Source organism: Squalius cephalus (genome assembly GCF_949319135.1).
Source record: "Squalius cephalus genome assembly, chromosome: 13".
NCBI classification, from domain to species: Eukaryota; Metazoa; Chordata; class Actinopteri; order Cypriniformes; family Leuciscidae; genus Squalius; species Squalius cephalus.
Window position 1 is genome coordinate 17,519,206 of NC_137134.1, and position 115,582 is coordinate 17,634,787.

General features: G+C 38.2%; 4 protein-coding genes across 6 annotated transcripts in view; 3 read left to right on the forward strand and 1 right to left on the reverse strand.

Annotated features, from left to right (window-relative positions):
• Window positions 1-1,067: 1,067 nt before the first annotated feature.
• LOC307169603 (guanine nucleotide-binding protein subunit alpha-15-like) lies at window positions 1,068-10,571 on the reverse strand (the record flags this gene model as incomplete). The annotated part of the gene is made up of 6 exons (XM_079890334.1): window positions 1,068-1,538; window positions 1,652-1,802; window positions 3,205-3,331; window positions 3,420-3,493; window positions 6,848-7,119; window positions 10,427-10,571. The coding sequence occupies 6 exons, from the start codon at window positions 10,569-10,571 to the stop codon at window positions 1,291-1,293; spliced, it is 1,017 nt and encodes a 338-aa protein (XP_079746460.1). The 3' UTR covers window positions 1,068-1,290.
• Window positions 10,572-16,812: 6,241 nt separating this feature from the next.
• gna11a (guanine nucleotide binding protein (G protein), alpha 11a (Gq class)) lies at window positions 16,813-48,588 on the forward strand. 2 transcript variants are annotated; one of them, XM_079889702.1, is made up of 7 exons: window positions 16,813-17,771; window positions 29,777-29,961; window positions 30,326-30,480; window positions 37,046-37,174; window positions 43,372-43,501; window positions 44,220-44,373; window positions 44,533-48,588. In XM_079889702.1, exons 1-7 carry the CDS (start codon window positions 17,636-17,638, stop codon window positions 44,721-44,723), a joined length of 1,080 nt encoding a protein of 359 aa, XP_079745828.1. In that variant the 5' UTR covers window positions 16,813-17,635; the 3' UTR covers window positions 44,724-48,588. The 2 variants fall into 2 exon arrangements, with proteins under 2 accessions (XP_079745828.1, XP_079745827.1); XM_079889701.1 differs by lacking the exon at window positions 37,046-37,174 and adding an exon at window positions 37,521-37,649.
• Window positions 48,589-50,075: 1,487 nt separating this feature from the next.
• tle5 (TLE family member 5, transcriptional modulator) lies at window positions 50,076-72,014 on the forward strand. Its single transcript, XM_079889751.1, has 7 exons — window positions 50,076-50,447; window positions 61,991-62,079; window positions 65,789-65,852; window positions 68,221-68,265; window positions 70,263-70,325; window positions 70,495-70,569; window positions 71,658-72,014. The coding sequence occupies exons 1-7, from the start codon at window positions 50,421-50,423 to the stop codon at window positions 71,886-71,888; spliced, it is 594 nt and encodes a 197-aa protein (XP_079745877.1). The 5' UTR covers window positions 50,076-50,420; the 3' UTR covers window positions 71,889-72,014.
• Window positions 72,015-90,951: 18,937 nt separating this feature from the next.
• Window positions 90,952-115,582, forward strand: part of tle2b (TLE family member 2, transcriptional corepressor b) — a 45,612-nt gene continuing 20,981 nt past the window's right edge. For both annotated transcript variants that reach the window (XM_079889749.1, XM_079889750.1), the window contains exons 1-5: window positions 90,952-91,286; window positions 91,388-92,171; window positions 99,276-99,373; window positions 100,762-100,825; window positions 112,339-112,383. In XM_079889749.1, the coding sequence (XP_079745875.1) occupies window positions 92,148-92,171; window positions 99,276-99,373; window positions 100,762-100,825; window positions 112,339-112,383 (231 nt within the window). In that variant the 5' untranslated portion in view covers window positions 90,952-91,286; window positions 91,388-92,147. The remainder of the gene's footprint in view (window positions 91,287-91,387; window positions 92,172-99,275; window positions 99,374-100,761; window positions 100,826-112,338; window positions 112,384-115,582) is intronic.

Genomic DNA, 115,582 nt, shown 5'->3' on the forward strand with positions numbered 1-115,582 from the left:
GGTTTTCTTTGTAGTCAAGACTTCAAGGCATCTTGAGCTTGTTTTGCGCACAGGCCTTATTTAAGCCATTCAACCAAAAACTAATGAAAAAAAAAACCCTGATGACTTCGGGACTGTGGAACTGGAAATGCTAAAATGCTAACTCTTTTCCAGGTTTTGGACTACAAAAATGCATCATCCCTGCAGCAAAGGCTCCTTCAAATGGGTCCTTCGTTTCCTGTGCAAAGGAGGATACAACAGTGTGATCCTTTGCGGCCTTGCCTACCCCAGAATTCATTGCTCGCCAGTGACGACAGGATTTTTTTTTAAAGAAATTGCCGAATTACACTTTTAAACCTAAGTATTGGGTTTCAACTCACTCAAAAATCTAATGATACAAATGTAAAAATAAAAAATAAACTTTAAAGCAGTTCAAACGTTGACATATCTTACTAAGCGATTATAGTTTATACTCTTAATTATATACAGAAATGGACCATGGTGAACATATTTAGACAGTTTGTGAACACTGTTTTGTTTTCAGACAGTTTAATATAACTTTCAAAAAACGTTACAGTCACTCAAAGGCAGCTGTCACAATTGCTAGGCGACATGAACAATCCTCCGTAGGCTAGACCGTCCCATTTAACAATGCTCATTCAGACCTTCGTGGCCTACGTAGAATTGAAGTCTGGACCCTTTTGAAGGATGCAGCCTCTTGTTCCCAAATCATATCAAAGGTTTGTTTAAACTGAACAAATCAGACATGATCGACCCAGTACTAATAGCAAGGTCAGTAGTAGCAACTTTTAAATAGTTACTAACAACAATTAAAATATTTTGGTAAAATAAAATATTAGTTATATACATTGATTAAAATGAGAACACGTTTTCTAGACCTGTTTAAGTGTACACAATAATACACATGTAAAAATGATAATAATATAACGTAAATACATGAATCAAAAATAACCTTTTTTTCTTATTGGAATGGAAGGTTTCTAATAAAGAAACCCTTATTGATGTTAATGAAATTCAGAATTGTCGCATCACTATTTCATTTTACAGTATGTTGAATATATAGGCTATGAGGTTATAGATATACAATAGATCTGCTTCTGCAAATGGACCCCAAAAGTGTGAGTATGTAAATATATATTATTTTTTAACAAAAGTTTAGTGAAAAAACCTTAATTACATTTCTTTTACGCATGCTCTGTCATCAATAATGTTAATACGTTGATCATGCAAACGTTGCTTTATAAAATAGTAGTGTCTTTGAATTCAGATTGATTGTCATTGAGATCAAGACTAAGTGAGTGCAACTGAAGGTGCGTTCTGGGCTAATAATAGCACTTTATATAGGCTATTGTTAAACTCACTCAAACACTTCATCAGGACAATGTCTTTCACATTGTCGTATAGTATACGGCCGTCAATGTAATCCGTAGCACAGATGAAATGAGAGTAAATGCGTTTGGAGTTCTCATTGCTAACTGCTTTCTGTTTATATAACTTTCTGATGAACTTCTTGACATCGTAAATGTCCCAGCGGTTGCCTGAAGGTGGCGCCGACCCACAAAGGAAGGTACAGGAAGAGTGAATCAGGTACAACAAAGAAAATCACACAGATAATGCAGCCTTTCCTTTCATTTAATGTGCACCAAAATACCTTCAAATAAAGGAAAGTATGTTCTCAAATCCGAGAACTGAATCTTCTCGGCCAAGATGTCCATTTTGTTCAGGAACAGGATGACAGAGGAATGAGCAAACCATGTTGAGTGGATGGTGGTGTACAGTGACAAGCTCTCTTCCATACGGCTCTCAAGACGGTCGTCAAGGAGGAGTTGGACATGAAAACCAGGGAAAACGCTCAGAAGTGCAGTGCAACAACATACAAAACTTCGCAGTGAGTGAATGAGTGAACATGGTATAAATAGGCTGAGACTAACAGGGTGATGAGACACAGGTGAATGCAATCAGTGATGATGAGTCCGGGCAGTGAGTTCTGGGAAATGTAGTTGTGAGTGAAACATGATAGTCTGGTGTGGAGTGCCCTCTGGTGGTTCTCAAGGGCACTTCAGCTGGTGACCGTTACAAATATACACACACACATATATATATAAGCATTTAAAGTCCTCATGAATTTTTTTTTTCGAAAAAAAATAGTTTGTCATTGTAATCTTTAATCAAAATCTGAAAAGTTATTCCTTTTCCTTTTTCGTCAGTGTGACGGCTTAACCACTTCCCTCCAACCGTAAGTCTACTATTCAAAATCAATTTCATTTCCTCAAGTTTTTATTTCTGTAACCTGACCGTTACACTCCTATAGTATGCCAGTATGTTATTCAGAATTCAGAGTGTGACTATTTTTGGAATGGAATACTAGTGTACTGATTGCTGAATACTTTTTTAAAAATAAATAGTGAATTATGGGCTTAATTTTTGGTTAGCACACAGTTTATTTTTAAGTTTACTCCAATGCCCAGCTATATTTGCCAAATTGTGAAGTGTACACAATGCAACACACTCAACTTGAAATTTGACTAATAAAATTATCTTTATTTGATCAGAATTTCGGAATGTCACTGTCAATGGGAGAAAGATCAACTGCCGTTAGAAGCTCCAGTGGCCATAGAAATAACCAGTGTCCTGAGACGCACACTTAGGACTGCACATGCGCATTGGCTGGACCAACTTTAAATATACGCTGGCTGTTTCTCAGTGCATATCTCGGCTGCCGCGTCGTCAAGCTCCGTCAAAGGATGTCTCAATTTAAAGGATCCTTTGAAGGCAGCCCTAGTTTGGCCTATTTTGAAGGATGCATCAAGTGTATCCATCACATCCTCCAAACACCCACAATCCTTTGCACACATTCCAATTCACAAAAAAGAATTAGCAGCGAATGAATGGACACTGTCCAATTTCACAACATAATGCAAGACCAAAAAAAATATTTTGGAGATGAAGCCATTGTTTTGTTTTGTTGTAAATTAATCACATAATGCTAAATTGTGCATAATGTAAACCGCTGGGAGACCACAGAAGCACCTGCTATTTGACCATAAGAAACAACATTTTTGGGACAGTTCACGTTAAATTTTGTTGCTGATTTGAAATGTTATTTAAATGTGAGTGTGGCTGAAATAGATTCCCGGAAGCTTTGGAAATATATGGCTGCTGTAAACTGACTTTCCTTGTGGAAGGAGAGAGACAAAAACATACAGTCTCGTTATCCTCCTCCAGAAATTGGTCGTACTCGCAGAGGGAGGCTAGAAATATGAGTGACGTCACATTCTCAAAGCAATGGATCCACTTCCTTCTCTCTCCCCTCTGACCGACTTCTACAATCCTGAAAAGACAGACAGACCAGAAATCAAGTTTAGACATCTCATCATCCGCTTTATTATTTGATCAGCTGTGGTTCATTCATACCAGACCTGAATTTGTCCCTATAAGTCGTTCCTTTCTTTCTGTCATGTTTCATAACGTCTTCCAGTAGCGGCTCCTGACCGTAAATTTATGTAGGGTCAGATTCTGGGTCTTAGTCCTAGTTTATGAGGGCGGCACTCTAATGTTGATTGATAGGCATGCATGGAATGCTATCTTGCCTTAAAGGACAAGTTCGGTATTTTACACTTAAAGCCCTGTTTACAGATCGTTTATGATGAAATAGAACGGTTAAGATTAAATTTTGGACAAATGCTGCTGTCCCGAGAATTTTAGGTTTCTTTCGCTTTCCCCCCCACCAGTAGACTGGGTGTATAGGTGCACTCGAACACTTCTTCCTAAAACACATTAAACTTTCGTTTACAACGATGTGAAACTCACCGAGTGGTCAGGGGTGTCCACTGATATGCTCACACAAAAATCGCTGCAAAAGATGCTTTCCAACAGGTGTTTTACCATTCGTTGTAAAACTGTGGAGCTATTTTTCCAAACACCTCACACCCGAACTTCTTCCGTTGAGAGCTTGAATAATAGACACTCCAGCCCAGTTGGTGGCGATAATGCACCTTTGCAAGCAAACCACTGGCATTTCATTGTTTGCGATCCGCCGTAAAAAAAAAAAAAAAAAAACACGAAGAAGAAGAAGAAAACAACCCCTGAACCCCATTTCAGTTTCCGGCGCGGAGTAATACCGTACCTCACAGCACATCCAATGCAAGTCAATGGAGGAGACAAAAACTACGATAAAACCTGTTGGAAAGCATCTTTTGCAGCGATTTTTGTGTGAGCATATCAGTGGACACCCCTGACCACTCAGTGAGTTTCACGTCTTTGTAAACGAAAGTTTAATGTGTTTTAGGAAGGAGTGTTCGAGTGCACCTATACACCCAGTCTACTGGTGGGGGTGGGGGGGTGGGGGGGGGGGGGGGGGGGGGGGGGGGGGGGGAAGCGAAAGAAATCTAAAATTCTCGGGACAGCAGCATTTGTCCAAAATTTTATCTTAACCGTTCTATTTCATCAGAAACGATCTGTAAACAGGGCTTTAAGTGTAAAATACCGAACTTGTCCTTTAATGTAGTATTTATTGTCTCCGAATACTGTTTTAGAATGTTACAAGTTGTGGAGGAATTTCGGTGAGGAAAAGAAAGTCATTTCTATTCTCAGAACAAACATAAAACAAACACAACAGAAATATATATAATATAGTATATAATCAGGGGTGCACAGATGCGCATGCATGGTAAAAATAAACGATGAGCAGCAGAAAACGTGGAAGGAAGTGCATTTGAGTACCAACATTTTTGGGGACAGGCACACGTTTACTTACTGGAGTAGGATTTTTCTGGTAAGATAGCAATCATGATGATAAGTGTGTTCATTAATTATTAGGGGTGCAGTAAATGGCAGTTGATCAGTGATTCGTTCGGACCAGGCCCAACCGTTCGGTCACGCATGTCCGTAACCGTTACGTTTAACCATCATAGAGTGACAGTTTATCATTTGTATGTGTTTTGTCTTGCCAATTTACACATTCAAACAACTCGAAAGAAGAGGGGGAAATTGGGACTTGCGAGCGATCTGAGAGAGAGAGAGAGAGAGAGAGAGAGAGAGAGAGAGTGGCACATTTCAGACAGCGATTAAACACTGAATTGATTCGTCTTTCGCGTTTACTTGTGCTTGACCGGACACATACACACAAAATTATGTCAAAATACCCGTCTGGTTATGTCATAAGTGAACAGTTAAGAACGAAACCAGATGTGTGCCAGTATATTTGGTCCATGCATTCAGTCTTAAAGTGACAGCAGCATAATATTCCTGCTGATGTCTGTGCCATTAATGTTAATAAAATAAAAAATACAGCTTTAACAAAGATGAACCTGTATTTAATTTCTAAAGTAAACAGATAGTATTATAGTGAGGAGAGCAGTCAGGAGGAAAGTGATGACGACAGCTTGTAGGATAAGTGTGCCGCGTTAAAGTACCAAGCAGTATCTTCAGCTTCCTTGAGAACCAGGCCAAAAAAGTTGTGTGCACCACTGTATATAAAGGCTATTCACATTAGCAAATTTAAACTTAAGTATTTATACTTATTTATTACTTAATTTGATATGCTAGTCCACATAGGAAGAACAGACATGCCAACTATTTACTGACCGGATGCAGACTTAAATACACATAGCTGAAGCGGATTGATCATCTTGAGCGAGGTTTACATAAGGTGATGTGAAAATAAGCGAGAAATCTGCCCCAATGGCTCTCAATTAAAGTGCACTGCAGTTCCATTTTTCACCACAGATTTACATAGGAAAATTGTGGGGTGCTGTAGAGATGGGGAGGGCTCCGAGACCGACTGCCTCGCTTAGTGTCATGCCTGCCGAATCCATGTGCTAAATTTTAATATATCCAGCTCACTTTAAAACAGACAAGAATCTGAAACATATTTGTTTCAGAATGCTGAACACTTATATAATTTTTTTATTGATTCAGTTTATATTGAGGTTTTGGATGAGTATTTTGGTGCCCTGCACCTGTCGTCTTCTGAAACACATAGTGGCTCACTGGAATTCTTGTAACATTTGATTTTGAGTAAAAAAATAAATGACAGTATTTGGGTGCCAGCAGCTTGGTTGGTCATTGGCGTACCTCAGAATGACCGTCTCCAAATTAATATGCTCCTCTGTGATGCCGTTGGTGGGACATTGGACACGTAGAATGTCTTGATTTGTAGGGATAAAGTCTTCGGCTGTGATGCGGTCCAAGTGTTCAATAAAGCTTTAAAAACATATTCGTTATTATTATCAATAAAAGATGTGAAAATAATGCAGTAACAAATATCACTTTGACTGAAAACCATGTGTGGCGTAGAATTGCTTATGAAGGCATTATTTGCTTAACTAACTTGCATAACATTAATTTAGTAGCATCAGGAAAGGAGAAGACACATGCAGGAAGTCAGTTAAAGACAGGAATGGATAGGAATTGTCTTGAACACACTTACTACTTAGTGGAGTCTAGTAGCTGATACTCTCTGCGCCGTTCGTAGCAGATCATAAAGCCTCGGTCTACCCATAGGTGACAAATAGCCTCTACGTAACTTCTCTGCAGCTGCGTTATCTGATGTATGTCCTGATCCTGAAACCGCTGGGCATAAATCTACAGATATCACAGAACTCATGAGACTTTTAATACAACATTTAATATTTATTAAATTAGTGCCAGCATGCAGATTTTTTTTTTTTGTTAGTGTATATGTACAAATAATGTAATAATTATTTAATATTTCTTATAATAATTATAATTAGATTATTATTAGATTATTATTAATAATAAACATCAATATCACACACACACACACACACACATACACACACACACACATATATATATATATATATATATATATATATAATCTCACCAATCCCACCACCAATATGAGAGTTGATATAAAATGGCCCTCATAAATCTCTGGGCTCAACAGAAACACACTTAGTCTCTTGGTCACCTCGTTCTGTGGGTTGGAGTAGGGAATCTTTAGCGTGCTCATGGCTTTTGTCATTGCACTCATTGCTTGGAAGATATTCTGGAAAACCAGTTTAGAATAGCTACGCCTCTCGTCAGTTGAGAAGTCCTTACCAAACACAATCCTCATCTGCTTCGTAAACGTTGTCTTTCCACTTTCTCTCGTGCCTAAATTAAAGCAAAAAAATCATGTGCTTCAGCACTGAAAACCTGCTAACTGGACACCTGAAAATAAATGCGCTTTGTAGTGGATTACATAACTTTACACTGCTCTAAAAATAGTCATTTGCCATTATGCAGTCTGTCCTGTATAAGAATAATTGATGTCTTAATTGTGTATTAATTGAATTGTCTTTTCAGAAAGCTCTTCATTGAGCTGTATGAAACGTCTCGGTTACGTATGTAACCCTTGTTCCCTGAAGGAGGGAACGGAGACGTAGTCGACATGTCGATAGGTGGCTCCAGCCTATAACAGGGGGGAGACACATCCGGTCAGTGACGGTAAAGCAGGCTGTGCCAAGGGAAGACATGGAAGCGTGGAAAAATACACATATGGGATCGCCGTAGGGATCACAACATATGGACCCCACCTAACACAAGTTACACAAGCATACAAGTGATAGGTCTAGCATCAGATGCTCCGCCACGTCGAACACCAACGGGGGTGAGGAGGAACTCAACAGGGTTCGAAAAGGGAACTCAACTGGAACAAAAAGGCACACTTATCCAGTCCAAAGGAGTAGAATGGCGCATCAATCCGACAATACAAACCGCGCTAAAGTGAAGCTGGCTTTGTGTGAAGGGAGCCCATGGAAGCAACCAGCTCACATAGGCTAATTTCTTAGCGAATGTGCTGGTGTCTTCCACTCCACAGCTCTTAATCTGTCAGTGAGGCACTTGTGTTAACGCCCAGGAAGGAGCTACACTCTCTTTTTGGAGGAGCTCACTACCCAGGTGGGCACAGTGCACCTTGGGAATTTCACCAAGATGATGGCAAAACTAATCTTTTAGTGGGTCAACCTCTGCATGGAAACCGCCTTCCTTTCTGCTGGTTTCCGAAACAGACGAGAGCTGGAGAGGTCCTGTGACTTTGAATTCTGTCCTGAATAACCGCAAGGCGGGAGGAACAGAGAAAGTCAGGGCTGGGTCTGCCTCCTTTGGGGCAGCGCTTGCAGGCTCACCACCTGGTTCCGTTTTAAGGGAGAGGTAGGAACCTTGGGCACATATCAAGGCTGGGGTCTCACATTAGTGACAGTTAGCTGGCCCGAACCAAGGCACGATTTGTTGACCAAAAATGTGTGCAGGTCCCCTACCTTCTTGATAGAGCAAGCAAGCAGGAGAACTGTTTCTTTAAAAACAGGTGTTTAACTCAACTACCTGTAATGCTCAGGGGAGGTATCACCCCTAATTTCCACCAACTGCGAACGGCTGCAGATCCGCTCCGGAACGGCGGCAGAGTCAATAGGTTTCCATTAAAGTCAATGTGTGTATTCCGTTCCGACTCCGGCGATCCGCAGCCCTCTGGAGTAGATACGCAGAGCTTCTATTTTTGCCGGATGCCGGAGAGCTCCGCAGCAATTCAGCACTTATATCACATGATCATACGTGAATTCGCAAGATCTCGTGGGTCCTTGTGACTTCAGCTATCAGTCATGGCCGCAGCCGTTCCGCAACACATCCGGACCTGGTGGGTATTGAAGGACTACGTAGCATGGAGTCGACACGCAGCAGAGCCGATCCGCAGCCGTTCTGCAGTTGGTGGAAATCCGGGGTCAGAGTGCAGTAGCACTGGAGATAGTTCCCAAGAAGGTATAGAGGGGGCGCAAGGAACATTTCAACTCCTTGCACCGCTCAGGAACCTAACGATCAAGTCGTACTTCCTATATCTCAACCGCAACCTGATGTCCTTTAAGGGCAACATCATTATGAGGGTGGAGCGGAACTGCCACGCTCCGACCCATCTTCTGCAGGAAGGAAGCACAGAAGTGATCGAACACTCTCGGGGGTCCTCTCATGAGAAGAACACCAACAAAGAAACAGGTTCTTCCTCAGAACGTAAGCAAGCTTCATTCTTTAGAGGGAGCTCTCGCAGAAGTAATAGTATCTACATTCTTTCAGAGGTAGATAGCTGAACCACAGCAACGGAACCTGGATTTCTCCGGTTCGGTGCGGGTCCCAAGGGTGCCCCATCCCTGAGAAGTCTCAGAGGAATGAGTCAGGAAGGCTGTCTAGGGAACGAGGTCCTAGTTGGGCCATTATGGGGCAACTAAAACAACCTGCTCTTTCTTACCTGACTTAACACAGTGATGTGCAAGAGCGATCGCTGGGGAATTAATGCATTTTGCGTAGGCCCTAGTGTCAGCTGTAAGCCGGTTTCTCAGTGTTTAAGGGAGTAAGCAACTGGCAAGGGGACAAGATCAGAGCGGCAACAGATGTAACTGTGCGGCCCCGAAGATATCCCGGACAGCTGGAATGCCTGGGGATGGAGTCTCCGCTGTCTTTGGCAACAGGCTGTTGTGAGGCCACATGGGCTACACGATTGAGCACGATTGAGTGTTGTTAACACACGGAGCGGCCACCTAGGGACTTGGTCATGAAGTCAGTGCTGAAGAGGTCATCATATGGAGGAAACCATTTACATGCGGCTGCGTCTCACATATGCCCCAGGAGCCTCTGAAGTTTATTCAGTGGGACCCTTTCTCACCTCTAAGCACCGACTGGACACATTCCAGTTGAGAAACGTGTAAACCAAGTCCACCCCTGTACTGGAAAAAAGCTCCTCAGTCCGTAGACGAGCTACTCTTCTCCAGTTGACCTGAAGACCCAACTGGCTATGTAGCACTCGAAGGGAGGGACTTATACTGAGACTTCGACCCCTCACCGTAAGACACAGGATGGCCCGTGTTTATGGAGGAGTGGATATCTGAAGTACACGTCCTTCTGTTCCCACGCTGCTGACCATTCATAGGGATGAGCATTAGTAATGCATACTGTGTAGTTACTTGAACGGAGGCTTGAAAAAGGGCCCGAATCAAGCACACAGATCCCTGATGGTCTAACTCACTATAGTTTGAGTACAATGAAGAACAGGTCTCACTTAGAAGCCTATCCTCATTTCGGCTGGAGGAACGGCTTGATCGCAACCTTCGCCAGTAGGAAGTGACGACCGCACACACGGTAGCACAATTCGGAACAAAGATGTGTAACAAACAGCGCTGCACATGAGAGGGTGCCGGACGAACTGAATCGTCTTAGTCTGATGATACAAGAACCGGCTGAGTCGGTCGGGAGCACCGGTCCCTTCAAAAGATGATGTAACAAACATAAAATTGTATTTATCTGCATTGTGTCATAACATATAATGCCCTAAGTTTACCTTCAATTTTAGAGACCAAAAAAAGTAAATATTTCAAAATGTTTCACTTCTTGTCCCTATGGGAGGAATATATCTTGTTGTGAGAAAGCATCATCTCACCCAATAAAAGCAATTTGAGTTCTCTATGTTCACTTTTCCTCTGCTCCGCCAGGATGAGGTCGATTTCCTTATTTTTGGCAATGGCGTTCCTCTTTTTTTTAGACAAGCAACAGATGCAACATCCACAGTAGTAGTAATCCCCCATTTCTCCTTCAGAAATACAATAACTACAAAAAAACATCAATATTCAGCATTATTTTTAACACAGTGTAAGAGATTTGTATTGTATTACTGCTACACGTATAAAAGCCAAAAAGTAAGTCCTTCATTAAATGCAAATTCAGACAGTTGAGTTTCTCGCAATAATGTACAGGGAGCTGGAAAAGGAAAACCCGGAGTGGAGATTGATTACAGAATGCTTTGAGCGGGAGGGTTTTATGCTTATCCACACCAGTTTTAGCGTTGCCAGGTGACACGCAAAGCCTTGAATTCATCTGGAACTTTTTTGTTATTGAAGAAATAATATTTTCTGGCCAGTTTTTGTCTGGAAATGAATTGACTTGATATTAATTACTCGTTTAATTGATGTATGAAAACAATGTTACACTCAAAATCAACATTCAGATTGTTTCTAATAAAATATAGCTTACTGGAACGCAAATGTGAAAGTTCTTCTATAGACAACAAATAAAGCCAGGCATAGCAACAAAAAAAAAATCACATAATCTTCTCAAATGAATAACCTTTATGAATTTTGAAGCTGAAATATAATCGGCAGAAGTAAAAAGCTCAACAAACTACACTATGGTCACATGACTTCAATGCCACCATCACTAAGCTTCAGACAACTCTTTCAGTCTTTGTTTAAAAATATTTTCCTGAAAGTTCGAGTTATAGTAGTTAGCAAGAGCGTGATTATAAACACAATGAGGCTATGAAAGTGGACTAGTGAGTAGATGAGTTTAGTTTACCTGTTCGGCTGATAATGTCTCTGATGTATTTTTTTTTTTTTTTCACTTTTAAAGTAAACTGCCCCTGCAGTCAATCATTTTTTCCCTTAAACTCATGTTTGATAATCAAAACGACATATTAAACATTTCTTCCTGTGAAAATTTTTTCAATTTCTTGAAAATTTTTTCAATTCCTTGAAAGGAATTCTACACCCTTGCTTCATAGTAAACGGGGATCAATGAATATGCAAATAGTCCCCGCCTCTGCTCAACTGCACCAGCTCAGACCACCTGATCCACTCGGTCAACTGTAGTAAACGCCACAATTGGAATTGTAGTAAATGCTGGCAATTGTAAATATTGGTTAAATTCAGCCATATATGGGGTGGGCAATATGACAGAAATCTTATATCACAATATGAATAATTTTATTTCACGATTACAATATGTCATGATATAGTCATTTTTGCTTTAAATAAGGTTTTCATATTTACTGAAGACATGTAAACAGTCAGTGATAAAATAAGAACAAATAAACTAATTACAAGCAATAGGACAAAAACTACAACAATAGAACAAAGACAACTAAAATAGACCTGAAAAATAAGAATAAGAATAAGAAATGCTACCTAAATTGTATAAAGTAATCAAATGTATAACAAAAACTAAACCTCCACACAAAAACTAAAACTATTTATATATTTTTCTTTTATGTTTTTATATTTATGTACATTGTTGTTCTTTGTGTGTACGCATGTTGAAACTCGAGCAACAAAAATTTGCCCACAGAGATAATAAAATGTCAAGTCAAGTAAATATACATTTGTTCTAATTAAAGTTACAAAGTGAGTGATTTTCTCTATTTGTTGTTTGATTAAAGGGGTCATGAACTGAGGAATAAAATTTTCCTTGAGGTTTTTGGTCATCATATTATAATAATATCCTGAAAGTTTCAGAACTGAAAACATCCTTGTTAGTCCAAAATCAGCTTTTATTGTTACCAGGCCCAGCGAACGCCTCCTCCTGGAATGTGCCTCTTTATGACGTAATAAGATAGTGAAAGACCGCCTCTGCAAGAAAATCAACTTAGGCACCGCCCACTGGCGTTAGTGAGATGAGGAAGAGAGAAGAGCACAGGGTGTCTCAGTTGTCTCAGTTGAACATTGTTTATTCGTGTTCGGTACTTTTCACTGGATTCTTTGGTAAATCAGTCCGCAAACTCGGCGCAGGCTTTGCAGGCTTTTACGATATGGACTCGACAGTATTGCCACAACATGTTAGTAACCCTGTTCATTCTAATGCCTGATTTGTGACCAGTGATTTCTGATGTAATGATTCATGTAGCTACAGTCAGATGTTCTTTGTCCTGTCAGTAAATCAAACCAGTGACTAAACGGTCAACTTCACATTGTTTCTCTAAGTAGGGTGTAAATAATCTGTTATTTAAACTAAAATCAGGCTAGGAAAAATGCCTTTTATTTCTAAATTATGTCAATTTTTGAAGTAAAAATCATGCTAACATTATAAGTGCACCCCAGGAAACATTATGAAACAATAAAACAATGCAGTTCATGACCCCTTTAACATGAATGACAGACAGCAGGAATATTAGGCTGTTGTCACTTTAAGATCTTCCCCGAACCAATATACTGTTACACATGCGTTTCCTTTCTCAACTGTGTTTACATTCACTTAAGACATAAATTAATGTATTTACTAGGATACTTGCAAAGACAGGCATTTTGACACCTACAAGTGTGTATTTAGCTGTTCAAGGCCAATAAAGGGGCTCAAATAAGTCAGGACACACTCGTTCATTGAGCAGCGGGCTTCACGTGTGCGCGTGAAGACAGCGCCGGGAAACAGTCTCTCAGAAATGAGTTCTGTTTCATATTATATTCATATTCTCTTATCAGTTGGGCAACGTGCACGGTTCTCTAACAAAATTTACTAGCACCGGCAAGAACATTTTTTCGCCCAAATCCAACCATTTGGTCCCAGTCTGGTTCCCTGAGCCAAGTTTAACTGCCAAAAAGTAATTCCTTCATTAAATGCAAATCCGGACAGTCTGGTTTTCTTGCACTAGTATGCGGGGAGCTGGAAAAGGAAACATTGTGTGGAGTTTGATAACAGAACGCTTTGAGCGGGAGGTAAAATGTTGACCCGCTCCCCCCAAATATGCTAAATATCACATTTTAAACTGAGAAAACAGAGGCGAATCACTCACCTACGGCGTAGATGGCGAAATCTTCCTTGAAATAAACAATGGCTGTGACACATTGAAGGAGTTTTTCCAAATGCAGTTTTCTGTCAATTGCGTCACGTTCGTTCACTAAAAATAGTTGAACTTCCCGAAAGTCTGACTTTAATGCATAATATGCTGGGTAGGCTATGTTTCAGTCATGCAGAGCAGATAGGAATAAGTCATTGGAATGTGCCCTGACATTTAAAGTGACTGACACTAGTTTTCAACTTAAAGTAGCTGTTTCTGTTTAGAATCTGTTTGTGTTCATTTATTAGATTACTTGGTAGGGGAGAACAGGGCTAGATGTCAGATGTCACACAGGGAAGTTATAGCTATAGTATATTGGGACTGATTGTCACATTTGTTTGTCACTATTTAAGTTTTATGCTGATCAGAACAATGGTTTACTGTAGTTTAAACGGGCTATTTATGTTTTATTTTATTGTACTGTATAAATGTAGCAGAAAAGTATTATAAGCTGTGTTGTGGCAGGCCCTGTTTCCTGCGTTTTCAGTGATCCGATCACAAGTGGTCGCTATTTCTCATAGCATACAATAGCATTAAAGTCCACATGAAATTATAATTGTGTTTTGTGCTTTTAGTATGAATATGTTAGCCTTACTGTTATCTATAAGCAAGTGTGCTCCAAAACAATGACAAAATTTGCATTTAGAAGATATAAGCATTCAAAACATAGAGTCTTTTCACTTCCGCCAATATGGATCAATGATTTTGATGACATCACTCTGCACTTCATCTTCTCATCAGATTTTCTTTCCAGTCAAATGCTCTCGTCTAGAATCTGAAGTGTCACTTGTTCACACATTTAGTATTTTCTAATGGTTAATAGTATTTTGAATGACACATAGTGCACTATATAGGGGATAGGAAACAAATTCAGACAGTGAAAATATGCTTTCCATTGGGGCGAATGAAGTCTGATTTCACATCAGTGTCACGTGAACCGCTGTAACGCACACACAGTCTGCTCCAGTCCAGAGACATGATCATAGCACAGAGCAGACCACAAAACATATCGGATCCATTTGAATTCGGCAGAGAATGCTATATTTTAAAGTCATAATATGCGATTTCTTGTTTTCCTTTTTCTTTAGTGTGTTATGTAGCTGCTGGTGCATGTATAAGATCTGCAGAGTTACAAAGCTCAAAGTCTCAAACGCAAAGAGATATTCTTTGTAAAAGTTAAGGCTCAGCCACGCCTTCCTAAAACGCTTCAATTTCATAACACCGGCCAAATGTAATTGTTGCTGCTGGCGCCGCCATGTTGTGGAGATGCTGTGTTTTTCGTTGCGAAAGATGTTTGGCCTTCCAAAAGAGGACACAATTAGAAAACAGTGGTTAAAAAAGTGGGGAAATTCCATCTTTGCAAGTATAGTCTGGCATGTCTGACTCACAGACACAGGCCTGTAAGTATGTTTTCATGTTTTAAGAATTTGCCACTGACTGTTCAAACACGAGTTTTGACCAGTATAAAGTAGCGCATGTATGTCGTATACGATCACAAATGCAGACATGGTTTCATGTTTACATAGTGTCCCCCCCCCTGTAGCAAGGCACGACGGGTAAAAAGACAGTATAAGTCATTATAATCATTAATTATGTCCCCAATGAAATAAAACCTTAACAATCTAAAACGTTCAAGTCCAGTCGTGCTGGCAAAGTTGATCGATCAGCTTGGTCATTGCATTTTCCGGATCAGATTCGGGCTCGAATTGATAGTACCGACCAAATATGGTAAGGGGCGGGACATTTCCATCACGCTTAAGGTTTTCGGGCCAATCACAATGGACTGGATCGCTGGCCAATCAGAGCACTTTGCGCTTTTCAGAACGATGAGCTTTGTAAAAATCACCGCATTTCAGAAAGGCGGGGCATAGAGGAGCAACAATTATGTAGGATATGTGTAAAATAATTACTTTTTTTTAACCTACAACCGCGTAAACACATTGCATTAAACCAAATACACAAAATAATGTTCTTTTTAGAACCGTCATATGACCCCTTTAAAGTGATATGGAGGAGATTACGAGGAAACTGCGGCTTTACAAAGCTCAACAGCTCTGGCTGAGCAGTGATACAAACAAAACGCCATTGGCTGTTTTAAAAAAGAGGAGGAGCTGCTCGATATGTCCCGCCCCGTTTTCCTGCTTCAGTGGAAATAATGCCAACACATTGAATAATGCTGCGCGTTTCAAGGCACTTCAGTGGGACTTTAATGTTTTTTTATTGGTTTGGTTAAGACTTTAAGAAGTGCAGATTTTCAAAAAAACAAAAAACAAACAAACAAAAAACACTTTCCCTGAGAAATATTCAATTATGTGACAACTAGTCTATTTAATTTGTTATTTTACTAGTAACAATTATTATATGGAAATGCAATTATAAGCAATTATTTGATAAACAACGGAAGTGAATCAATCAAAACTTTAGCTGGACAATAACTTTGTTAGAGCTGCTGTAAAGTACTTTAATTTCCTATTATCACTGTTAAGCTGCTTTGAAACAATCTATATGGTTAAAAGCGCTATATAAATGAAGGTGACTTGACTTGACTAGACAAGTGCTGAAATAGGTTACATGCAACTACAGGCTCAGTAGCAGCTTTTAAATAGTTCCAACTATTATAAATATAATTTTAATAGTTATATACATAGTTAATAGTTTATTAAAATTGGAAGTAAGAACAAACTGTCTGGACCTTGTTCATTAAGTGTTACATTTAAGTTTAAATTCAAACGTCCCATAGTCAGGGGTGGACACAATTTTAACAATGCCCCAATTATGCAATTTCCTACTCTTTTCTTCCAAGCAGTTTCCACATGGTGTCGATAAAGAGCTAGGAATCATCTGCAAATCTGGACGTTGATTCTCTCTTATTACATTTTGACAATGACACCACTCAAGTCAAGTCACTTCAACTATAAACGGAACAGAAGCACCATGTGTATAGTCTGTGAGTGGTTTGAGTAATACGCATTTGTATATATGCGTTATATGTTTTATGAAACTATTAGAGGTGTTACAGAGGCTTAGGACTTAACCAGATATGTTTGACTAGGAATGGGCGTTGTCCATTCAGTCGAATAGCAGGGTTTGTGGCGAGACACGCCCCGCGAGCTCCACAGTCGTTCCTCCACCAACCTTGCCTCATTCCGGGCGCCGCCCCCTCGCGCGTCTCTACCTCTGATTGGCTACGCGCCCTGTCACTCACGCTCCATTTTCCAGCTGTCGCAGCTCCAGGTTTGTGTGCGACTCACACCGGACTGGACGGTGCGATCATCTGGAAATTTTTTCACTCCGTCGATTTTTTTAGGAGCCCACACCTGTGTCATTTTTTCGTCCATTTCTCGTCTTTAAATATTCATTAACCCCAATCGGATGCAAAGAAATGAGCGGTGAAATCAGCGCGCGTAGTGTAAATAAAGATTCCGGCTAGCTAGCAGGTTAGCCCACCCAATTAAGCTAGTTAGTGCGCTTAGCTAATTAACTTATCGGGTTTTGTATGCTCAGAATCAAATGTTTGCACTGTAGTCAGTGTTGTATGTGCACACAGCGTCTTTGAAAGCGCATATGGCTGTCTTCTGCCACCTGTCGCCGTGTGTTAGCCAGAGATCCGGGTAGCTGATGGACAGTGTTGCGGTGATTCTGGGCAGTGGGGCGGTTAGCTTAGCGAGACAGCAAAGGACAGCACGGATGTCGTGGCAGGCTAGTTTGTCCCTCCGGGACTCTAGTTGGTAGTCATCACAGATTATTAAAAACAGGGCTTGGGTCGGTCTGATTGTGGGGAGATCTTTGGATTCACATCTGGCCTCCAATCTCATCCAGTCTTTGGCCTTGTTTCATAGACCCGTTTGTATGAGCAGGCTGAGGTTGTGGTGCTCTATTTTACTTCATCGATTTACGTCTACCATCATAAGGCATCCTGGATCGCATGCTGCATTTTTAAACAACATTCCCCCAAATCCATCCTGTTCCTCTTTCGACGCGGTTGCAAAGGGAAGCGGACCGTAGAAGTGTGTCAGATCAGGGTTGGGATCTCCAAACGCTGTGGTGATGACTCTGGAGTCCATGATGGCCTGTTGCATGAGTGAAGAGGCGAAGGAGTCCAAAAGAATCAACGCCGAGATCGACAAGCAGCTCCGGAGAGACAAGCGAGATGCCAGGCGAGAGCTCAAACTCCTCTTACTGGGTAAGTGCATCTCTGACAGCTGGTGATGGCGAACACAGAAACGCATATTCTTGCTTTGTGGATCTAACGCATAGTGATGCTGACTAAGTCCAAATCAAAGGCAAACGTGTTGCTTTCACTGCTTCGTGTGCATATATGATTTCACTTTATATAATTCATGCACGTGTCGCATTGTTCCACGAAATGTCCTTGTCAAAAATCCTACAGAGAATGCTGATGGAATGTGTATCTCAATTAGACCTGGTTCTAATAGGATCATAGAACTATCAGGGACTTTCATGGCATATTCTATAGTGATTTTTCTTTTCTTCTTCCATTTTTGCTTGATTACATGGTGAAAAATATTTTTAAATGTGTAGTTAATGTTTTTGCTTTATTACATGGGGAAATATATAAAAATATGTTTAAAATGAAGTGTTTTATATATATATATATATATATATATATATATATATATATATATATATATATATATATATACCTTTATAACTTTTCTCATTCATATGATTTTTACTTTATATAGTGCATGTGTTATAGGCATTGTGTTTTTTGTGATATTCCGCAATATCTTGTCAAAAATCCAAAAAGAAAAAAAATTCCCAGTCATGGAAAACTTAATGGAAAATTCTATTGAATTATAAATTTTTTGTTTTTTTTGTTTTTGCTTGCCTGCATGGGTAAAAATATTTTAAAATGTATTCAATATAGTGAATGTGTTTAGTTATGTAAGGGAAAATATTCTAAAATGTATAGTGAGCGTGTTTTGACATTTTTGCTTGGTTATATTAGGGAAAAATATTGCAAATTATAGGCTATTCCAAATACACAGGGAATGTGTTTGTATTTTTTCTTGGTTACATTCCCAAGGATCAAACATGAATCCTCAAAGAATCAGAAAAGTTCAATTGTTCCCAAATTATAGTAGAATTTGAATGTATGAAAGTACCCCAACAATTGCAGTGTTTAACTTTCACTAAAAGTCTAGATGTTCATTTATTAGCACTGAACATTAGTGTTTTAGAGTTGCATGAGTGTCAGTTTACGTTCATCTCGTGATCTGACCATTAGTCTGCTCTTTGCTTTCGTTTTGGTGTCAGAGCCATTAGGTCATTTGTGGCTGTAAGCAAAGCTAAATTGTCAGCAATTTAAGCCTGAGAGATTGTATCTGAATATTTCAGTACTGCAGAGCGCTTCAATAACACGCGTCCTTACATTATTCTCAGAACGGAGAGATGCAGTAACTATGAAAATAATTAGATCAGAGGCTTAATTTGAAACTCGGGTTGCAAAATCTATTTAGGACGGTGTTTGCATCCCAGTTAATCGCTGCTAAAGTCAAAGAGAGTCCAGATTTGATCTTTTCTGATTGAGTATCTTTAACCCGATACTTGGCTCTCGGATGAGCCACAGCGAGAACGCGCAGCGCTAATGTGGAGAATGAAACCTATTGTGAACCGATTGTGGTTTTACAAGCTGATCCGGTTCCCAAAAATGGCAAAAACTGGCAGCCGTGCGGCAGGTTGCTGTTAAAAATGGCTGATCTGGTCAGAAAGGGATCCTCAAATTGCGTAGATGAACAGACACGGTCACGGGCGCTTGTTGTGTGGTGTGGGCTGACCCGTAAAAGTGCTTCATAGAATGCATGTCCTTAGAAAGCTTTGGCCCTGCTGCGTGCAACACAACCAGCCTTTGTGCCGAGACTCTCAGAGGAAAGACGGCAATAAGATACGCCTCGGTGGAGGAAGAGGGCCTTGCGTGACCAACGAACGCTGTTAACCTCCTGCTTCTGTCTCGGTAGACTCTCGACCGCTCTGTCTGAAAGCTGACAGGAAGTTGTCATCTCTCAGTGTTTTAGGGGGGTTTGGAAACCCAAGTTCTCACAGATCAACAGATTTCAGTTTTACTTGTGTGCTCAGGCCCGGTTTCACAGACAGGGCTTAGATTAAGCCGGGATTTGGCCTGGGTTCAATTAGGACATTAAAGTAGCTTTTATAAACATGCCTTAGAAAAAAAACATTACTGGTGTGCAACTTGAGACAAAACAGTGGCACTGACATATTGTAAGATATGTCAGTGCAAGTTGCTTTCAGTTAATCTTTGAGGTTTATAAAAATTGTTCTCATTGTGCCGTGTTCCTCAGAAGTCTTCCAGCACTTAGATTTCCTCCCCCCCCCCACTTTCCAAGAAAAACGTCTGTTTTGGATGTCTGGTTAAACCGGATTCTTAAAGTGTGCTTAAATAGGCATGATATGGCTTATTTGAAGCCTTTGACCTCGCTCTGAATATTTGATCAACTTGTTAGCGTGACAGCCTTTCCTAATATTGTCGTTTCTTTCCAGAGTAATGTGTCGGAAGAGTTTGCTGCATGTGATGCTCAACATTCATGTGAGATCTGATGTTTGTTCAAACACTAGTTGGATTACTGAAGATAAAATGCCTTCTGTTTGAACCAGTTTTGTTTTTTCTGATTATTGTACTAGAAACCAATTCGTAAGATTACTTTTGCAATTTGTTTTAAATGTTCCGTCAATGTTTTCTCCATCCTCATTCCTTGGAATGTGTAAAATATTTCGTTTTTTCATGAAATGGCATGAAATGAAAATTCACTCTATTTTATAAATGCGTGGTATTGATCTCATATCCAATTTATCTATCAATTCTATTTTTGATTAAAATGTCATAACTCGATTTTGTCTTGAAATGACAGACTTCTACTTGATGTATGCAGGACTTCTCCAATCATTGTGTCCACTCAAACTCTCCTTTCCTCCAATCGACTGCAAGTTCTCATTCATATCTGCCTTCATCCAATTAACAGCTGTTGAACAGAAGCTATATTCCTAGTGTGTGTGTTGATATTGGATGAACTGATGTTGAAATTTTTGCAGATAAATTATGACCGTTATTCTAATTCCTTATTTTAAATGCTACTAGTGAATTGTGGCATCTCAGCATTATAATATACAGTATGAAAAATGGAAATTATGGCAGAGTTAATCAAAACGTCAAATATCTTAAACGTGCAAATATCCAATATCTACTGATAAAAAAAAATTTTTTTTTTTAAATATTATGTGTTAACTGATATGGTATCGACATATCGTTCATGCACAGACCCAACTGAACTATTTGAACATTTTAGCACCTTTTAAAAATAAAATAAAGGCAAACTATTCATGGTTTGCAAAAATGATCTATATAAAATAAGGTATAGATATGGATGAAAAGAGAAATTTTGGCATTGCAACATAATGTACAGTATGAAAAGTGGATATTCATTTTCAGATTTGCTAAAGATTCAATGACTGATGACTGCCATTCAGATGACTGCTAGATGATTGAAAAAGTCATTAAAGTTTTTATTTAATTTTTTTAAAGTTTTTATTTAATCAGATTTGCTAAAGATTCAATGACTGATGACTGTCATTCAGATGACTGCTAGATGATTGAAAAAGTCATTAAAGTTTTTATTTAATTTTTTATTTTATATCCAATATATACCGATAAATAGAATAAAAATCTGTAACATTGCCTGATATGACACCAATGATATTGTGCATCCAAAGTTTGAGCACAGAGCCAATTAATCACCTTTAACATTCGTCGTCAGCTATTTTCATTCATCGATTTGTATGGTTTTGACCGGTTTGTTGTAGCGGCCCAGCGCGTATGAGCTGCGTTTTGTTCTCTGCTGCAGGAGCTGAAGATACAGGCTGATTGAGGTAGAGAGAAGCCTGTGTGTGTGTTGGCGTTCTCTGCTGGAGGGACTTGAGCCGAGGGCAACCACTCTTCATTTTCAGCCCACACTTCTGCTGCACACATGAATGCACGCTGTTGCTGTGTCACATGATCTGGAGGCAGAGATCCAGAGAGAAAGAAAGCAAGGAAAAGATCTCATCCGTCACTCACTTGAATACCTTATTCACGAAAACGTGCTACTAAGCAACTTGTTTCTGGCGCGGGCACGTCTGAATGACAACCCGGACTTCCAGGTTTCTTGTTACGCCACACGGTCGGCTCTAGCCAATATTTGCCTAGCCGAGTCGAAAGCGCGCTGGAGTATAGAGTCTATAACACCTGAGTGTTGTGGAGGAGCTCGATGACTCATAAAGATTGTACAGAATGTTTGTTTTTGGACACACCTAGCACAAAGCTGACATTGTTCTCATGCAACCAACATATGGCCTGTTTTCGTTTCACTTTATTGCTAAATAAAGTCCATGTTGCCCTTTAGTGTCGTTCAGTGCTTCTATACGAACCGCTCGGAATCCGAATTTTAAGTATTACTCAACCCACTCGCGATGAATTGCTCTCGGAAAAAAACTGATTTGTTTCAAACTCTGCTCCTCACTCAAGCGAAGCAATCTGACCACTGTGGTGGTGGTGTTTATTAAACGCCGGGTTCGCATTTGCAACCACATAACGATAAGGATTCAGTATTTGCATGCGAGTTTAAAACCATGCAAATAGCCCGCTAATACACACCTCATGATTTCCATGTTCAAACCAGTGAGCTGGAGTTGCAGAGACTGTAGAAAGTGTTTGTGTTTGTTCAACAACGCTCCGGTATCGGGTTCAATCCTGTGAAAAAGGAGGGACCGGCAAAGTAGAATTAGCTGGTTTTCTTAGAAAATCACCACAGTGCCTTTTGTTGTTCATTTTTATTTTATTTTATTTTTTTATTTTTTTATTATATATATATAATTTTTTTTAATTTTTTTTTATTTAATTTTATTATTATATTATATTATCTTTTTTTAAAATTATTTTTCTTTAATTCTGTGAAATAGGAGGGACCGGCAAAGTAGTATTAGCTAGTTTCTTTTATAAAACCCACAGTGTTTTTTTTTTTGTTTTTTTTTCTTAGTTTTTTTATAATTGTTTGTATTTTTTCATTTTAATTTAATTAAAATAGGATGGACTGGCAGAGTATTTTTTTTATTGTATTTAATTTGTATTATTTATTTATTTATTGTAAGTTCATGTCTGAAGGCATCTCCATGTGCTTTTGTTGGACTGTAGTGACTTTTAGTGGTAAATATGCTATAAAAAAAACATTGCAGAATCTGGTTTCACTGCAAGATTCAAATGTTACATCTGTTGATAGGGAAGCTTTGTCTTACCCTCGCTTCCAGTTCTCCAGTATGTGTGTTTAGCAAGCACCCACACACACTTGTATCTCGACATGGGTGTATTAGCTGATGTGAGCTGATTTTACTATCCGCCATTTTACACTAGCAGGGGAAACCGGTTATGTAGAGCTGGAACTTTTGATTGAACTGATATAAATTTTGGAGTGTAATCAGATGAATGTGTAAGTTATAGAATATAGGTTGAAATGAAAAATGATTTTAATTGTCTAATTTCCTACAAAATGTGCCTCAGTTAAATTGCTGCCATACATCATGGCTGTTATCTAATGAGTTTTGCCAATATAATACCAATATATTTGACAGTGCAAAAATTAAGAATTAAATTCAAAATGTACTCTAATACATGTTCCTGGTCTTATTGTGCACTACTCGTGGGTGTACGTCAAAATTTGCTAACTTGCTCCTAGGGTTGTCAAAAGTACCTGTATTCTGTACCATATTGGTACTGAAATTTTGGAAACGTGACCATACCAACAATTCTGTAGTACCGAGTACCTGGTATTCGGTACCCACTGATAGGCAGCTGCTTTCAGTCGCTTTTGTGTTTATCGAAGTGCGCTGTGAAGTGCGTCAAAGGTTTCTATTTACGTGTTTTTTAAGTGTTGATCTTTGTCAAGTTAAGTCACCATTTATATAGCACTTTTAACAATATAGATTTTCAAAGCTGCTTTACAGTGATAATAGGACATTTAAGTAACAGTGATTGTTTTGGCTTTACAGCAGCTCTAGAATACAGTTATTGTCCAGCTAAAGTTAGTTTTGATCGATTCACTTCCGTCGCAAAGATCATAAGTTACTAACTTAAGGGCTGCTCACACGACACCGTTCTAACTGAAAACCCTTAACGCACTCCAGCCCGGTCTTTCGTACAACAAAGGTGCCTGGTGGCTCGAGAACGCAAACCTTGAAATAGTTTCCAAGGTGCAAGCCTTGAAAAAAATAGAGAATAATATTACCGTAGATGCCATTCTTCTTATGATGTATTGAATACATCAGGATTTATGGGAAGTGTTCCCAGTTCCGGCTGACCTAATCTATGCAGCCTAACATTGTGAATTTTATAATGTGTTGTGTATACTAGGTCAAAGAAATGCGTTTTTATTCTAGATTTAAACTGACAGAGTGTGTCTGCTTCCCGGACAATGTTAGGAAGTAGAGATGCACCGATTGATCGGCTGGTGACTGGAATTGGCCGATTTTCACGTGATCGGCCGTAACCGGCGACCGGCCGGTCAGTCTGACAAATGCCGATTTTATGCCGGTCAAATGTACTCGGGCGCCGCATGATTAACATCGCGCAACATCAGCATCACACGTGCACATGGAGCACATGTAGAAAACCTCGTGAATTACGTCCGTTCAGACCGCAAGCGCGTATTTTTTTTCAGCGTGCATGTTAATCATTAAGTGCATTCACAACGGAAGCAGGAGCAGCGCGTGAGCGTCTCAAGCAGGAGCGTCGCGAGCAGTGAAGCGCGTGTTTCGGCGCCGAGTCTATTTGCTGCACTGCTCACGCTCAATTAAAGGGAAAGCACACTTTTGATGGAAAATAGCCTAATAGGGTTTCACAAAAAAAGTGCCCAAAATGCACAGAATTTGCGTGTTTTAACAAGAACTGGAGTAGGCTATGTCAGAAAAGAAAACAAAGACTAATATTTATAGAAAATGTACCCATTTAAACTTGTTTTATTATTCAGTTTGTACAAGTGATTGCAATGGGCCTGTGTGTGCTTTAAGAAATATATTAAGAAATATATTAATAAATTTATTAAGAAATATCTTAATACTGCAAGGCTATATTTATTTTATTTTTTATTTATATATTATTTTATTGCCATTCCCTGTTTTCATACAGACGTTTCGTTTGCTAAATACATGTGTGTGTGTATATATATATGTGAAAAGGAAATGGTTCTTCCACAACACTGCACTTTAGATGTGTGTGAACTATGCAAATTGTAAAATGTTTTATTACAGAAATGATATAAAATAAATATTTGTGTGTGCTGTAAAGTGGTTAGAAAAAATGAAATCGGAATCGGCTAAAATCGGTATCGGCAGGTCAAACCTAATGAAAAATCGGAAATCGGAATCGGCCCAGAAAATTGTAATCGGTGCATCTCTATTAGGAAGACTGTTCCAAAGTTTTGGTGTTAAATAGGAGAAGGATCTACCGCCAGCAGTCGATTTTGATATTCTAGGTATTATCAAATGGCCGGAATTTTGAGATCGCAATAGACGTGAAGGACTATAATGCGTTAAGAGCTCGCTCAAGTACTGCGGAGCTAAACCATTTAGTGCTTTGTAAGTAATCAACAATATTTTAAAATGTATGCGATTGTTGAATAGAGAGCCAGTGCAGTGTTGACAGAACCGGGCTAATATGGTCATACTTCCTGGTTCTGGTAAGAACTCGAGCTGCTGCGTTTTGGACCAGCTGAGGTTTGTTTATTAAGCATGCGGGGCAACCACCCAAAAGAGCATTACAATAATCTAGCTAATTGTTCCGCATTTGTCATTGAGAACATATGACGTAATTTAGATATATTTTTAAGATGGAAGAATGCGGTTTTACAGATACTAGAAACGTGACTTTCAAAATCATTTGTGACTCTTAATGAGAGCTGTCTCAGTACTATGGTACGATCTAACTCCTGACTGTAGCCAATCACAGCCAATATGTCTCTGTCCAGTTAGCACAGTATAATGTAAACATTGTACATTTACATTACATTAGATATATTACCGACATTGTAACAATACAAAACGGGTTAAAAATCAACAAAGTTACACTTTAATGTAAAGTGAAATTCATTTTTTATTTTTAAAAGGAGGATGTATGGCACATACAACAGTCTTTGAAATAGTCATTGTTTATTTTTACATGAGTTTATTTTTTGGTTATTTTTAATCGTTTCACTTAGTCTAATCAATAACTGATTGTAATTGTAGCTGTTCTTTTAGCTATATTTGTCATTTAAGTTTTGTCAGGGAGTTGAGTATAGGACCATCACCTCATTTCCTTGTCCAGTAGTGTTTCGCAATACAAAACATGCATTGCTATTATTGCAACGCTGTTTTATTGGCTTTATATATTATCTTGTAGCAAGCAGCAACCCGGCATGGCTGAAATGTATAAATTGTTTTACAAATTTGCTAATTCCTGGATTGCCATTTTGTTTCCGTTGGTGGATTGACACATTTGATGGTGGAAGAAGAGTAGGGCTTGCTAATGTATGGCTCCTCTTTGAATCATTGCTGTGTGGTAAATGCTTTAAAAATGTTGCCATGGTAACCTGCTTTGCTGCACTGTGAGCTCACAGACTTGAATATAGGATGGATCCAGTCTCACTGGTGTTGAAGGCTGTGTCCTTCCCCAATAGAGAGACCATGGGCCTCGTCACCTTGAGATTTGACCTGTCATATTTAAAGGTGCCCTAGAATGTGAAATTGAATTTATCTTGGCATAGTTAAATAACAAGAGTTCAGTACATGGTCATGACATACAGTGAGTCTCAAACACCATAGTTTTCTCCTTCTTATTTAAATCTCGTTTTTGAAAAACAGGCGAGACTGTGACGCAACAGTCGGGATCATTAATATGTACGCCTCCAAAAATGTGCATATGCCAGCCCATGTTCACTGCCAGGCGGAACTGCGTAGCCGAATCATTGGAAGTTCTGCAGGTGAAGAAACAAGCGAGGATCATAGGGAAAATGGCATATCTATCTATCTATCTATCTATCTATAATCGGATACCGCTACAGTTTAATTCGAAGTTGTTAGTTTGCTCTGCCCATTTCACCACGGACTGTTTTTCTAACCTGGAACGATATCAAGCAGCCAGGCTTCTTTCAGCGTCTCATACTGACGAAGGGGGCAATTTCAACTAACGTTATATTCCCGCAAGCGGTAAGTAGTGATTTTATTAACGATAATTTACACTGTGTTATCTAGATCCAGCGCGATATTGTTTTTTTCCTCGAGAGACATCATGGCTTGCAAACGAGCGAACGAAGCATGGCAGTTGCTCAGTGTTTGGATGTACAAATGAACACAAAAATATTTTTTTAGTTCCTTCATCCGAGCCTCTGGAGAACCAGTGGGTTATGTGAATTTCTGATGTGTAATTGTTCAAGTTCAGACAGATAAACTTTCTCTCAAAGTCGTTCAATACTGTTTATGCATCAGTAAATCAAGCCAGTGACTAAACGCTCAACTTCACGTCGTTTCTCGCAGAAACTGCGTTGCAGTGATAAGATCTTCATTCACGCGATCAACAGGCTGTCATCTGCTCAATGCTCATCACTGCAACTTTTTAAATACTTAAAAAACGTCTCACGATTCGTTAATCTCGATAGCTGTAAACGTATAAAAGCTGTAATAGTAAAAGTTTTCCAGATAGTTCTACATGTAATGCCAGATATTTCATATGCAAGCATGTCAGCCAATCACAGCAGAGGGCGTTTACGCTGAAGTCTCTCAGCAGACACGCCCCTTCAAACAGAGTGTTCAAATCAGTGGATGAAATCAGGCTAGGAAATATGCCTTTTATTTCTAAATTATAACAACTTTAGATCTAAAAAACATACTAACATTATAAGGGCACCCCAGGAAACATTATAAAATAATAAAACAATCTGTTCTAGGGCACCTTTAAGAATGCCTGTGTAGTTCTTAGGAGATTTTTCTGTCATGAAATCAAAATTGGCACCATTTACGTTACATATTCTTGGTCTTATGCACAATTCATCCGTTTACATTATTCTATCATTTTTTTTTTTTTCATAATATTTGATCCAAAATCATACTTTTTGCCTGGAACTAATGATTACCGTGGCGTGTACTACATTTTAAAAGTTTGGGGTCTGTACAAGTTTTTGAAAGAAGTATCTTACGCTCACCAAGGATGGGTTTATTTGATCAAAAATATAGTAAAAACAGTGAAATAGTATTACAATTTAAAATAAATGTTTTCTGTTTGAATGTATTTTAAAATGTAATTTATTCCTGTGATGGCAAAGCTGAATTTTCAGCATCATTACTCCAGTTTTCAGTGTCATATGATAATCAATGTAGAAAAGCTGCTTCATTTTTTTTAAATGGAAACCGTGATAATTTTTTTTCAGGATTCTTAATTTATCTAAATATATAGTACTTTTCCTTATTGAAGTGTTATTTCTTTCTAAAAAAAAAAAGCTTACTGCCTCAACTTCTGATTGGTAGTAAAATATTTTTAAATTGGATTTAGTTGTTGTTGGTGGTGTTATTAATAGCCTATATATTTTATTTTCTCTGTTGTTGCCACTTGGTTAAATGTTTGGATAATAGCCAATATACAGCTTTTTAGCCATTGTTTTAAAATTCCTAATCAGTTAGCCTCCATTTGGGTATATATTTGGGTATGTATTTTCACCATCCAATCAATTCCCAAAGGATAAAATGTAGGATTCCCCCCCCCCCCTCACCATGTTGCCCATCACGTTTCGATTAAAAGCATCTAATTACGGAAATAAATTGGTTGCAAACAGCAATTTACGGTGACAGATACCCATCTATTATTTCTTTACTTTGTAAAATTAAACTCACTATTTGTTTTGCGCATGCATCAGTTTCACTACCAGGTCTCCGGTTTCTTTTTATGGTCTTAGTATTGTCATTCAACCAAACTATAGTGTGTTTGTTACCCTCAAAATGACCTAATATGGAGGAAAACCTGATATCAAGGTGCTCCAGTAATGTTCAAACAGTTGTGGTGCTATTTCTATGGAGCAACTGTTGGAAAGCTTCAGGGAGGTGCAGCTATTTGGCAAGCTGAGGGAGCCAGGAGTGCTGCGGTTATGCAACCAGGCTTTTTATTGGGTTTCCCCTGTCAGCAAACCACCGGCAGACGGAGATGAAGACGGAGCAGGGAGGCCGGAGCATGACTGTCCAGCTGTTGGAGTTAAAACTACCCATGACTCGGCTAAGGGAGAGATGGGACAGGAAATTGATGGGAAATCGAACCCGTTACGGGTTCAGCGCATCTCGAGCGTGTGAACCAACCGTTCGGCCATGGCTTCTAGAAAAGATTTCTAAAGCCTGGTTGAGACTAATGTAATTTAAATCATGAAATTTGAAGCCCAGACAGAACACCTTTTGTTTGAATAGAAACCCAGGACTATGGCGCATTTAATTACAAATTCACAACAACAAAAAATGTCTGATTCCTCTTTAAAGTTGAAAAAATTCAACTTGCACAGGCAACTTCGCCATGTAAAAATCGTTTGTTTCCTTACCTGAAAAGTGGGTTCTAGCAATTCAATATTGGTAGGCCTACACATTTTTTTTATTTAGCCTTTCTTGTTTATTTAAATAAATGGCAGTTGTCAAGGATGTCAATCGTATGTATGCCAAGATAAAACTTGTGGAACTGGTTATCATACCAATCGAAGCGTGACTTTCCAAACTGTTGACATTGTATTGTCAAGAACGTGATAAATTTCGAAAACTGGAACAGTTACTTGACTTGTTTTTCCCCCTGCCGGTCCAAGACCTCCCAAGTTTCCAGGGAAGTCATATTGTTGAACTTTGGGGATGGCTGAAACATTTTTATTGGCTTGAGTCATCAGGACCAAAGAAATTTACGGGGAGATGGTCCTTTTTATAGGATTTCTGTTTTAAAGTGCTGTATGTGTTTACATAATGTTAATATTGTTTACCGCAAGGTTAGATCTTAGGTTAGTTATTATTATTTTAATAATTTGTTACCTTAAAGTATTGATTTACTGTGATAAGAGGCTGTTATCATACTGAAGGCAAAATATTATCTAACCCTATTCCAACATTTGTGTTTTTTCTCTCTCTCTTCAGGCACGGGAGAGAGCGGCAAGAGTACGTTCATCAAACAGATGCGCATCATTCACGGGACAGGCTACACCGACGAGGACAAGCGCGGCTTCACCAAACTCGTCTACCAGAACATCTTCACCTCCATGCAGGCCATGATCCGTGCCACCGAGCACCTCAAGATCCCATTCAAATATGAAGAGAACAAGGTGACAATCCCTGGCCGTCACTGCGCCGTAATCATCTATTTGATGCCCAGAGTGCACGTCGAGATGCAAATCAAACCCAGATAGGCCATAAACGTGGCTATAAAAAGCACTGCGAGCCTCACTTGTAAATTTTATTGCTGTCACACCATGGTCAGCTGTCTTTCTTCTGTGAAGGATTACGGGTTAATTATTCTCATGTTTTGCTTTTACAGAATCAGTTAATATTTCCTAAAGAAGATCCTTAAACTTTAACTCGACAACTTGTGACCTAGTTGGTTCTAAACCCCTCTGGAAGTCATTAGTATTACACTGCCATTAAGTCATAAACCGGGTTGTTTACTGTGTACTGTGTCTTTATCCACAGTCCAACGCTCTGGTGGTGCGAGATGTTGATGTGGAGAAGGTTTGCTCCTTTGAACAGCCCTATATCAATGCAATAAAGATGCTCTGGGCGGATCCAGGCATCCAGGAAGCCTATGACCGCAGGCGAGAGTACCAGCTCTCCGACTCCACTAAATAGTAAGTGTGTGTTCTGTCATTAGCCATTAGATCCTTTTAACTTCATTGCTTTTAAATGAGTTGTTGAATCCTTGAGGTCAGTTAGAAGCATATTTCTTTTTATGTATAAATGCAGTATTAAGGCCCGTTCACATCAACAACAATGGTATAACTGTAATAGCATCCACATCAACAAGCACTTATGCTCTGTTTATTATAAGCGTGCACTGCTGTTATGTTGCCTGCCACTTTAAATGGTTGAGCTCTTCAAAGTCGGGTGGATTCTGATTGGCTGTCAAGGTTTTTTGTGTTCATCAGCTTAAATCATTCTAAAAGTGATTCCAAAAATATTGTTTCTCTGTGTCATTATCGTTATAGTTGTGGTGTGGACTTCTCCACTCTCATAGAATGAGAATATTCTTTAAAACTGTTTCTTTATAATGATCAACTTTGGTGTGAACGGCCCTTTACAATACAGTAATATCATTTATTTTGATCACAAATGGCATAATTAGTTTGTTACACCCACATGGAATCTACGCTCTTCCCAAAAACTTGTGAAATTAATATTTCTACCCCCGTAGAACACAAAAGAAGACATTTTGAAGAATGTTTACGCTGCTCTTTTTTTAATACATTAAAAAGCTCCTAATGAGAAAAGGCTGTCAGGATCCAAGAATATGCCATAAAAGAAGCCCATGTGATTTTGAGCAATGTCTTCTGAATTTATATGATATCTTTGCTCATGAGGTTCGGTCACACTGCGCTTTTTCAATATATTAGCTTCTATCTACATTTAATACAGGGGACGGAAAACTATGTGAATTTGCTGCGGTCCAAAGTTCAAGTATGTAGAATTTGTATCACGTGAAAATGTGTGCCCAATACAAGACAGATATTTAGAATTTTACATTATGGATGGATATATTATACATGGAATTGTTTAAAAAAAATAAATTGTAGAGTTTGACGTCATATTTTGACTGTTTGTAGAAATGTTATGTGCGTAATGTCTGGTGTGACTGTGGCTTCAGGGTGTTTTCACGCCTGTCTTGTTTGGTTAAAAAAAATATATATATATGTGTATTATTTTATGCATATACGCACACGGCAGTTTCACTCGAATACGCAACAAACCAGTTGGTCCAAGATCACCTGAATGAGGTGTTTTCTGGCCAAATGAAGACTAACTCTGGAGTGGTTCGCGTCTAGTCAGAAAGTCTGACCCGACGGACCAAAGAACCAATATCTTTATGAATGATTCCAGCTCAAAATCATAAATTTTGTGGCAATGTTGTCAGACATAAATGACACACTTCTGACCAATGAGAGGACCGTTTACTCAATTGTGACATGAAAAAATTTGTCAGTTTAAAAATGTAGAAAAAAATGCAATACTGTAGCTTAAAGAACAGGGTGGCCGCAATAAAGCATATATATATATATATATATATATTAGTGGTGGGCCGTTATCGGCGTTAACGCGCTGCGTTAACGCGAGACTCTTATCGCGCGATAAAAAAAATATCGCCGTTAATCTATTCCCCAAGTTGCGTTGGGAGATGATGACGCAATCTACCCGCGGCCGCGAGGTAAACCCGGCTGCAACGCATATTCGTCGTCATCTTAAAGGGATAGTTCAGGATTTTAGACATGAATCTCTATAGCTTCCCCATAAGCAGTGTGGTGCATTGACCATGACTTACCCCCGACAGCGTCCTGTGAGCCGAGCTCCGGTCCAGTTTTGGTCAAGATGAAATTAGTCCGGCAAGTTTGCTGGGGTCACGGCAATAAAGCTTTTTTCTTCTCAAATCAATATGTGTTCAAAAGAGTGATATATTTGCAGCACAAAACCGCTGTCTATGGAGAGGTCAGACCTCGTAATGGCTTGGCACTATTTTCTTCCCCGTCATATCACTGCGCGCTGCCGCTACCTACAGCCAGCTGGGAGCTGCGCAGGCGCACACCACTTTTTCAGTTGTTCGGCAGTGTTTACATCAGTGTTTACGTGCTCAGAACAGCTACACGAACGAGCTAACATAGCTACTCACCAAGAGCGATCAGTTTGTAATCCTTTTGGCTGTGTGTCGAAGTCAATGTTGTCATCGTCGCTGCTGTAGTCAGACATGTTATCGTTCTCTTTACGAGCTGTAAACAAAGTGACACGTGCGCAGCTCCCAGCTGGCTGTAGGTAGCGGCAGCGCGCAGTGATATGATGGGGAAGAAAATAGTGCCAAGCCATTACGAGGTCTGACCTCTCCATAGACAGCGGTTTTGTGCTGCAAATATATCACTCTTTTGAACACACATTGATTTGAGAAGAAAAAAGCTTTATTGCCGTGACCCCAGCAAACTTGCCGGACTAATTTCATCTTGACCAAAACTGGACCGGAGCTCGGCTCACAGGACGCTGTCGGGGGTAAGTCATGGTCAATGCACCACACTGCTTATGGGGAAGCTATAGAGATTCATGTCTAAAATCCTGAACTATCCCTTTAAGTAAACACGGCTGAAAGTGAAAGCAGCAACATCCATTATTTGGACTTGGTTCGGATTTAAGCCGTCCGACAAACAGCAGCAAACTATAGACAGAGTGTGTGGGGTAACGGTTCGGTAAGTTAACACACGACTAATCCGTTCTACCACCTCAAATTCAAAACGAAACATGATATCACTGAATACCAGCGCGCGCGTATTATTCTCATTCCAATATATCTTAGTGGTGTAACGTTAACACATAATCTCTGTCTATGCCCGATTTTAAGAATCGTTGTTGTGTTTCTTTTTAACGGAAAAGACATTAGTTAGACAATATTATCACTTTAAATTTGGGGTTTCATAAGATCAAAGCTATAATAAACATTAGACCTACTTAAGTCTCTGCAGCTATTGTACTTAAATTTTATTTATCTGCAAAATTATGTTGTATACTTACAGTTTTGCACAATATATGTTCTCAAAACTACATATACCCTTTAAAAAAAATACATTTAGCAGTTGTTTAGCAGGGTCTGTGTAACCTGTTCTGAAATGGTTTTATTATAATATACTGTATATCGTTATCGCAAGAGGCTGCAATGTATATCACAATATAGATTTTAGGCCATATCGCCCATCCCTAATTGATAGCCTATAGTAGTTGATAATAACATAGGCCTACCTAATGTTGCCTATGGACTGTAACAGTACAGTAGTAACCTTTACAGTCTATGAGTAGAACAGCTTTCTCAAGCAGTTTGTGATGCATTGTGGAAACAGGAGATGAGCCCCTGGTCTACGCCACCTGGCTTGAGAAACCGGTTCACAAAGACTTACTTTTATAGTCATTATTTGGGTAGCACACATATTCTGAATGCCTTCGGCAGAATTCAAATGAGCCATTTTAATCTAGATTAATCTAGATTAATTTCAAAATTAATCTAGATTAATCTAGATTAAAAAAATTAATCTATGCCCACCTCTAATATATATATATATATATATATATATATATATATATATATATATATATATATATATATATATATATTAGAGGTGGGCATAGATTAATTTTTTTAATCTAGATTAATCTAGATTAATTTTGAAATTAATCTAGATTAATCTAGATTAAAATGGCTCATTTGAATTCTGCCGAAGGCATTCAGAATATGTGTGCTACCCAAATAATGACTATAAAAGTAAGTCTTTGTGAACCGGTTTCTCAAGCCAGGTGGCGTAGACCAGGGGCTCATCTCCTGTTTCCACAATGCATCACAAACTGCTTGAGAAAGCTGTTCTACTCATAGACTGTAAAGGTTACTACTGTACTGTTACAGTCCATAGGCAACATTAGGTAGGCCTATGTTATTATCAACTACTATAGGCTATCAATTAGGGATGGGCGATATGGCCTAAAATCTATATTGTGATATACATTGCAGCCTCTTGCGATAACGATATACAGTATATTATAATAAAACCATTTCAGAACAGGTTACACAGACCCTGCTAAACAACTGCTAAATGTATTTTTTTTAAAGGGTATATGTAGTTTTGAGAACATATATTGTGCAAAACTGTAAGTATACAACATAATTTTGCAGATAAATAAAATTTAAGTACAATAGCTGCAGAGACTTAAGTAGGTCTAATGTTTATTATAGCTTTGATCTTATGAAACCCCAAATTTAAAGTGATAATATTGTCTAACTAATGTCTTTTCCGTTAAAAAGAAACACAACAACGATTCTTAAAATCGGGCATAGACAGAGATTATGTGTTAACGTTACACCACTAAGATATATTGGAATGAGAATAATACGCGCGCGCTGGTATTCAGTGATATCATGTTTCGTTTTGAATTTGAGGTGGTAGAACGGATTAGTCGTGTGTTAACTTACCGAACCGTTACCCCACACACTCTGTCTATAGTTTGCTGCTGTTTGTCGGACGGCTTAAATCCGAACCAAGTCCAAATAATGGATGTTGCTGCTTTCACTTTCAGCCGTGTTTACTTAAAGGGATAGTTCAGGATTTTAGACATGAATCTCTATAGCTTCCCCATAAGCAGTGTGGTGCATTGACCATGACTTACCCCCGACAGCGTCCTGTGAGCCGAGCTCCGGTCCAGTTTTGGTCAAGATGAAATTAGTCCGGCAAGTTTGCTGGGGTCACGGCAATAAAGCTTTTTTCTTCTCAAATCAATGTGTGTTCAAAAGAGTGATATATTTGCAGCACAAAACCGCTGTCTATGGAGAGGTCAGACCTCGTAATGGCTTGGCACTATTTTCTTCCCCATCATATCACTGCGCGCTGCCGCTACCTACAGCCAGCTGGGAGCTGCGCACGTGTCACTTTGTTTACAGCTCGTAAAGAGAACGATAACATGTCTGACTACAGCAGCGACGATGACAACATTGACTTCGACACACAGCCAAAAGGATTACAAACTGATCGCTCTTGGTGAGTAGCTATGTTAGCTCGTTCGTGTAGCTGTTCTGAGCACGTAAACACTGATGTAAACACTGCCGAACAACTGAAAAAGTGGTGTGCGCCTGCGCAGCTCCCAGCTGGCTGTAGGTAGCGGCAGCGCGCAGTGATATGACGGGGAAGAAAATAGTGCCAAGCCATTACGAGGTCTGACCTCTCCATAGACAGCGGTTTTGTGCTGCAAATATATCACTCTTTTGAACACATATTGATTTGAGAAGAAAAAAGCTTTATTGCCGTGACCCCAGCAAACTGGCCGGACTAATTTCATCTTGACCAAAACTGGACCGGAGCTCGGCTCACAGGACGCTGTCGGGGGTAAGTCATGGTCAATGCACCACACTGCTTATGGGGAAGCTATAGAGATTCATGTCTAAAATCCTGAACTATCCCTTTAAGATGACGACGAATATGCGTTGCAGCCGGGTTTACCTCGCGGCCGCGGGTAGATTGCGTCATCATCTCCCAACGCAACTTGGGGAATAGATTAACGGCGATATTTTTTTTATCGCGCGATAAGAGTCTCGCGTTAACGCAGCGCGTTAACGCCGATAACGGCCCACCACTAATATATATATATATTATAAATAAATAATTTGAAAATGAATTAAAAAATAAGTCTCTGAATTAAACACTTACTTAAAATGCCTACTCCTTTACTCTGTCATATTTCAGTATTTTTCACAAATAAATACATTTTATTACATAAAGTGTCAACACTGTAACCAATAAGGCACTCCGTAGTCTAAGTTTGTGCACTCTGGGAATCATATTTTTTCAAATAAAGACAAAGTAACAGTAATTTTACATACAGCACAGTGGGAATATAGCACAGCATAATTTGAAATCAAGGGTTGAAGTTTGTCGATCGTGCGTCTCCAGTGAAGCTGAACTCTCCCGTCCGCGTTCAGTTCTCTCGGACCGACCGTCACGCACCGAGTAACGCGGGCTACAAATGCGCACTTCAGAATATCAGCTGGATTTGACTAAGTCTGCAAGATTTGTGAAATTAAATGTTTATTAGATATTCAAAGATTTGATTAAATTATATAAATGCGTATTTGCTGAATGCAGACGGTAAATGAGAAAGTATTAAGTGTTTGCCTTTACTAATAATATAAAAGCAAACGCTATAGTACTTTTTCGTACACAGTTTACTTTGTTTAACAGCTATATCTAGTAACGTATTAAACCAAACTGTTAAGAGACCATAACTAAAGACCGTCAAAATAAAAGTCCCACTTCCAACACATTCCAAAAGTTATCGGCCGAGGACGATATTTTGAGAAATGCTGATATATCGGTTGACCACTACTGAAAATCCCCTTGAATCTCATATTAAAACCCGTTGTGTCAGGTTTGACTTGCTATCGACTCTTACGTGGCTCGTAACCGAATGAGTCGAGGTAAGTTAGAATGGAAAAAAAAGAGCAGCATAAAAAAATCCTTGAACCTTCTGTTTTCCGAAACAAAATCGAACAGGTTTGGAATGACGAGGGTGAGCTTTTCCAAAACTGGCTGGAAAATATGAAAAGCTTGTGAATTCCATGTGGGTCTACCTCTGTAGTTCTGTATATGCACATGTACATGCCTGTTTCTTACCGGTTCATCCCCACAGTTACCTTAATGATTTAGAGCGTATATCAACTTCGGGATACGTGCCCACCCAGCAGGATGTGCTGAGGGTCCGAGTGCCCACTACTGGCATCATAGAGTATCCCTTTGACCTAGAGAATATAATCTTCAGGTATCGCCAATCCACGGCACACCCTCACTGCCGCCGCTGTCTCCTGACCTTTAACCTGCTGCTGCTGCAACTGCACTGCTGCCTTCCCTGATCGCATTCTCACACCCACCCGGGGCTCAGCTATTGCTGTTGTTGTTTCTTTGCTGCTCTTAAAGAGTTTTGTTTCGGGGAACTCGATAGAGATCTTCACCGGAGTAAGCAGAAGGTTGTGCCGTCGCATCCCAGGATCCCCGAGCGGCATTCTCTCACTGCTTTTCCAAAGCTCTCAGGCTCTTAAAGGGATCTGCTGCCATGCTTTATTTTGTTTTCTTCCTCCTTCTCTCTCTCCGTCTCTCCTTGTCTCTAGCTATCTAAGCGATTTGGACCGTATCGCAGAGCCGTCGTATCTGCCGACCCAGCAAGACGTGCTTAGGGTTCGCATCCCTACCACAGGGATTATTGAATATCCCTTCGACTTGCAAAGCATCATTTTCAGGTAGATTATAATGCCGGCGAGGACTCCTCCCCGTTTCAATGTCTCCATGTTTGTAACATTTTGCAAATCAGTGCGTTGATCTGGTCCATTGCGGCCAGCTGAACGAACGAGGTTCGATAAGTTCATCCACTTTTCTGTGACGTTATTGGCTGTTAATGTCCTTGTTAGTCATTAACCTCTTTGCATCATTAACTTCATTAACATTCATCCGTTTGTTTGTCTTTATCATATGAAATTGAGGGGATTGTAGCATGATTTGGGGTCATCCTTTTTCTTTTCTTTTTAAACCAGTAACTTTCACTTTTTTTATTATAAAATAAAAGTATTTAAATATTTTGCGTTATTTAGCTATTGAGTTTAAAAAGGATAATGTACTTTTTTTTGGGTACCAAAGCTTTTGTTTTTGTTTTGTTTTGAATATAAAATATATTTATTTAAATATATTTAGCTGTATGTAACAATCAAATTCAAGAAACAGAAGGTGAAATGAAGTCTTTTAGACCCTGTTTACACCTTATTAACATTTTGGTCGTTTTGAGTTTGTCCATTTTCTACCACTTCCAGAGGTAGTCGAAAACACATTCACATAAACGCTTATGTTGTCCAATGAGTCCGAACAGCCACAAAAGACCATCTTCTCTCCGCCTACTGACCTAATGCGACATTATGGGATTACATTAATTAAACATTAATTATGGGAACATTAAACTTTGTCGTCTGAAGTCCCAAATTTGGTTTGAAGATGAAAAATGTACCAAGCACAATGTTCTCTCACCATTTCTGATTTCTAACACACTCTCCGCCTTTGGCTGGTCTTGTTTCTGTCAGAGCAGAAACTAAAGCTACTGCTCCACGTATGTTTCTCCGTCGTCTCCGGGCGCGTTCATATTTAAATTCTTATTTCGTCCATTAGATTGAAAGATCTGAAAAAACACACACATTTACCCGCCAATAGACCCTCCCCAAATCAGGACAGAAGTGGTCGAAAGTGGCCAAAAGAGACTAATTAAAATGCTTGAAATACATCTACTTGTGATCCGATCAACCAAAACGCATTTTAATACCAGGTGTAAACGGGGTAATCAAATTTTACGTTTTGATACCAAAGCTTTTTTGTTTTGCCTCTTGTTTTTGTTTTGATTTATAACATTTTTAGTATTTAAATCTAATTAACAATGTTTAGCTATCAAATTCAAATAAACAGGTAATATAAAGTCTCTTTTTGATGCGGTGATAAGAATTTTCTAAAGCATTTTTTTATTTTGTTTTGTTTCTATTTTGCCTTTTGTTTGACGGTCTTGAATGCCCACAATTTTTTTGTCTTTTTTTGTCTGTGAGCTCAAAGCACATCGACGCAAATTTAGTCTACTTTTAATAAAGACTTTGCTCTTAATTATTAAAGGTATAGTGGAGGATCTTTCCGAATTTTAGATAAGACCCGCCCTCTCCACTTTTTTAATAAGTTTGATTGATTCACCAGAATGATTGACAATTAGGAGGACCAATAGTATAGGTGATCCACCCGGAAGTAAAAAATCCTCCACTATCCCTTTAATTGCATAATGACAAATTTGGCCATAGTAAGATTTGTAATTTTCTCAACCACATACCAGATTGAGTTCATGCTACAGAAACCGTATAAATCCTAGCATGGTATCGCTGCTTTAATAGTGGCGATGATCTTGTTTTGAAGTTCATGGTGGCCAGGCGGCAGAGTTCTTTGACGGTAATCAAATGTACCGTTTACGCATTGCAACTGAAGGAGCCCACAAATGCACAGTTTGAGCTCAGGCCTGTGAAGGGGGAACGTTTCCGAACCGCAGGTGATGCGGCAACGAGAAGCCCTCCACAACCCCCCCGTTTAGAGCCGAGATGAGAGAGAGAGTTCCTCTGAAGAGAGGTGATCACAAAAGCCCACAAATCGATTGGAAGCCAGCGTGTCAAACCCCTCCTACGCACGCTGGCGCCAGAAATAACTTCACTTACAACAAGGTTCCCTCTTGATCTTGCTTGACGAGTACAAATAACGTATTTGTGAATGTTTATTGTGCATTTATTTATGTGTACACTTCCAAACAGCTCAGAAAGGTGGCTGGGTCACATTCCAGGTAAATGTTGTTGAGGTAGATCTAGTACCTTCAAGACCTCTTTTGGTTTTAGGTGATGCATACTACTACAAAATGCAAATAACCTGTAGGCGATGTTACGAAATACAGGTGAAGTGTTTTGGTTAAGTAACCTACATGGTTACTCACTTAACCCAACCCCAGCCATTAAAACATTCTGTAACAAGGTTGAGTTGTCTTCCTCGTCCTCCAGAGTAAGAGAGCTTATCCTCGTAAGTAGGTCAGCTGTACCTCCTGCAGGAATGGAGGCTGGCTGAAGAGGCTTTATTTTAGGTTGTAGCTCCTGAAGGAGTCCATTTATCAAAGCTTTACGCCTGGCCGCTAGAGACTGAGCTAGCGAGACTGTGTTGCCTACATAAAATAAAACCCTTCTCTAATGTTTTCCCTTACTGAGCCTGAGTGCAGGTGTGATGGGCGGCCGGGGGTGGGGGGGGGGGGGGGATAGCACAGATGAGAATTGCTCTGATTATTCCCTTGTTTTAGCTGGAATCTCCTGTGAGTTGTCTCCGTACATTTCCATTAATTTAGGAGCAGTGAGCGTTACCCGACTGCTGAGCTGGGAATGGCCCATATTCTTGTAATGTGCTGTAATTTTAGGCGAAGTGTTAAGGTCTGTTCACGTTAAGTGTGACACAGAAAAGCAGTTTGATCATTCGCCTGCTTTAATGCAAGATATAATCAGTGCTGGGCTGATTACTTGCTAATTGTAGTCCGTTACTGATTACAAATTACATGACGAAAATTTTTAGTAATGTAATGGTTACTCATTTTAGGTTATGTGTTCAGATAAATTAGGTCAAAAGTAATCTAAATGTAGTCAATCGCTTTGTTCATCACTTGAATGGGAATGGGCTTTAAGCATTACATTATGCCAGGACTTTCCCAAAAGGGAGAATCAGTAAATTATGAATAATTTACTGCCATTGTGGGAATATGTAATTATGTAATCTATTAGTTAACATCAGTTAGTGCATTAACAATGAGCAGGACTTTTGTTACAGTATTTATAAATCTTTGTTAACATTAGTTAATAAAAATACAAGTGTTCATTATTAGTGTTAGCTCAGGTCTATTAAATAACATCACGTACAACATTTTATTTTAATAATGTATTAGCAGACTAGCATGAACTAATAATGAGGCATTTAATGATAATAAAAGTTGAATTACTTGAAATAAAATGTTAAAAAAATAATAAAAAATAAATATATATATATATAACATTTCGACATTTCTGAATTGTCTTTTTTATTTTTATTTCTTGATTTGTTTTACCTCAGATTTTAACCTAAAATATAGAAATCTGCAGATAAATGATTTTTTTCATGTTTCAAACTATATAATCTAAGTAATATAGTGTTAATAATAAAATCTAAATAATTAAGAATGACTTTTTTTTTAAAATATTTATTGTATTAATTACCAATAAATTAATTACGACTGTCCCACTGTGGCATTACTTACACCACGTCGAACAGTTTTTTTTTCCCCTAATGAATGTTTTTTAGGGTACTTGTTTACCATACACTAAAAGTGATCGTAAAAAGCTTACTTAAGATGAAACATGATGTTATTAAATTAGTATGTTAATTTTATTAATTTTATAAAGTCCACAGGGCCAAAAGAGCCTGTGGAAATGTCCACATAGCCAAAAGCTCACATCTGATTGGTCAGTGAGGTTTAAAGGGATACTCCACTTTTTTTGGAAATATACTCATTTTACAACTCCCCCAGAGTTAAACAGTTGAGTTTTACCGTTTTAGAATCCATTCAGCCAAACTCCGGTTCTGACGGTACCACTTTTAGCATAGCTTAGCATAGTTCATTGATTCTGATGAGTCCAATAGCATTTCTTTCAAAATGACCAAAGAGTTTCAATATTTTTCCTATTTAAAACTTGACTCCTCTGTAGTTAAACCGTGTACTAAGATCGACGGAAAATGAAAAGTTGCGATTTTCTAAGCCTATATGGCTAGGAACTACTCTCATTCCGGCGTAATAATCAAGGAACTTTGCTGCCGTACCATGGGTGCAGCAGGCGTAATGATATGACGCAGCGCCTGAAAATAGTCCCCAGCTCGGTAACTTCTTCCAACGTGACCGGGACTAAGTTTGTCTAACCTATTAGAACTATTTTCAGGCGCTGCGTCATATCATTACGCCTGCTGCACCCATGGTACGTGGTACTACATGGTAGTTCCTTGATTATTACGCCGGAATGAGAGTAGTTCCTAGCCATATAGGCTTAGAAAATCGCAACTTTTCATTTTCCGTCGATCTTAGTACACGGTTTAACTACAGAGGAGTCAAGTTTTAAATAGGAAAAATATTGAAACTCTTTGGTCATTTTGAAAGAAATGCTATTGGACTCATCAGAATCAATGAACTATGCTAAGCTATGCTAAAAGTGGTACCGTCAGAACCGGAGTTCGGCTGAATGGATTCTAAAACGGTAAAACTCAACTGTTTAACTCTGGGGGAGTTGTAAAATGAGTATATTTCCGAAAAAAGTGGAGTATCCCTTTAAAAGAAAAATCTACAGTCACTCCGTCGTCATATTACTTTTTGTCCATGATATACCAAGGCCTAGGAATATACTTTTAGTTTATCTTCAATAATCGCATTTTAATAATGTCATTAAAGCATTTTTCTTATTCCTGGAGCACCTTAGAATTGCGTATCTGTTTTTCCATCTGTCCGGGGGCTTTACTGATACAGTGCCAAAGTCTGAGCACGCTATTTCCTCGCTCATCCACCCCATCCGTCATGTCCATTTTTCTCATTGTCTTTGCATGGATGTTACTAATCCCAGCGTGCATCTGAAACTCTACACTTCTCTTTTTGTTTGTGGCGTATCTATAAGTGTTTGTGTGTAAGTTTTGCTTCCTTTGTGAAACAATGTCACTGGTCTTTCAGAACTGAACTGAAGACGGCCGGCTCCATACTTGACCATAGATTCATTCTCCCGCCCAAAACTCTTGTTTTTAAAAAAGCTTGTTTTCCCGTTTTGATACTTCTGTAATTTTTTGTACTAAATTGGGAAGGTTTTACCTCTGCTGTCATGTTTTGAGCTGGTCTTGTTCGGTTCACGTTTTATCCAAACAGTTGATACCTGGAAACCGTGCAATGTCACAACTTAATTTGTGCATGTTTGTGAGAATGAATTCCAGATGTAATGCGATTAACCTCATGATTTTCCTGCCAAAATGTTAATATAATGATAACCGACATGTGATTTTTGAGGTGCATCTAATTTTGTATGACAAGTGGTTCCCATCCTGAAGTGCCCATTTATTTTGCTGCCGTTGCAGGGCCACTAGATGTAATTTGATTTAATAAACGGGCAATATTGTTACTCTTCGAGAAGTATAGAAAGAGCAAATCTCTTTCAGAAATGGCCCTTTTTTTTTCTTTTTTTCACGACGACCAACAAAACTTAGTTTTAAGGACTAGTAATTTTAATTCAATGTCCAGATTGGTCACCTTATGCAAGTGGAAAAGGACTATATGTAGCCTTTGTTTTTCTCTGCTTTTTCATTGTCATCCTCATCAAACCATTGTTTATGTCTACTCATACTTTGTTGCGTCTGTCTCAGGATGGTGGATGTCGGAGGGCAGAGATCAGAGCGCAGGAAGTGGATCCACTGCTTTGAGAATGTCACATCTATCATGTTCCTGGTTGCCTTGAGCGAATACGACCAGGTCCTTGTTGAATCTGACAATGAGGTGATTATTTAGATTTAGTTTTTTGTTGTTGTGTGTATTTATTTTGTGTTATTTTATATATGTGTGTGTGTGTATATGTATGGCTGAATGTGTGTGTATAAATGAGTACAATATACATATTACATTTTTTATTGTTATAGGTTTTTTAATGTATTATTTATTAATATTATCATGTTTTTTATATATTTTATAATGTATAATGAAGTATTTTATTTTTTTATTCATTTTGTCATTATAGGTTTTTATATTCATTTATGTATTTATTATAGGTTATTTTGTTTTATAATGTACACAAATATTAAAACAAATGAATATACATTTGTAAATTAAAATGATATTTTAATATTTTTGTTGTTTAGATTAAGATTTTTAATGTGTTATGTATATATTACATATTTTATAATGTATAAACATACTAAATGTACATTAATATAATATAAAATGTTATTTTTATTATTTTTAGTTGTTCATTTTTCATATATTCGTTTTTTCTTTTAAATGCATTCAATTTTTTTTTTTTATGGTACATTATAGAGTAGTATAACATTACAATATAGTATATTCGGAAATGCATCAATTAATTTAATTGGTGTTCATGGAACAGTTAGAAGTGCATTTAACCATGTTTAATGATGCTTGACAGTAATGCATTAGTCCTCAGCGCAGTCGAAGCTGGGCCGCCCTTTCATTGTGGTATTTTTGTTTCTGAAATCTGCAGAATCGCATGGAGGAAAGCAAAGCTCTGTTTCGCACAATCATCACCTACCCCTGGTTCCAGAACTCTTCAGTCATTCTGTTCCTGAACAAGAAAGACCTTCTGGAGGAGAAGATTATGTACTCTCACCTAGTGGACTACTTCCCTGAATTTGATGGTAACAGCCTCTTAAAATTCAGATGAAGCCTACACTGACACCATGTGGTAGACTTGTAAACTGCAGCCACTTTCAAAAAACATTTTGTTTTACTTCCATAGCCTGTTTTGTCTCCATAATCAGTGATTTGTTTACTCATCTTATCTACCGACTCCGCAGGTCCACAGAGGGACGCCCAGGCGGGCCGCGAATTCATCCTGAAGATGTTTGTGGACCTGAACCCAGACAGCGACAAGATCATCTACTCGCACTTCACCTGCGCCACAGACACCGAAAACATCCGCTTCGTCTTCGCGGCGGTCAAGGACACCATCCTGCAGCACAACCTAAAAGAGTACAACCTAGTGTGAGAGAGAGACCGAAAGAGAGCGAGACACCTGCAGCCCACATACGGCCGAAAGCACTACACACCTCACACGCAGAAACACACACGCACGGGAACCGTGCGGACACACCTTCACTCCCATTTGGCACTGGATCTTCATGTAGTCCTTTTCTTTGCCTGTTTTTTCCTCTCTTCCTGAGTGTCGACCCCCTCCAGTTGATAGCTTTATCATCCACTCTTCCTCAAACCCGAGGGCTGGGCCGCTAAACCGGTGCCTAATGATAAAGAGCATTCGTTTGCTCTGTAGATGGGCTGTAGGTGGGCTCTACCTGAATGAAACTGAGGTACGAACTTAACGGAAACACTCGGTGGAGGCGCACGTGTCCGTAAACGAAGAGCGGGCGACATTCTTGAAAGACTTTACACCTCGCATCACTGAATTTAACCAGGTGTTAGTTGTGCAATCACATGCTATAACACTAGAGGTGAAGGTGATTGGATGATTTGATTTAATACTATTTTAGGAGTGATGTATAGAGATTTCCCATCACTACTTGAGTACTCGGAGAAGACCATGTGACTTTTTCCGAGATGTGAGGAAGATAAAATGAGTAACGAGAGCCACCGCAGATTTGAAATGTGTGATTTCGATCGAATTGTGTTCAACTGTCTCTGAAATTTTTCAACAAATTCCCAGGTTTCATCTGTATCCGCTAAATTTTATCATTTAGGCGCCAAACTGTTTCCTCCAGTCCAGTAGTTGGCAGTATTGGGTGTTTAATCAGTATAATTAAATGGATCCAGCTAGTATTCAAAGATATTAACCGAAAGATTGTGATTTGTTTACATGCTTCGACACAAATCAGTTTTGAATCTTTGAAGGAATCAAATAAACGCCTTTCCCAGCTGATTCATATACACTTTACTCCGTATTACATTATAAAAATATGAATATCCAGTGATTGAAATGTTCGTAAACACTCAACGCAGCACAACACAAAAGTGCTATATAGGGTGAAATCGGTTAGTTTTTTTTATTTATGTAATTTATGGACCAGATATGTAATCGGACTCACTTTTCCGCATGAGCGCACTACAACGAAAGCGGGGGTTGAGTCTCTACTGCTGTAAAAAATCCATTGGCAAGTGATCTTTTCTTTTTTGGTATTGATAAATTGATTGTCACCGTTCTGTTCTTTTAGTTTTTTTTGTTTTTTTTTCCCGAATATTTGAAATGCTTGAAAATGGGAAGTTGAATTTCCATTTCATCAACGTCGCTTTATGCAAATAGGAAATTGAGAATTTTATCAGTGGTTGAATTCTTAACTGGTCTCTGCTTGCATTGTTTTTTCTCTTGATTTCGTAGTATCATATCTTAGTTCTCACTTGATTAGCTTTTTGGATTCCATAGCTAGCTGGCTTTTTTGGGATCTTTATGATGTAATTCAGGTGAGTTTTCATACTTTTCATTACAAGGGCTAATTGTGGGCGGAGAATGAACCGACTCTATGGAGACTATAGAGCAATAGGTACGCCGAAGTGGGTATCTGAATCAGGGACAGCGCGGGTGACGCCACAGGAGTTGCCATTTTCCGTAGGTTCGACTTGCAGTGCATCCAGGGAGCACCTTTTGTGTGGCCCTTGTGATCCTCGGAAAAAGTACGCTATTTCTTGCCGTAAGTTAAGCGACTTTTGGATGGGCTGTTTTGATTCTGTAAGTTGATGGATGAAGTATTAACTGTTTTACTCTGGGGCGGTGGTGTCGCACATTTCTATTTGCCATGTTTGGTTTTGGGGGCCATGACGGTATCGCTTTTGAGTCCCGTTTACTCATTTATCGCACACCTTGAATTTATCGCACATTAGCACTCGTACAGTCTTATTGGCTTCTGTTTGTGTTATTGAAACAAAATAGCTCGAGAGAACCTGATTCGTTGGAATTTGCGAAAATAGCGAAATCTCACGTTAATCACAATTATTGCCGCAGTTTTTTTTTTGTTTTAAACCTGTAATTGAATGTATTTTAAGAGGTTTCTCTATTTGTGACGAATTCTAGAGTTTGGAAGTGTCGGTCAGTGCACAATGCTTTTGAAGGTGTTATTTATACGCATTTTCCCCCAACCGCAGCTGTATATTTGCTGTTTTGTTGCGTTTAATCCTGCAAGCCTTCTTTACATACATTTGGACCTTTTGGTGCATTGTAAGACTTGTTTGCCAAATTGCGAAAAAAACGAACATTTTTGTTTAACTAAACGATCCTCCCGTGCCAGGCCAGTTAAGCGTTTTGTTGTTTTGTTTCGTTGTTTGTTTCGTTGCTTTGTTGTTTTGCTTTGTTTAATTTGTTTTGTTTTGTTGTTTTGTTTCATTGCTTTGTTGTTTTGCTTTGTTTCAGTTGTTTTGTTTTGTTTCATTGCTTTGTTTCATTTGTTTTGTTTCATCGCTTTGTTGTTTTGCTTTGTTTCATTTGTTTTGTTTTGTTTTGTTGTTTTGTTTCATTGTTTTGTTTCCTTTCCTTGTTTCGTTTCGATTTTTGTTTGTTTCTCAAACATCCAGACTTTGCATACCGTCATGCTTCTGGGCGGGGTTTCATTCATTTTAAACTCTATGTTTACTCGGGTGGGATGGTACTGTCAGTCATCATATGCCAATTTCAAACGGTTGCGTTGTTGTACAAATAGTGGACCTGCAAATTATGACGGCATTTTTGAACATGTGAACGTTTGAAGCTTGTACATACAGCTTTCATTTTAAAGGGCTAGGCCTAATCTGAGAAACACCTTTCTTTCTTTATCCAACTAAAACACTACAGCCATTCATTTCGTACCCATCAAGTACAAAAGTACCAAAACATCGTATGTTGTGCTGATGGTAAAAATAGCTTTGATTATGCTATTCAACTGGTGTTTAAGTTTGTTTGTTTTTTTTTTTCGTTTTTTTTTTTTTTGTCCTCCTCAACAATTTGCGATGAAGTTTGATACGTTTTTCCTCCCTGGGTCAATGCACTGAACCTACTCTGCAGTAATGAAACTAACTCCACTCATGTGATGTATCTGTTCCTCCAAACTTGTTCCTGGTACTCTGAGAGATGCAGACACTAATGAATAGAAATGACGCTTTCGCTTGAGGTCCACACTGACGTGATGGATGCGTACAATATGAAGCTATCTTTACTTTATTTTTTTTTTCTTCTGACGTCGATGCATTACCTGAACACTTGTATGTAGGACACTTTAATATAATACATTTGTTTTTGATAAAACCGGTAAAAATAAACTTGTGTAGTGGTGTATAAAATCAAAGTATTGTATTACTTTGTAATGTATTGTTCAGTTGGTTGCTCTTTTTCTTTTTTTTTCTTTTTTTCAGTTCTTTTTTTTTTTTTTTTTTTTTAAGCATACCAAATGTAAATGATGTACTATATTGAGTGTGCCAATCCCTTTGATTTGTAGAGCCAGACTCTTTACAAGTGCCAATGTTGTGGAAATCATTTAAAAAGGACTCGTGTATTTTATGGTCCGGTTTTTAAAAACAAATAAACATTAAGTATGTGATTATGGTAAATGCGCAACAGGAAAAGGACAATTTTATTCTGTATTTAAGATTAAAGATGACAAACTGCTGTTTTTAAAAAGAAATGACATTTTAATTGCATGTGTTTGTTTTCGGTGGAGAGGGTTAGGTAAAGGAGAAACCGTATTAACGCAAAACCCTGCTGACAAAGGGGCTTAATTATTGTTCATTTACAGTATTTTAGACATATTTCTCTTTTTGTATGTTTCATTTCAACCACTGTTGCCTGAACCTCATTCATACATGAAAATGACTTTCATAGCCTTCTCCTTTCAAGAAAAAAATATCCATTTTAAATTGGAATAAAATTTGTTCCTATACATTTGGGTCTGTGTTGAGCTTTTGTTCGTCATTTATTACATGAGAGATGAACAAGGTAGATGATTCTCCTGGTGAAATATGAACTACATTAAGAGTTCTTGTAGTTATAACGATAATCCTAGTTTTCACCAAAATGCCATATTTGAGCTTGGTATTACCCTTCCTTCTCATGAAGAATTAAATGGATGACAAAATGATTCATACACTGTTCAACAGATCTCATATTATAATATAACCTCAGCTGCAGAGATATCATTAAGTCTCATTTCTGCATATTTATTGGATGACTGTCACATGCGCTTATTTAATTTATGTAAACATTGGAAAAATCATTAATGTTCGCCAGCACATTGAGTAAAACCGAAAAAATGCAGTATAAACATATATGCAGTATAAACATATAAATTTATTTTTTTGAAAAATATATTTGCATAATATACTTTTTATTTACATAAATTATGTAAAAAAAATCGAATGAAATTAATATATATATATATAGATATATATTAATCATACAACTATAAAATAAAAATTAAATTAAAATATAAAAATGTATTTCTATAAATATTCGAGTTATGTGGTGGTTCTGTTTTAATATTGTTACAAATTTAAATGTTTTTTTATAAATGGTGTAAATAAAATAAAACAATTTATAAAGTTATTTCATATATTCATGTGAGCTGTTTACTGGCACTGTTTTGATATTAATATTTTTTTAAATATTATTCAATAATTAATATTATTGTTATCAGATAATATATATATATATATATATATATATATATATATATATATATAATTATAGATAAAAAATGTTATATAAATATTCCAGCTATGTGGTGGTTCTGTTTTAATATTGTTATATATATATATATATATATATATATATATATTTACAAATTATGTAAATAGAACGTATATCAAATAAAAATATAAAAATTATTTTATATATTTATATGAGCTGTTTTCTGGCGCTGTTTGGATACGTTACTAATTATATAATAACAATAACAATACACACACACACACACACATATATATATATAATTTTTGTTTTGTTTTTTCTATAAATTTGATATATTCGAGCTATGTGGTGGTTCGTTTTAATATAAAAATATAAATATATACAGTTTTATATAAATTTGTATCTATGTAAATAAAAAGTAGATCATATAAAATTGTATATATTTATAATAGCTATTTGCTGGAGCTGTTTTGATATTATTATTTTGTATTAGTTATATATATATATATATATATATATATATATATATATATATATATATATATATATATATATATATATATATATATTATAACTAATACAAAATAATAATATCAAAACAGCTCCAGCAAATATATATATATGATAAAAAAAATGATTAAATATATTTGAGGGTTCTGTTTTTATATCGTCACATGGAAAGAAAGAAAAAAACAGCAGCAGCCATCAGCTCCCAAACTCCACTTCAGCTCTTGCACAGCCACTCGGTTTCCCCCAACCAGGGAGGAGAGAGACACACCAGCCCTTGTCTTAGCTCATTCCCAACGTGGAAAAGGACGGGAAAGATACCATATCAAATCAGCAGATTCCAGCAAATCATCTACGGATCATTTCCCATGCCGAATGCGTGTTAAAGAGCGCGCTCAGTGCGGCACACATCATCAGGCTGTGCTTTATTGCCATAGCAGCAGCGCGAGCTGCCTGTAGCTGGCACAGGAGCTAGCGACGAAACAAAGGAAACACTCACTAAATATACACGTCTACTGAGCAAACTGCTTCCCTGTTCTTTAAGGAGGAGAAGGCAAGACCTCGAAGACCAAAACTGACATGATGTTTCCACAATCCAGGCACTCGGTGAGTGTAAATCGAGCTGTTTGCTGGCGCTGTGTTGATGTTGTTAGCTGGCTTGAGCTTAGCATTGGCAGTAGAGACATCCGTGCAAGTCTGTGTATGCTGAAACTTATCGCAAAGATTAAAAATGTAACACATATTTCATAATATCGTCTTATAACCTTTTATATTTCCAAAGCACACGTTTCTGACTTAAAAATCCACTAATGCGTGATTTGGCTGGGTTCGCAAAATTTGAACAATGTAGATGTTGTGTGCTTGTGACATTTAACAGTTGGTGAATTGTGTTTTATTATATTCAACTTCACTCTCAGACCTCATAAATGTGATGCATAACCGTTCGTATCTCTTTATTAGTCTGTACTTTGCAACAACGCGTGGAATTATGAGATTTCAGATGTTTATGTTGACATCTTTCAGTCTTTTCTGATGAACTCTCATCATTTTGCCTGTGGCTCAAATGGAGTAACGTTAGTGCCAAAATCCATCGGTTAACTAACACTGCAATCACAGACTTTTTTTTTCTTTCACTTTTGCCAAAAACCGAAGGTGTAAATCTGTAATGACATGCATTTGCATTATGCAAGATGTTTTCCCTGCAGCAAAGCAGAGGTGTGTGTGTGTGTGTGTGTTGTGCACCACCTCTTGATCTTTTAACCAAAGTCTCTATCACTGCTTATGAACTCATTTATGGATTGAGTTGCACATAACGAGTTGCTTCCTTATCAGCCTGACTAGGTAAGTGATTTAAAAGTGGGTTTAGAGTATTTGCAATATGCCCAGACTATGAAACCTCATCACATGTTAAATTTCCTGCTGGCTGTTACTGATTAATGAGCTAATATGACAGATATTTTGATTAGGCGCTCTTGATTAAAGCCGTAAGGCTGGAAATAGTAAGGAACTAGATGTCGATGAGCTGCATGATCTGGTTTGCTTTAAAATTATCTTGTCACATTTGATCGCCACTTAAAATAAACATATAGTGGCATCCGCAGCCCGATTTATGCCAATAATGCTGTGTTTTCAAGTGAAACTGAGCCAAAATGTAGGGTGACACTTGATTGGTTAGCGTGAAGTGGACTTGGTGATGTCATGCGGAGAGGAAAGTCGTTTCAGTGGCGGAGCACTTTGTTTCGATTAAAGGACCAGGAACACATGGATGTTTATTTTTGTTCCTATTAATTTATTAAAAAATAAATGCATTATAAATACATCTCTTTTGTGATGAGCATGTTTCATTTTTATTTTAAGTCAAACAAGAATGATTCCAGCAATGATAACAAGGTTTCCTTTTCAAGAATTCCTTCTTTTTTTGGGCGTCATATAAGTCTTTTTATCTCGCATCACATAAAATTCACATATTTGTACCTTTTTAAAGTCAAGGTTAGTTTAGTTTGAAAAATGTCATGTGGCTCGACCCCCCCCCCCCCCCCCCCAAAAAAAAGGATTTTTAATTAATTTTAAATGTGTAAAGTAAACTTTTGTCCTTGACGTGAATGTGAAGAGCACAAAAACTTTGCACTTGTATTAAACTAGATTTTTTTTTTAAATCGTGGATACTCTTTTATGTCATTGACCCGTTAAGAAAGTAAATGGGGTAAATTTTGATGTTGACTAACATCAGGACTTCTTTGCATTGGCTGAATGTTGGATGAACAGCTCATCCAACTATATCATATCATATATCATATTTTCCAGGTGTTTGAGCTGGGAGATGATGAACTGAACGGCTCCTTTACTGTCTGATAATGAAGGGCCGACGGGGAGCATGTGAAAATGTGGGGCCCAGTTGTAGTCGGCACTACTTTGTTGCCACGGCACTGTGACTCCATAGCAACGACTTCTCACCAGACTTGACACAGAAGGTGTTTACTCTGACCAGCCTGAACAGTTCATGACTTCAATTGTTCACCCCGGTGTAGCCTTTTTAATCGTGCCAGCCCACCCCGACCGTTTTTTCCGAGGTCATCTAATGATGTTTGTATTCTCGTGACAACATTTTCGAACCTTACCCTCCTTAATTGGAGTATTAAGACCCAATACACCAAGTTATATCAGGCATTACATGTGGGAAATGCATCCCGCTGTGTGCGCTCTAAAATAGTTGGCATTGTACTAACGTTACTCTAGTAAGTACCTGCAAACATATCTCGTTTTTTTGTGTGCCTGATGACACTTAACAGCGTTTTGTCCTCCATTTTGTTTGTTGAGTCGAGATCCAGACGAGTGATGTCGTAATGGTGGGGATTTGTGAATTGGAGTGCGCCATTGATTGTGGCTTTTCAAGGAGTCATTTCTGAAAGCCATTGTTGCGGTAATGGCTTGAAAGAGAAGCGAGAGTTGGCACAGAAATGAACACGCACCAGTGTGTGTGTGTTGCCCCCGACCTGATGCTTTGGGTGGGGCATTCGGGTCAGATTTATTAAGTCGAGTGAGCAGGACAGATCTCCCCAGATCCCTCAACGCGGCGGATAATCCCACATCTTGCTCATTAAATAAACTCTGTTTCTTACACACACTCACAGCCACACACGCACACACACTCGCTTATGCATGCACGCCGAAAATTTTATTGCGTACTGCAACTACTTTTTTTTGCCACGCTAAGATTAAAAAAATGACTTGATTTGCTTGTATAGTGGTGAAAGTTTAAATCTGGCTCACGTCACTTGCCGATTTAGTATTTTTTAGTAACAAGTATATGAATAATAAATAAAGAAGAAATAATTCGGACAAAAATGTGCTTCAAATATATTTAAGTATATTGCGGCTTCTCCCTCACAATGTTGCATCATTTATCTTTTTTTTTTTGGTGTAATTTATCTGTGGGTCGTTTAAATGAAAAAAACTGAAATTAACATTTAGATGTGCTAAAGTTGTGAAAGTTACAGTTTTAGATGTGTGACTCAATATCTTAAATATAATAATTCAATCATATTGTAAATGCGTGTATCATATATGAATTGCAATCTGTATCGTATTTTGAGGTTGTTGGCGATACTATATTAATGTTTCATGTATAGCACAAATTTTTGTTTTATATTTGTGTATTTTATATTATAACATACATCAATTAGTTTATATATATATATATATATATATATATATATATATATATATATATATATATATATATATATATATATATATATATATATATATATATATATATTACACACACACATAATAAAGTCATTTAAATAATTCAAGCATGTTAACATATAGTAATAATAATGTGTGCCTTAATAAGCACTGCTAATATATAAAAACATAAATATAATCTTTAATACAGAAATTTTTAATGAACATGTAGCAATTTTAATTCTTGCCTTTGCGACCATGACTAATAGTCTTTGATCAATTAAGTAAATAGGCAGCAACAAATTCAGTGTTCATTTCTGCAGGTTGAAATTGTAACGCGCGCACACACACTCCTGAGCAGATGTCTTGGTTTGTTGATGGCAAATCTGCTCATTAGCATCGCAAATAGGTCTTCGAACACCTTTCTTGACTGAAAAGGTGTATGTGGAGAAGACAAAGAAAAAGAGTGCCCATAGGTGTCACTGACTCCTTTATTTCCCTGATTTTTAGTATTAAATGAAAAATTCAGGCCGCTTCAAAAGAGGCACTGACAATACAGCATCCGCCGTGAATGGGCTCGGCCTGTACTGTGGTGAAAGGACGAGGCACGGATGGCTTAATTAGCTTGTCTGACTGTTTGTGTTCCTCCTGGCCTTTGGTGTGAAGGACGCGTGCTGGGATAATTGCGTCGCAGGATTATTTTTACTAGCGCAGGTTTTTTGCCAGTTGCTTGTGGCTTAGAGGCTTTGTATGTTGCACACATGTTTCTGGATGTGTGTGTGTGTGTGTGCACTGAGACAGACGGGCTGCATCAGTATTCTCTGGCAGTGATGGACTTGCGCTGTGGGAAAGCTGCGCCCCAGAGTAAAGCAGCGGTCTGGAACAAAGCAGCCTGGTGGGGGACTGTTTAATGTGGCAGCACCTCGCTCAGACCTGCCTGTCGACAGACACACCGGGCTGAAGAACCCTTTCTAAAGCGCTTCCGCCTCTACAACCAAAGACCATGAGCTGCTCTCTTCTTATGGTGTGTGCTCACCAAAAGCCAATTTAATTATTTGCGTGAGTAGATTACATACGAAGTCAATGTAAAAAGTGAATAGATGTGAATTCGCGCCGGGCGACGCAAATTGGGCGACACTATTGCTGCGATATTCGCATCATGCGTTGTCGTCGAGTTTAAGGTTTTTTTGTTTGTTTTGTTTTTTTATTCCAAAGGGCAATTACACAATGTACACATTTAATACGTTTTGGGCGTTCATTTACACAACAATGTCGTTTTGGGGGCTTGAAAGTCTCGGAAACTTTCGTGAAGTGAAAAGTTTTTAAAAACGATATACCTTTATCGTCTCAGTGTAAACTACAAAAATGTGAATTTGTGCAAACGGTGATGTCATGTGCATACATTAAATGTTCAGTCTATATGCGCGCAGCGTTTCTTTACAAAGTGACATCGCTAACTACTGGCCTGGTATAAATACAGCGTTTTTAGTCATTTTCGCAGATCCGTGTGTACAGGGATTGTTTTGACAAAGTTGCCGTTTCTACCCGAAACTTTCCATCATGTCTGATTCAAATTTTACAACTGATTTTTACAATTTAGTCTATTAGACTATATATTTTGTTCAATTATACGTGCGTTAATGCAAACACACTTTCCATTTTCTGGTATTTGTCAGAATGTGCACAGAGTTTTGGGTTTAAACTAAAATGTTTAGAAATCTGTTTCATTATTTAAAATACAGCTGAAATAAAATACTAATGAAAATAACAAAAGCACAAAACAAATTGACTAAAACTTAAACTGTCATTAAAATGAAAACTAAAAGCTAATTCAAAATACCCTTATATACCTCAAATAAATGGACTTGCAGTAGAATGTTAATAAACCAATCTTATCCGATATTTTGGTTTAACTGTGAAACGTGAAGTGAATAAGTCTCCAGGGTTCTTTCCAAGGGGTCATTATTTGTGGGCAGCCGCTCGCCTCCCATAGCTGTGCCATTTGTTACAGAGTCGGGAGTAATCGGCTGTCTTCCGGAGTCTCTGACCCATGCCGAGCTCTTTACCAACAAGGCATCAATCACGATCGCTACTGTTCCATCTGTAATCTCGCAATCACCTTGACCCGCCTGCTTTTAATTTCCAGTCTTGAGCCGCTGTGCTGTTTGAGCTCTCTTCTTGACTGACGTTCCCATCGCTCGCTCTCTTGATTCCTCCTTCTCTTTCACTACCCCCTACCCGCTGTGTTGTGTATCCTTTATGCTGTGTGACAGCTATTTGTCTGTAATTTGACTGCCACCGTCAGCCTTTCCAGCGAGAGGAAGCTTGTGTTTGGGAGTGTGCGGCGCCTGAAGTGATAAAAGTTGAATAATTCCCTTCCAAACGACTCGATGAGGATGGATTGGAGCCGGGAAGTGGGATAACACCATTTCTCCTAAAGTGAAAGGGGGTGAGGGTTTGCAGTGACTGAGATAATCATCAAATCAACTTCCTGCCTTAACATGATTAGCCACCGCCATCATTTGGCAGTGTGGCTTCCGGTTCACCAGCCCCCGTGAGGCTTTTGCCTCTTTGAAGAAACACTGTACCTTAAGTGTAATGTGGATACAGGTTTGGATACAGTAAGAGGTCTGTTCTTGTTAAATCATCAAGTTCTTACATTGCTGAGTTGCATTTTACAACTGGTTCCCATTGGTGCCACAAAATGTTTTGTTGCCTTAATTTTTTTTTGGTGGAACCAGTTTTAAGCGTGGTGTGGCATGAAATTTGGAAATCAGAAATCTCCATTACAAACCCCTGTCAGAACCTAAAATGAATCAAACTTTACATAAACCTAGGAGCCCTAACCTTTTAAACTGTTGTTTTGTTTTTCGTTTTGTGTTCGGTTTATTTTTTCAGTGGGAATGCAAATACAAAGTTTGTTTTAGAGAAACCAAATTTACATCCCACTATGGTAATGGGGATTCATACGTGGTTTTTACCTGTGGTTACCATGGTCCCATGCATCAGTGCATAAGTTTAAAAAAAATTATGAATAATGTGCAATTTAAAACCTGAACCTCCATAAATTACCCCTAATTTTCAGTAAAAATTGAGAAACAAGTCAGTGCTTTAGTATTTAGTCTATGTGTTTGTCTTTTTAGTGCAATAAATACACTAATATCACCATAATAATCAGGCCCTCTTCTATCTGTACAACTTTTAGGCTATAAGGCCAAATCTAATTTTGTGCCGATTGAAATCCGATCAGATTTAGAAAGTGTAAATGGCAAAAAATCACATGAAATAAGATTTTTGCTAATCTGTTTCGAGCTACATTCATAAGGTTTGAAATCCTATTTAAATCGCTTTTCTGGAAATCCGTTTCAGTCTGAATGGTCAGATTTGAATTGAATTGAATTGAATTGAATTGAATTGAATTTATCTCACCTCACGCAAAACGTAAACATCAGATGTTGTTATAGGAAACATGCTGAAAGTCGCTGCAGAAACAAGGTTGTGTTGTTACTAAGTAGGGATGCACCGATATCACTTTTTCCAGAACGAGTCCGATAACGATACTGTCGTTTTTGGTACTCACCGATACCCTAACCGATACCTGTACTACAACAAAAACTACAGTAATCAATCAAATGTGAAAAAACACTGCATATTCATTAGTGTATAAATTAAATATAGATGGATCTTTTTATTTAGTCAAGAGCAGTGAGTAATTTATTTGTCCTTTGTTTGATTGAACATTAAACAGTGTTTGAACATTAAAACACAGCAGCGGGTTTATTAGACTGCTGCCCCTTTAAGACCGAACGCACGGATCCCATTTGAATATACTGTCTACGTTCACTTGAGATATAACCGACTTTGTTTACTAGGATACTTGCCAAGACGGACATTTTTACATAATTTTGTGTGAATTCAACAGTTCAAGCGCAAGACGTTAAAAGACGATTCAATTCAGTATTCACGCTGTCTGATACGTTGGTTTTCGGGGTGCGCGCGCTTTGGATGTTTGTGTTGGAACTTGTTGTATGTGAAACTTCTTGGCCTGCAAACATCCTGTAAGTAATAATGTAGGGAAGCACTCGTTATACATAAATCAGGTAACAGTTCATGTTTTACTTGCATATACAATTTAGTTTTAATCCAAATAACACGTGCTGAGTGAACGATCAGCAATCAAGAGCATTCAACAGAAGTGTGCTCTCTCGCTCTCTCTCAGTTAACGTTAATAATAAGCTACATGCCTCGTTTTACTTTCTTTGCCATTGACATCCAAGTGATCTGACTGAACTACAAACTTTCCACTGACGTCTGTTAAAAAGTGATGCACTCCACCAGCTGTGCCGCTGCACGCTCAATCCACTGCACATTTTTCTCTTACAGCTCGCGCACCACAGCTACAGGTGTTCCTATATTTCATTTAAAATTCTACTAATAAGATACATTTACATCATAGAAAGCCTTTTTTATCCCCATTATACTCTTTGTTGTCAGTGTTTCTTTGTCTGTACAAACACTGCCTGGTATCGGAGCATTTTTACAAGTACATGAGCTCAGTATCGGACCGATACTAGTATCGGTGAATCCCTAATACAAAGTGCCGGACGAGCAGAAAATGGTGATATAGGAGACATGTTTGACCTATGATTCTTCCGCTGCCTCAGAAGACGCAGTTGTCCAGCGCGGCGGCTACACTGTCATGTTGTAAATAAAACAACATTTGTATTGCCAACCCCTCCATGTTGTGGTGGTGGTTGCTGTTTTTGGCGTATAGGCCTACCTGCCAACACAATGTCACTGCCTTAGACACCAATGCAGATATTCCGGAAAACGAAAGGGCAGCATGGGACACACAAATTGGATCTGAACAGTTGCTTGCGATACACAATGTCGGCAGTCAATAATTTCAGGTCACATTCCAATCGGATAAACAAATTATCCGATTTGGACTGACAGTGTGACTGAACATAGCCTTATACTAGTCTGGAGTCTTTGACCAATTTTGGTCAAATAATTAATATCAAGAAATTGAAGTTCAAGTTGAGGGCATTGCATTGTGGGATACTGTATTCCTCACAGCATGCATTGTTTCATACTTCACAGTTTGACTAATGTCATAGTCCACTGGTTGTTGTATATGTATACATATTATATACTACAGAAATAGTACTAGTAGTAGGCTATGCTATTCCAAACATAGCATCAGTGACAGGAAGACTAGGGGTGAGGATTTGGCTGTAGTTATCCTAGTGGCTCTTGGTTTGCCGGAATTTTACCGAACCACATTCGCTGTAATTCAAGTATAAAAACTCTCTTCTCTTCTTCAGATAACTACATCTGGGTCTTTGTATGTAATCCCTTGGGATGGGGGAAAAAAAACTGCCAACGTTAGAGTTGAAAGATTTTTCTAGAACATTTCCTTTTTCTGTTAAACGGTGGGGTGGGAGGCACAACTGTAAATTACTGGAATGATGAATCCCATTTAGCCACAGAAGACTCACAATTTGCCCACCAGCGTATAAAGCCTTTTAATGGTTTAATTGCATCTCAAAGGAGAAGCGCACAGAGGCAGAGTCAAATTAGGGATTGTCCCATATTTTGGCTCTTGTGCTGCATGAGTGCGTCTGTGTGTGGTTTTCTTTTTTTTAAGTGAATATGGGATTTGCTCTAAAGCTTAAAATCATTAGACTAAGCTTCGCAACCCTGAAGGTTTCCATCGCTTCATTAAGGCTGGTGTAGCTTAGTGGTTAAAGATTTGACCTGGTAACCAAAAGGCTGCAAGTATACTTGCGATTCAACAACCGAATCTGTAGCTCAAATTATAGAGAAGAGCCGTGAGTCATTTTGAAAAAGTCAGATCACTCAGTGGCTATTTTTGCAAGGTTTCTGAGAAGCTATTTCCAGTTCTACACGTACAGCTCATATCTACTTTAATGGGAAAAGACAGAAATCTCCTGTGTGAAATGTTTGTTTGAATAACATATTTCAAATTTGCACTAAAATCTGACAACAATGGCATCATAAATTGTGATTCTTTTGCTTAATTCACACGTAAAAACAATTTACTTGTATAATGCTAATGCACATGACCACTCAAGTTTAAGACACTAAAGGTAAAATGGTATTATGGTATTGAGTATTGATAATTATTAGACCGATAAGTTATTAGGATGATACTGACATTTTCTACTTTTTTGTAAAAGAAAAAAAAAAAACAGAAAGAAATAAAGCACTTAATCTATTTCTTTAAAATGCTACAAATGAACTTCGGCATCACTATTAAAACCTGATATTGATTTAGCTATTTAATTGCTAAAGCTTACATTTAAGATAATTAAAATATTACATTTTATGTGACTACGTTTCTGTAAATGTAGCTAAATCATACTTGGGCCAGGCATTTAACTCCAGGATACTCAATATGTTCTTGAAGTTGCTTTGATTAAACACATCATTTAAATGTCAAAGTTCAGTCATTATGAAAAAAGAACCATAATTCTGCTCGGTATTTATTTCTTTAGGACTCTAAAGCACGTTTTCATTCACACAGCACGTTTAAATCTGTTTCAACACACTTGTATTAATGTATTAAAGACCGGTTTAAAGTCCTCTCTTTGCTTAGCACACAGCTAACACTGTTCAGTGCCTGCTTAAACCGCATGGATGACGTTATGCTGTAGCAAGCAGGTCAGCAATGGCCTCTGTTGAAAGCAAGTATTGTGCGTACGTAACACCCGTGATCTCCCCGTCGCCGGACACTCCAGCAGGGGCTATCGACTCAAACTTTCCCAATCGGCCCCATTCCCCCAGCATTCCCTAAGGAAACCGTATCTCCAGTGGTCACGCAGAAATGTGAGGACTACTGTTAGCGGCGTCTGAAAAAGATTGACTGTTTGGGCACTAAGTGCTCGCTGTTGACACAAGCCTCTCTTTCATATGCAGTGGAGCACAGAGCTCTCGGGCTAAGTACACAGTTTGTGTTAAAGGTTGGTCCGCTCGTACCATGGGTTTCAAGAATTTCATCCCCCGAGCTCTCACCCTGAGCGGCACAGGATTTTTGACACGGAAAAACGCAAACACTCGAAAGGAGTCAAGAACGGGTTGGCAATTTGGAAAATAACATGATGAATTAGCTGCTAGATTGTTCAGAAGAGATCAGAGCGTCAAATAAAGCCCAACCAAGTCCAGCATGCTGATGGATGACTAGTGTCTGAATTTTGTTTTCTTGCGTCTTTTTACTTGTAGGACCACTAGATCAAACATGAAAACATAATTATTACCATTGTGTTTGTACTGATTTTGTTCTTCGTTTTTCAAGTGTATGAACGTCAGAGACCTCAAATCGTAGAGACACCAAAATTGGCAGAATGGTTCTAATCTTGGCGCACAAACACACAACCGTCCGACACTAGGTGGCACTATAATAAAGTGATTTGCGTTTTGGGTCATAACTTTGGGCTAGAAGCTCGTTTTTTTCCCTTTTTCCCTGAATCCTAGTCAAGCCCTACAATGTATAGCCCTAACTCTATATCTCCAATTTCTGTCTATAATTAGTTTTTTAGTTTTTTCTAAAAACCCTGCTTTTTGCAAAGTGATTGGTAAATTAAATGACATTTGACATACATTTTAACGAAACTTAATACACAGAGACCACAGGACATTTTGTCTATAATTCAAGTTTCGCTTCGTTTTGAGTCTGAGAGTAATGAATTGTGGTTCAGTAAGTGAGTCATTCACATTAATTCACCAAAGATTCAAATTCATTTGACTCATGTCTACATGAAAAGTTAAAAAATAAAATAATTTGCTCATTGTCTACCCTCATTCTACCCAGAGAACTGTTCATTCTACTGTCAAGTAACAAAGTAGTCAAAATGACCAAAATACACATTTTTAGAGTTCATTTTCAATAGCCAGAATCTGAAACATTGGTAATAGCAATAGTATTTTTTTTTTTAGCATTACTAGAATTACAGCTGGAAGGTCTGCATTCATCAAAATTCAAGTGTGGCAGTTGCTTATTGGGAAAACTGCCAACATATCACCAAGTCTAGGAAAAATCTACCCTGAAAAGCGCAAAATGGTTCCAATAACATCTGCATTTTCCCTGCAGGTGTGGCCCCCACACTAGGGAAATAAGCTCACCTGCAAGCCGAATACATGTAATTCAAAAACCTTGGGTGATGTCGAGCTCCAGACATGACTGACGCCTTCTAAATGATGAGTTTTGAATATCGCAATAAGCCCTGTGAGATTTTATTTGCTGATTTTTATACAGTACACTTGAATTCGCTCTTGATTACAAAATTTCCTGTTTAGAAAGCTGCATCTGTTTTGGCCGGAGTTCTCTGTTCTTGGCATTAAAGCTGCTGTGATGCTCCGTCCCCTGGATGCCCAGCTGATGCTGCGACTCACGCTTTCTGAATAATGCAATTGACCGCCGTAAATTGCTTTCGTTCCAGGCTTCATCGCAGCAGCTGAAGTTCACAACGTCAGACTCGTGCGACCGCATCAAGGACGAGTTCCAGTTCCTTCAAGCACAATACCACAGGTATGCGCTCACACTTGCAACACCTTGAAGGAATAGTTCACTTAAAAAATGAAAATGGTCATCCTTTACTCGCATGTCGTTCAAAACTTGTGTGAGGTTCTTTCTTCTGTGGCAGTCATTTTATATACTGTTATAGTATTTATTAATTCCTTTTAATTGGCTTATATTTTAGTTTAAGTTTGAGTAATTTATTCTGGCTTTTGTTATTGTTCAGTTTTTTTATATTTCTTTTTAGCTTTATTTCAGTTTTATTTTAGTATTTTTAATTGAGAAAATTATTGAATTTATACTTTAAAGGTGCTTTTGCGTCCTTTTTGAAGCTACAAAGACTCGTTCAGATATTAATTTAGTAACTGTTCTGACTGATTCTGTGAGTTCATTCTGTGAAGGAATCAGCAGTTTGATTCAGACCCATAACTCATGAGTCATCTTGTGCAATTCATCAAAATAATTAGTTTGAGTCATTTGTTGTTGAATCATATTACAGTAGAAAAAAACAACCAGCACAGTATGGTTCGGAAAGTAGTCAGATGTAGTCAACTGCTTTGATTGATTCACTGAGTTTGTTCTGTGAGGGAATTGCCAGATTGATTCAGACGCATAACTTGTTATGTTCGTTAATAGAACCGTTCAGAAGACTCATTTGTTCTTGAATCCGACTATAGTAGAAAAGTAATGACTTGTGATTCAGTGAGTGAGTCAGATGTCAATAGACCTTTATCACAGTCTGCGTGTTGTCGTATCCTGCTCTGATTAGTAGCGTAATTGGATTCCCGCCTTCATTATTGTCAATGGACGATCGCCAGTTTTGACAAGAAAATTACACTACACTTAGTTGTAGATGTTTCAAATGGGTTTATTTAGCCTTACATGATACCCTACCATTTGTGTAGTCTTCCATTTAAATGTGCAACGAGGCAATTGTCAGCGCTGCCGGCGTTGACCACGGCGAACGCTGTGAGTGCGTGTTAGAAATCAGGAATGCTGAGAGAACATTGTGCATGGTACGTTTTTCATCTTCAAATCAAACTTCAGCCGAAAAAGTTTAAATCCCGTCTGGCTAGAGCGCTTCCCATAATATTTATGCATTAGGTCAGTAGACGGAGAGTAGACTGTCTTTTGTGGCTGTTCGAACACATTCGACCACATGAGCGTTTACACTACGAAAACAATCCGTTCAAATGTGTTTTCGACTAACGCTGGAAGTGGTCGAAAGTGGACAAGCTCAAAACGCTTTAGACCCAGTTTACACCTGTATTTAGAGTCGTCCACTTGTGATCTGATCGACCAAAATGCATCCAGGTGTAAACAGTATCTATGATGAACTGTACATCAATAAATCACAACAGTCCTGTGCTATGGGCACATCCAATGATACAGACGGCAGCAGAAATTATTTTAAGCTTTTGCTTTTCGAATGTGGAAGTCTAATAAAGGCCTATTTAGTAACTGCTCTGATTGATTCAGAAGCAGAACAGAGCAACCAGAACCTTACGAGTCAAAAAGTAATGACATAATGAAAGTAATGACTTGTGTGTGAATGAGTCAGATGTTAATTCAGTTGCTGCTCTGATTGATTCAGTGAGTTAATCCTGTGAAGGAATCACCAGTTCCTTAAAAGAACCAGTTCATACTCCAGAAAAGAGCAACCAGCACATTATCAAAAGACAGAAGAAAGGTTCAAAACAACATTCCTTTTAACCGTTTCTTTAGGGTGGTCCTCTACAAAGCAGTGTGACTAAATTCACTATTAGCCGGCATATTTGTTTTATCACTTCTAACAAGCTTCCCCTAGTGCCTCATTCCCATGCCGATTAACACGGAGCGGCTACTGTGATCTGATCCGTCTGATGCCTTAACTCCTGTAAATGGAGACGGAAGACTCTTTAAAGACACAAAGACGCTGCTACTGTCCCGTCTTTAAGGCAACATGTCTTTCCCTCCCTATTCCCATGACAACGAGCAAACCCTCATTTAACCCTGGTTCACAGAAGAATAGGCCCTACGTTTTTGTATGTGTATTCAGAGCATGGATTCACCGCCATTGACTTCAATTGAGATTCAACAGACAAGGGCTTTTTTGGTGCTGCGTTCAGCCTTTTAAAGGAAATGTACTGCAGGCGGTCCCCAGAGCCTCGCCGAGCTGTCGCTCCCTTCTACAAATGCATAAATAGATCAGGGAATACATAAATCAAAATAAGGATGACAGCAGGAGCGATTTGGAGGCGGAAAGAAACGGCAATACAACTCCATCAATGTGCCGTTTTTGGCGTCTTTTTTTTTCTCCGAGAGCATCTTTGGAACCTTCAGGAGGTCTCGGCCAATCAGTGGCTGGCATGGCCAATCACAGGTAGCCTGGCAGCAGGGAGGATGGTCACCATGACAACACCCAATATATGTTACACAGTCATAACAGCCCAGTTTTTTTCCCCCCTTTTTTGGGATAAGTGGAAGCAGCAGACTGGAGAGGTATGAAGAGACAAGAATGCTTGTCATACGCCAACGAAACAAAAACCTCTAGTATGTCGTGTCACTTTATTTGTATAGAGATCAGATGCTTTCCCAATCCCAATTTTTTTTCCATATGGAATTACTAGTTGATTATTCACTTTGTTTTCTTTGGGAATAATGAAATAAGTCTTGAAAGGAGTCACGGCCTAGCGGTTTGTACACATGCTGACATCACATCGAGCCATGGTGCATGGTGGGAAATTCTGGTTCGATTCCAGTTTGTGTGGTGTGATAAACCAGTTCCTGCCACTTTCTCCTCAATGCCACAACTAAATGATAAAAATGTATAAAATATTTTACACAAAATGTACATTTTTGCATCCAATAAATCAATTTAACTCAAAATATTGTAGTATCGTGCTGCAGTGCACATGCTGTCAGTTGCAGTTCTGGTGTCTCTAGATGCTGTACAATGCCACATACATTCACATCACGTTTAGTAACACAGCGGAAGGGTTACGCTCAAGTGACATTGCAGTTCTTCGCAATCATGAACGTTTATTATTTGCATGCGTTTTAAAGCCTTGCCAGTTAAACATTTTATTCGCATGCTGTTCAGTACGCACACTAAAAGCCTGTCGCACAGCGCGTGAGCACTAAACCAAGTTCTCTTTCACGTCTTATTGCGCTTAAACTGTCAAATACACACCAGGTTTACATAACGGCAGTCAGTTATGTCTTAAGTGGCCATAAACAGTTTGGAGAAAATCGGATGCATATCCGTATAAGAGATCTGTGCATTCGGTCTTAAAGTGACAGCAGCCTAATATACCAGCTACCATTTGTCATTAATGTTAATTAAAAACGGCAAAAAGAAAATCACTTACTGCTCTTCACTGAATAACTTATGTAGATATAATAAGTATCCATGTATCATTTATATAGTTAAGTCTATGTAGGGTTTTATTTTAACATTTGTTTATTCAATTTCTTACTTGAATGCTACTGTTAAATACTTTTCTGATTGGCTAGTTTTCTGATTGGTAGATGTGACATTTAATGAGTGGCCTTAGTGTTTTTAGCTGACTATTAGCACTAAATTCCTCTCCCCATCTACCGACTCTGCCAAAAGGATGTGAAAAAGTCAGAAAAGTCTCTGAAGCAGTCTGAACTCTTCAACTGATCTGCTGCATAATATATGTCTAGTCAGTGTCTGTTCTTTTTTATTGACCAGTCTTTTTTTTTTCCCTCTTTTCAGTCTGAAGCTCGAATGTGACAAGCTGGCCAGCGAGAAGTCAGAAATGCAACGTCATTATATCATGGTAAGTCTGCACAGAACGCACTCTCCTCCAGAGGGACGCGCCTTAGGCTGGATGTGCCGGAACATATTCACATCCGCAAGAAACTCACCTAGCCCTCACCTGTCTGATTTCATTGCGTCTTATTCTCTGTCTGCCTCAACACTGTCTTTTCTGCTGCTCTATTAACATTCCCTACCTCCTGTCCACCCCGAGGCGTCATGCACCTCTCTTTTGAGGGGACGCCAGTGGCATACCTGACCTACTTGGTATCATGGATGAGATTAGACTTGACTAATTATATTATATTATATTATATTATATTATATTATATTATATTATATTATATTATATTATATTATATTATATTATATTATATATTGATTATTTATTGACAACTTGGCAGGTCATATATCACGATTCTTAATATAAGAAAAGCCACATTATATAAAAGTTTTGTTATATATTGTGCATGTATGCATTTACTTATTTACAAACAACTTAGCAGTTCTTAACGACTGTTCTTAACGTGAGTCGCAGTTCTTAAAGGAGAACTCCGGTCAATTTTAACATTGAGCTCATTTTTTTGTACATTTGGAGTGCTGTCAATACAGAGAACAACGACAAAAATCGGTGTTGCCTACACCGAGTTATTCTATTTTTAAAATTTGCACCCTGTTGACTTCAATGGGGCAAGTTTTAAACCTGCTTTTAGCCTCTTAACATCCTTGATGTGTCATTACAAGTGCACAGAAAATGTGAGTGATTCCTTCAGAGTGAACACAGGTGAATCTGACTGCAGTAGATGTGCAAGATATGTATAAAAATGATGATATGTATCCAAAGTAGTCGATTGCAGAGTTCACGCGCGTGATCATAGGTAACTAAACCTATGCGCGTGAACTCGGCAATCGACTACTTTGGACTTCAACCGAAAACAGGATGTAAACAGGTATTTGTGCTGGCTTAAATAACATCATTTTTATACATATCTTGCACATCTACTGCAGTCAGATTCACCTGTGTTCACTCTGAAGGAATCACTCACATTTTCTATGCACTTGTAATGACACATCAAGGATGTTAAGAGGCTAAAAGCAGGTTTAAAACTTGCCCCATTGAAGTCAACAGGGTGCAAATTTTAAAAATAGAATAACTCGGTGTAGGCAACACCGATTTTTGTCGTTGTTCTCTGTATTGACAGCACTCCAAATGTACAAAAAAATGAGCTCAATGTTAAAATTGACCGGAGTTCTCCTTTAAGTTATTTATTAACAAACAACTAAACTATTATATTAAAGGTTTTTTTTTTTTTCAACTTAGCGGTTCTTATATGTGGTAAATGTGTGTTTATATTATATTTTTTTAAATATTTGTTCAGCTTTGGTGGTTTTTATATTTTATATTAATCTATTATGTTATATTAGGTACAACTTAGCGGTTATCATAGTTATTTTCTCATTCTTATATATTATATTAACTTGTTTTATTATATATTTGTCTATATATTATACATGTACATTTATTATGCATGTATATTTATTATGTATGTTTATTTATTAACAAACAACTTAATGATTATTTTATATTATATTATTTTTTATGTAATTGTTCAATTCTTCAGTTTATATTTCAATAAATATTTTACTTTCACGAATTGTGCAACTTAATTTTCTAGAATGCAAGTAAAATAAATGTTTAAGAAGTTGCATTAAAAATCCACTTGGCTCAAAAATCTTTCATGTTGAATGTGGCCATGATCTTCAGGCATCATGTATGCTTTGTCTTCCTCTCCTCTCTAGTCCCCCCCCCCCCATCCCCTCCTTTTTACCTTGTCTGCCATTCCTCCTTTTGTCCATACTCTGCTCTCTCTTTTCTCATCCATCCCCCCGATGATATCCCCTCCCTCCTTCCCCTCCACTCTAACCTCGTTGTCTCCGGCCCGGGCCTCGTGTTGCTGTCTGATATTCCGCCTCTAATTGATCCGTCGAGCGGCTTAATCTCATTTAATCTGTGCGGCGTTGCTCTCACGCGCATCAGCCAGAGCGCCCTCCCTCCCTCTAATAGCCTATCGGGTTCCCCCGCTCTGTCCGCACCCGCTGGAAGATGGGGAGGGTGGGCGTCTGCTTTGCGTGGGTGGTAATTGCTTTAGGGACCTACTGCTGCTTGGCAAAGCCGACCCTGATCCAACTCTGGCTCCATCACTGATGCTCCCCGGTCTTGTTTAGCTGCAGAGGTTGTGTTACGCTGCTCGTTGACGTGTGGATGATGAGCGAGGCTAACACTTTAGCACGTAGTATGCGCTAGTATGCCCGCACATGTTACACTGGGGTTCTAGATGTTCAGTGCTGTAATACTAAAAAAGTTCATGTCTGACTTTATTTCTTTGCAGTACTATGAGATGTCCTATGGGCTGAATATCGAAATGCACAAGCAGGTGAGTTCGTCGCTTCTACGTCTAATCTGATGAAATTACGCCCATCCAGTTTACACTCTCATCAACATCTTCATCACTTTTGCTCAACGGTATTGAATGCTGATGCTTTTAGTTTGAGACTGTCTAAACACAGAAGTGTCAGTAGGGGGCCAAATTATGCATTAAAGGTTTAGTTCACTCAATTACTAACCCTCATGTTGTTCCAAACCCGTAAGACTTTTATTCACCTTCAAAACAACATTTTTTTTAAATGAAATCTGAGAAATTTCTGTCCCTCCATTGATAGTCTTCGCAACTACAACTTTGACGCTTCGAAAAGATCATAGAGATTGTAAAATTAATCCATATGAATCAAGCGGTTTAGTTAAAATTTTCTATGATGAACAGATTGAATTTGTTTTTGTTCAATGGACTGTAATCTGAGAGATTTCTGTCTCTCCATTGACATTTAAAATACCCTCGTTTGTGTTTTGATGATGAACCAAAAGCTTACGGGTTTGGAACGACATGAGGGCGAGTAAATGATGACAGAATTTTCATTTTTGGCTGAACTATCCCTTCAACAATTTATGACAACTGGTTTATTCACGGCATACTATTTGACTACACTTTATAGGCTGTGATAGCTGGGAGATTTTTTTTTATGAATATGGGGCACAAAAACATTGAAATGGTCCATAAAAATGAAACATTTTTACCTGTTTTTTTTTTTTTTGTTGTTGTTGTTGTTTTTGGCTTGCCTTTCTAACATTTAATGGCTCTATCACAAGTTTAACTTTATTTGATTTATTTTGTGTACACTGCATTTCTACGTCAATTATTTAAAAGAAATTAAGAATTTAATTCAGGAGGGAAAAATATTTTTGCATTATAACAAAAGATTTATATTTTGAACTTTGTGTTCATCAAACAGAAAATCCTGAAAAAAATTTCCACAAAAATATTTAACAGCAAAACTGTTTTCAAAATTGATTTCAAAAATGATTAGTGAAGGATCATGTGACACTGAAGACTTGAGTAATGATGCTGAAAATTCAGCTTTGGCATCACGGATGTATAAATGAGTATTTGAATCATGCAGTGACTGAAATTGTTTTTTTTCCCCCTCAAAATGAGAAATGCTCCAAAAAGTGTTGATTTACAGAACAGTTAGTGGTTGGTAGGGCGTCGAAATCTAAACACGTGCCATGGCGCCGCTGCAGCCAGTCTCGAGAACACAATTCATCAGTCCCTGACCCTTTATGTGACACAGGTGAAATATGTTTTAAAAAAGTCAGCCAGCCAAGGAAGAGTGTGTGCGAAAGAGAAATACAGGGCATGAATGCAAAGGATAAGGCATGCCAGTGTTTGGTATGCAGTCATTTCACTTTTTCTCTCTCTCTCTTCTGAATGCTGTAAGAAGTGTCAGCATGGCAGGCTATTGAAACAGGGTTATTGTTGCCTCTCTCTTTGTCCCACTGCATGTTTTTTTTTCTCCAAAAAAAAAATTCTCAAGCTCTCGCAGGCTTTTCAGTGCTCAGAAAAATCACGTTTACTGACATGAGCTTTCTCTATATTCATCTATATATCAATCTCTTTATTTAGAAGTGTTTTTTTTTAACCTAAATAAATGCGTGTGTGTATATACATACATGTATGTGTGTGTGTGTGTGTGTGTGTGTGTGTATATATATATATATATATATATATATATATATATATATATATATATATATATATATATATAATATAATATAATATAATATAAATAAAAAAGTAAGATTCTTGTGTTCTTGTGTTCAAAAAGTTCTTGTGAGCCATCAAGTGTTATGAAGGCAAGCCATATATATTAGTCATAATAATTTATTATTTATTCGTTTTTTTTTTTTTTTTTTGCTCTTAATTACGTAGTCAGGAATATGTTTGTTTATATTTTTTGGAGCTGAATAACTGGGCCATTTGTGGCTAATTTAAAAGGGAAGAATTTGCTGAGTGTGTGTGTGTGCTTCTCCCTGCAGGCAGAGATCGTGAAGAGATTAAATGGGATCTGTGCTCAAGTCTTGCCTTACCTGTCTCAAGAGGTACAGAGAGATAGCAGCGCTACCTCAGCATTTAGTTTATAGCATTACATTTCCGTCTTAAACGCTCAGTTAGTCTGATTTGATTTTAATGATTTTAATGTGAATGTGGGATCTTAAGGAGCATATAGCACGAGATGTGATTGTGATTCAGATTATTATTATTTTCCAGCACCAGCAGCAGGTTCTGGGGGCGATAGAGAGAGCCAAACAGGTCACCCCACCAGAGATGAACTCCATCATACGGGTAAAGTGTGTGTGTGTGTGTGTGGGACTCATGTGGATGACACACAGGTTTATACAGAAGGCTGTTTATGGAAATGCATCTGAATGAGTTTATGGAAGTCTAATTATGTATAAAGAAAGGCTTTATTAATTAGTTTTGTGCATTGTTTTTGTGCATTGATATGGCTTTCGGAATATCTTAACTCTTAGTGTAGAAACAATTTTCACAAGAAATTGCTAGTAAATTTCACAAATAATTACAAAGAAACGGCAAGCAACACATTGGGTTAAATGCAAAAAATGCAAGTAGAAAGACTGAATAGTAGTATTGTCTTGTAAAATGTCCACCAATAATCTTTGATATATATTTTTTTATAGTGCTTGACAAAAACAACATTCATTAAGCGTTTGCAGCTCTTGCTTTGTACAGTGATGACACAAAATAATCCAATGCAAAAATCAAGAAAAATAACCACCGTGCAAATGGAGTTAACCAGCAATTTTATAAATGACATAACCAATAAAATAATAGACCATATTTGATCAAATTACAGCAGTGATCTAAAAATACCAGTGTTCAATAATTCATTACTGATTACATTTATTAATAAATAATAATCACAGTTAATAGTTTTTGCACCATATAACATAGGTCAAATAGATAAAGGGATACTATCATGTCTTATTCTCACCAAGTTTGCATTTATTTAGGGGGGAAAACAGTAATATAGTGGAATATTATTACAATTTAAAATAGCTGTTTCTTACTTTAAAATATATTAAAAAATTCCTATGATTGCAAAGCTAAATTTTCAGCAGCCATTAGAACAGAACAGCATTTTTTTGGAAATGGAAGCCTTTTTTTTGACATTATACATATCTGTACTGTCACTTTTGATCAGTTTAATGCATCCTTGCTGAATAAAACTTTTAATCATACTGACCCCAAATTTTAGAATGGTAGTGTATATAGATTTGATTCATTAATTTAGAATTGGCAGGTTCATCCAATCAAACTTTTGTGTTTAAACTGTATTTCATCATAATGTTGTAAGTGCAAAGTGTAACAACAGTAAAAGTAAGAAATCCCTGTATGTGTGTGTTGTGTAGCAGCAGCTCCAGGCTCACCAGCTCTCTCAGCTGCAGGGGCTGGCACTGCCCATGACCCCTCTCCCTCTGGGTCTCAGCCAACCGGCCGGCCTCCCCGCCGTCACCTCCAGCTCCGGCCTCTTCTCCCTCTCCAGCATCCTGGCCTCTCAGGCCCAGCTGGCCAAGGAGGACAAGAGCACACGCGAGACCTCCGACAGCCACCGCGAGGAAGACGGAGACAAGTCCGACTAGTCGCCCCGCCGCCAAACCCGTTCCTTCGTCCGGTCATCATCCAGAGCTCAACGTAGAGCAGAGGCACTTGTTTCCCTTTTTCTTTTCCTTCATTTTCCACTCTTTTTCCATCTTTCTATCTTCCCCTCTAAATTACTACTGTTCACATGCCTAACGTCATTCGTTCTGGTTCATTCCCGCAGCTTTCTATATGTATTGATACCAATCCACCTTTTTATTGTGTTACGGATGCTTGATTTTATTTTCTTTACACTATTTCTTGCCTGCGTGTGTGTGTGTGTGTATATATATATATATATATATATATATATATATATATATATATATATATATATATATATATATATATATATATATATATATATATATATATATATAATTGTGTATATATATAATTGTATATTTCTTATGCTAGTTGTGGAAATGGTCTACAAAATGGTGCAACCATTAATGGACCATCGACCCTTCAACAATAATTCCTTTTTGTTTTTTTCCCCCCGCTCACTCTCTTCCTCTTAAAATCTTTCACCTTTTAAAGCTACAATCTACAATAACTGAGTCAAAAGCACTTTGGCCCTAGGCAGTAACTCTGAGACTAAAAGCAACTTTGCATCTAAAAACTTAGCCGCAGCATAATCCATTTAGAGTTTAAAGGATCGGTGTTATTTCTCGAAGGCACGGCTGTTGCATCTATCCTACCTTAAAGGGATAGTTCAAGTAAAAATGAGGTTTGGTTTTATTTTTATGTTGTTCCAAAATTATTTTACCTACATTCTTCTGTGGAACACAAAAGGAGACGTTTTGAAGAATGTTCACACTGCTCCTTTCCATACAATGAATGGGTACAGACAAAAAATCCTAGTCCATATGACTTATGTACTATATTTGAATCGTTCTGAATTCTGAATTTAAGATGTTATTCACTGGAAATGTTGCTTGATAGCGTAGTCACCATTTTTTTTTTTTTTTTTTTTTTTTTATGGAAAAGAGCAACTTCGACATTCCACAGAAAACATATTTTGTACTTAAAAGAAAGTCATACATATGACATTTGAGTGAGTAAATGATGATCAAATCTTGTTTCAAACCTGTTTGACTTTTCTACTGTGGAGCACAAAATGAAGACGTTTTGAAGAATGGTCATGCTGCTCCTTGAGAGTGAATAGGGACCAAAAAATTAACTAGACCACATGACTCCTGTATTCCATTCCAAGTGTTTTGAAGCCATTTGTTTGAGAAATTTAAGGTGTTATTCACTGGAAATTTTGCTTGATAGCTGTGGTCACCATTTACTTTCATTAAACGTGAAAACATCTAACCATCTCCTTTTGTGTTCCACTGAAGAAAGTAATACTGATTTAGAACGACATGAGGGTGAATAAATGATGATTTAATCTTCCTGTTGTTTCAAACCTGTTTGTCTGACTTTTCTTCTGTGAAAGACAAAAGGTGATGTTTTGAGGAATGTCAAAGCTGCTCCTTTCCATGCAATGAAAGTCAATGGGGACCAAAGCTGTCAAGCTTCAAAATGCAAAAAGCATCATAAAACTAGTCCATATGACTCCTGTATTATATTCTGAAGCCATTTATCTGAAGAAACGTGAATATTTTAAGTCGTTATTTATTGAAAATTTAGTTTGATTTCTGTGGTCACCATTCACTTTTGTTGTGTGGACAAGAGCAGCTTGGACATTGCTCAAAACATCTCCTTTTGTGTTCCACTGAAGAAAGAATGTCATACAGGTTTGGAACAACATGAGGGTGAGTAAATGATGACATTTTTGGGTGAACTGTCCTTTCAAACTGCTTGACGAAACGTGATGAATAGTGTTGAAATGAAGAAAGAACATTTCTGCAAGGCTCTTCAACGTACTGTATATCTATATACCCGTTTGCCTGATTTCTAATGTGTTTGGAAGCTGTGTTGTGCTGTCTTAGACAGAGAATATTAGATGAATCCTCTGAGAAGCTAGCTAACCTGCTCACCAAGTGAAAAGGGATGCTGTTTAAAAGATATTTTTGGTCTTCTTTTATAGTAATGTTGATTGTCTACATGGTGAAAGTCATGTTGTTTTCTTTATAAGTTTAGTTGTAAGAGAAAGGTATTTGAAAAATGAGAAGCACCTTCTTTAAACATTTATTTTTCGTTGTTTTGATAGCACTACAGAAACAGGAAGTATGTGAAATATGTATAATGATCCCAGCAAAGAGAAAAGAAATTTAGCACGTTGCTTACTTAAGTGGTCTTAAGGTAAAAGCTAGGATGGATGTAAGGTAAAGGTAAAAACATTTGCATTTTTTTAGTCACATCTCCTAGTGTGATATTGTAGTATGAGATTCTACCAAGAGGGGGCAGTAAGTCCATAGCAAGTCAACACTAACACCCTCATGGTCACTTTAGTTTGGAGTTGTGCTATTTTAGGTGTCCTATGTATGTTTCTGCAAACATATGATATAAAATATGCTTCTTTTGACAAGGCCACAAAATAAATAACCAGTCTAACATTATTCTAGATTGCATTTAAAAAAAGCTGTTTTTGTGTCGAATTGAAACCGTAACTTGCAGCTATAGCAGTATTCGAGTCATAGATTGTCATCATCCCCCCCATTTTCTCATTTTGATGTATTCTGGAAATGAAAACTAGACTTAACACGTCTTTTTCTTCTAGCTCTATGCTTTTTTTTTACTGGCATTGTGTGGAGACTTTAGATTTGGGTTGTCCAAATGTTTGCTTTCCAAAAGCGTAGACTCATTTAAACTAGTGCAATTAATCGCATCTAACATAAAACTTTGTTAATGTATAATGTGTGTAAATATACATACACATACTCGCATATTTACAAACTTTTATGTTAGATGTTATTAATCACGATTAATCAACTTGACAATACTATTTTAAATCATATTGGACTAAGGAGTGAAGCTGCTTCCTAAACTTGTCTTAATGGGACAGTGCACCGTTTTTGAATTAAATTGTCTGAATTATGGCAGTGCCAACATAAGAATACATAAATGAAAGGCCTCCTAATGATATTGTAGTGCTTTCAAAACAAATCTGCTCACAGTGTTTATTGGTACAATGTTTTCTGTTTGATTCTGCCAGTGTATTTATGATAGAAGTGCCAGGATTTCTCCTCGTAGCTTGCTACACATGCTCAAATCTATTCGGTTGACGTTTTTATTTTAAGGACAGAAAGTAGTAGTCGCTGCGTAAACGTTAAGAGTTCAAAATCAGATCTAGCCAAACGCAAAGTGTTTTGCTATAAAGGTGGGTCGCAGGTGTACCGTATGTGTACGTTATACATAGACTTAAAGCTTTATGTGCAAACGGATGCTTTCGTGTCAGTCTTGGATGATACGTCTGTGTTTTAGGGGACTCTTAACTCGTGAGGCACTTGAGAGCAGGTTGTCGCCCCATCATCCTTTCTTTCTTTCTTTCTTTCTTTCTTGAACGCCCGACAGCCCTCTCTCTTTCCAGAATTCATTGCTTGCCTTTTGTCATTTCTTACAAGCATTGTAAGCATTCTGTGCTTTATAAAAGTCTTTTCGTTTGTTTGTTTTTCAATTCCTAATTTTATGTATATTGTACAACCTACAGTGCAAAGATAATTGTGTTATAAAATAGCTTCATTCCATATTAAAACAAAGTACATAAACATTTACTATACATAAATGGAAATTTCTGCAGTAAGGAAATGCTTCTGGTGCCTTACAAATAAAATCAATCAAATCAATGTAGAAAATGTCAATGTTTTTATTTGTGTTTGTGTCCTTGTGGGAATTGGGATTAGATATGAAGTAATATTTTTTTTCTGATAATTTTTTATTTTATTTTTGGAATCTATACCAACAGCTTTAATTTTAAAGTCATGTTCATTTTAAGCCCCAAAAAAATTTAATTAAGACAAATTATATTAAGTCAGTATTTTATATATTTCTATACTACTGTTGTAGTTTGTATTATTATGGTAATTGCATTATGCTTTTTTAAACAAATTTCAATGTCAACATTAAAATTAATATATTTATAAAAAAAAAAAAAAAAAAAAAAAAAAAAATATATATATATATATATATATATATATATATATATATATATATATATATATATATATATATATTTATTATATAATATTATTTTTTGATGTCATGACAATTTGTTTCTTAAAACAAAATGTAATTATATTGCAACGAAAATGTATTATATTGCAAATAATTGCAAATTACTATTTGCTTAAAAGCATTTTTGCACCATTCTGGAACAGAGTATTCAACAAACGGAGCAAGATGTTTTTCACCTCTCAAGTTTAATTGGGTTTAAATGCTTTTAATCATTATTTTATCACCATAAATAATGAATTGCCAGTAGAGTAATTATAGCACTGATCAGAATCATTGAGAGATAAACTCTCCACAGTGGCTAACCAGATGTTTCACTAAAATGACGTCTATATTTGACGTTAACACTTTAGATCAAACCCCCTCTGGATTTTGTTCATTGAAAAATTACAGTCTTTGGTTCTATGTCAGTCTAGTTTCCTTTACAGTAACAGACGGGTGGCTTTTCTTCCTGTTATGAATCGTGTTTATTTGTGAAATCCAGACATCATGATGTTTTAATCAGGGTGTTGGAGATGCTCAGCCTGATTTGGTTTCATAAGCCGCCGTCAGCTCTCAGTCATATATAAATGTGACAGTGTGATCTGTGTTGTTTTTTTTTTCTTTTTTTTTTTCTGCGTCTCTCTGGTACACACACTCACACACTCCCTCGTGATTGTGGTTTTTGAATGACAGTCTGCCCTTGTCTCTGTGTACGAGCTGCTGGCTCTCTCTCTCTCTCTCTCTCTCTCTCTCTCTCTCTCTCTCTCTCTCTCTCTCTCTCTCTCTCTCTCTCTCTCTCTCTCTCTCTCTCTCTCTCTCTCTCTCTCTCTCTTATTCTCTCTCGCTCATTCTGTCTCAAACTCTCACAGGATTTCTCTGGATCTGAGCCCAGTGCTTAAATAAATATGAAAGTGCCCTATTTTCTGTCAGAACGCTGTCAGAAAGACAGGGTTTTGTTTATTTCGCTTCACTTTCTCGAGTTTAGCACAATGGTTTAATGCTTAAAAGCTGTTGTGATCAATTTACAGAGCGGAATGAGATCAAGCCAGCTTTAAAGATTAAAATGGATCACAATATAAAATAAGGTTGCAAGCGGTACGGGTGAATCTCACAGAAACGAGCTACATGTTCAGGTTACATTTGCCCCAAAATCAAAGAACAATCAAACAAAAAATAATTACATTTTTATATATATATATACATACACATTGCATACAGCCCGTCAGACAAATGTAGTATTAAAATTAAGTGTTTATGCACCATGAAAGTATGTGTTGTGCCTTTTAATTAATGTAGTTTTATATATTATATTAAAACAACATGATAAATTTATATAATTAGTTTTAATAACTTTAACGTACCTGGACATGTTACTGTTGAGGTGTTTTTTTTTTTTTTTAAATGTATTGTAATCCTAATTATTCTGAGTAATTTTCTCTTTAGATACTTATTTCTGAAACAAAGCAATTTAATTACAGTAATATTTTTATTTTTAATTCTAATTCATAGATTAAAGGCTACTATAAAATAGTTTAAGTAATATAAAATTAAATATGGCATTGCATTTTTATTTTTTAAGAAATTGTGTATAATTTATTTATAAAAAATGCAATAAACTAATATTTTATTATATAATTGTGCTTAATTGTCATAATTGTTGTCAAAAGATCTGACATTGAAAACATTACACACTTCAGCTTTAATGGACATACTTTTTGGAAATATTTTGGGGACTATTTTTATTTATTTTTTTAAGTAAAAGTAAAAAAAAAAAAAAAAAAGATATTTTGAAGAATGTTGGTTACCATTGACATCCATTGTATGAACAAAAATAAGACATTTCTCAAATTATCTTCTTGTATGTTCCACAGAAGAAAGTAAGTCATACAAGTTTGAAACGACATGAAGGTGAGTAAATGATGACAGAGTTTTCATTTTTCAATAAACCGTACCTTTCCTACCCATTTAAAACCCATTAATCTCATTGAATTATTTAATTGTAATTGCAGTGTAAATGCATTCATGCCATTTCTGAGCCACAATAAATGGTCTGAAAATATCTAAATACCAATTCAGATGCAGCATCTGAAAAAATAACAATAAATAGATTAAAAAAAGCATGGCCTTAGATGCACATATTTCTTTATTACTTTTTTTTTTACATTTCTGGGATGGGATGACATGGACATGTTCTTGACCCATTTCTAGAGATTCGTCTGTATAGTGACTGTCTGCTTAGTACATTTTCTGCTTAGGTTGGCAGGTTTCCTGTGTCAAGCATGGAAAGAGAGATGGGCGGAAGGATGATTATTAAAAGACGAGAGGCTGTTGATTAATCATGATTGAATCCTTTTCTCTCTCGTTCTGTCTTCAGTTATGTTTTTTCTATTTCATTCAGGCTCACACCAGACTCATCATCCTATTGTTCTTTTTTCCCCATCCTTCTTTCTTTCCGGCGATGGCCAGAGCACTCATCTTAATCTTCATTCTTCTTTTCACCCTCTTGTCCGGTGATCTCTCTCTCTCTCTCTCTCTCTCTCTCTCTCTCTCTCTCTCTCTCTCTCTCTCTCTCTCTCTCTCTCTCTCTCTCTCTCTCTCTCTCTCTCTCTCTCTCTCTCTCTCTCTTCGTTGACTCACTGCTTGCAGAATTGAGCCATGGGAGAGTAGGACTGTCAGACTCTTTTCTCATCCATCCTCTCCTCCTTTTCTCGTTCTACCTCTCCTGTAAATAGAAAGCACTACTTGGCCGACAGCTCTGAGATTTGAGAGCATTTATCTCGGGAAAAAAAAATCCCCTAAACAATAGAATCAGGCTGCAGAGAGAAGTATGACCTTAAAATATACTGGTCTAGAATCAAATCAATTCCTGGTTGCACACATCTTTCCCACAATGCACTAGTAAGGTAACTGCAATTTTGGGGTTGGTTTTGCTAAGATGCATTTTTAGATGTACATGGTTATTTTTCAAGTAGAAATGTTTCAAGGTAAGGTCAGATATATTATATTATATACATAATTAGTTCAACTATTTTAATGATACTTTTCTGTCCCGTATCCTTAATGGATAAATTAGTTAGCGGTCTAGTTGGTTGGAGTACTATTGGAGTTGGTTGATTGTTTTATGTCCTTTTTTATGTCCTTTTACTGCCTCTTGTCTTATATAGGAAGATATTAGTTAGTTGGCTGGTTAATTAGTTGGAATTCTTTTATGATACTTTTCTGTTTTATAAGGGCTACCATTCCTCATCCTGAATGGTTGAATTGATGTTAGTTAGTTGGTCTACTTTTGTGATATTTGATATACTTTTAGAAGATTGACTGCCACTCATCCTGGATTTATAAATAGATGTTTGTTAGTCAGTCAGTTAGTTAGTTAGCAGGGCTTCATTTATTGATAATTTTATGTCCTTTTTAGAAGCTTGACTACGCTTTGTCTTAGATGGATAGATAATAGTTAGTTGGACAAATTTTATGATACTTTCATGTCCTTTTTGTAGCTTGACTGCCACTCATCTTGGATAGATCGATGGATTGGTTGGTCGTTTGGTCAGTTAATTGGTTAGTTGGTTGGTTGATCAGTTGGTTGGTTGGTCAGTTAATTGGTTAGTTGGTTGGTTGATCAGTTGGTTGGTTGGTTGGTCAGTTAATTGGTTAGTTGGTTGGTTGATCGGTTGGTTGGTTGGTCAGTTAATTGGTTAGTTGGTTGGTCAGTTAGTTGGTTGGTTGATCGGTTGGTTGGTTGGTTGGTTGGTTGGTCAGTTAATTGGTTGGTTGGTTGGTTGGTTGGTCAGTTAATTGGTTGGTTGGTTGATTAGTTGGTTGGTCAGTTAATTGGTTGGTTGGTTGATCGGTTGGTTGGTTGGTTGGTCAGTTAATTGGTTGGTTGGTTGGTTGGTCAGTTAATTGGTTGGTTGGTTGATCGGTTGGTTGGTTGGTTGGTTGGTTGGTTGATCAGTTGGTTGGTCAGTTAATTGGTTAGTTGGTTGGTTGATCGGTTGGTTGGTCAGTTAATTGGTTAGTTGGTTGATCAGTTGGTTGGTCAGTTAATTGGTTAGTTGGTTGGTTGATCAGTTGGTTGGTTGGTCAGTTAATTGGTTAGTTGGTTGGTTGATCAGTTGGTTGGTTGGTCAGTTAATTGGTTGGTTGGTTGGTTGATCAGTTGGTTAGTTAATTGGTTAGTTGGTTGGTTGATCAGTTGGTTGGTCAGTTAATTGGTTGGTTGGTTGGTTGGTTGGTCAGTTAATTGGTTAGTTGGTTGGTTGATCAGTTGGTTGGTTGGTTGGACAGTTAATTGGTTAGTTGGTTGGTTGGTTGGTCAGTTAATTGGTTAGTTGGTTGGTTGATCAGTTGGTTGGTCAGTTAATTGGTTAGTTGGTTGGACTACTTTTATGATACTTTTCTGTCCTAGAAGCTTGACTGTCTGTCATTCTGAATGGATCGAAGTTAGTTAGTTAGTTAGTTAGTTAGTTAGTTAGTTAGTTAGTTAGTTAGTTAGTTAGTTAGTTAGTTAGTTAGTTGGGCTACTTTTATGACACCTTTGATACTTTTAGGAGCCTGACTGTCACACCTGAGGAATGGATAGGTGTAGTTACTTAGTTCACCAATCAACTGTTTGCTTTCATTGTTTTGTGAATATTCTTCAAAATTTCTCCAATATTTAACAGAAGAAAGAAAGTTATAAATATTTGGAACCGCATGAGTGTGAAAACATTTTGATTTTTGGATAACATCTTTAAAAAATCCTATATCAGTTAGTAGTAGAAGCTGGAGTCATAACTGAACTTGAGCTTTTTTTTGGCCTAAGTCACTATTATAATCCATCTCTCTCTCTCTCCCTCTCTCTCTCTCTTGGCCTGGATGTGTTGATGGAGGAGAATCTGTTATTCCTGGAGAGCTCTTTCATCTGAAATTCTCATTCTTTATTCATTCGTTTACCGCCTCCTCCATCCATCAGGCGTCTGAAGTAGGAAAACACCTCGGGCTACCAGCACAATACTGCCCTTTTGCCCTTCTCCATCTCCCGTCTGCTGTCAATCTATCCATCCTTTCCTCTCCCGATCTGTCACTCTTTCCCATATTGTTCTTTCCATCTGCCTCTGTCTGTCTCTGCTTCAACTTTTCAACTCTTTCTCACCTCTCCTCTCTGTTCCTTTTCTTACACCTTTTCTGTCACTCGTCTCCCCTTCTTTCCCAACTTTCTCTGAATTGCAATTTATGAGTCATTCTCAATTCTGGATGGTGCGCAACCCTGATACAACAAAAGCCTGACTAACTTTTACTGGACAGGTTCATGTGCCGAATATAATAATGATGGGAGGGGCTTATGGGCCTGAATAAAATCCCTACTGGACGCCTCAACCTCGCCCTCGCCTTTCCTTCCAAATGGTTTCCCACAAGGCTGCACTCTTTGCTACCGCCAATAAGCAGAAGCCGGGTTAATGGCATGTGGTCATTGTGCGGTCTGTTTACACCGCTGGAGTGGTTGTGTCGCAGTCACAGGCGGCCTGGAGTGGTAATGTTTCTGAGTAAGACGGAGAGCCTGGCCAAGTCGAAGGACTCTGCTCATATGGTTTAGCCAGTTCAGTACACTTCACATAAAGCTTCTGTTCTTATGTTAATATATAGTATAGTATACTGTATAGATTGCATTTACCTCACAGTGCCAACAACCCCTGACATCTTGGATGTACACAATATGTACAAAGTGTGGGTCGGTATTTAATATTATAAATATTGAAAAACCTTTGCCTTCTAAACTGGTACTGTGGCACAACCAATGTGCATAAACATCAAATAATATGATAGTTTCTTAAGGTATGAACTCTTATTGTCACTATTTATAATTAAATCATATTAAATGTAAAAAATAAATAAATAAACAGAAATGGGTCATAGGTATAGTTGCTGCCTTAAATTAAGTACAATCTGCTTGGTTGTTTAAAGGTCCAATATTGTCAAAACTGAAATTGTCTGGCTTTTTTCATGATAACAGAGGTCCATATAAGTTTCAAAACAGTCAATCCACAGACAAATGCACACAGCCTGCATAAAGTAGCTGTGCCTTTTCACGAGCCGTTGTGACTTCCGTAAAAATGTGACAACGTGACAAAATGTGACGTCAGAACTACTGTCAACGCCTTTAGTCCCATCCCGAACACTGCCCACCATCAGGACATCTTGCACAGGCTTCCGAACAACATTAATATAAGAGAACAGTGGCTAATGTTTATTTATTCAGAAACGCCACAGCAATTAAGTTCGACCTTAACCGTCTGTTCTGCACATTTCACAAGTGACTGCTTCGTCAATCAGGCACAGCTCAATGCTGTTTTTTCAAAGAAGCAACTCCTCAAAGATGCTGCAGTCCCTACAGTTCATAGTTTTACAAGTTTAACTTGGGCGTCTCTTTGCAGCATGTTCTCGCGTTATGTGGGCATCCTTGCACTGCATTTACTACAAGTAAGTTACACCTTTTACAGAAAAAAAGTACCATTGTATAAGAAATTGTAGCACGCCAACTTACTGTATCAGTAGGAAAGCAATATTACATAGCTTACTGCATTCGGTGTTTGTCTGCTAACGTTATATATTATAAAGCAGTTAAGTGTTTCAAAATCAGTGTATAACTAGCTATTAACGTGCATATTTTGGAATTTGACAAAAAGAAGTCTGACCTACATGACCCTAGTTACCTGTGGTTGACCTTGCCGTGTGTCACTCAGAAAACAACAGGCCAATCAGAAGAGAGACTCATGAATATTAATTAGACAGGCCAGAATCGACCTGTTCTATAAGCAGAGCTCATGAGAAAGGAGCCGTAAAAATATATTGGGATGATTTTTGCCACTTATACCACAAATATATATTCTTAAGGACATCAAAACCTAAAATTAAACTTCAGAAAGGTGTACAATATGATTTCAACTTAAATTACATTAAACTGACACAAAAATATGAGTTGAATCTTGTATAACAAAAAAGTTGAAAATTGCTTAACTTTTTTTGATGAGTAGAAGCAATGTAAATATGTTGTCAACTTATTAACCATACTTTTTTTTTTCAGTGTGCATGTATTAATGTAATATGATCTGATTTAAAAAAGTGATTTAGGCCCTGTGTCAACCAAAGCGGTTTTTCGCGCGGCTGGCGTATTTTTCCAGTTGTTTTCAATGGGAGCGCCGTGTTTTCACATTCTGCTTGTACAACGTCAACAGATGACAGCATAATAACGGAACAAACTTAAAACTTCATTTAGTTTAAATTTAATTAAATTTAAATTAAATTTAAAAAATTAATTTCCTTTCCTGAGAAAATACATTACATTGTATCGACATGTTAATATAGAATCAACACAGAAACAAAATATGTGTGAAATGAGATACTAGTAACACTTTCGCGGATATTCCGTATCATAACAAGCAAAGTGTCTCAACTGAAAAAAATGCTGCGCTGCCAAAACGCTCTCAAGCGCGCATAGCTAGGCGTTTTCAGCTGGCTAAAAACGCTTTAGTGGACACATGGCCTTATACTGTACATAACAAAAAATATGTTTGGTGACATCCACCAAAACGGAAAGTTATTTCAGAATCATTATATTTTGATGAAAAATTATGAAGTTGAAATGTTTTACATGTAGCTACTCATGAAATGTTCACAATAAGACCTGTAATTTTGATTAAAGGTGAAGAGGAAAACACTTTTCAGCTTTATGAAAGTAAATAGGGCCCTTTTTGGTTTCATGTCAACTTTAATACAAAGCCATACTGTTTATTTGTGCACTTTAAATCTCAGGAACTGTAATTATACACACCCCTGGTTACATATATAAATCCCAGGGGAAATTATAACGTTAATCCTTAAAAGTCTTATATTTTTGTAGCCTAACTTGAAGTTTCCATGCCTTCATTTTTCAGAATAGCAGTCAGTCAAAAGCAGTGCCCGAGGTTATTTTTACCGTCTGATATTTCCTTACCTGACACTCCGGTATGAGCGCGCGTGAGAGTGAATAAGTGACAAACGCAATCCAACAGAGCAGCTTGTGAATGTTTGCGATAGACTGTCCGAATATCAAATGTCATTTATAATTCTGTGTACACTCAAAGTTTCACTATACATACAATATTTAGTGTGATATATCAGCCAGAGCTGGAACAGAAGGCCCTCAAGGACCCAACGGAGAACAGGTCATCGGGGGGGGAGGGGAAGATGAAGAGAGACTTAAAAAAATGACTTGACGGATGATAAATCAGTGAGAAAGAGGGAGTGAATGTTGTGGTTGACAGTAAACAATATCTTCACTCCCCCTAGTAGTCAACTTTGTCGCACGCCTAGACATGCCTGCATTGAATTCTCATGCAACTCGCTGTCGATGTGAATGTGCTCATGTCCTCATTAGGTAAAACTTTGCGTCACGCCTAACTCAGTCACTTTGTTCCTCTGTAATTAGCTGAGCGAAATCTCAAACGTGGCCACCGCGCACCACGTCTCCTTTTCAAGTGTTAGGCGATTGAAAGCCAAACTAAGGGAACATTATGATCTGAAATTTAATTTTACAGCTGCACTGTGGTATAGTACATTCAAGCTTTAGTTTCCTCACAATATGCGTTAAATAGCTGATGTCGAACGCTCTTGTAATTCTGATTTGTCTCTTTAATGCAAGGCTCCCAGCAGATGGAGTTATTTAGCTGGATTGTGATCTGTAATAGCCCATTGCACATACCCACAAACCATTTTTATGTGAACACTGTAATCCAACACTGTTGCAAACAATAAAGGTTAATGCTGGAATCAAACCAAAAGAAAACTAAATTGCTTGAAAAACGATGGAGATCAATAAGGTGGAAGAGAAAGCGAGTCAAAATGGAGAAGGAATTCTTACATCCTGTGTGTTTTTCCGGGACGGGTTAATGTTGTCTGTAACAGGCGGCATTCCCAGATGGAAGACTTTTAGCTGATGAACTTAATTGGCATGACATGGGCCGGGCATCATGCCAACTGGCCAGACCTCTCTGCAGCTGCGCACGAAGAGAGAACTTTCATCTCATTTATTTTCAAGATCTTTCCTTGTCCAATTATGCCTTCAAAACAACAACTACAACAACAAACACTACATTATACTGTAAAACCTCTTGAAAGTAAGAAGTACTTCAGCTGAAATTAAAATTGTATCATCCTTCACTCACTCTCACACCGTTCCAAACCAGTATGATTTACTTTCTTTCGTGGAACACAAAAGAAGATATTTTGCAGAATGTTCAGTGCTCTTTTCCGTACAGATGAAGACTCGAGTTGTCAAGCTCCAAAATGTCTCAAACGCTTTAAATTTGGGTTTGTTCCTAATCTAGAGACTTTGTAAGGCATGCAATAAAGTCAGCATGAAATGAACATTTTCACCCTATTTTCTAAATGCACATTATTAATAATGTTTTGTAATGTGTAATGAAAAAGTCATAACTGGACCTTCCAGTGAAAACGGCAGACTTCTCTCTTGAGACGTATGCAGGATTCTCCAATCATTTAGTCTAACCCCGGATTTCCACCAACTGCGGAACGGCTGCAGATCCGCTCCGGAACGGCGGCGGAGTCAATAGGTTTCCATTAAAGTCAATGTGTGTATTTTCACTGACTGCGGAACGGCTGCGTTCCGACTCCGTCCTAGCTCCGGTGATCCGCAGCCCTCCGGAGCAGATCCGCAGATCTTCTATTTTTGCCGGATGCCGGAGAGCTCCGCAGCAATTCAGCACTTATATCGCACAATCATATGTGAATTCGCGAGATCTCGTGGGTCCTCGTGACTTCAGCTGTCAGTCATGGCCGCAGCCGTTCCGCAACAAATCCGGACCTGGTGGGTATTGAAGGACGGCGGAGCACGGAGCCGACATGCAGCGGAGCCGATCCGCAGCCGTTCCGCAGTTGGTGGAAATTCGGGGTAAGCTTACGTTCAACCGCTTCCACTTTTGAGTGAAACACCAAATCTCAAAATCAAATCCACATCCGATACACAGAATAATGTATATATAATCCGTTTCACAATCTGTTTCTATCGCCATCTGTAGCTGAAACATAAAAATGCAAGATACTTGTAGAGTTGGGCTGTGTTCGAAATCACCCACTATTCCCTAAAACACTCCACTTATATAGCTCACTTGAGGTAGTGAATGAAAACAAGCGAGTGAATTCGGACTGAGTGCACCGGAATGGCTACTGATTTGCATAGTTTGTGCTTGCTGTTTAATAATCGTATGAAACTTGGCTAACTGGCCGCTCCTGTAGTAATGAAAACTCCGCCATGTATAAACCTTAATTAAACAATTTAATAATCAAGTAAAAAGGAATTTATACCTGTATGATATTACGCTGTACCCACATTGAACCAGCGGTTTAGATAATGGATGATTCGGCTGCGGGCGCCATCTTCTGGTGAGACGCAGGAATTCATTCGACACAACCATCTCAGTGCATTATGGGTATTCTCTAGCCGTACATCGGTTGCACACTCGTCATTGTGGTGAATTGTGGGATTGAATGAGTGCACTCGATAACATCCACTATGGTTTCAGACACCACTACAAATGGCTGTTCCCTCAAATAGTGCCCCATTTAGGGTATAGGGGCGATTTCAGACACAGATTTTTTTTTTTTACTTACTGACATACTTTAAACTTAAAATTCCACAACCCAATTTCCGAAATATTAATGCACTATATGGTAGGCTTACCATTGTGATTTTAAAATGATTTTTAATAGGGATGTGCTCTAGGACTAAAGCCCAAACTATACTTCGGCTGTCCACATTCCGCGACGGTCCGTGCACTGTCCGTTGTTACGCAAAGTTGAGATGTTGTTGTTAAAAACATTTTTTGGGGTACCTCATGTACAAATTATTATTGCAGACCAGACTTCAGATCTGGATCGTTTGTGGTTGTGTTCGTAACTTGTGTGTGTTGCCTTTGTTTGCTGCATGCTGTGTCGTGTCCTCAGACTGAAACATGTGCCTATAATAAATCGCATAAATCCTCTTCTCTGCCTGTTAATTCACTTCCCCTATGAGTTTAAGTCGAGCTGTTTTTTTAGGCCATTTAAACCACAAAATTCCCTCTGGATTCTCAAAACACGCTATCTGGAATTTTTCAGTGTTTACTCGCACTGTCTGGCCCTCAGGCAGAGCGCATACACTTTCTCTCTTCATCTTTCTCTTCCTCTCTCTCATTCTGTTGATTATTTCACAAACCCTGTTTTCCTTCACAAGCTCTTTCCATTCTCACACACACACTACATCTGGTCACAAGAACCTTTGTTCTTCACAGTGCGTTTTACACTTACATAATGCACCAATGCAAGCCAAAGAGAAAGAGAGATGAGAAATTAGAAACACAGCAGAAATTGAGGGTCCATTGACACATTCAGCATCCGTTTTTGTTCACTGCAGTCACATGAAATAATAAATGTTCCTAGTCATATTGTGCATGTTGTTGTAAAGAATAAATGTTTGTCTCAAATGACTTTCCTTTTGTGATGATGTCACCTAGGCCATTGGTTCATGATAATTAGCCAAAACTATAGTTTTTGGCTACTGTTGTAGGTAACATAACGTATGTGTGACCTTAGCACTCACAGTCCAATCAATTTCCATTGGATAAAGTCCTATTTTCTTTCCCTCGTTAAAAATCCTGTTTTACCATACATCTTATTACAAAAGTACATGGGTTACAAATGCTATTATGCTGATTTTAATACATATTGATGCACGTTCACTTTCATTTGTAGTCTCCGACATGATACAATTTGCAAATGTGTCTCACAATGTCAAAATCTTCCACTCAGCTCCATCACCCTCTAGGACAGCAAAAGATCGGTCATAATTCATGTTGAACGTCCTCTATTTCCTGTAACTGCAAGGTTAGACAGTATAGCTAGTGGATATCATTATGTGCCGCATTCAAGTCCTCAAGGGAAATTCGTATTTACGAGTTTGCAAGTTGTAATTACGACGTCAGATATGTTCACATCACAAAATGGCGATTCTACAAAAAATACAGCAAGGTTTTTAATCACGTTTGCTTCAGAAGCGAGGAAACTTAGTTAGATTTAGGACTTTATGGTTTATTCATAGGGTTCGTTTTCATTGAGGCAAAAAATGCATGATGGGAGATTTGACAGAGCAACTTTTCTTTTGCTTAGAAGTTGTTTGTGGCATGATGGATTTCAATAACAATTGCAAAGGCCGCAAGAACAGTCATTTTTAATTAAGAGCTGCATACTTGTATACTACTCATACTACTTACTATGGCAGAAATAGTAGTATGCAAGTATGTCATTGTCTATTGTCAGTAGTGTATCGATGTATGAAGCACAGCTCACACAGAAGTCACTTTCAAACCAAGCAGCTCGGAGAATCCAGGCCACATACTTGAACCCGTTCCGAAATCCCTCATGCGGAAATTCCCGATCGTGCGAGTTCCTTCTGAAATTCGGCGAACACCGGTAAAAACAGTCGCATCCAGGGCAGTGCACAGGGCCCTGCAGCGGACGGACCTGAGGGGGGCCCCCCTGGAACACGATCGTGAACGGTACCCACCCCCCCGGAACGCTGTCGGACAGAGGGGGACCCGCTTCCGCTACCTCGCACTGGGCCCCGCCCCATGCTTGAGACGGCCCTGATCAAACTCCCTGCCAAATTATTGTTGGAAACTGCTACCTGATTGCCTAATCCTAACCACACCCCCTAATCTTAACTCCACCCCCACACCTAATCCTAAACCTACCCATACTGGGGGCATAGGGGGTAATAATCTGGAATTCGGCACAACACTGGTCTCAATGTAGGACTATTATTAGCATACCCATATGTTTGCTAAAGGTCTGTCTGTGTGTTGTAGAATGATATGTAGGCTCCATTACCGAAGCAGAGAGTGTGAAAAAATAAAGAAAAGCAGCATCTTTAGATCTGTAGTTCATGACAAGCTTACAGGCAGATGACTGAGGAAAGACTGTGTGGTGTTTGATGGCGCGAGACGCTACTCCGATTCAAGCTGCCACAACAGGTGAAGCCTTAAGTTAATTACTGGAGAGAGAGGCCACACTGATGTGCTCGCTAGCTAGCTTAGCTCAGTTAAAGAATAGACCCCATCTATCACAGCAATCGATACTCACTGACAAAGGTCGTCTTTCTTTTCTTTCATTGTGTGAATTCCGTAGGCTTACATAGGCCTACATATATGCACATCTCACTGTAATGCTAGTATAGGCTATTGCTTTAAATTTTGTTTTACAAACATTGTTGCCATATATTACAGTGAATTTTATGAAGCCTAACAAAAATAGTAGCCTACTGTGGTACCATGGTAAAGATGAAATGGTATAATAACTCCCTTTGTGTTCCACAGAAGAAGAAGAAAAGCCATGCAGGTTTTGGAACAGCAGGGCAGAAGAACAATGATGACAGAATTTTCATCAGTTTAATAAACAATCTGCTCATTAATTTACAATGTTATTATGGAGCCACTATGACTCACCGAAAAAAGAGAGTGTTTATTTGTTATTTCGCTTAATTGTTCAAGGCAGTCATCATCACTAGATGCTACACGTTGCTCATTTGTCATTAGCAGTCATAGGTGATCATTTATGCGGCGTGATTGACAGCTGGAGGCGGGAGCGCGGAATAATCGGAACTTCAATGCCCACAATCCCTGTAGACTGGGCTGCACACCGGCCGCAGCCAATCAGTGGCCGCGAACGCAGCAATTGGCCCGTTTTAGTCTCTGATGTCAAGCACCAACGTGGGTCCCCGAAGGTTTGATTGGTTAGATCGGATGAGTCGCTACAGCCAATCAGGGAACTACTGGAGAGTGCTCCACAGCCTCGAAGTTTTAAGGTGGTCTGGAGAAAGGTGAGGGATGTGATTTATCTCGTGTAATTTACTCTTTTAAAATTTAAATAACTTGATTTATGTCTAAAACACGAATAAATAAGTAAATAAAATACAACGGGACTTATTTCTGTAATTTCCCCCGCTTATATTTTAGGTAAACATAAGACCGAAGTTTGGTCAAGAGAGCTCACTCGACACATTATATTCAGCAGCTTCTTTAACTTTTATAAGCTTTTATAAGTTTCTACAAATACGACTTATAAAATATGTCTTGTTTGCAATATTGTTACAAATGATATATTAGGAAATTACATGCATGGAACTTTGTGTCACATTATTTGAGAACGAATTGCCACTTGTGCTGATTCGGATCAAATGTGAATCAGTAATCAGAACTGGTAAATTGTGTTCACAGGTACATTTCTGAAAGACAAGCCCATTTATACCATGTTTATAGATAGATAGATAGATAGGACAAAATATGTCAAAATGTCAGAATAAGTTCTAAATGCAGCAATTCTGATACATTATCCAGTTCTTCTTTATCTAATTGTCCTTTTTTAATCTTATTTTAAACCTGCTGAACCCTTACAGGATGCAAAAGCCTAACCAGTTCAGGACAGATTATTGTCAAGATGGCAATTTCCATCAAGTCTGTCTGTTCTCAGCCAGCTTCACAAGTATTGTAAAAGGTTGAAGGGAGAGAGTCGTGTGAATAATTACCTGTCTAATCCGCACAATTAGATAACGGCGATTAGGGCAATACCTGACCCGAGAGGTGTCGCAGACAGAGGGATGACTAACAAGAGACACCTCTGAGATCACGCTAATATGATGGAGGAGAACAAGAGAATGATGAAGAGATGAGAACATGGTAGGGATGACTTGAAATCTGCTGATGTGTCACACTAACAAACGAAGTGAACACATTCTGGATAAATCAAGGACGTGAGTATTGCAATCACAACTACATTTGCAAGTGTATTTCTCAAAGGGCAGATAAATGCTCCTCTGTCAGAGGTGTACGTGCAAATATGAGGTTGGACACAGTGCTTTCAGGGAATTGCTGGCAAACTGAATCATTCCTAATCTCTCTCATTCTCTTTCTTTCACATCCCTTGTTTTCTGATTTGTTTTTCCCCTGAGGCAAACCTCATTGCTCAGAGGTTGTTCTTTCAATTCTCAGGAGACTGATTTGTGATCTCCGTAATACTTCAGTGAAGTGTGAATTTTGTCTCTGATATGATATTTCTTCTAAGAATAAATTGAGACCCAGTACAAATGTATACAAGGAATAAACATTTGAATAATTTGATGATGATGATAGTTGAGTGCGTATTGATATCTCTTTTTATTGCAGATTTGGCGAATCTGAGCACAGTTTGAGAGTTTGCTTTAAAAAATACACATTTCTTCTTTAACTAGGGTAAGTGTTGTTGTTTTTCAGTCGAAAAATATAAGCAGGACACTTAATTTAATCTAGGAAACACAACTGAGATATCTAATTTGTGTTTTTTTCCCCTATAGGTCTATCTGTATGATGATATGAATCTTTTGGCTGTTCAAAGCAACGATCATGTATATTTGTTTGTGTGCATGTACTGGTATCTATTTCTGTCTCTATCTCTCCGTCTAGCTATCCGTTATCTATCTCGCCTGGTCCACCTTAAGTGCAGCTTGAGCAGGCTGTCGTGTTTGTGTTGAAGCCAACAGGCACAATATATTACAGTCTAGGGCTCACTGCTGAAAAGCCTGCTGGATCTTCCAGTGACCTGCTGTTCTTTCCTGCTTTCCTGTGTGTTTTTTTTTCTTCCTCTCTAGATTTAGATTAAAAACAAAGCCTGTTCCTCTTTCTCCTTTGCCTTTTTAGACCTCAGCAAAGAAACCCTGTAGTTTAGAGGTACTGTTACAAGGTTGGAAGACTCGAATGGAGATACGTGTTTGTTTTTGTTGCTTATTGGGGACATTTGCAGAAGGACGAGACAGCTGGACTTGATTCTTCTGAATTCCCTGCTTCTCCCTGTCTCTTGATCTGTGGGGACTGAGAGCCGGACAGTAACGGAGTGGGACGTCAGGGGATTCTGGGGGGAAATCCAGTCTTAAGTGTGAGTAAGGGGATCTGTTTTAGGAGGACCCTTCGTCAGATGTGCTGACAGCCTTCAGCGGCTCAGAAAGGACAGAGCCGTGTTCCCAAACTAGATCTGGGGATCTGTCCCCTGGTGGAGGGGGACACAGGAGTTCGGAGGGTCAGCGCGTTGGCCGTCAAACCGGCATCCCTCCGGTGACCATGTACCCACAGGGCAGACACCCGGTAAGTGCTACGCTCTCTCGTTCTCCCACATGAACAAATGGGACAGATGAAGCGCATGGATGTAAGAGAGACGTCTCTTTAGGCTTTCAGCCGCACATACGCATATCACCCAGGTGTCCTCAAGAGCCAGTTGATAGAAAGTTGTGTGGGAGGAATCAAACACAATGTGTGTCTTTATTAGTTTGTGTAATAACCCTTTCTCAACGCCCCCTCTAATAGATGTCATAGTGCATTTGGGCAAATGTAGAGTGGTTTAGGTGTGTATGTGGGTGGGGTTGGATAGGGCTCACTGTGGAAAGTTTATTTGTTATCTGTTATCTGTCTTGTATATTGATGTTTCTAGAATCTAAAGAATCTACCGTACATTGCAGCCTGTTTTAAGTGTGGTACAGCGTACAAGCCTAAACTTGTAATACATGAAAGAACAAGGCGTCAGTTGTGTTTATGAATGAATGAAAGGTCCCTTGACTGATTTAGTGTGTATGTTGGACATTTCCCCCATAGACTTACTTACATTGTAAGGGTGAAGCTCACAAAACTGCCAAGGATTATCCAGAATGATAGACATTTAAACTTTTCTTCTTTTCTATCAGAAGAAAAGATCATCTAGATTTAGATTTAAAACAAAGTCCATTTCACATCTTCCTCAGCTTTGTTAGACCTCAGCAAAGAAGCCGTCAGATGTCTTTATTAATGAATGAAAGGTCCCTTGAGACTGATTTAGTATGTCTCTTGTTGTATATTTGCCCCATAGACCTCCGTTGTAAGGGTGAATCAAACAAAAACAATCAAGAAATGTCCAGAAAAGTTCATATTTCACCTTAAAATCATAAGTGAAAAAAACATTTTAGGACCATTTTTGCATTTGATCGAGTTCATTTAATCTTTAATTTAATTTAATTTTCGAGTTAACACAGGCATTTCTTCATGGGACTACTTACATATTTTGTTGTTATTTTAGAAATTAAAGATACAAGATAGACTTTAAATGCATTTTATTTAGCCTATTTTTTCATTTCTATGACCTTTTTTTTTTGTGCTTAAATATGACCTGAACATTTCTTTAAGTGATTCAGCTGTAAGTACATAACTGTCAGTGGATTTTTACCCAAATTCTTATTACACAGTTTGTATTTTAACCCATTACGTTCCTTTAACAAACATACAAACATGTCCTGAGGTTCCTAGTGTTTTATGAAACAGTGAACAAACTCCAAAGGGCCAGTGAAATCTTCAGCGAGGTTTTATTTTGACCCTTATGGCCTATGAAACATGACCTACACCAGTTAAAAGGTGTGAGAAAGGTTTGTGCGTGTGTAACCATGCATAAACATTGCCTTTTGTACTCACACCTTTTCTTTGTCTCTAACTTTTAAGAAATCAAGTCCATGTGTGTGAGTATTCAGTTCTCAGAAAACACAGACACATGCTTTTTTTTAAATTTTTTTTATTTTATTAGCGGTTCTAGTTAAGCCAAGCATCACTGTTACTTTTGCTCATACTTGCTCTTAAAAATGGGGGTTCTTTTAATACCATCTGTGGTTCTATGAACATCCATAGAAACTTTTCATTGGACAAAAGGTTATTTATAGTGGAAAAGGTCTTTAGAGTATTTTACTGGTTCTTTTAAGAACTGTTCCCTGAAATATTATTTGGGGAACCCAAAATGGTTCTTCAGTGGCTAAAGAGTATACTCATTTCTTCTTGAACCAACCAACCAAAACACCCTAGAAAAACCACTTAAATCCAGTTAGAAATCCACATAGCAATATCCTGGCAACCACACCTTCAAAGTTGTACTAGTCAGAGGTAGATCCATCAGTGGTTTTGTTTAACCGTTCAACACCATGCAGTGCAAATCAGATGGAGACTATCAGTGTGAGATGAGTGTGTTTGCATGTGTCGGAGTCTGCACATACCTGCCTGTTGAAAGGGTTAAGCCTGATTTGCAAGGCAAACTGCATCGGGAGGACTGGTAATTGGTTCCACTGGATTTTTGTGGTTAGTGTTATCTGAAGCAGGGGGATTGGAAGGTGGAATGAGAGGAGGTTTACTGTGCTCCGCGCTTCTGAGCCAAAAACAATAACAATAAAAAAAGCCGGGCAGGGAAAGCTCATAATCCGCTGCAGCCACACCTTCAGTTTCCGACTGTTAAAGAATGCACTTTGCATGTTTTTAGGCCTGGATATTAAGAATCTAGAGGCAATGCTGGTATTCAGTCAACATTCAAGGGTGAGAAGTCATGAGATGTCATGAGTGAGGTGTAAGAAACATGAACTGTCTGTACAGGAGGTCTGTGGATATGTTTGACACAACAAGAACCCGATACAAATAAGAGGCTGTAATATGAGTGTGTTAGCGCACGTAGCACATGAGGCGAGTTTGCGCTCTCGCTAACAGTACCTGTGTTTGGAGTGTGTGGATTTATGGCTCTTTCTTGGCAGGTGCTTGCGTGTTGTATCAGGATGAGAACATTTATATAGTTACTGAGTTCATGATCTAATGGTGAAGATGGCATAAAGAGAAAATTCAACAGTCATCAACGTTTCGTCATTTAGTTTCATATATCATTTAGTGCCAGACTAAGCCAGAAATTCAGAAATGTGATTCTCTTAAAAGAACCGGTTAATAAGATTCATTCATTTGGTAATCGGACTACACTTATTGTGCCGTATACTTTTGATTAATTAAAAAGAGCCCCCTCATAAGATTCATTGTTCAAGAATCGGACTATATAAAAGGTCATGCTTGTGATTCATCCCAAAAAAATCTTGGCTAGCATTTGTTTTTTGAATCAGACTACATTGCTCGCTCTGCATGTTTTTAATTCATTATAATGAATAGGCTCAAGTTCAGATTAATTTGTTCGGAAATTAGACTAGATTTTCTAAAACAAAACGGCTTATAAGAGTCATTTGTTTGGAAATCGGGCTAAACTGGTTGAAGTGAATGTTTTAGTGAATCAAAAACAATCACATTTTTAAGAGTAATTAGTTCATTACTCAAATTGAGAATTATATTACTCTAGTCAGTGTGTTTTTGATTCACAAAAAAATGAACCGTAATCAAACTAAAAGTTAAGTTAGTTCTGGTCCAAAATAAATATGATCTGAATTATTTAATTTTATTAAATAATAAATATGACACCTGAAAAATGTTTCCTCACTTCCCAACCCTTTATCATGACTTTATAGCTGCTTTGATAGTTAATACATTCTCTGATTCTCTGTAACTTTTATTCATACATGTTTTTTTTGTGTGTGTGTGTGTGTGTGTGTCTGAGAGTGAATGCCATCTTTCTGTTGCACTGATGTGATGGCCAAGTGAAAAATGTGGCAAAGTTCCATGGCCACAAAATTCACATATGCTCATTTAATGAGCTGATAGTTTGGGCTGGTTTGCTCATTTTTACTCACTGCCGTATTGTTTTAATAAATGTTTTTATTCTGGCCACATTTGGATGTTAAACTTGGTTTCATATCTTCACACTCTTTTATTGTCTCTCTTTCGTGTTGGTCGGAAACACAAATATAAGGACTTCTTTCTTTCTTTCTTTCTTTCTTTCTTTTCAGCTCAATCCATTGGCGATTTACTCTGTAAAGTATAAAAGCTGTTTTCTCTGCCTGCCAATCCACGGTTCCTAATCCAGTATTGGACAGCGATGGCTTTTACTCTGCCTCACAAAGCGAGCCACTCCAGAGCCGCATTGTCATTGAGTCGCCAAGATATAGTCCCGAGCAGCCACCCGATGTCCAGCATTCAATGAGGTTTAAGATCAGGTGAAAGCTTCAGATATGATGAGCAAAAGTGGAAGTGGAGAGTCGTTTAATGAGCCGGTTTTAGGTCTACCTGCTGAACTCATGCACCTCGAAATGATTGTATCCTGGGAATTGTAGTCGGTTTGTGGAGACAAGGTCTTGCAGGACTGGGCAGGAAAGAAAGACGAGTTTTTAGAGTGCGAGATCACACTCACACATTCACCCAGATCCCCCCGAGATCACACTGACACTTCTCTTCCTCCCACTCTCTGGTGATCCTCATCTATTCGTGCGCCTTTTCGCACTAAATATTTCACCAGCGGATGATTATTTCATGGATGTCTCCATCCCAGCCTGTCTGAGAGGATGCGAGCTGAAAACTGCTCCGTATTTGTCTCGGTCGTTCCTCTTTCGACGTGTCTCCTCCTTCAAGCCGATTTAAGACATTGTATCCAAAATAGCAACTCGAGCAGTGATATATGAGATGATCGGAGTGGGCGATTGGGAGAGATTTCATTTCCCACCATTGTTATGGGATCTGCTCATCTCTCTCTCTCCCTTTGACCTCCCTTAGAAGATAATCTCCAGTAATTCTAGGCTAGCCTGCTGCAGCTCGTCTAAATTGTGATTGACTAGCTGCTGTCCCACATGGCTTGCTGTCTGCCTCGTCCCCCTCCGTCCAGATTAACTGGATCAGTTTTGGATTTCAGGATTCCCCCTCCTTCTGTCCGACACACACTGTTGTGTCTAAACAGACACTCTTTTTTTTATATGCAAGTTTTGCATGTATGTTTGTACTGTATGTTGTGAATCCCTCCAATTTAATAGTCCGGACAAATCTATTTTTATAATAACTAAAAGCAAAGAAAGATCCTTTGTTTTTTAGTTATTTGCAGTGCTAATTACTATTGCTCATAAAATACATTTTTATTGTTTTGATGTAAATCACTCGGCACCATTTGACCATCAGATAGGACAGTTTTTTTCTTGGGCCAGTAAGAAACCACCTAACAACCACCCAGAACACCCTAACAACTGCATAGCAACACCCTGGCAACCACTTATCATCATTCCGGAAAATGCATTAGCAATGCTCTAGCAACCACCCACAACATCTGAGCCACTGAATAGCAACACCCTGGTAATCACCCATAGCATCCTAGTAACCACATGTCAAGTGTACAGGAAATGTGCAGCAATGCCCCAGCAACCACATACCACCACCCTGGCATCTGCATAACAACGCTCTGGCAACCACCCACAACACCCTGGCAATCATTCACGACATCTGAGCAACCACATAGCAACACCCTAGCAACTGCAGTCAATGCCCAGGCTACCACTCACAATATGGCAACCGCATAATAATTCTCTGGCAACTGCATAACACCACACTGACAGCTACATAGCAACACTCTAGCAACCACCCACAACACACTATCAACTGCATAGCAACACCCCGGCAACCACCCACAACATCCAAGCAACTGCATAGCAACAGCCTGGCAACCGTAATTTAAATGAGACACTTCCTCTAAACGTTCTAGTAATATTTAATTCCTGGTTCTTGTGTTGTGGTGTGGCGTTCAGGATAGTTACTACTCACACACACACACACACACACACACATGCACACACGTGTTTGAATGAATGAGGGTCAGTAGGGATATGATGACGCTCCCCCTCCCTCTATCCACACACAAACACTGTGGGGTGTGTACTGAACTCATCCAGTCAGCTGTTCTCCTGCAGCTTAATTACTCGAAAGCTCACCGAGTGTCTGACCTCCACCGTTAGCCTAATTGAAATTTAATTGAATTTCGCTTGTCTAGACTAATTAAGCTCCTACTGAAACCGCCAATCTTCAGCCGCTCACCGGACAGCGAGCTTCAGAGAGAGAACTGTAAGCCTCCGGAGTGCAGGACAAAGGCGGCCATTTTAGGAAGCAGCTGACAGAATGGCAAACGTGTTTAAAAATAGCAAAGGAAAGGACTCTGGTCTTAATGAGGAGGAGAAGTAGGATCAGATTAAAGCATGTAGGTCTTGCTCATAGATGGGCCCACATGCAATGTTTTCAGAGGGAAAATGTGTGGGTGTGGTGAACATGAGTACTATGCACTTATTTCAGTAATCTCTGCAATTGATTCATTAGTCTTTTTGATTCACTAAAAATAACTGCTCAGAAGAATCATTCATTCAGGAATCAAACTAGTCTAAACTCTTTAGCATAATCGCACACTCTAAGTAGCTTCTGCATTTTAAAAAGGACTTTGTGACTGTTAAAAAGTATGTTCCGTGTAGTGTGAGTGAAATTCGGACGTATACTACATCCGCCATGTTGTCATTGTCATTTGACCAACTGCGTCAGTTGAATTGCTTCTCTGCCATTCACAACTCCTCTCCCGTGGCCTCATGGGATAGTTAAGTGTCCATCGGATGTACACTTCAGATTCTCACTGGAAGTAGTAAATCATCTGGGTAATTTACTGTTTTATGAATGCTGCAACTTCAGACGTACTAGTTTTCACATACTGTATTCGACTTCTATATAGTAGGTCGGTAGACATTTTAAGATGCAGATGCCTGTACTCTTTTGGTTCACTTAAAAGAATGAACTCTTAAGAGTCATTAGTTTGGGTTGAGTGGTTTGTTTTTGATTCATCTAAAAGAACCAAACTAGAGGAGTCATTCTTTCTGGAATTAGACTCCACTGGTCAAGCTGTTTGTTTTTGATTCACTACGAAGAGGTGACTCATAAGATTCATTTTTCAACAATCGGACTACACTGGTTCATGATCTGATTCATGTCATTGTCAAGTTGGTTCGTTCGGAATTCAGATTCATTTTAGTGAACCGTCTGCATTACCATTATAGTTTTTGGTTTAGTAAAGAAATGCATTTTCTCTAATTGTTAATAAAGTAGAAATCATCATGCTGGGTTTGTATAGCATTTTTGGAAGGACAAATTGAATTCTGAATATCTGACGGTACAATTTCCATGCAATACTCGTAGCTGCTTATCTAAAAGAAGTGATTTGCTCTTGAGATTGGGAGGCATATTCGTGACTACCAAGAGTTTGGGTTAAATCTTGTGAGAGCTTTGCAGAATGAGGGTTAACACGACCCCATAGAAGTGCTGCTGTTATCAAAATGTCTCTCCTCTCTTACTAAAAATGCATGAAGTGTTTGTAGTGAGGCCAAGGTCAAAGATAATGTGGTGGGAGCACATTTTCATTTGTATTTCAATGAGTCACTTTTGATAAATTAATTTACCCAGTCCAATCTCCCAGCACAGAGTGAGGGCTGTTTACTGATTTTCAAGCCATCTCTTTCTCGCTCTCCTTAGGTTCCTCTGCAGCCTGGACAGTCATTTAAGTTCACGGTGCTGGAGACTCTGGACCGCATTAAAGAGGAGTTCCAGTTCCTTCAGGCTCAGTATCACAGGTGAGATCGTACGAGCTGATTTATCTCTTCCAAAGGCTGATAACTGGCTGATAATGCTAGTATATTGTACACAGCAGTGTTATTCACTGAAATGTGCGTTCACCCCCGTGTTGGAGAGTAACTGAATAAAAGTGGTGATGGCACTAACCACATTTTCACTCTGGCTTTTCAAACAACAAGCTACTTTTCCCAAGAATTAGTGGTTTTATATTACATTGTTACAGCTGAGCAAACTGAAACAATAATTAAAGCTCTGCTGATCTGACCTTTGTCAGTAGCATGAGAGAAGTCTGAATCGTTTAAGTGTATTCATTTGTGTTGATTTCATAAGTGAATCAATTTGTTCTGATTCCTTTGAATGAATTGGTTTGTTCTGATTAATTTAACCTCTGGTGCAGTGACCGAAAATGTAACATTTGTTTTTTCTGGTACGAAACTTGGTATAGGTTTTGGCACTTGCTATGTGAACACAAAAAAATCATGGACATGATTCGAACTGAAAAAAAATTGTCACACTTGTGCTCCTCGCAGTCAAAAATGACCGCATTGGAAATTAATAGGAGAAGAATTTCATCTAATGAAAACTTTTGGTACTGCGGCCAAACAAAATCTTACTGAAAGCTAATTTTTTGAGATTTCAGGTTCAAAATTTGAACACAGCATGTTTAGATTTATGGCTTTGATTTTCTCACCGTTTTAGAGTAAAACATGTTTTTGAAAATATCTATTTCATATAAAAAATGTAAATAGTATTTTTGCACATTTTTCATAACAATAAACGTAAAGTTCTGTAACTTTTGTTTAAGTTAACTTTTTAAAACATTTTTCGTCTTAAGTGTCGTCTTTGAAAAGTGATTAAAACTCAAGTCTGTGCTCTAAAGCATTCAAGAATTACATTTTCAGGTCTATGCTCAAAAAGTGAATAAATGGATTATAAATACAGCGTAAATCTAATTTAGTTCCATAAAATCCCCTAAAAATACAAAATATTAAATAAAAAAACATTATCGAACTAAACTAAAATATATTACATTCATTTCATTGAAATAAAAAGATTAATTTCTGCCATTTTAGACTAAACTTTGACCATTTTCTGTCACTTTTTTCTTTTAAGTAAATTGAATTATTCTTACTAATTTTAATGCATTGGTTTGTTCTGATTTATTTAAGTAAACTGGATTAATTTAAGTGAACCAGGTTGTTTTGATTTCTTTAAGTGAATTGGTTTATTCTGATTTATTTAAGTGAATCAGATTGTTTTGATTTGTGTAAGTAAACTGAATTATTCTGATTAAGTGAACTATCTGCATTGTGTCAGCATGTGAACACAATTTATATATTTTTCTATGGTGTTTTTCATTCATATTTTTCTTTTGTGTTTTACACAGTCTCAAGCTGGAGTGTGAGAAGTTGGCCAGCGAGAAGACAGAGATGCAGCGACACTATATCATGGTGAGCTTGTTCATCCCTCATATCGTCAGATCTGTCGTACGCTCCAGTAAATACAGCATAAAAGCCCTTCTGTATTTAAAAGAGAGATTGCGTTTGATTTGATGTTAGGGGGTGTTTGGTTAACCTGAGGACACGTCAGCGGGACGACGATAGGGGTTGGGGAGATGAAAAAGTGAGAGGGAGAAGGACGGGTGATATGCGAGAGCCAGAAAGAGAGGAGGATGGAATGAAGAGAGAAACAAAGATCGCAAGCACAGACATGTAAATAATGAGAGGGAACAGCAATTCGGTGCTTGCAGAAAGCAGATAACCCAGAAGGCTATATTTAGCCCGCTAGACCTGCCATGTAGACTAAGACTTGTTTCAACAGCCTTCCCTCTTATTTGAATGCATTTGTAGTTTACCACATTTTTCTCTCTGTACTCTTTGACGACTAAACGGAGGACTGCGTGTTCTTCTTGTTTCTCTTTAGTGAATGATTTATATGTTGATGATGGGCATGAAATAGTTTTCAGAGCTCATTTGCGATGGTGCGTTAGCCTCCTGGCTAACAAAAGCAACAGAGACAGTGAATTGGATGATATTCAAGCATTAAAAACCCTGTTCGGTGCCATGGTGCAATGGCTGGCGCACACACTCCTCATATTTTGAGCAATGCTGAAAGTCTTATCTCTTTCTCCACTATGCAAAACTCCCCAAAAATGATTTCAAAAAACATTTTCGAGTTGTGGCATTGGTCTTAAAGTAAGGTGTTTTGATTACTTTATAACCATAATTTACTGACAAAGCATTATGAAATCATTTACTTGTGGTTTGTGATGCAGTTGCTGTCAGATTCAATGCAGATGACTGCTTCATCTTTCAACAAAAGTTTCTTTGCGAACTCTCCCATTACACCGTGCCTCGTTTATAAAAACAGAATGCTCCGGACAAACACAAAATCCTCGGATACGATCCGGGATGGCATTAAAATAAACCATCCACTTGTTTTCGACACTGGAATCCTTTTGAAGTCTATACAGAAACACAAACGATCTGTTTTTAACTGGATGCGTCAAAGTGAACTCTCTTTCACTCTTCCATTTGTCTCAAGTGACTCAAGTGTGTGGAGAATGTCAGAAAATGAACACGCATCTGTATATTGTATCCAGTGTAGACAGCGTCAGTGATTTATAATGGGTTCTATTTGCTTTTGACGTGCCGCGACGCTCTTGTTTCACAGATCCTGCAATGTCAAAACGAGTCTTTTTGGAGCTTGATTAAATAAATGTATTTGTTTATAATGAGGACATTTAGGCTATACAGATTGCAGGTTGTTTTAATGGTTTAAAGGCAAATTTGATTTCTCATGTCATGATCACTTACCTCACACTTTGTAACACATCTTTCCCTCGAGGGTCAAAATGACCCGAAGCCCTAAAATTATACTTGCATTTTTATTGTCCAGAAAACCTATTTTATATCATTTTGATATTTTTTTTTCTATTTTTAATGCATTTTTTTGGGAGATTTGATCAATAAATAATAAATAAAATTAATAAAAAAACATTCCTCACATCAGTATGCATTCAGATACACATGTAGACATTATAAAATAATTTTTTGGTAAAGTTTTAGCATTTTTAGTTTGAATTTTGAGCATTTTTAGGTTTTCTATGTAAATTGACACGCGAGGGAGGCACAAAACTCCTCGAATCCATTCATTTTTTTTTTTTTTTTTTTTTTTTTTTTTGTGTTTGTGGTTCAAGTGCGACAAAAGCCCTAGGGTCTTGGACCCCTCTGATGAACACTCGATTTTACATTTTAAATTTTAAAAAATTAGATTCGGGTCAAAATGACCCATATTGAGTCATGGTGCAGATTCAGAAGAATCAGATTCAATTGGCCTTTGACATTACATCACTCCTTCCATAAAATCTTACAGTTATCTCTCCAATGAAACAAAAGAACCTAATATATAGAACTATGTTCATGCAAGTTCGAATCTGGCTTATGACATGTCCTGATCCAACTCTCTTTCTTAATAATATAGTTAGGCCTAAATATTAATTCGCAATATAAATAACAAGGCTATGGCTTAAAAAAGCTTGTTGAAGTTGTGGCTTTTGTCTTGATATATTGAGCTATGATGCTCATGTTGAAGACGGAGGTACGAATTCGCTTCAGGAAATCAGTGTCAGATTGTGAATTGCAGTATATGTGTGTGTCTGCTGATGCGCCATCATGATCTAGCCTTTAATGAGAGACCGTCTACATGGTCACTCTGTGACCGTTATGTGTAATCCAGACCCTGGGGCGGCCGAGGATAGAAAGATTGAGCGAACGAGGGGGCTAATGCGCTGCTTTTGCAGTAACACCCCCGCCCCGACTCACCCGTCTGATGCTCTCTGCTCGCCTCCGAACATTACTGTCACAGATTGCCCTCGCGCCAGAGAGAGAGAACATAAGGAGAGATCAGCGGCAAAGACGAACAAGGAGAGTAAAAGAGTGAGTGAGAGAGAGAGAGGTGATTGAAACACAGCAGTAAAAAAATAAGAAAGAGGAGGGGAAGATAAAGGCTGATAGAGAAGATGAAGAGGAGAAGAACTGACAGAGTGAGAGAGACAGTATAAAGACGCAGCGGGAGACAGTAAGGCGAAGAAAAGACGAGGGCAGAGAAAGAAAAACAGGAGAAAGAGATGAAGAGAAGGAGAGAGAAGGGCAAAACCAGGAAGGCAGAAAGGATAAGACACATTTGAAAACGATTACTTCTTTGTGAGCTAAACATTTGAGTGCTGCCATGTGTGTGTGAGAATAAGAGAGAGAGAAATAAAGAGTGCAGAGGGTTTAAACAAACAAAAAAATGATACTAATGGATTGCTCCTGTTTTGAGAGGTTTTGATGCTTGTTGATGTCCTGTGATGGAAAATAACTGATATTTCCAAACCAAACAAATCAAATTAAGCAAACAGTAGCAGCAGTGCAATACATTGATTTACTTTCAGTTTGACTTCAACTCTCATTTAAAGCTACGGTGCACAATTTCTGCTCCATTAGCGGCACCAAAGCTAATTGCAAAAATAATTTTCGAAGCAATTTAAAAAATATATTTTTCTTTAATATTCTTTAATATACTTTCAGTTTCACTTTGAACTTTCACTTTTAACTATTAAGGCTTGAAACTTTCTCGTCTAGCCACGCAAGCTTGCCGAGAGTTTGGGTCGGGACTTCTGTTTCCAGATTTCACCTTTAATTTATCCATCATTGTATGTTGGTCAACAACTTAGACTTTTACTTTATTCTCTTAGACTTAGACTTAGACTTTATTCTCCTTTTAATAGCTCACGAAACCTTTGCTGTTGTCATTTTTCAAGTATCAATTGTTAACGTATAGTAAGAATATAGAGCTCTAAAATTTTATAATTTTGATGATAAATCTTTGAGTACATATTGAGATCTTGGCACCTTTTGAGATATTTTATGTCTAATTTTACTTTGGTATCTTGGCAAATCTGAGTACATTGTTGAGATTAGGGGGTTTCGCAATATACCTGTATGATGATAACCATAAATTACAGTGTGTGTGTATATATATATATATATATATATATATATATATATATATATATATATATATATATATATATATATATATATATATATATATAATCGCTATCATGTTAATACTACACATAAAATAACATCCTAAATAAGCAAGTGGCTGTAATAATGTGGTTGACACTCCAACATGGTAGGTGGCAGTATTGCACCTTATGTGGTTGTGTGGCATTCCACTGTACTTTTATTAAGCGTTTCTCAATACCAAGAATATAAAATAACACATAAAATATATAAAAAGAATAAAACATAAAACACAACCCTGTCTCTTTTTGTTAAATGTCAGATTTAATGAGCAATAATAACCATTAAAAAAGTATAAATATAAAAGCTTATACAATAGGAAATAAAGACAGGCAAACAATTCAGCCAAACATACAAAGTCAGCACTTTAGTAGCCTACAACAGTATTTAAATATGTAAAATTATGAAACTTAACTTTGCCCTCAGCCAAAACTATATGCCCGGGAACAAATAATAGATTCACGAGACCAAATATTGCCCTTAGATATAGACAAGATGAATTATCTCATATTTAACCATTATAGAGACATCAGAGCCAGCGGCAAATGTCGAGGTTAACTTATGACTTGCCGAGGTAAGGCTGATCCAGGCGGGGTACATGAGCGCTGAGCACCTGGTGATCGATCGCTTGGATGTCACAACTCCGAAAACGTCAGAAATTTTTTTCAAATAGTCGCTATCTTTATTAATAAACCACATTTGAGCTTTAAACAACTACATTCTCACCTGAAAACTCTTACAACTACAGTTCGTTAAAATATAGCAGTAGTGTTTTTAAAATGATCCGGGTTTACTCCATTGCGGGTTTTCAAGTGCCATTGACGCTTGCTAGTTGGTGCGAGATGCATTCTGGGATACCTGGCTGTCTCAATGTCGCACAAGTCACGCCTCGATGCATCCTCGTTAAAAGGGGCGGCGCAAGAACACATCTGGGGATTTGAACTGTACTTGGCTAAATGTGAACTTTGAATTGGAACAGTACTGAGGACATAACAGCCCTGGTTCTCGATCTCTTCTAAAACTCTTCTAGATTACTAGGATCTTTTTCTCAGGAAAAATCTTAGCAACAGGAGAAAGTCTCCATTTAAACTGAAAGAATTGAGACATTATATGCATATAAGTGAGCAAATGGGAGATATTATTATCATAGTGTTGCTGTACACATTAATATTTGTTTGCATTTCAGTTAATAGTGTTCCTTTTCAGAAATTTGCTATACTCCTCATACTTATCTAATTATTCAAGGTTTTATTCAATTTGAAATTCAATTTAATCAAATGGCTTTCTGCAATTTGCTTAATCTATAATTGCTCTGATATGAATTGGCATTCTATGAATCACGGCTCTGGTTTTGTGTGGCTGATAATGCACTCACAATTTTCCTCCGTCTGTCAGGAAACTTGCCAGGTAACTCATAATTCAGTCTCGGATTCAAGAACAGCCGCCAGCAGCACTGTCACTTACGACATTCGTGGCTTTCATATAATGTCACTTTATTGTCTGGGGAAAAAAGGAAGTATAATGAAATAATTTATGGTACAGCTTTTTCTGTGGCTGATTTAAATAATGTCTTGGATTTAAAGGCACACTATGCAGTTTCAGTTTTTCTCAAACAGCGCCCCCTAGAGTCGCTGTGGAGTACTTGTATTTAACGTTACTGTCGTAAACACCACTCACGCAGAGCCGTCTCTGCACTCTTCCGACCGCGCATTCTTCGTTTTTTTTCGTCGACTCTGCCATGATTCACGTCTGAAATGCATGCTAGTGTCTTCCATAGAGGCTGCTTCATATGTTGTTGATGTATGTGACGTCGTGCCATAAAGCAAGTCGTGATTCTCGCGAGATTTGTCGGGGCGCCACTTCTCAAACCTGCATTGCTGGTTTTGCCAGCGGCATCCCCCCCCCCCCCCCCCACCCCCGCTTTGCTGTTGGGATGATTCGCCCTACTACGAGTTCGTTTACCATCGAAATTATTTCAAAGCTGTTATATTAAGGTACAAATCTTGCATAGTGTGCCTTTAAGAAGACAATGAATTTCTTAATGCACAACTTATCATGGTTCTGTCTTCATTTACTCACCCTCATGTCGTTCAAAACCTGTATGACTTTCTCTCTTCTGTGAAACACAAAAAAAGATATTTCGAGAAAAAAATAAAGTCAATACAATGAAAGTCAATGGGGTCCAATCAATATTGTTTTGGACCCCATTGAATTTCATTGTATAGACAAAACATTTTTCAACATTTCCTCATTTGTGTTCTTCTAAGAAAGAAAGTCATACAGGTTTGGAGTGACATAATTTTCTTTTTGGTTGAACAGTTTACAGTCTTAAAATCTCCCATTGACCTTCACAGGTGGAATGCTCAGCATTTACATCTAGAATTCACCCCATGTCGTATTTACCATAATTGTGTTTTCAGAATCTGAATTATGTGTTTCTATGGCAACACTGTTAACATCAAAATTAATCTGTGTATTTTGAGGAATCAAAAGACATTATATGTCTTTTGTTTACTTTCAGATTATTATTTACACTACAACACTGCTTTGGGGGTCTGAAAATGCAAACTTTTGAAAACGATACCGTTATAGTCTCAGTGTAAACTACTAAAATGTGAATTTGTGAAAATGGTGACGTCATGCATGTGTATTATGTGTTCAGTCTACTGGCATGTAGTGTTTCTTTGCAAAGTGACATCGCCATCTACTGGCCTGGCATAAATAATACAGCGTTTTTAGTCGCTCTCATGGATCCTTGTGAACAGGGATCATTTTGACGAAGTTGTCGTCTGTATGCGAAACTTTTCACAAACGCAAAACTTTTCAGTTTTTATTACATTGTTGTCGTGTAAACGTAATCTAAACCTAAAATTCAGTTTTTCCTCGTAAACTCTAGTATTTCTTTCTAGAAGTGCAAATATATTTAGTATTTCCTTTTTTGGAGCTTAGAGGGTGGCTATTTTTATATCAGTCAATTCAAATTGGGCTGTTTGGTGTAAATGGGGTCATGGCTGATGCGATGATCCTGAGAGTATAACCCAATGGAAATTACATCTCATCAATGTTGCCTGTCTAGTGTTATTGGATCAGGATGAGCCAATCAATGTGTCTGAGCTTAGAAGATCACAGATGCATGCAGTACAGGAGTGGACTGTCACACACACACACGCACATCTACAAAGATTTCAGCAAGAGCCGAGTGTCCAGCGACACAGCAGGATGTGTGTACGAGCGACGGATGGCAAACAGCTGCCGGGTTGAACCAAGGGACACCCAGTACATTTTGCCTCTCGTTAGACCGCCGAGGACTAATACACACACGCATTGCAAAGAGAAACACACGCACACACACCACGGCTGCGGCAGGAGGAGAGGCTTTGTTGAACCTCCGCCGCACTGAGCCCCGCTACATCCGCCACATGCTGCGCGCAATCTGCTCCAGACAACACACACACACACACATTAATAGACTCAGGGGATTACACACTCATGGTGTAGAATGAGAATGCACATAACATGAGAGAGCTTATATAACAACGAGACACGACGAGGAAACGCAAGAATATAAAGCCATTACGAGCCAAAAGCGTATCAAAATCCCACTGATATTCAGAATAACAACACAATCACAAAAAACAACATCATGTCATGGTGAAACTCACACACCTTCAGTTATGAGCTTGAATACACACGCATGCTATGTAAACTTTTGCATCGGCAACACACACAGACTTTTTTCGCTCATAATTAAAATTTGTTCTTATCCTGACAATTTTCATAAAATAAATAAATATATATATACTTTACTGTTACTTTAATTTGCTATTATCACTGTAAAGCTGCTTTGAAACAATCGGTGTTGTTAAAAGCGCTATATAAATGAAGTTGACTTGACTTGACTTTTAGCAACATAATTATTTTTCTGTCAAGAGCAAATATATTTGTTATTCATTACATTGATAAAACGATTAGAAACGAAAAAGTATTTTGTTTTTTAAAAAGTATTAATTTTAAAATTGTAAATTAATTAAAATAAATTAAATCAGTTATAAAGGTTATTAAATAGCAATAATAGCTGAAAACATTACATGTCATGCTTGCTGTATAATTTCCAACTATTATTACAAATAAAAAACGATTTAAATAATTTATTATTGTAAGTTTAAAAAAAAAAAAATTGTGAAGAAAACTTACTGTTTAATTACGTATCTAAACACATTTGCTCCTGACACTTAATTTATTTTTTTAGCTATAATTTCATACAGTTTTGCTTTTTTTTTTGAAAATGATAGCAGTCAGCATTCATATTGAATTCAACAAATTCTCTCAATTTTGACAATTTTTTAAACAATTTTTTTTTGTTTTACATTTTTATATTTGTAATGAGCATTTTGCCTTTATTTGAAAGAATAATATTCAGATTGAAGATCTTTATTTGTCACATACACTTTTATATGCATAATAATAATAATAATAATAACTTATATTTATATAGCGCCTTTCACAGGACCCAAGGACGCTTTACACATAACTGCAGAGACAAAAGAAAAGTAATTCAAGGTTAAATGTTATTCAAGGTTAATACAACCTGCAGTGAAATCTGCTCCATAAACCATGCAAAACATATATAAAGGATAAACATAGAAATGATAATAGAAAATAGCTAAACCTGAAGAACTGCAAAGACTATACAATAGAACTGAGACATGAATAGAATAGAATAGAATAGAATAGAATAGAATAGAATAGAATAGAATAGAATAGAATAGAATAGAATAGTCAAATGTATAGAGAGTGTGGCATCAACAGTACAAAGTGCTGTTTGCAGATAATTGAGAACTGACAGGAAAGAACCGGAAAAGAGAGGGTTTTGACCCAGTCTGGACTAGAATTTGTGTCCCCATGAGCACAACAAATGACCAATGTCTTGTTGGGTCATGTGGGAGGTCAGTCAGCTGGTCCCAAACCCTCTTACACTTGGCCCCTGGCGATCGGACTATCTTTTATCTCTAATATTGTAACCGAGGAAGCTGAAAGTTGCTTAATAAAGCTGAACATAAAAGACTAACGTTAAACTGCTTTGAAGAGAAAAAGAGCTGCAAGTGTCCCATCGTCTGTCTGTCATTCAACGTTTCCTCTAGGGAGACAGCAGACACAACACGCTGACAGTTTCAGCTTCATTAAACGTTTTATTTCCTGGACTGTGTGTAGGTCGAGGACGAGGTAATAGATCACTTGTCCACAACTCCATCTGACTCATGCTTGACTGTACATAACTCAAGGCCATGATGCTGAGTGTTCTGGAAAGTTGTCAGCGTCACAGGTTTTCTAGGTTAGCCACTAAACATCTAGAACCATTGTTGCTTCAAACCAGTGTGTTTGGCATTGTGTTAAGTTTGGCTAAAGGTTGGCCCACACTAAAGCCAGGTTCAGACTACAGGATTTTCAGGCCGATTTATTCCAGATTTACCCCTCCCAATATTCGGAGAAAAAAATCGCGTCCAGGGCATCAGTCAGTTCCGATGTTCGTCCCAGATTATGTCGTAATGTGAGGCGTTTAAATCTTAAATCTCCCGATCTGCTCGCGGACACATCTAGCCCGCCACGACAATATCAAACATGTTTGATGTTTAGGATTTTAAATCGAGATGATTGCGATTATGATTGCGTCAACAATAGCCAATGAGAGACAAGGAGACGGAAGTGACAGAACTTTTGAAATGGCGACCGCGAAATAACAAGCAGCTGCACGGGTCTGTTAACCGAGATTATGGAACGGCTGGTCGAAATGTGTCAACAACACGGCTGCCTTTTATAATGTCTCCTCATTTAATGTCTACAGCAAGTTGCCGCGACACAGTATCCCTTTAGTTTACATCCGTTTCTCTGTGAGATGCTAAATCTGGCATGATAATCTTAAAGTCCCCCTGTGGTCAAAATCAAGTTTTTAATGTTGTTTATATGCCTATGTGGGGTTTTTAATACGCTTTAAGACAAACCATGTGCAAATTCATAAGTCAACATCATTTCTGAGAATTTTTAAACTGCAGTGAACCAAAGACAATCTCAAAAACGCGGTTTGATCGCTGGTGTTTCTGGTCTTCTACCTTGTAACCAATCAGGTCAACATGTGATCGGCAACGAGTGGATCTAATTGGGGGCTAATTTTCATATTCATAGAACCGAATATCATATTCATTCTAAATGAGGCAAGAGTTATATTCAAGCTATTTTAAGGCATGGAAAAATAAAGGAAAAACTTTTAAATATGTAATTTTAGTGATATTTAAGTGGTAAAACTATTTACTACAGGGGGATTTTAAGAATATCTTGTAGTATGTGTGCAGGTTTGAGATTTGAAAGAAGAAAATCCTTTAAGACTCTACTTATGTGCATAATGCAACCAAATTTCACAATCGGTTAAGATTTATAAACTCCTGTAGGCTGAGCCCGGCTTTAATGTAGACATTTCCATTCAGTTGGTACCAATATGTCAGCCAGGTCAATTAATTGACTGATATATCGCCCATTTTGGTGAGAATTTGAATTGTCGCTCAGCGTTTTCTCCCTGGATTGATTCTACATCAAAACATGCTGAGAACTAATGTTGGTGTGGAATGATGCAGAGACCTTTTTTGGCCGTAGCGGAGGTAATATGAGCGCCGCTGAATATCCTTCTGGGCCGCCGCAGAGCTTTTTAAAGCGGAACTGTTTCCAGCGGCCCTGCTGCACTATCAGCATGCAGAACCAGCGAACATGATTTATATTTGTGTGTGTGTGTGTGTGTGCCAGCAGACCAGATAGATGGGGAAATAGTTCTGCTGTTTTGTCACGCTTTATCCAAAATTCATCACCCAACGGAGTGATCAATACTGGAAATGCAATAAATTTAAATACAGCGCTGCATGTCTAAAATGCTTCATTTTATAGACTTGCATTTAAACTGCCAGTCAAAAGTTTGGACTTGCTTGACTGGATTTATGGTTTCATGGTCTTAAAATCCTTTTGGTTTAAAGGTTTATATGTAGAGGCTTGAAATGAGTTTAAATGAGACAAAATTGTTTCAATGCATGACTTTCTTTGCAAAACAAAAATGTTATTATTTTTAATGTTTTTTTACTCAATTTATTAACCATTAACTATTAATTCTAGGTTGGTAAATGATAATACTCTTTGCGTTTTAGGATTAAAAACTATGCATAAGCCACACAATTTTAGGTATCATTCATTCATGCCCATAGAAGAACCAGGAATATTAATATAGATACTTCTCAAGCACTAATAAAGAATGAATAAGTAGGTGTGTCCAAACGTTGAAATATTTTACCGCTTGTTAACCTCATATCGACACCTTTGGGGTTTCCAGGCGCTGTCATTAGATATGGTGAGACTTTAATCCTGAGATTAAACCACAGAGGTTTGATGGAAGAGAGGAGGTCAGGCACACATCACGGATAGGAAATGGAGTTTACAGAATAATAGAGGAGAAGGGCAGGAGAGAGGAGGATTAGAAAGGAAGGTCGGTAACGAGGGAGCCGATCGGAAAAGACAGAGATAAGGGGAGAGAAGAGGAAAAGGGATTTTTTAAAATCGAGCTACTCACAGAGCGGTTATCGAGTGTGTGAGCGTGACAGACAGACTGAGAGAGACACAGAAAAAGCGAGCAGTTGTGTCAGGTTTCATCTTCATCATTGGCATCGCTGCTCATCTCCCTGCTGAAAGAGACACGCTGAACCACGCGCTGTCGCTGACACGCTCAAAATCTCTTCGTCTTACTGTAGTTTCAGCGAGTCGTTAGTGTCTGTCAGGCCGCTGAGGTTTTAATTTGATTGATGATGATTCACTGCTGTTTAAGTCATCAGATTGATGCTTTCACGTTTGTGTTCCCACAGTACTACGAGATGACCTACGGGCTCAACATTGAGATGCACAAACAGGTAAGATAAACCTATGGGGCAAATTCACTAAACCGTTTTGCCTGTGGTATTTTAGGACTCGAAAACAACATTTTATTCTCTGGTCACACTAATCCGATTTTGTTTTTTAAGTCAGATTAAGACAGGCTGTTTATAGGTTTGCAGCTATGCATAATATCACACATTATCACATTAAGCTTGCGCCGTGGCCTTAATGATTCTGATCATACTGTTTACACTCTAAATACATATAGATGTGGTTTGAATCCGGTTTGTAATAGCCTAATTTCATGTGATCTGACCGTTTACACTTGAAATACATATGGATGTTTTGGATCCTGTTTATAAACGTGATTTCATGTGATCTGACCGTTTACACTTGTAACATATGGATGTGGTTTGGATCTAGTTTATAAACGTCTGATTTCATGTGATCTGACCATTTACACTGGTAACATATATGGATGTGGTTTGTATCCGGTTTATATACATCTGATTTCATGTGATCTGACCGTTTACACTTGTAACATATACTCACCTAAAGGATTATTAGGAACACCTGTTCAATTTCTCATTAATGCAATTATCTAATCAACCAATCACATGGCAGTTGCTTCAATGCAATTAGGGGTGTGGTCCTGGTCAAGACAATCTCCTGAACTCCAAACTGAATGTCAGAATGGGAAAGAAAGGTGATTTAAGCAATTTTGAGCGTGGCATGGTTGTTGGTGCCAGACGGGCCGGTCTGAGTATTTCACAATCTGCTCAGTTACTGGGATTTTCACGCACAACCATTTCTAGGGTTTACAAAGAATGGTGTGAAAAGGGAAAAACATCCAGTATGCGGCAGTCCTGTGGGCGAAAATGCCTTGTTGATGCTAGAGGTCAGAGGAGAATGGGCCGACTGATTCAAGCTGATAGAAGAGCAACTTTGACTGAAATAACCACTCGTTACAACCGAGGTATGCAGCAAAGCATTTGTGAAGCCACAACACGCACAACCTTGAGGCGGATGGGCTACAACAGCAGAAGACCCCACCGGGTACCACTCATCTCCACTACAAATAGGAAAAAGAGGCTACAATTTGCACGAGCTCACCAAAATTGGACAGTTGAAGACTGGAAAAATGTTGCCTGGTCTGATGAGTCTCGATTTCTGTTGAGACATTCAGATGGTAGAGTGAGAATTTGGTGTAAACAGAATGAGAACATGGATCCATCATGCCTTGTTACCACTGTGCAGGCTGGTGGTGGTGGTGTAATGGTGTGGGGGATGTTTTCTTGGCACACTTTAGGCCCCTTAGTGCCAATTGGGCATTATTTAAATGCCACAGCCTACCTGAGCATTGTTTCTGACCATGTTCATCCCTTTATGACCACCATGTACCCATCCTCTGATGGCTACTTCCAGCAGGATAATGCACCATGTCACAAAGCCCGAATCATTTCAAATTGGTTTCTTGAACATGACAATGAGTTCACTGTACTAAAATGGCCCCCACAGTCACCAGATCTCAACCCAATAGAGCATCTTTGGGATGTGGTGGAACGGGAGCTTCGTGCCCTGGATGTGCATCCCACAAATCTCCATAAACTGCAAGATGCTATCCTATCAATATGGGCCAACATTTCTAAAGAATGCTTTCAGCACCTTGTTGAATCAATGCCACGTAGAATTAAGGCAGTTCTGAAGGCGAAAGGGGGTCAAACACAGTATTAGTATGGTGTTCCTAATAATCCTTTAGGTGAGTGTATATGGATGTGGTTTGGATCCGGTTTATATACATCTGATTTCATGTGATCTGACCATTTACACTTGTAACATTTATGGATGTGGTTTGGATCCGGTTTAAAAACGTCTGATTTCATGTGAACGTTTACCCTTGTAACATATAAGAATGCTTTCTTCTAAAACAAGGAACTTAACTGTGCACATCATGTTCAATATGCTATCTGATTTACATAATTCCTTTCATGAATCAGTTACTGAAACCACATAAACATGTGAGTGCAAATAAACCAAACTATCAGTGGGCGCAATTCATGCTCAGTGAATTCCCACGTGTGCACAATAAAATGGTTTTAATGGGGTTAAATCCTCCATGATACTTCATAATCACACACACACATTCGTAACATCATGCGCACATGCGTGCTTTTTGGAGTACTGTTAAAAGCATGAAGCAGACTTTGTTTACATTTTAAAAGTATAATTATATAAATAAAAAATTAAAACTATTTATTTTATTTTAAGCCAGCCAATCAGATTGGAGCAGGCGATCAGTCCCTTTCCATTTCTGTAGACAAAATGCATCATAAGATCCATGAACGGGCTTTGCTCTGTCTGTGAACATGCCACACTTCATCAACAGCTTTTAGCGTTAGTGTCTGCTGTAAGAATAGACAGTGCTGTGTGTGTGTCTCTTTCCTTTGACTGATTTCACAAAATCAGTCTTTCCCAGCCTCAGCGATGTGTGAGAAAGAGGGTAATCATACCCGCTCTCTGTGTGAGCTGGCACAGATGAATGGAGAGTGATGGAGGAAGACAAGAAAGAGAAAACGAAGAGAGAAAAACCTTTGAGTATCAGCATAAAGTTTTGTCAAGAATCACCCACTTAGTCAGGATGAGACTGTCTGATTGAAATGTGAAGCAACCAACCACACTTTTTGTGCTTTTTTTTTTTTTTTTGCTGTTTTGGGGTGGGTCATGTGATTGTGTGTCAGTGGGCGGAGCTTCAGTCCTAATGCTTTCTTATTCAACAAACTGATTTGCCTCCTAATAGGATTCCACATTTCTCTGTCTCCGCCCCTTCTCTAATCCTTGTTTGATATTAGTTAGTCTCAGCCTCAGATGTCACGCTTACGGACCGTTGGCTGAACATCTGATGCATATGGCACACTTATCCTGAAACACTTCAGGAGTTTCGAAGTCGTCATCTGATTGGTTGAATTCTCCAGGATGTCCTGGAGACGTGTGTGTTGTGTTCTTTAACGGACCGCCTGGAAACAAATTCCGTGACGCCAAACTCCCTCGTTTACATCTGTGACAATGAGCGCTTACCAGTATCAACTAAATGCTGGATTTTCAAAAGTATGTGAAATTCGTGGCTCCAACGTTCTTGAATTAATCATTTATAGATGCACGCCGGTCTGTTTTGCTGGGACGTCGACTTTACTTTTTCACGCCATGATTGGTTACGTTATATGTCAGTCTAAACGT

Coding starts and splice junctions, on each gene's coding strand:
- gna11a (XM_079889702.1), top strand. CDS start 17,636: ATGACTCTGGAGTCCATGATGGCCTGTTGCATGAGTGAAGAGGCGAAG. Junction 29,962..30,325: donor TCAAATATGAAGAGAACAAG/GTGACAATCCCT, acceptor CTTTATCCACAG/TCCAACGCTCTGGTGGTGCG. Junction 43,502..44,219: donor TTGTTGAATCTGACAATGAG/GTGATTATTTAG, acceptor TGAAATCTGCAG/AATCGCATGGAGGAAAGCAA.
- tle5 (XM_079889751.1), top strand. CDS start 50,421: ATGATGTTTCCACAATCCAGGCACTCG. Junction 62,080..65,788: donor CTTCAAGCACAATACCACAG/GTATGCGCTCAC, acceptor CCCTCTTTTCAG/TCTGAAGCTCGAATGTGACA. Junction 68,266..70,262: donor ATATCGAAATGCACAAGCAG/GTGAGTTCGTCG, acceptor TTCTCCCTGCAG/GCAGAGATCGTGAAGAGATT.